This window comes from Rhinolophus hipposideros (assembly GCF_964194185.1).
Source record: "Rhinolophus hipposideros genome assembly, chromosome: 15".
In the NCBI taxonomy this organism is placed as follows: Eukaryota; Metazoa; Chordata; class Mammalia; order Chiroptera; family Rhinolophidae; genus Rhinolophus; species Rhinolophus hipposideros.
In genome coordinates this window covers 38,963,725-39,085,620 of record NC_138061.1, presented here as the reverse complement: position 1 = coordinate 39,085,620, position 121,896 = coordinate 38,963,725, and the positions used below count along the sequence as shown (strand labels likewise).

At 38.1% G+C, this 121,896-nt stretch overlaps 2 protein-coding genes across 3 annotated transcripts; one reads left to right on the top strand and one right to left on the bottom strand.

Moving 5' to 3' along the window:
• Positions 1-738: 738 nt before the first annotated feature.
• Positions 739-26,025, bottom strand: CISD1 (CDGSH iron sulfur domain 1). The gene is made up of 3 exons (XM_081073610.1): positions 24,846-26,025; positions 17,845-18,050; positions 739-1,161 (listed from the first exon to the last, which is right to left on the bottom strand). Exons 1-3 carry the CDS (start codon positions 24,868-24,870, stop codon positions 1,072-1,074), a joined length of 321 nt encoding a protein of 106 aa, XP_080929736.1. The 5' UTR covers positions 24,871-26,025; the 3' UTR covers positions 739-1,071.
• A 163-nt stretch (positions 26,026-26,188) lies between these two features.
• Positions 26,189-64,907, top strand: IPMK (inositol polyphosphate multikinase). 2 transcript variants are annotated; one of them, XM_081073601.1, is made up of 6 exons: positions 26,189-26,726; positions 40,071-40,156; positions 41,997-42,093; positions 52,727-52,899; positions 58,065-58,146; positions 59,622-64,907. In XM_081073601.1, the coding sequence occupies exons 1-6, from the start codon at positions 26,537-26,539 to the stop codon at positions 60,242-60,244; spliced, it is 1,251 nt and encodes a 416-aa protein (XP_080929727.1). In that variant the 5' UTR covers positions 26,189-26,536; the 3' UTR covers positions 60,245-64,907. The 2 variants fall into 2 exon arrangements, with proteins under 2 accessions (XP_080929727.1, XP_080929728.1); XM_081073602.1 differs by having other exon boundaries at positions 26,193-26,726; positions 52,727-52,845.
• Positions 64,908-121,896: the final 56,989 nt, after the last annotated feature.

Here is a 121,896-nt window from a genome sequence, read left to right as displayed (position 1 = left end):
TTTCTGAATCAGTAATGAATGGAATGTTTCTGATCTGAGTCTTTGAAGAATATGACATAAACAAACATGTGTCTTCAAATTTCTGCTTTTAAGAAAAAGATCATACAAATTTAAAAGAGGATGTAACTCTTATTTTTCTCTTCAAAAGAGTTTTACTAGAATCAGTCATGTTGCTAATTATCAAGAGTGGGAAATAAAAATGTTCTCATACCTTTGATCTCGTCTTATGACTACTATTTGTGTCATGGATGTGTGTGGCTTTGCGTTCGAGAAACTCAACACTGCGTTCCCATTCCTTCAATGTCCCCAGTTTGAGTGCTTGCCACTCCCTGGGCTAGAATTCTGGAACATTATATTTTAAGACATCCTTCATAACCCTTTAAATCTATTTATCACTGTGATTTAAATTTCCACTATTGGTTACTTTAACGGATCAATTAAATATCTACGAAGATACAATGCAAAGAAGTTACCGGCCCCTTTCTTATTGCCCTGGCCCACTTATAAATAGGCAGAATAACATTCAAAATTCGTGCTGATTGAAAACTGAGAAAACACAGAAGCCATATTTTCTCATTGTCATTACCACTGTCAAGAAGAAAATCAAGGTCATAAGATTTTCCTAGATTGTATTAAGAGATTAATGTAGCTTAATCACACCCAATTCTCTTTCTAGGTTAACTAAGCAATAAAAGTTGATAAGTTTTCTTGAAAGTTACAAGTACAATCTGCATATACGTGATTTTAAGAATAATTTAATACATTAACTTCAACATACAACTATATTCAAATGTAATTATATCGAATGTAAAGAAATGGATCCTTACAAGACCAAAATAACCCATAGGCCATGAAGTTGGTTTCACGTTTCCTTTTTTTTTCTCTTTTGTTTAAACAAATGTGCCCCACGATGGTTCAACTTTGGCAAATGCCATAAATACAAAAGCTGCAGTTTGCAATATATCACATCTAGAACCCAGAGAAGGTGAATTAGATAGAAGTGGTAGTCATTCTAATTAAACAACCAGGTAACATCATGACAAGTTGGTGTGCAGCATTAAAACTGTCCATTTAAGTTTCTTTTTTCTTAATGATCAGAGGTCCCACGTTGTCTCCAGTTTCTTCATTGTGTTTTGTGTGAGCTCCATCACAGAACGGGAACTAGGAAAAGAGAATGTGAAATGTCCAATGGCAAAATCAGTATTACGTTTAGCAGAGTGCAGGTGAAGTTCAATTCACATATATAATTCTTAATATAAAATTGCATTTCCATTTGTGACATTTGATTATGGATGTTGAAAACCTTTACCGTGTTTATGTACTAGTTACATTTCCTTTCTAGTGAAGTACTAAGTCCATTGTCTATTTATTTGTAAGCTCATGTTTAAAATCAATTTGTACATTATCCCTCTGTTGATCATCTTTGTAGCAATTTTTCCCCCAAACCTTTTTATTTTGCTTCTTTTTTCATACCCTTAATTTTTCCACTTTCATATAAGTAGGCCAACATTTCCCTTCTTAACATCTTTCATGGAGACTTATTCCAAGAAATGTAGTAGATTTCCATTCCTCTTCATGATTTCACATTTTAGATATAACTGACATTTTGGTGTCCAGTGTGGGTAAAGGGACAAAACTAAAATTTTAACAGTGATTCCCAGAGTGTTCTCCAAAGAAGTGCAGCAATATATTCTGATACGGTTTCATTCTGTGTTTAAAAAACATACATAGCTGTTTTGAGTCACAACATACATTATTATTTTAAAAAGGTCCTAGTATAAAAAACATTATTTTAACCCTAAACCTTCCAAGCTGACTTTGGACCTTTAACATTAATATCCATTATCATGGTGTTCTATAGAGCACACTTTGAAAAATGCTGTTCTAGATCTTGTTACTTCAATATTATCAAAGGCTGTTGCTTTTTAAATTGTTACACCTTTCTTCATAATTTTATCAAAATAAATTCTACATATAAAAATACCTCTTTGTAAGTTCTACAAGTATGTTATCATATTCATCAGCCTATGCCACTGAGATAATAACTGTTTAAAATATGCCTAAAATTGGGATAGTTTTCCTCCATATTATTCTTCTTTATTAAATCTTTACTATTTATTTTTTATGTAACTTTATTAAACTTTACCTATTTATGCTTTCAGATAAACATGAGAATTTTTTTGCCAAGTCCCATTTTATTTCTCTTATAGTTTTCAACCTCAGGTCTCAAAAACATTCTGACAAGATTATTTCTGTGTTGTATATTATACGGTTATTATAATTAGGTATACTTTCATACCCGACCCCGTCCCTCCATCTACATCATTGGTTTTTGCAAGTATATCCTTCCTACTGTTAAATGATAAAAATAAGAATTCAACAATGTTTTAGGTGTCTCCTCAGGATTTTACACTTAGAATTTCAAATTATCAGTATATTATTTTTGTTTCCTTCTATATTTACAGCTTTTATTTCTATTTCATGTCAAATGATGATAGCTAGCATCTTTGTTTTATTTTTGATATCTGGAATGTACCCACACTCTAGAATTTAGTTTCATGTTTAGTATAAGGTACACTGTTGCATTTGAGGAGCCTATTTAGAAGAGTAAAGGAACAAGAGTCTTGGCCTTAACAGTAAAATCACTATTACTTCACAGTGAAGTGTATAATTCAGATACTTGGAACTAGTCGATAATAGTATATAATCTTAAATTTGATATCAGAAGTGTCTATTCTAAGACTAAATAAAATAATATTAGGTTAATGTTTGAGAAATTCAATTTTAATTTTACTAACTGTATGTATTCTAAGAGGCAGTAAATTAGTTAAAAATTACAGAAAAACTGAAGGCATCAGCTTATCTTATATTTCTGAGTATAAATTCTATCTTGAGATAAATGGCAATACAAATGCAATGTATATAAAGCTTACATATTTCTTCTTTTTTAGGTCAGTAAGATGTGATGTTCAGTTTATTCATATTAAAAATAAATCCTTGCAGCAAAAATATGAACCAAAGCTTTCAGGGATTTTTTTTCTTTTTTTGGCATAAAATAATCAAACTAAAACGTATTCTACAGCAAAGTACAGCATTTCAAAGTGACATATGTTTAATAAACAAACAGATGATTTTACAGTGAGAATAAAAGTTTACATTGTAAAAGACTCCATTTTTATAAATAGCCCACACAAAACTGTAAAGTTTTATGCACACAGGTTATAAAAAATACTTCTGGAAAACGAAATCTCTGTAAATTACAAAGCCTCAACTATAACTCACTGATGTAGCATGTTTAACTTTTATTTCTTTTTAAATCTCATGTTAAAAATACTAGAAAGCTACCACTTTCTTCTTTTCCTCTATATACAGAATGAAGAACAGGAGAGAAATCTATACAAAAATAAACAAAGAAAATCTTATAAAAGATTAAGAAAGCCATACATCAAAAATGAGCATATACTTTTTATAATCCGGTTCTGCCTAAAAACTGAAATTTACATGTTTCATCATGTTCTTAAAAGTAAACAAGTAAAAAATAAATATTTCTTTAAAAAGTGGTGAGCAGTAGATCCTGGCTATTTGCTAACAGACTTTCATGCTTTCAAAGTATATAAACTTTTATGCCTTTAAAATGTAAACTAGATATTAAAAATCATTTGTTCAGAGACACAGAGATCTTTTAATAATACTTTCTATTATTACTTAACCATAGGAATTATTGACTTAAATCAGAATCATACCCCAAACTTCATGTGAAGATTAAGTATTCTCATTATATTTATGAATTAGGGATTTCTCACTTTAAGTTATGAAACGACTAAATATTTCAACCAAAATCCAAAATGAGTTATTTCAAGATAAGATTAAAAATTTCTTAGAGGGGACGGCCCGGTGGCTCAGGCGGTTAGAGCTCCGTGCTCCTAACTCCGAAGGCTGCCGGTTCGATTCCCACATGGGCCAGTGGGCTCTCAACCACAAGGTTGCGGTTCGACTCCATCCCAAGGGATGGTGGGCTCTGCCGGCTGCAACTAGCAATGGCAACTGGACCTGGAGCTGAGCTGTGCCCTCCACAACTAAGACTGAAAGGACAACAACTTGAAGCTGAACGGCACCCTCCACAACTAAGATTGAAAGGACAACAACTTGACTTCGAAAAAAAGTCCTGGAAGTACACACTGTTCCCCAATAAAGTCCTGTTCCCCTTCCCCAATAAAATCTTTAAAAAAAAAAAAAAAAATTTCTTAGAAATGCTTTGTACATGTCAATGGAATATATTTATTGAAATTACTTCACGATTCTTAACACAGTATAAATGAATGAATGGTAATTACTTGGCATTAAAATTCAAATAGTAAATTACATAACAATGTTTTCCAGAAAGTGTCTTATTTATTTTTAATCTTTATATGCAGGAGAAAGAAAATAAGTGAAAGATACATGCTTTCTAACATAATCTACAGAGGGTGCCAAAAAAATGTATACAGTTTAAGAAAGGAAAAAACTAAATTAAAATTACGCTGATGGTAACCCCTTTGAGCACCTCTTGTAATTGAAGAGGTCAAATGTAACTTGTAGTCATCTTTTGTTATCGGTACATATTATTACAACTTTAATATAGTTTTTTCCTTTCTTAAAATGTGTATACATTTTTTTGGTACCCTTTGTAGTTAGTATAGTTTTTGTGTTAAATAATGTAATGAAAACATAAAAATGTTATTAACCCTCTTTCATTTTAAAAAATTTAAATTTGTTAAATTTGTCAAGTCACAAGCTGAAATTAGAAAACAAGGGGCATGTTTAATTCAGGTCATGTAGTACTGATACTTAAACCTAAAACAAACACTGGGTCTGGCCCAGTGGCTCAGGCGGTTGGAGCTCAGTGCTCCTAACTCTGAAGGCTGCCGGTTCGATTCTCACATGGGCCAGTGGGCTCTCAATCACAAGGTTGCCGGTTTGACTCCTGGAGTCCCGCAAGGGATGGTGGGCTGCACCCCCTGCAACTAGCAACAGCAACTGGACCTGGAGCTGAGCTGTGCCCTCCACAACTAAGACTGAAAGGATAACAACTTGACTTGGAAAAAAGGCCTGGAAGTACACACTGTTCCCCAATAAAGTCCTGTTCCCCTTCCCCAATAAAATTTTTTTAAAAAAAGTAATTGTGTTTTTTTTTTTTTTAAAAAAAAAAACTAAAACAATGAAATAATTGATGAAAAAAAGTTTAGTTTAGAGTTGAGTATAAAATTTGTTCTAAGAGGCCAGTCTTTGTTTATCAACACATCCTGGAGAAAAGTATGTGAATTAAATTGGCTGAATTTCCTGTATGTGCAAAAACTATCCTATTACGTTTGTTAACCCAATTAAAAAACTATGAATCTCAAATATTTTTAAAACTAGGGAAGAAAGGATTATGGAGAAAAGATGGGAATAAATGTTTAGGAGGGAAAAAAATCACCAGGATCCTTGTTCCACTTGGAAAACTAGCAACATTGTCAGGGTCTTCATAAAAAACACAAGGTCTGTTTCTTTTTAATGGCCCCATATCTCAAGTTATGATGTTTTTGTATTCAAGGGAGAAATAAATACAAGCTCCTTATTGACTTAATATCTTCTATCTATAACAACTGAAAAACATTTTTTATCTTCCTTCTCCAAACTTTGTATTTTTAATGAGAGTTTGGATTGTATTTCCCAAGGAAGTTGCCTGGGGCCATTCTGGCTCATTACCATAAACAGCTCTGAGACACATTGGTTGAGAAAGAAAAAAGCAATGAGATCTCTGAGACTTCCTGAGGGGATATGGCATTTTATACCATTCTTACGTACTTAACTTTAGTAAATGTAAGAAGATAGCAGATACAATAGGAAAACATACAAGCAGAAATTAAGATTTTACAACTGTCCTTATGTGGATGGATTGATCAACATGCAGAGTATTGTTTCCCTGAAAAAATGGACTTGGTGCAACCCACTTCCAAACCATTAACAGGATGGAGACTTTCTATAACACACACACACACACACACACACACACACACACAAGCACACCATTAACAAAAAAAAGGACTCAATTTCTGAAGTTGTAAATGAAAGAAAATGATTCTATATAGTATGTCCAGTTGCATTTCATTTCAGTTTTAGCTGAGCTCCTGATGTTAACCGGCATGGCTTTCCTCTATTGTTTATTTCTTAGTCTGCATTCTTCTGGAATCCTTGTTCAAATTCTCTCCTGCCTCCCAGATGGCTACCACGCAACTCAGCAAATGATGTAACACGTCACGTGAGTGGGAGTCCGGTGGGGTGGGAATCTAGGAAGACTGGCATAGTCTTCCGTCTTACAGCAATGTTCCCTCATCTTTTTGTTTCCAAAGTACGACTCTCTTCCTTTTAAGGCTGTTTCACATCTGTGCTCTTAGCCTCATTTCCTTCCACCCTCTTTCAAGACACCACTGTCTCAAATAGTACTTTTCCCTGTAGTCGCTTTAATCATTTCCTCTCTATTGGCTCTTTTCCTTCTCACTTCACGTGTGGATACTTTGAAATACAGAGGGTGCCAAAAATGTATACATATTTTAAGAAAGAAAAACTGTATTAAACTTGCAATAATATATACCAAGAACAAAAGATGAATACAAGTCACATTTGATTTCTGCAACTACCAGAGGTACTCAAAGTGGTTACCATCAGCGTCCAGACACTTCTGATTATGGCAAACTACTGCCTGAGCAATGTTGACCAAAGTGTCCACTTGTGTACAATTTTTTGGCACCTTCGGTATTATGTAACAGGCAAGTTTCTGAAACAGCAGAGGACTTACCAATGCTGGGAGGAAGGCAGTAGGAATGAGATGTGTTAAAAATGTAATTTCTGCACCTCACTAAGAGATCTGATTCATTAGGTCTGATAAAACTGCTCGTTAAGTGCACACAACAAACTAGAGACTGTACTGAGATGAGAAAGTCATAGGCAGTCAGGAACAGGACCTCGGTGGAGGACATCAAGGTCAAAGAAACAGTTTCAAAGTAGCTGACAGGAAGATGTGGAGAAGGGAACTGGTTGGGAGGGGCTACCACATCAAACTGCAGAGTCAGCCAAGGCACCAGCCCAGGTGGGGGGGGGCGGGGAGGGGCAGGGGGGAGGCCATCAGCTTCTGGTAAACAACTTAAAGATTGCAGACTCAAGGACATATAGTCCCCGGTGCAGCTTAGCCTGGGGGGGGGGGCATTCAACTTTCGGATTCCGTCCCCCCCCCCCCCCCCCCCCCGGGCTTTTCTCTTGTGTTTTACAATAAAACTGCGCTGCTTAAATTTGCCTCAGATGCGCGTTTCCATTCTTGGGCGACTGCTACCTATATCACTTGGCTCCCCCGGGAGATAAGCAGAGGTAAGTATTATCCTTGCCTTTCTACTTGCCCACGCACGGGCCTTCACCATTTTTGTCCTTTTCTCCTATCACACGAAAATTGGGCCTCCGTCGGCGATTTAAAGGCGACTAGCGCGGCTGCCAACCTCTAAGACTCGGAGAACAGGTCTTCCACGATCCAAGGCAGCTGATCCCGGGTTTGCACGGGGAATGCTGGCCGCCTGCCGCTAGGCTTCTCTTTCTCTGCACGGAGGGGAATGTCCTCGGCGTGCGACCGGCGGAACGGACCTAGGATGACAACTGCAGGACCCTGGCCTTAGCGACACTACGGTGGATCCTAAAGGTCTCCGCGGTCCCACGCGGGTCCGACAGCCCGAATGGGTGCCTTGGACCGCCCCCTCCCGTACTGTCGCTCTCTTTTCAGCCTCTCCTATCATTGACGTTTTGTAAGACGTTGGTCTGGGCCCTTTCCCCGTTAGACCTCCTCACCCACCTGACACATTATCCCCCGTGAAATCTAAGTTAAGAAAATGGACCTTCGCCTCTGCCACACTTTCTTAGTCACCCGGGACCTTTTTTCTTCAAACACCTCGTGGAGGTGGAATTCCTCCTCGAGACCCACTGAGATCTCCTCCAGGCCCTCAGCCTGGTGTTGCCCTGAGGTTCCCACCCGGCATCTCTGTTGTTTCTGCTCCCTGGCCCACTCTTGCTGCTTTAGTAGCTCTTGCTTGGCGGCCCATATTCACTTGGGCCTCCATCCATGGGGGCCCGAATATCTCGCCATCTTTCTCTTACCTCTGTTTTTGCCACCCCTCCGGCAGAGTCACCAAAGTTACCTCCCATATACTTGATTCCCTCTATGTTAAGGAATCCTCTTCTTTGAGGCCTTTTGGGATTTTCGCAACCTTTTTCTTAGCCCCTATCAGGACTGGGACTCCTTAGAGCCCCTCTCCCTCAGAGATGTCCCCTCCCTCCAGGTCTGAGCCATTTATACCCTCATCTCTGTTCTCTTCAAATGGAGTTGCATCTACATCGCCTGGCCATCAATTTCTAGGATGCCCAGAGCCGGGGTCTCCATCCATCCACCCTAAGACGGCCCATCATCGGCCTTGCATTTTACAGGTCTCTTATCATAGGGGTAAGCAAGCATTCGCGTGGGGTCTGGGCCAGGCAGCCCAGGTGAGCATGACTAATCCTGTGACCTCCCACAGACTGTCCCCAGAGACTGGGGGCAACAAGGAGACCACCCTGACCATGCCCCCTCTGTGGAGGAGACCACTAGAAACTGGAATGTCCTCGGAGGCCTCAACCCTGGGGGCCAGCCGCATCCAGCCAGGCCCTACACTAGACTAAAGGGGTCCTGGGCTCTTAATAATGGCTCCCATATCCCAGTTCCCCATAGGGACCCCTGAGCCCCGGGTACTCCTAGAAATAGAGGGGAAGCCTGTTAACTTCCTCCCTGTACATACAGGACCCACTCTCTCCATCCTCCTCTCCAACCCAGGGACACTCTCAAATTGCCGTGTTACCATCTGTGGGGTAACAGGAAAGCCAGTCACCAAATATTTCTCACAACCCCTAGGGTGTTTGTGGGGTGTTTTCTCTTTCCTTCTTGGTCATGCCGGAAAGTCCTACTCCACTGCTGGGAAGAGATCTCATGACAAAAGTAGGGACCACAGTCCTCCAGACCCCTGGACAAATCTCCAGCTGTCTCCCAGGAATAGAAGCCGACATTGGCCCTGAGGTTTGGGATGCGCCTGGAATAGCTGGCCACGCCCTAACTGCTACCCCAATCTGTATCCATCTCAAGGGTCCCTATATATTCCCTTGTCGAAGGCAGGATCCTTTAAAACTCGAGACACAACAAGGATTAATCCCAATTATCAACAACCTTAAGAAAACAGGGCTACTCAGGACATGTAACGGTCATTACAACACCCCCATACTGAGGTTCCGAAAAGCCAGTGGAGACTGACGATTGATGCAGGACCTCCGGGCCATACACCCTATAGTTCCAAACCCTTACACACGTTTAGTATAAATACCTAAAGAAACCAAATGGTTTACTGCCTTAGACTTGAAAGATGCCTTCTTCTACATATCCTTAGATCCTGATTCACAATGCCTTTTTGCCTTTGAGGACCCCAAAAGCCAGACTTCGCAGCTCACTGGGACGGTCTTTCCCCAGGGGTTTAGGAACAACCCACATTTATCTGAACAGGCCCTCTCGAAGGACCTGTCCGAATTCTCCTCTGACCAGTGCACCCTGTTACAATATGTAGAACAGATAATCTCTTGTTGTGCGCTCCCTCTGAGAGCCTTATAAGTCAAGGAACAACTGCCCTCTTAAATTTCCTGGCTATAAGGGGTTACAAAATTTCTAAAGCCAAAGTCCAGATGTGCCAGACCACAGTCAAATATTTAGGCTTAACGCTTTTGGAGGGACAGAGAGCCCTAGAGCCAGAAAGGGTTTAACCCATTTTCACGTATTCCCCTCCCCATGACTCTCAGGCAACCTACGGGTTTTCTTGGCATTACAGGATATTGCCGTCTATGTATTCCTAGCTATGGAGAGATAGCCAGACCTCTGTACCAAATAATCAAAGACGCACAAGGAGCCAAGACCTGGTGCTTGGGAATCCCGAGGGAAAGCAGGCTTTCAACCTCCTGAAACAGGCTTTACTAACTGCCCCAGCTTTGAGCCTTCCAACCAGGTGGCCCTACAACTTACATATCACACAGAGGAAAGGAATGGCACTGGGGGTCTTGACCCAACAAAAAGGGCCTACCCAACAACTGATAGGGTATTTAAGCAAGGAGCTGGACTTAGTAGCTCGTGACTTAGTAGCTCGTGGGTGGCCGGCCTTCCTGCCTCCGGATGTTTGCAGCAACTGCCCTCCAATACCAGAGGCCCTCAAACTCACCCTGGAACAAGACCTCACAGTACACACCCCATACCACATTCATGGATTACTAAACACTGAAAACAGCCACTGGCTCACAGATGCTCATCTCCTAAAATACCAGGCTCTGCTGCTAGAAGGCCCAAGAACACAGATCAGGACGTGCTCTACCTTAAACCCTGCCACTTTCCTCCCTGAGGATGACACGGGACTGACACATGACTCTCAATAGGTGTTAGCACAGAGCTATGCGGCCAGGTGGGACTTGCAAGATGTGCCCCTAGGAAGCCCAGAGTGGATGCTCTTCACTGATGGGAGCTCTTTTATAGAAAATGGGGCCGCCGTAGTCACTTTGCATGTGACCATAGAAGGAAAGGCCCCTGCCCCCTGGGACTAGCGCTCAACTAGCTGAACTTACTGCCCTCATCCAAGCCTTGGAACTGAGCAAAGACAAAAGGGCTAACATATTTACTGACTCAAAATATGCCTTCTTAGTTTTACATCCCCATGGAACCATATGGAAAGAAAGAAATTTCTTAACAGCCACTGGGTCTCCCATCATATATCATCAGGAGATCAACCAGTTACTCCAATTAGTACACCTCCCTCCCCCCCAAAAAATAGGGGTCATACATTGCAAGAGACACCAAAAGGGAAACGAGGTTTCTGAAGGTAATGGTCTAGCAGATCAGGCAGCCAAAAACGCCGCTAAAGTAGCTCCCACAATAGCTCCCCTAGTCTGGGATGGGTTGGCAACACATAGCAGGCCCCCACACACGCAGGAAGAACAACAGTGGACAAAGGAGATGGGCTACACTTATACGCCTATAGGATGGCTACAAAGTGAAGATGGCCGACTGCACCTCCCTGCAGCGAATCAGTGGAAGGTCCTCAAGACCCTACACCAGGCTTCCATTTAGGGCGGGACAGAAACCCTACAGATGGCTCAACAGTTATTCACAGACAAAGACATTCGCAAAACTATAAAAACCTTCCTTACCTCTTGTGAGATCTGCCATAGAAACAACCCCTTAACGCATCCTCAAACACCCATGGGAGGGTGAATATCCAGGGGAGGACTGGCAATTAGATTTCACCCACATGCCCAAAGCAAAAGGATACAAATATCTCCTAATATGGTAGACACCTTCACACATTGGGTTGAGGCCTTACCCTGCAGGACTGAAAAAGCTATAGAGGTAGTTAAAGCTCTAATCACAGAAAGCGTACCCAGCTTTGATCTCCCCAGGTCTTTCCAAAGCGACAATAGACCCTCTTTCAAATCCTCAGTCACTGAAGGAGTCTCTAAAGCCTTGGGAATAAACTACCATTTCCACTGTGCGTGGAGACCCAGTTCTCTGACCAGGTAAGAAAGACCAATGATATTATTAAAAGACATCTTTGAAAGCTATCTCAAGAAGCCAAAGCTGGACCACCTTGCTCCCTACAGCTCTCTTTGGTATTCAAAACACCCCTAACAAACAGGGCCTAAGCCCTTTTAAGATGCTCTATGGCAGGCCCTTCCTAACAAATGACCCATTAGTAGATCGTGAAACCACAGAATTGACCCAGCACGTTACCTCTCTAGCCCAATTCCAACAGGCCATCCAACAGATATCGGGATCACAACCCATAGAAAAAGGGAGCCCTCTGCTTTCTCCAGGGAATGAAGTTCTTATTAAAACCCTTCCCTCTTTGTCTCCTAGTCTAGACCTGGTCTGGAAAGGGCCCTACGTGGTAATCCTCTCTACTCCCACAGTAATTAAGGTACCAGAATTCGATTCCTGGATCCACCGCTCTCGGGTCAAGCCCTGGACACCCGAAGATCCCAGCCCTGAATACTCCAGCTATTCCCAGGGAGATCTGAAATTAATCCTGTGCTGTTCAGATAAGTGCCTGGATGGTGGGACTTAACCCCCAGAGAGACAATAGTGGGGGGTCACATTCTCCTAATACTTGCCTTTTTCCTTTCTCACTGTCACCCTCATCCACGTGCCCTAGACCTAACACCCCTTCCCTGCCACGTTCTCTCATGAGCAGGCTTGAGTTTAGGACTAATTTATATTGTATTCTTAGGACTCACTCTATTGGCCCTACGAAACCTTCCTGAAGTCAGGGATGACCATGGGACTCGTTCTCCCTTGTTCTCCTTCGAGCTGCCACCTACGCCCTCCAGGCAGAGGGAATCTTAGAATGGGTCCAGCTGATGGCAACCACCTTTAATCTAACCGATTGCTGGATGTGTGGAAGGGAATCCCTGGGGACCGTCATTCGTGCCCCTATTTTCACATGGCTACGAGCTAAGTATATTATCATGCCCCTCCATTTTTTACACTAGCCCGTTCCCCAACAAGGCCATTGAGGGACTGTTTCTGACCACCTAGAAGGAAGGCATGGAGAGCAAGAGATGACAGAGTCCCTGGTCCAATGAAGCCCAGACTCTCGCCTGGCTAGATAGGCTAAGCCTTAATACTTCTACCACCTTTCCACTTTGCTTTGAAAATGCTACCCAAGCTGTATGCCCAGAATTATTCCTTGGGGAACTTCTCTCCTCCCCAATGTAAATTCACTTTTAAGGTCACCACCGGTTCTGGGAAAGAACATTGGAATTCCTCAAAATATAACACCCTGCAGGCATATAAAAATCCCACCAAATATCACATTCCTTAGGACCGCACTACCCCCCCATTCCCAAGAAGGGCATCCTTTACAGACACCACAAACCTATCCTGTTCATGTAGTCTGCAACACATCTCAGCTCACCTTGGCCTCAGGACTGCTCCTCTCCACTCACTGGTTCTCCCTAAAAACTTACCCCTCAAGTGCTTTAGCATCCACAGTCTCTGATAGACTCAACACAGATTTAACTTTAATTTGGCAAAAACTGAGTGGAACATCCTCCGGTCCAGCCAAACCCCAAACCCTTTATACATATGGGTTTAATCTTAATCTAATACCTGAGGAAGGTCTCTTTTTCTTCTGGGGCACCAGAGCCTACATCACACTACCCCCTGGTAGGATGGGTTGCTGTAGCCTTCCTTTCCTAGCTCCCATGGCAGACTATGCTCCTGGCACCAGCTATATGCCACATGTTTTGAAATAACTGTACCCCAGAGTACGGAGGGTCGCAGTAACACTGGTTCTAGTAATCCCGCTTCTAACCAGGATTTTAGGAGTATCCGTTACTTCCTTAGGAGGAACCTCCATCTATCTATCAGTCCAACTAGCAAAAGCTCTAAAAGAAATCACTACTGGAATACAGAAGCCTACCCAACAGGTAGATTCACTAGCAGGGGTGGCTCTTCAGAAAAGACGGGCCCTAGACTTATTAACTTTCTATGTGGGAGGAACACATGTTCCCTTAAAGAACACATAAATCATACTGGGTCCGTGGTCACCCACTCAGACACTGCAAATGAACTCATAACTTCCATTGAAAATTCTCAGACTGGTGAGCATCCCCGAGAGCTCAACTCTTACGATGGCTATGGCCCCTCCTGGCCCCTCTACTAGACCTCCTCTTTCTGCTGTCATTTGGACCCTGCATCCTCAATCTGCTCATTTGGTTTATCTCTTCTCACCTAGAAACCATAAAGCTACAAACGGTACTCAACGTGGAGCCGCACATAGACCACCAAAACCCACCCATCTACCGCAGACCGCCAGACTGCCCTCTGACCGACTAGCCCACTGCTGGCCCATACTTCGCCCCTTCTCAGCAGGAAGCAGCCAAAGTGGTCTTTGCCCCTCCCCCTAACAGCAGATAGGGTTATGTCATCAGAGGGCATTGAGATAAGAAAGTCATAGGCAGTCAGGGACGGGACCGCAGTGGAGGACATCAAGGCCAAAGAAAACAGTTTCAAAGTAACTCACAGAAAAATGTGGAGAAGGGAACTGGGCAGGAGGGGCTACCATATCAAACTGCAGAGTCAGCCAAGGCACTAGTCCAGGTAGGGGGGTGAGGGGGTGGGGGGGTGGGGGGGTGGTGGTGGCGGTGGCGGGTGGCAATCAGTTTCTGCTAAACAACTTAAAGATTGCAGACTCAAGGACATATAGTCCCCGGTGCAGCTTAGCCTACGGGGCATTCCATTTTCGGATTCCCTCCCCCCTCTCTCCGGAGAGCTTTTCTCTTGCGTTTTACAATAAAACTGTGTGCTGCTTAAATTTGCCTCAGATCCGCGTTTCCATTCCTCGGCGACTGGGAGATCACGATCCAGGAAATACACCAGGATACCTATATCAGTACCTTAAGAATGAATTAGGATGAAACTAAAGTTTACGTTGCATATAGCTTTTTTTTTTTTTTTTGAAATAGGTAAAAGAGGCATTTAAGTTTCATTGTAAACACAACTGGTTTGAGTAAGGAAAAAAATTACTGAATGTAAACTCAATACAGTTATCTAATCAAAGGTATTAATTACGAGTCTCCTGTGCACTGATACGTAAGTGTGTGACCTGGGCACCTATGTGGTAACCTTAGGGACCCCAGAATGTGGGGAGCTTCCAACATGCCTGAATAATAAGAACATCCATTAACTTGAATATTCATAGTAAACTCTTAACTTGATTCATGAGGGAATAAAAAGTACCCAAGATTCAGTGAAAATTCAGAACTGACAAATCCTACATGCAAAGAGGATCACTAATGGCAGCAAAGATAAACCAATAAAAAAAGACATTGAGAAAATTGAAAATGAAATGAATGGTTGGACCTTCCTGTCCTTATGGGAAATGGCAATCCCTAGTTCAACCATCTGGAGACTCTAAATTGTATGATGCAAGAATCCTGGAATGTTTTGTTGAACTATAAAATCTAATAAACATTTAAATTACCAGCTTCTGTCCATTTGTGATTCTTTCTGAAATACTTGAGATCTTAGACCATGAAAGTATGTATTTACTTTATTGACCTTTACCCTCTGGGAAAACTCAAACAAAGTAAACACCCTTTTCTTGACCTCAAAGCTATGCTTTAGAGTTCACTAAAGCTGTTACCTTCTTTCTTTTTCTTTCCATTCACTGTCACATTCACCAAAATTTTGCCATAAACTCAGAATCTCAGACTTCATTTATTAGTAATTCACACTTTAACCTATTTGGACACAGCTCCTATTCTAACTATTCTGTTGAAATAACACCAAAAGGTCAATTGACTAACTGTTTAATCCCTAAATCTTACTATAATAGTCTATTCACCTAAATGACTCTGCACAAACTGATGTTTACAACCAAATCTTTGAAACTTTCCCCCTTTCCACTGTGAAGCCATGATACTCTTAATTTTCTTCTAACTCTGACCCATTTCATCTCCTTTTTTGGCTCTTATTCCTCTTTCCAAAATGCAGAAAATTCTCTAAGAGTTCATACTTAGCCCTTGATTTTTATCTGTATCAAGGATCTGTTGTTTGCATTCCTGTGCTTGACTCATCGTTTTGCTGATCTCTATCTCTAACCCTGTCCTCTCAGCTTTACCACCACATTTCAGATTGTCTGCTGTACATTTCCATTTAAATGTCACCTTTAATTCACTTTGAAATTGAACTCCTCATCATCACTGTCCTAGGAAATTAACTTTTCAGCCTGAATTCCTTATTTCTGTTCATGGTAATCCTACAGGTTTAGATATTTCAGTGAGCTTTAGTTCCCCCGCCCAATCTTCCACACAAATGGATCCTTGCATTTGACTAATCCTTCCCTCAAAATGTTTCATGTATCCATTCATTCATTGTTCTCCATTCCCACAGCTAGCACCCTGGTGTAAATATCAAAACTTTATGCCTGAGATCCCTGACAAGGAGCTCCCCCATGTCTGGAGGAACAAATGCCTTACACTGGTATACTCAAGAATCGCCTCATTTTGGACTTATTCCTAGGGGCCGGGGGTGCAACAACCAGACTAGATTCTTCATTGAGCCCATCTCTGCTCATATGAATCCTTTCCAACAGATTTTAAGAAAGAGTCCCCAATATTTGCTGGTTCTTTCAAATGCCACCAATCTTTCCAGCAAAATTTAACTCCCATGTATATCACTATGTCTTCCCAGGAAATTCTAGCCCACAGTGTAAGCTTTCTTTTATTTAAAGCACTTGTATGGCATCTACTATAGACATCTATGATACCTGCTGTTTTACTATTTAACTTTTCTCATGCATGTATATATAGTAAACACTCAATGAACTATTTAAAATCACTGACTAAAGAACTATTACAACTCTGACTTAGAAATTCCCTCATTTCTAAAGCTATTACTTTCTATATTTTGGTGAGCACCAAGAGAAGGAAACCTATTATAGGCATAATTTTTATAAACAAACCAGGCTTAGTCGATAGAATATTAATGAGAATTATTTTCCAGCAACCCCTCTAGTACTTATGAACAATCCCACATTCCAAATGAACAGTATTCTTCTTAAGGTACAACTTGCAATGGCACTATTAATTTTTGGCTCATATTCCATATGTTCTTCAAGCATTTCTCAGATACAATGACATAATGTAAGCATGATATTGCTGGGTTATACATCATCAATGTACTGGGAGAAGGGGGTTAGTACAACATGCTTTCCAGTATCTACATTGTGACTTCTTCTTTATTTTCGATATATGATTTGTGAGGACTGTCTGCCACAGGAAGAGGTCCCTGACATAATGTGCGTTTAGAAACAGATACACCATTTTTATTGACTGTTTTCTTAGGTCTTATAGTGTCATCTTTAGTGAAATCCATTTTATTTAAATGCTAATAGGGGCAGTACATACAGTATTTTCACCATATTTCTTAAAATACACCAAAATTCTGAAGTCATTCAATGCGTGAAGCTTTTTGAGATGACCTTAGGAGGGCACTTCACCATCTTTAGATCGCTAGCTGTCATCACTAAAAAACAGCTGCAGGTATCACAGATGACATTTCCAAATGGAACCTGATGAAATGCAATTCTCATAAAAGAAAATTAAAAAGGAAAAAATCCCCCTTTTCCCAGAGTTTACCCTCTGGGAAAACTCAAACAAAGTAAACACCCTTTTCTTGTTAGATACTATGTTAGATACTTAACCATAGGAACAGCAGCTTAAAACATAGGAAATAGGGTCGATATGTTTGCCAGATAAGAACTTTTCAAGGCTAATTATCCAAAAAACTTTCTCTTGAAATTTCTAAAACTTGTCCCAAATCCAGGAGCTTGAAAGCTCAAGAAAAGAATTTACTTCTTCTGTTTCTCTATGTGTTTAGGCTGTATACTCCCTTTCCTGGGCTAGTGGAGGCTAAAATCCACTTGGGGAGGAAATCCTAAGAGCAAATACAGGGATTTTTCTCTCTTGTTTGGTGAAGAATATGGTTACAGTCAGTCACATGAACTTAATGAGAGTATGATTTCATTTTACTGCACAGTGGTTATACATTTTTGTAAATACCTTCCTGAAGAGCACAGGGAAAACGGAGAACAGGACACATTAAAAAAAAAAAAAAAGAAAGAAAAAGTGATATCTTAAAAAATATCTGGTGATAACAAGTTTGATAGGTTAAGCAGCAATGTTACTTTAAAGATGGTATTTCAATAGATGGCTTGTTTTCCTCACCTTTTTGGACCTCCAGCAACGGCAGTACACAGCTTTATCTCCCAAATCCTCCATGTCAAAAGCATGTACGACCTTGGGGTTGTCTTTCTGGATGTGAGGGTTCACCATAGATTTGTTGCGATGATCTTTCGCATAAAATCTTTTGTAAGCTAGATAACCAATTGCGGCTGTCCCAGCGGCAACGGTAACTGCTGCAATCCATTCAACTACAGCAGGGAAGGAAAACAGGAATAATGATCAAAACCAAAATATACGCTAATAATCTAACATGACTGGATGAGGAGATCCAGTGTTTAGAGTATTAAGCATCCCAACAGGCAAAGACATTTAATGTTAACAGAATGATTAGAATACACTAGTGCAATAGTCCTTTTGTTAAGATTTTCCCCAGCCCTTACTTAGGCAATTGTGTATTTTCTAGTGACTAATGATAGCTAAATTGAGATACAAGACTGGAAACTTAGGAATTATTTTATAGATGGAGAAGAAAAAAACGGTTCATAATTTTTTAAAGTGTTCATAAAAAGATTTATAATAAGGTGAGCCTGCAGGTATCTATTTCTTTAAAAAATGATACATTAAAAAATTCAGATTACAAACAAGACCCCACACTGCCCAAATCAGGAGGTGATTATGTTAACAAAATGACTCATCATAGTTCATTTAAATAGTAGGTCCTTCAGTGGTTTTAAAATGCATAAGCAGAAACAGAATTTGTGTCCAAAGAAAAAACAAAAAAGGACAAATAAAACAAAACCACCTGTAATATTAAACATTCAAAGGAATATATCCAGCAGGATTCTGGGCTTCAAAGTCACACAAAAGTTTTTTTTCGTTTTTGTTTTTGTTTTTAATTTCAAAGCGCTTTCTTATTAAAATGAAAATCAGAATGTACTAATTTCATATTTCACAGAAAATAAGATGAATATAATTACAGTGATATTCTCATGTAATAAATTCTACATTTCCATTATCCATCAGTGGATGATTATTTGAATTCCCTACAAACTTCATTTTAAATGTAATGACATTTTTCTACTCATTATTTGCTTGATTAACAAGCCATCTATTCTTTTCAAGGAGCCCTTAGAAACTCAAGCACTTAACAACTACCCCAGTTCCAGAGAATGTTGGAGAGAAGATAGTTCTGCATAGTCTGGTTAGCCTCAGCCTCAGAGGAGAGTTGTCTATTCCCAGCATGGAGTGGACTGCAGGAAGAAGGTGAACAGGGGTCAGGATAAACACACTGGACTGCTTCCCAGTACTTCCTGAGTCAGATCTTCACAGTGTTTGAAATAAGTTCCCAGACTATCAAATAAAGCCCTAGAGAGATAAGTACAAAAAACACATTCCAACGCCAAATAAAAACATATAATGAATAATTACCTGTCAGGCTTATTTGCACCAGTGAGTCAAATTTCTGATTGTACTAATATGATTAATCACCTACCTAATAGTACATAAAATTGGAGCTCATTCTTACAAAACTCTAAGGGAAAGGAACAACCATGCTCACACTTAGCTCCTTTTATCTTGTCCTAGCTTATTTAATAATTTAGTTTTTATCAAATGTTTCTAATTAGCTTGTTCCTTGGATTCTATTTTCAACCACAGGATGTTTCTCTACAAAGTAATTTAGTTTGTTTTCCTTCCCACAATATTTCCATTCCTTCTTACTAGAATCCCCTAAAATAAACATTAACATTACGCTCTTCCCAGGTGCTGCTCCACTGAGAAAAGGTAGCAAGTCATTTGACAGCTTCAAACGTTTGGCCTCTTGAAGGATGCTTTTGAACTGCACATTTTGTGTAGATTCATCTTGACTTTTAGTGCTGCTTCATGATTATTACCCTGTGGCAATTCCAAGCCGGGCTGAAACTTTGCTCTGATTTCTAGCTTGATTCCTGATCTTTCTTGATGCATTATTTACCATGGAACTCCCTTGAAAAAACATTCTCCGTTAGGAGCTACAGCAATCCATTTCTTCGCTAATGGAAAACCACTCTGAATAGTTAATGCACCTATCACAAAAACGGGCTAAAATATTGCTTTGTATAGTGTATGTTCAAATATGTTTGCTGAATGTTATCTTTAGAATAAACTATAAAGGGGGACTATCCCAAACGACTAAAAGAATACAATTCCCTAAATGTTGTTGATCTTAGTTACACCTTAATTTTTAGGTGAATTATGAATCCGTCTCTAACAGATTTGTTTTAATATGCCTACATATTACAAAAAAGCCTGCGATCCAAAGAAAAACTCCAATTGCCCAGTATTAATTTGCCTCAAGATATAATGAGAATCCAGTTGTAATTTCTACCTGAAACTCATAATAGGCCAAAAGAATCTCTCTTAGCCATTAAAACATTCTTCTATTCTCTGTTCTCATATGAATCCATATGGAGACTTTTTTTTGGTAAACATTTACCTCCCCTGGATTTTTTGACGATGCAAGAAATGATAGAATAACTGACACAGAAAAGAGGCAACAGCCAATGAAAGAAATGGGAACTGACTCTAGATATCACCCAAGAGTGGCTTCCCCACGGGGAATCAAAACGCGCACTCTGTAACTCTACTGCCTAACAAGGGTCACTTATGACCCTACATAAAGGTCACATACACACACGTGGGCTTAGAAAATGGCTTTGTATTTGCTCTAGTGAGTTTTTTAGAAACACAGACCTAGAGAAGATCTTAAGAATTTCCATTTCTTGCTTTAACATCTTCCTAATCTTGAATTCTCTAATCTCATTCTCTAATGTAAAAGTTTTACAAATGTAAAAGTTCCCAGACTAAGAAAAATGTTGCTGTTATCATTTCACTAACAGCAGCTTGGCAAAAAAGCTGTGGATAGTATCGACAGCTCTAGGGAAAAGAAAGAAAAGGAAACTATATGAAGATAGACAAGATGATGGATTCAAAAGTCAACAAATGGAAAAAACAAGAATTGAAAGCCTGAAATAGTAAACAAAAACAATAAAATCCAAGTAACATTTAGCCCTTGGTAGTGTATATGCCTATTAAGAATAGACAATATCCGAGGCAACAAGGGACTTTACCAAGACCCAGTTTTAAAAGCTATTTCAGTTGATACCTTTTAGACACTTTAAGCTGGGGTCCAGAAAATCCTGATCATTATTTCTGCCTCTTCTGGTTTACGCTCACTCCCCTTTTCTATAGCCTTCTCTCCAGTTACAGTATTCCTACAGCTAGATCAAACCCCACCTTATCCAACCTTGTTTAACAACGCTTTATATCTACACAAATATCAACAATAAGCCAATATAAAGAACAAAACAGAGAAAATACATTCCTAAATAATCCCTCCCTTTCTTACTCTTCCCATGGCCTACTACTGTATAACTTTGGTTTTTAAACCTTAGTATTATTCAGATACAGCGAAACGCGAACTTGTTCCCATATCTTGCACCCTTGTTTATATTCCATTCCTCTGCTTTTCTCTAGTGTGGGGATTAGTTTGCTTTAATTTACACAGAAATCTTACCCTGCTTCTTTTCCTTTAGCCCCTTTTCTGTCCCAAACTGTCCTTTCCTGCCCAGTGTCAACTGCCACAGAATCAGAATGTTCCTTTCATCTCAGGAGAGGTAGAGGGGAGCTGTGTTTAAATCCCTTAGGTCTCCCCCAGATTGGCAGGCTGTGCCTGCTAATGCTTTTTCTCACGGCCTGGCATACAGGTGATGTTCAATATAAAATTGAGTAAAAAGAAATAATGGATTACTAGCTTGAATTTGCAGATTCATCTGTCCATCCTACCATCATGTTGCTCTTATACCAAATGCCTTATCTTTGGCCTCAAAGTGTGGAATTTAAATAGTTTCTGAGATTAAAAATAAAACTTTATTACGAAACATTTCAGACATACACAGGAAATACTATAATGAACTCCCATTTACCCAGCAACAAGAAGTATCAACTCACCACCAATCTTGTTTCATCTATATCCCCCAATTCCCCTCCATTATTTATTTTTGTTTATAACACATTGGAGCTATCTCCTTTATTCTGTTCAATCTGCACATTCCTTCTCAAGAAAACCAAACCCTTAAACAGTTACTTTAAATGACTCAGTGCACTTACTGAACCCAAACAGTAGTTTCATATGTTGAGGTTAAAGGAATTGGAAAATTATAACTTAGTTTCAATAAAACAGACAAGGATACAAAAGTCAGAAAATAAGAACTCATGAAATTTCGTTTTGGTTATTGCAGTGTTCAGAGTTTGCAACGGACAATAAAGTGCAAGGTATAAATGAAAACCTATTTTGTAACCTAAGGGTAAAGCCAAATATGAAAAAAAAGTGATTTGAGGAGATAGCACGTTAAGAGGCTGTTTTAAATATGTGGTTAAGTTGGCTTTTGTTTTTTAAAGATGAGGGTGAATTATGAGTGACTTTGGATATCTAAAAAGAAAACCCTGGTGAGTTAGAGGACTGAGAGCAACAGGTGTCATTAATGAGGCAAGAAAGTAAGGAAGCAGGAGAAAATGACATCTGCAGGCCGTGGAGAATGGTCTCAATTAATCTCTTCTTTGCAAACAGAAGGAAAGGGATTAAGGATGAGAGCAGATTCAATGAGTTTTGGGGGTATCAAGGAGCAAAATGTTTAGTAAACTTCCTGAAGGTCTTCTATTGGGTATGAGGAGTCATTAGAGACTGTGAACTCCATAGTAGTAAAAGCCACTTAATGTTCGAAACTATAATGAATTATAATAAAATATTTGGTATCAAATAAATAAATTTGGTATATATATGTCAATTATATCTCAATAAGGAAGAAAGAGTTTGGTATCATAGACCAAACGGGTATCAAGAGCCATGTCACTGACTGGGATCTTTGGATTTCAATTCCAATCACTCGTCCTCACTGCTTCTCCAGATTGATGTCCTGACCTGATCCACATTAACTTTATTTACTATATTTTATATATATTTTATATCTATTTAATATATAAAATATATTTTTTATAACCCATCTATCATTTTTCTTCTGAATATAAGCAAGAATTCTGCATGCATACATACACTTTTTATTTTTTTAATCGAACACATACTTACATTGTGCTCACCATTGTCAAATACCATTCTAAGCCCTTTATAATTATTAACTATTTAACTGAGAGATAGCCATCTTCCCCCCAAATCAAATTGATTTTCAATCTCTAGAAACTAATAGGTTTGGTTCAAAAATTGACAGTAGAACAATTTGAGATCTAAACATTACAAATTACGTGAATTCCCAAGACATTCTCTGTCCCTACCTTGCCATACCACTATATTTGAGAAAGATGGTGCTGGTAGAAAAGATTTACAAAGGCTTTGGTCCTCACAACAAACTTTTAGATGAAATAAAAAGTTGCTACTTCTCATAACAAAGTTGAGTTCTTCAAGTTTAGGTTAATGATAATCTTCACCAAGCAATCTCTTACCCCTCAGAAAATGGCAAACTAATAGGAAAGTCACCTTTGGATTCCCCTATGGTTAGATTTAAAAAACAAAACAAAACAAATCTGTCTTGATTGCAAGAAAGATTAGCCTGCAGGAAGCATTAAAAAGTCCTAGGGTTCACCTATTTCACATTTCAATAGTATGCTACCTAGAGTTTATTGCCCATTTACACAAGACTCCACATTTTAAAGACACATTGTGGAAGTTTTCCACCCATATCACACAAGTGCAAACTGCCTTCCTATAAAATTACCAGTGGCTCAAGTCACATGAATATTTTATTTACCCAACAGTCTTATTCCTGAGAAAATATAGGTTTGGTTTTTCTGAAAACAAAAACACAAAGATCACTCCCTATTTTAAGTGCACCGAGGTGCCTTATTTAAAGGAGCCTCAAAGAGTATCCTATCCTTTGCAATAATTTTTGCAAATAATCACCTCCTATGTATCTCATTAGTAACTTTAAAATGTCATGCGTTATCACCCTCACTCTGTCAGGTAACTTTTGGCAACAGAAGTGGAATTCTCCAATTTATAGAATCTATTACAAAATTAGGGCTCACGTTAGTAGGGACCTTCTACAGAATATGGCACCCTAGATGTTTAGTATTTACTAAATGAATCAATGGGGGCTATTTTAAATTCATTTCTGGACAGTTTCTTTACCTTTACTTAACTACTGTTACAGGTAACCAAACATTAAGGTGTGGTGTTTTCTACTGGGCAAAGATCACATCTATTACATAGCCGGTGCACAGGATTTTATTAATAATTATATCACCACTAAGAATTGTTATTATGTGAAGCTCCACATTAACTGACTTCTAGAAAGTCTCTTCATTTTAATCGGATCTTCTGTGAAGTAACGTTTCCAAAAACGCTATGGTACTAGCACGGGAAGCAAGGCTGAAAACACCGAAGGCTCCAAGAGCTCGGTTTTTCAATCTTCTCTCCTGGACTACAGCCACCCAGCGCCAGATGCCAGACGCTTAATAAAAACCTGGAAAAACTGAAGCTCTCGGATTGGGTTTCTTCCCTTAAAAAAAAAAAAAAAAAAAAAGTGCAACACTAAGAGGTGATTAGTCATGCATCTCTTCAGGGTCGCAGGAAATCCACTTTCCTACGGCACGGTGATTTACACGGAAGAAGGTGGAACAGGTCTTTCTGTTATTTTTTCCTTTCCACTTTTCCAAGCCCTGTGACTTAAAAAACACAGAAGCGTCTCAAGGGAGAACAAGAAAAGCTAGCGGCGGGATCATTAGGTTTTAAGGTTTGGCTAGTCGGGGGAAACGTGACCCAGGCCTGGGTAGATGCCAGCAAGGCCCCCACGCCAGTTCTGTCCGGGGTACCACCAATCCACACCACGTTCCCTGTCCGGCCTAGACAGCCCGCAGGCCGGCCAAGAGCTTGCCCTTCTGCAGCTCAAGGTTACAAGACCCACGGGCGCGCAGAGCAGCGGTAACAGCCCAGCGAGGAGCTGACCAAGCTGCCGCGCAGGCCGAGTCTCACCCGCTCCCAGGCCCCACTTCACCTCGTACGTTGGAAGTCAGACTCATGGCGCCGTCGCTTGCAAGGCGTGTGCACAGGACACTGAACACGAACGGGCTAGCGCGGACAAGGTGCGAAAAACGACCTAAGTGCACCGACTCCAGGCTTTTACGGCGCAGGCGCCGCGGCAGTCCGCAAGCACGTGTGTATTATCCGCCCTGACGCGGAGCATGCGCAGAGCGGCGTCCCGGGACTTAGGGAAGTCTACAGTCCGGATTTTGACAGCTGCAGGAGGTGGGAGGAGGAAGAGACCGAGGGAGGTAGCAACTGAGTTTGCGCAACCTTGAGGGGCGGGGTCCTGGCGTTCTGGGGCAGGGCCTCGGGAACAGGGAATCCAGGCCTGATTTTACGTCTCTCCCAGGTGTGTGGTTCTCGTAAGGCGGTGGACAGGTGTTGTTCGTAGGACACTTGCCATCATCAGGTATCTAAAATCTTACTTAAAAAATATCTTGTTCAGTTCGGCACCTGCAAGGCTAGGTTCAGCTTTCATATAAAATGCCAGTGGCAGACACAATAATGAACTGTAGAGTCCCGTTCCAGAACCTCTCCTTGCTCCCGGGGTACCCCCCGTTTCTTCTGCCTTTGACCCAGTCAGTCATCTGTCGAGGATAGTAAAGCCTGCACTAAGGGTCGAGTGGGAGAAAAAAAACTGGCTCTTTTCTTCAAAAAAGGTGCTCACTTAAAAAAAAAAAAAAAGATTGTGTCCTACATTCTTAAATCAGGGTGAGTTCCAAAAAACATTTTTATAAGCCACTTAGGGGCACCAATTTGCGGCGCGGGGTTAGGATTAACTTGAAAGGTGTTTGGAAGGTGCGTCTTCTAAGAAGCTGCCTGTTTTTATTCCTACCTCTTCCGTGTGGGATGGGAGCTGGAGGGGGCTGACTGCAGTTAAAGGGTGGCCTCCCAATCCACCCTCGGCACTGCTGCGGCCTCCCGACTCTCCTAACACAGGACTGACCGCCCGTCACAACTGGGAGCCCCTGGCGCCTCCGAGCCGACGCCAGGAAGTGCTGAAACGCGCCCCGAATGAATGAACGAAGGTGCAGCCGCACAGGTGGTCTCGTGACGCTGGCCCGGGATGGGGGGTAAAGGCCTACGCGTGTGCTCGCCCCATCCAGGTCGCGGTCAGCTCTCCCCGGCCTCTCCTCGCCCCCACTTCGGGGGCGGGGCGGGGGAGGGGGTCCCGCCGGGCGGCCTCTGGGCATGCTCAGTAGCGGCCGCGGCCGCGGGTCGCGCAGTCGGAAGCTCGCGGCGGCGGCGGCCGTGCAGGCGGCGCTGACGCGCGCGCGGCGGCTGCGGGGACTGGAGGAGGGCGGGAGGGGGCGGGGGCGCGGGAGGTGGGGCCGCCGTCGCCGTCCAGGCCCCAGGGAGCGCGGGGCGCCGCCGCCGCCACTCCTCGGCTGCGTTTGGTCTCTAGCGCTGCGCCGGGGCCGGCAGCCGCGGCTGCAGAGCAGCAGAAGCCGGGAGCCGCGCTCCGCTCCGAGTTGGGCAGGGCAGCGCCCGCGCCTCTGCGGCGTCATGGGCCCCCTCCCCGGGCCTCAGCGGACAACAGCCGCGGGAACCCCCGGGCCTCCTCGCGGCCGAGCCTGAGCTACCCCCAGTTTCTCCGGCGCCCTCTGCCTTCGCCCTCTTTTTTTCCTGCCCTCGCCGCCGCTCCCGCTTCAGCTCTCCGTTATGGCAACGGAGCCACCATCCCCCCTCCGGCTCGAGGCGTCCGGCCCCCCAGAAAGGAGGAGCCCACCGGAGAGCGAGGCCGTCCCTGAGAGCACCCCGAAGCGGGCGAGCGGCAGGCTCCGCTTCCTCAACGGCTGCGTGCCCCTCTCGCATCAGGTGGCCGGGCACATGTACGGAAAGGACAAAGTGGGTGAGTGGGGGTGGCGCGGGGCTTGCTGCGCTCTGTACGTCCCGGGGAGCCCCCGGCCGGCCGAGGCAGCCCGGAGCCCCGAGGCTGGGCTGCACGCCCCTCGGAGCCCGCTCGCCGCGTCCCCGGCCTCTTCCGCTCTCCCCTACAGCCTCGCCACCCGGACAGCAGGGTCTCGAAAAGTGGGGCGATTTCTAGGGTGTGTGGGGCGTCCAGCTCGCAGCGGGAGGTGGCGGAGAGAGGAGTGTCTGGTCTCCTCCCCAGGGAGGGTAGGTGTTGATTGGAGACGGCGTTGTTAATGAAAATAAGGAACTTCATTTTTACTGGACGGGGAAGTAAATTCTCCCCTGAGCACAAGGCTTGTTTATTATAAGCGGGTAGCTATTGCAAAAGAAAAGGAATGAAATGCAGATGATGCTAATCTAGTGCTTTTCAGTGCATAGCTGGAGGGGAGGAAAAAACAGGTCCCCCCCCCTTTTTTTTTTTTTTTTGAGAGCTTGTCTAAGCTTATCCAGGATCTCTCCCCCCTTGAGAGGTTATTCTGATGTCTCGTGGATTTCTCCTGGAGACGTGGTTCCATTAGTGCAGAAACTGGGATTCTTGGTCGGCGGTAACACCCTGCTGTTACACTAGAATGGTACACAGATCGGGCATTTAGTTATTGATAATCTTTATAACACTGTATTATGGCCTGTGTAATACATTTTTTGAGCTCACAACGTTTAAAGTACAATACAGGGCCTATCTCAGTTTATTAACTTGGTGATGTAAAAGTTCACATTAGGAACTGTAATTCACCTAGCTTACTCACTGGTTCCCTGGGCCATGATTACTTGGGGAATTTGATGGATGAATATGTGCGTAATTCGACTCTTCCACCTGGAAGTCACTAGAGACGATTTGGGTTTATGCTGGTAAGATGATTTGGGTTTAGGCTGGTAAGATAATACTGACATTTTTAGACGAAGTAGCTGGGGCCAAGTCTGGTTAAGTGACAAGCCTAAAGTCACACAGTTAGAATCTGGAAACCAAGGGTCCTGCGTCAGAGCACTGTTTTTTCACCGTGTATTGTGCTTGCAGATAAACAAGGGTTTTTGAAAATGGATGAGTGCTCGTTTGAGTGTATGTAATTTCTTGAAGGGCAACATTTCCCACTACTTTTATCTTTACCTACGTTTCTCTTGAAAAATAGGCGTTAATGATGTTGTCATGTAGATTGTGTGCCTTTCTCCCCACTACACTGTGAGTTCCTTGAAGTTAAGAGGCCAAATCTTTTTATCCCCATAGCCTTGTACACTGGGCTTAGTTAAACTCCAGAAATAGTGAAGGAGTGAAAATTGGTTGTTCCTTTTAGTACACCAGGTAAAGAAACAAATATCATTCTCAAGGTGCTTAGCAGATATGTAAGGAAACAACCTTCTCAAGATGCTTAGCATAGACATATTCACTAGTGTGTCATCACTTCTGGTAACGAGAGTTTGAGAGTACTTATGGAATTACTGTTAATGGATTTATATACATACCTATTGATTTTTATTAATGAATTGTAATGATAATATTTCTAATATCAACTGAAAAAGTAATTGTTTCCTTAAGGGTCCCTAGAGATCGACTTACTTATGTACAAAGGAGAATAAACAAACAAAAAATCTCAACATAAACACAATCTCAATGATGATTGTCACGAGTGTAACCACTGCTTATTGAAGTATGTAATAGCCTATTCAGAGAGTTGTCTCAGAGTCATTACAAATGTACTCTGAATGTGACGTAAACTACATTGCTGTTCTAATAACTGTAACTATGTACAGTGTCAGATGGGTAATAGACTTATTGGGGTTATTACTTTGTGAGATATATTAATGTCTAATGACTATGTTGTTTTGTACACTTGAAATTGAAAACAAACTGCATTGCAAGCAGTGGCTGAAAGAATTTGTCACCCAAATTACCTAATTAAGGGAGAGTTTAGATTTTAGAAGAAGGAGTCCTTAATTTTGTTATTGCATTCAACTTCACGCAAACTTCTTTTTTTTTTCCAATTTTGACTAAGGAACTGACTGTCTTTGTATCACCAGTGCCCAATGGACTCAAACATACTGTGCTAGCAACCTAATAAGTATTTGATGAATTTAATTCTGTTATTTACCCAGTCTTGCTTATATTGTTAGTGAAAAGACACCTGAATGATGATAATATTCCCTGTTCATAAAATAGATAACAAGATAATCAGTAATTCAGAGTTCAAGAATTTATATGTCTTTCCACTAGCATAAATCATTTATTGTTGTAAAATACATCATGTAGATCAGACTTGGGTTTGGCTGTCAACTGAAATTCTCAGAAAAACCTTTCTTAAAGTCACTGTGGGTATTTGTTTATGTTTTGTTTTTTAAATTTTCTTTTTACTGTCATTAACCAGGGTTTTTCCATTTGGGATTGATATCTTACCTATTTCCAAAAAGGAGTTGTTAGTGTGGATGAGACAGGGTTTCTATGGAAAAGAACCTCACAGGGTGATCTGATTATAAATTCCTAACTGGGCAGATCATGGTAGGTCGTCATGCCCTAGGCATATAATTTCTTTAGTAAAAGGTTTATTTTTGTCTTAACTAAGCCCTGTCTATGTTTTTGTGCATCCAGGATTAACACACCTTTGAAATCATCACCTTCAAGAAAGCACGTAATCTTGTTAACTTTCTTGTAATCTAATCCACCCCTCTCCCGCTTCATGTCATCTTCCTTAATTTCCAAAGCATAAAAGAAACTGCAAACTGCCATTCTGCAGAGCATTTGAGATCTTGCTTCCTGGTGATTGTTGTCAGTTTTGGCTCAAGTTCTTATAAAAATTCTCTACAGGTTTGGACATTTCTTACATTGACATTGACTTTGTTAAGTAAAAAATTAAAAACATGGAACCAATAGTTTAAAGGTACTTGAACAGAAAAATAGATCTTGTTATAGTTAAGTGACAGGAATGTTATATTCTGATGTTAGTTATATTTTATGTTCTTCACTGAAATCATATTTCATCACACTATATTGAAATTTTTCTTTAATTGTAAAAGTAGTACATGATCCTTAATGTAAAAAATTGCAACAGTAAAACATTACAGTTATGCTCTTCCCCCTAGTCTCCATTTCCCAGGGGCAATAGCTGGTAACTATTTTCGTTGTATCCTTTCGGACCTTTGTTTCTGGGCACATACATAAACACAACACAATTCTAATTTTTCATATAAACAGGTATATCAGTAACTTGTTTCATTATATGTGTATTATGTAGTGTATCCATATTTTTGTACTTATGCTATACTTCATTTTTTTTTTTTTAAAGTTGTATTCTGTAGTATGGATGTATCAAAATTTATTCCTCTAGTGGTAGATTTTTAGATTTTCACCACTTTTTTGCTATTATCAGTTATGTATTAAACATGCGTGTACATTATACCTTGCACATTGTGTAACTTCTTCTATAGGAAAGTTTCACAAAAGTGTAATTGCCATTAATTTAAATTTCCAAAGCTTGCCAAAGTTAGCATAAAATCCTTTTTCTGTTTAGTACTGAACATGTACCATTAATTTCTTTCAAAAGACCTTGACGTTTTAAAGAAATAGTTGAAATTCAGTATTTGTATCCTGATCTGAATTAGGATACAGAATGAGGTAGTCTATAGGGAAAAGAGGGATTTAAACTGATGTTGTTTGGGGGGAAAGTTCGCAACTATTTTGGTTTTCTGGTCTATTTTATTAGATAGCTTCTGAAACTAATTGACTTAAAATAATTTCGAAATTATAGAAAAGTTGCAAGAACAATACAGAGAACTTAACATTTGCTGATTTTTTTTCTTTATGCATTTATTTTTTTCCCAGAACTATTTGAGAACAGGTTGCAAACATCATGCCTCTTTATACATTAATACTCAGTGTGTATTTCTGTAACCACAGCACATTTATCAAATATGGGAGATTTAACAGTGATACAATGCTTTATCTAATCTGTAGTTCATATTTTAATTGTGTCAGCTATTCTAATATCTTTTATCGTATTTGTTTTTCTCAGGACAGGATCTAGTCCTGGATCGTTTATTGCATTCAGTTTTCACATCGCTTAGAATCCTCTAATTTGTATCAGTTCCTCAGGCTTTCTTTGTCTTTTATGACAATGTCATTTTTGAAGAATACAGCCTAGTGATTTTATGAAATATTCTTTAATTTGGATTTCTGATGGATTCCTATGACGAGATTCAGGTGATGCATTTCTGACTGGGGCATTATACAAGTGTGTCCCTGAGGTATCACATCTGGAGGCTCACAATGTCCATCTGGCCATTATTCTGATCATCTGGCCCAAGTGTGGTCTTGCTTCTCCAGTATATAGTTAACATTTCCCCCCCTGCAACTGCAATAAGCATTAGTTAACTTATAGTTAACTTATTCCCCCCTGCAATAAGCATCTGTTAGGAGACATTTTAAGATCATGCAGATATCCTCATCTTACTTCATCACTAGATTTGGCATTTGTTGATGATTCTTGCCTGAAGCAGTCTTTACTCTGATAGTGGGAAAATTGTGTTCCCTCCCCCCCACCAATTCTACCACTACCTTCTATTTTAACAGCATTCTGTTATAAGATATAACCCTTTATTTACTCCTATGTATGTATGCCCTTATTTATGATCAGTTTGGACTCCTGGATTCTTTATAAAGTGTTTTAACCCATTATAAAATTTACGTATTTTACTGTTTAAATTATTCCAGATGTTGTCAGTGGCACTGCCTTCCTTTCTGTCACCAGTTATTTTAGACTCATCTCATACCTTCCCTTGCCAGCTCTAGATCCAGCCATTTCTCCAAGGATGCCTGGTTCATTTTTCGTGGGAAATGGTATTTAGAAATCAAGATCTGGATGCTAGGTGTGCTCATTGCTATTGGAGTGTCATTGCTTCTAGGTCTTTTCAATGGCCATAACTAAAAAGTATGTATAAATATACGTATACATTTATATTTATAAATGTATAAATTTTAGATATCGTAATTTCATCCTGATACTTTCAATTTCATTCCAACTCAACAGCATTCTTTCCTGATTCTAAATTTGTTTTCCATCTATCTCAATGAGAATCTTGGCTCCCAGATATATGTATATGCATACGTAAATGACTATAGTATATTTGCTCAATTCTTTTATGACAATGTCTAAATGTTCTAATTAATGTCTAATTAATGTTCTAATTTTTAGAATTACATTCTAAAAATGTAATTTTTTAGAATGTCCACACCCATACTACTGCAGAAAACAAACCTAGAATAAGGAATTCAAGATGAGAGTCCCTTATAGTGAGGGTATGTGGTTGGAAACTTAAAAAGTTATTTGGATTTGGTTTTTTTGGTAGGTTATTTTTACCCCCACTTCTCTGTGGTAATATTCTTTTGAAGTACAGTGGATTCATTTGTTTCTGTTTAAAATTAGCTCACTTCCTTCATTTTTGTTTATTTAGCTAGATATTTTTGAATGCCTATTAAATTAACATGCTTCCAAAAGTCAAAACTTTACAGAAAATTATGTCAGAAATGTCATACCATTCCCTATCACTGGTAGACCCCATTCCTCAGCATCCCTTGTAGGCAATCAAGTTTATTGCTTTTGATTTTTCATTTGTGTTTCTTGTTGCAAAACTAAGCAGATCTACGAATATATGTTTTCTCATTTTCCTTTCTGACACAAAAAGTAGTGTGCTATATATACTGTTTTTTAATTTGCTTTTTAAACTTAAGAATAGGCCCTAGAAATCAGTAGTGTCAGTTCATAGAGTACTTCCTCATCTTTTTGTTCAGTTTAATTGTACCCCATTGTGCATATACACCTTATTTTTCAGTCAGTTCTCTGGATTTGTTTTTGGGCTTTTATTTTCACTGATTTATTTGTTCTTCCTAGTGAGAATACCTCACTGACTTAATTCAAGTTACTTTATAATACGTCTCGACATTTGGAAGAGTAAGCAGCCCGCTTTGTTTTTCAAGGTTGTCTTGATTTTTTCTGGCCCTTTCCATTTCCATATAGATTTTCAATCAACATGTCATTTTCCCCAAGAAAAATGTTAAGATTTTATATCTACTTTGAATCTATAGATTGCTCTGGTGAGAATTGATTTCTTCATAATATTCAGTCTTTGAATTCTTGAGCATGGTATATCTCCGTTTATTTAGGTTTAATTTCTCTTAGTGACTCATAGTTTTCCGTGTAGAGGTCTAATACAGAATTCACTGGATTTTCCCTAAGTATTTGATGCTACTGAAAATTGTACTTCCTTTTTAAAGACTTTTTTTTTTTGGAACAATTTCAAACTTATAGAAAAGTTTCAAGAATAGTACAATGAACTGATGTATACCATTCATCTGGATTTACATATTTATACCATTCATCTGGATTTACATATTATTAATATTTTGCCATATTTGCTTTATCATTCTTTGTAGTATATGATGATTTTATAGAGCCATTTAAGACTAAATTGTAGGCATCATGATTCCTTTCCTCCAAATAATTAAGTGTGTATCTTCTAATAATGAGAATGTTTTCTTAATCACAGTAAAATTATCAAATTCAGAATATTTAACATTTGGCTTTAGCCATTATTCCTATAATGTCCTTTATAATGGTTTTTCCCCACCCAGGACTACACGTTGCGTTTAGTAGTTAGGACTCCTTAGTTGCCTATCATTTGGAGCAGTTTTTCATTTTTTTTTCTTTATCTTTCATAACCATGAAATATTTGAAGAGTATAGGTATATGACTTTTTAGAATATTCTTTAAGTTTGTCTCATTGTTCCTCATGATTGGATTCAGATTAATGCATTTTTGGTAAAACACTATGAGTTATGTTCTGGTCTTGGAGCATGATATAAAACACAGAATGTCAGTTGGATTACTGGTGATGTAACTTTGATTACCTGGTTAAGTAATGTCTACCAGATTATCCACTGTAAAGTTTTCAGTTTTGCAATTGCAAGTAACTAATTTAGAGGAATATTTTGAGTATTAAATATCCTGTTCTTCATCAAAGTTTTCACCCAATGTTAAAAGCATCCTTTTAACAATGTATGACCAACTCACTTATTGCTATGAATGTTGCAAAATGGTACTATTCTGGCTCTGTCATTCCTGTTACATTTGTTAGTTGGCATTCTACTTTAAGGAATAGTTTCCCTTCTCTTTCTCCTCTTATCTCTTCTTTCTCCCTCTCTCCCTCCTTCTCTCCCTCTTTCTTTCCTTCCCTCCCTCCCTCTTTCCTATCTTCCCTCTTTCCTATCCTCCTTTTCTCCCTCCCTAATGGATTTTTCAAACGTCAGTGGATGGACCTTAGCCATCATTGTTGCTGCTTATTTTGATCTTCATATTGTCCCAGATTTGTGCAATGAGAGCTGTTTCAACTTGACTCCTGTGTCTTTCAGACATTTCCCATTTTTTTTCTTTTAAAGCCTTTTTCATTTTCTGCCATAAAAAGATGTTTGACGTTCATATTGTGCTTTCCCTGTTCCATCCCTGAAATGATCCATTTTGTCTTCAAGAACCCGGTCCTTTTAGGGGTAAATGATGTTTACAAACCAAGATCAGGGCACTAGATATACTCATTGCTCCTTGGGTGTGGTTGCTATTTGTCCTTTCAGCATATTGGACTAAAAAATACATAATTTTATGTTCTTAAAAATTTGAATTTATACTTATACCTATAATTTAAATCTAATACCACAGTTCTTTGCTTTTCCTAGTCTATATTTGTATCTCCTTTCTCATTGAGAATCCTGTCTCCCAAAACATTAATATATTTACGCATTTTGAAATATTTAAATGAATCTTGCATTCCTAGAATAAAGTCGACATGGTTGTGATAAATTATCCACTATATATTATTGGATTAGGTTTACTAATGTTTCACTAAAGATTTTTGTGACTGTGTTCATTTGAGATAATTATCTGTAATTTTCTTTTAAAACTTTGTTGGGGTTTTTGAAGATCAAGAATATCCTGGCTTCATAAAATATGTGGGGAAATGTTTCCTACTTTTCTGGTCATATTTGGTAAGATTGGTATTATTTTTTTCTGCAAATTTTTGATAGAATTTACTAATGAAGCTATTTCAGCCTATGGTTGTCTCAGGATATTTAAAATTATGAATTCAATATTTTTCATAGACATAGGACAACCCAGATTTTGTTTTTTCTTGTGTCGGCTTTAATAATTAGTATATAAAGGAATTCATTTCATTAAAGATGTTCGATTGGTTGGTATGAAGTTCATAATTTTCTTATGCTTTTAATGTTTGTAGGATTTGTAGTGGTATCTCATCTTTCATTTATTCCTAATAATGGTAATTTTTCTTTTTTTCCTTTCTTCCTTCCTCCTTTCCTTCCTTCCTTCCTTCCTCCCTCCCTCCCTCCCTCCCTCCCTCCCTCCTTCCTTCCTTCCTTCCTTCCTTGGTTAGTCTCGATGTGTCCTGTTCTTTATGTCTTTAGTTAATAATAGGGTATCTGTTCAGCTAGTCTTCAGAAGATTCTTGAGGTTGATTGTTCTATAATTTATTTGTAGTTTTGGTGTGATCTTCAGATGCAGTAGGCATAGCATTTATCTAATGCGCCATCTTGGACCTTTTTTCTTGATCTGTCTAGCTAGAGGTTTATCAGAGAACTATTTCGTTTTACTCATATTTCTCCATTGTCCATTCTTATTTCATCGATTTTTTTTCTTAAGTTGCTGCTATCTTTCCACATATTTGGGGCTAGAATGTTCTTTTTCTAGAACCTTCCTTTTTTCTAATACAAGCATTTAAAACTACACGTTTTCCTTTAAGCACTAGTGTTCTTTAGCTACATTCCACAATTTTAACGTGTTGAGTTTTCATTATCATTTAGCTAAAAATATTTTCTAATTTCACTTGTGAATTTTGACCCATGGATTAATTAAAAGTGTGTTTACTTTCCATTTATTTGGTATTTTCCCAAATATCTTCTTATTATTTCCATTATGGTCAGAGAATATCCTCTGTGTGATTTTAATATTTTTAGATTTTAGACTTGTTTTTCGTAGTCCAGCACATGGTCAGTCTTGGTAAATGTTCCACTTGTACAGGAAAAAACATAATCTGTTAGATATAGCATTCTGTGTCAGTGTGGTAAAGTGTTTGATACTGTTGTTTAAGTTTTATATATCATTACTGATGTTCTATAGTTTTATCAGTTATTGAGAGAATAATTGTAGGCTTGCCTATCTTTTCAGTTCTTACAGTTTTTGTTTCATGTATTTTGAATCTCTGTTATTTAGGTACACACATTTAGGATTGCTTTGTCTTAATGAATTGACCTTATCATTATGAAATGTTCCTCTTTATGATAATCCTTACATCAATGTATGTTTATTATAGAATTTTCTGGGGAAAAGTTACAAAAAAGAAGTAAAAGTTACCTAGAATATTCCATCCACAGATAGGAATTTTAACATGCATTAATTTTTTTATAGTTGTAATCTTACTGAATACACAATTTTTTTTTATCGTGACAAAAAAACACAACATAAAATTTACCGTCTTAAGTATTTTTAAGTGTGCGGTACAGTAATGTTAACTATATGCACATTTTTGTGCAACATATCTCTAGAACTTTTTCATCTTATAAAACTGTAACTCTAATCATTGAACAACAAAACCCCCTTTCCCCATTCCCCCAGTTCCTGGAAACCAGCATTGTAATTGCTGTTTCTATGAATTTGACTAACTTAGATACTTCATGTAAATAGAATCATGCAGTATTTGTACTTCTGTGACTGGCTTATTTCATTTAGATGTGCCCTCAAGTTTCATCCATGTAACATATAAAATAATTTCCTTTCTTTAATGCTGGATCATATACCATTATATGTACATACCACATTTAAAAAAAATTTATTCATCTGTTGATGGACATTTAGATGCTTTTACCTCTTGGTGATTGTGAATAATGGCTGCAAAGAACATGAGTGTACCATTTTTTTTTTTTCTGGGATTCTAATGATAGTTATCTCAGACTGTTTAATATTCCATAGATCTTGGATGCTTTGTTTTGTTTTTTTCCACTCTTTTTTCTTTCTCTTTGTGTTTGGATTTGGGTAATTTCTGTTGACCTGTCATCAAATTCACTGCTTCCTTTCTCTGCTATTTTGTGTCTACTGATGAGCCCACAGAAAACATTTTTTTTTTGTCCCTGTTACATTTTTTATTTCTAACTTTCCATTTGACTTTCAATATTTCTTGCTGCTGAAATTTCCTATTTTTTCATGCATGTTGTTTACCTTTTCTGTTGTACCTTTTAACATATTAATTATGGTTATTTTAAGTTCCTTTGTTAATTATAACATCAGTGTGATTTTAAACTGTTCTGTCTGTTGCATTCTCTCTCTTTCTCTCTCTCTCTTTTTTAATTGGGGTATATTGGTGAACAGTGTGTTTTTCCAGGACCCATCAGCCCATGTCAAGTCATTGTTTTCAGTCTAGTTGTGGAGGGTGCAGCTCACTGGCCCATGTGGGAATCGAATTGGCGACCTTGGTGTTATGAACATTGTGTTCTAACCACTGAGTCAACTGGCCGCCCTTGCATTATCTCTTGACAGTGCTTTTCCCTTGCTTTTTCATATGTCTTGTAATTTTTTATTAAATTGTGGACATCACGTGTAGGACTGCAGCAACTTAGGCAAACAATATTTATGCCTTAAATTAATACATCTCTTCAGCTATACTATTTAATGTTGGTGTAGAAGCAAGTTTGGATTTTGTTGTTATGGTTACTTTCTGTTATGGACTGAATGTTGTGTCTCCCCAAATTCATATGTTGAGAAACCAACTCCCAGTAGTATGATTATACTTGGAGATAGGGCATTTATGGAGGTAATTAAGGTTAATGAGGCCACAGAGGTGGAGGCATGATCCAATAGGATTAGTGTTCTTATAAAAAGAGACATGAGAGTTCTCTCTCTCTTTCACTCTCTCTCTCCTCCTCTTTTCCCCCATCCTTTTCCTCTCTCCCCTACTCCCTTTCACTCCTCCCCACACACATAATGTGAACACAAAGTGAGAAAGCTACAATACAAACTAGGAAGACAACTCTCTGGCATCTTGATCTGGGACTTCTAGAACTGTTAGAAAATAAATGTTTGCTGTTTAAGCCACACAGTTGGTGCTATTTTGTTATGGAAGCCTGAGCTAATAACTGAAGATGAGTAACCTTCAGTATACCATGGCCTTGAAATTCCTCTGTTGTAATTTTATGTTTAGAGTGGGGTTGATTTACCAAGGAGTTTTTTTCCCAATATTCCTATTTAATCCTCTGCTTTAGGTCTTTTTTAGAATTTCTGTTTTTCTCCTAAAATACCTCAACTGTTCAACATTTAAATCCATTTTTTCCTACAATTTCTTTAACATATTTATAGTTGTTGTTTTAACATTTTTGTTTGCTAATTACAATTATTTGGGCATCTTTTTGCCAGCTTCCATAGACTATGTTCTCTCTTGATTATGCATCACATTTTGTTGATTTTTTTATATGTATTATAATTTTCTTATTGGATTTTGCACATATTATTTAAAAAACAGTGGGAAATGAAGTGTACTGTTTTCTGATTTGTTTTCCTCCACGTAGAGTATAAGCCCTTTCCTCTGTTAGAGTAAGAGTCTGATTAAGTCATATTCTTCATAGAATTTAGTTGAGCTGGTGCTAGCTAGCTACAGTTATAGATTCAGTGTATCTGTCATTGGCTCAGTCTTCTAACATGCTTCTTTTTTAAATCTTGATAGCTTTTCAGCGGGGAGGAATTTGGCTGCAGTTTAAGATACCATTGGTTTACTTTTGGATCCTGGAATTCATTCACAGGGAGAATGCTGGGGATTATTATCTTCTTTTTCATGGCTACTTTTTCTAAAAACCTAGAGGGGAGTGAGTAGTGGTTTGCGAGAGTTGCTGGACAAAGCAGTCTCTTTTTATGTTAAAACTATTGTCTCTAATCCCTCCAGCTACCCCACACTGTTGTCTACAATCAAACTGATTTTTGCTTGCATGCTAAAATGTGTTTGTCTAATGGCAGATTCACCTGTATCTAGACTAGGTGCCTGCCCCAAGGTAGAAAAGCTTCTATGGTTCTTTACTCATTGTGTTCCCCACCTTCTGGAATTCAGTTCATCAAGGCTTCGTTGTATCTACCACTCTTCATTAGCCCATAGAAAATTTCTCTAACCATGGGAGTGAAGGCCTTTCTCATTCTACGTCCCAACCTTCAGGAATACAATTTCTCTTCGCTAATTTTTAGTTATATTAGACAACTTCTTAAATTCCCAACATCTTTTGACTGCTTACCAACCAATCTTATCCATATGGATTAATATTTACCTATTTTATACCTACGTCTTTAATAACTTGATTACTGTACTTCTGAAATTGAGACTTTCTGCTTCTGTTGATTAAATTCTGCATTTTTATCATGATTAAAAATCCTAACACTTGCCAAAGGAAATACAAACTTAAGTGGCATATTTTATCAAGGTTGTAAATAGATTTATTTGAGCCCTATTGTATTCTAACTAGCATGATCTTGTGAAAACTCAATAAATGAAATTTTAAGATTTTTAACATAAATTTGGGAATGAGTCTTCATGGTACAGTGATAGGGCCAGTGCACGTACATACATAATACTTTAGAAAAAGGCTTCTTCGTTGAGTGGGCAGATTAAAAAGGTTCCCCTTCCTGCTCCAGGAAGGTTCCCCTTCCTGCTCCTTGCTGTGTCCACGTTTCCCACTGGCTAGGTGCCCTCATTCTATATCTACAGCTGTACACAATGCATCTGAATCAGGGAAAAAAATATTTAGTTGCTTTCTTAAAACAGGTGAAAGTAACTTTTAAAAAATTACAAAGAAATTAATACAGGACCACAGTTAACATGTTTTTCTCTCTTTATAAAAAAGGGATCAATTTTTGCTGCTTTTAACTTGCTTGTTTAAATGAACATCTCCTGGAAAGTCTGTTACTGAAGAATTTGTATAAAAATTGACACATGTGTTCTATTTATTAGACAGTCTAGGCTGTAATGGAAATAGAAATTGGAGACAGTAAAACCAAACTATTTAGAATTTGTATTCTGGTGCTTTGCATGTAACAAGCACCGAAACATGTTGGTTAAATGCTAAAATTTCTCAAATAAGTAAAAGAAATCCTTAAATTTATGAAATAGTTTATCCGTAACTTCAGGAACAAATCTAAATCTATCCTAGGATACAAGATACACTGTTATTAAAGCATTTAAAAAATACGGGATTTTTGTTCTATAGGTATATTGCAACATCCAGATGGCACAGTTTTGAAACAGTTACAGCCACCCCCTAGGGGTCCAAGAGAGCTAGAATTCTATAATATGGTAAGTGAGGTAAGATTTTTTTTCTCACATTTAAAGTGTTTTTCACTTTTCTAGTGGTAACTCAGAAATATATTTGATGTATAATGTATGTGTGTGACTGAAACAAAAGCTTCATGAAATACAGTGCTTATTTTTACTGATGTAGACTAGTATTTTATTTTCTGTTCTGATCCACTAAATTGATTTTAATTAATGGGCTGTGACCTACATTTTGAAAAACACCTAACTGAAAGACTATCTGTATTTTGCAGAAATGCTGAATTTAAATAAGTGTTTTTACCACAGGATTTCTTCGAGCCTAGTGCTGAGGTGCAGTGTGACAGGAAAGGGTCAGACTTAACGTCTAATTAACCATATGACTAGGAACATTTTTCATTACATTCACAGTGTTTTGTAACTACCACCTCTATCTAGTTACAATCATTTTTATCACCCCAAAAGAAAACCCTGTAACCCTATGGCATGATCCCTGGCAACCGCCAACCTGCTCATTTTAATGCTTTTGGTTTCCTTTTGATTTTAGGTCCCTGTGAATTGCTTTTTTTTCCCTTGAGAGCTCAGCTATGCACTTAAAAAAATATATTTGTTGTGTTTTATCCTGCATTTCTAGGTAGAAAGGTTTTTAAGTTATCTTTTCTGGCATGTTTAGTAAATGCCAGTTCTACTTTTAAAAAATATTTAAAAAGAAGAGAAAGTTTACCTCTCTGCTCTTCTAGTTCTTTTATCTTTTTCACTTAAAAATGTATCATGAACTATTTTAGGTCAGTACATAGAGATGTATACTTGGTTCCTCCATCTTGTTACATCATCGTGAACACTGCCCTCACTGTCACTGTGCCAGGGACACCCTGCTCTTAATTACCTTGGCCTGGAAGTGACTGCTGTCACTTCTGCTCGCATTTCAACAGGGAAGGCTGCGAAATACAATGTATCACATGTACATTTGGCCACACTTGAGTTTATTCTGTAGAATTGCAGTTGTACTTACATGGCTTCACATATATAATAAGAATTCTAACACTAAGATTTCATAAGCAGTTTATACCAGTGAACTTTAATGGTTTTGGATAACTAGGTAGACCATATTTGAAAAAGTTAATTAAATAAAATGTCTTACAAGTTGTTTTTAAAATATTTTCTTTCCCTCTTCTTTGAGGAAAATAAGTAAGAATCTAGTTCCAGGATATCTGAACATTTCTAGTATTTTCTAGAATTATTACTGGTTATAAATCAAGCAATTAAATGAGCAATAATTAGACTTCAAATGAGCTAACGAATAATTTTTTAAAAAAAGGTAAATCACAACTCCCTTACAGATTTAAAATAAGCATGTGTTAAAGATTTTGTTAAACTCATTTAATGAGGGAACCAGGCAGATGTTAAATCTGGTTCAGAAGAGTAGTGGAAGAAGCACAAACTTAAATGGAATAAAGTGAAACTGAAATGAATTTACACATGGACACTAAACTCCCCCCTTCCGTGGGGGTGGAGGGAAATCAGTTGAATCTTCTCTTGCCAGAACCTATTGGCATGTATATGGACAAGATTTCTTTTGCACTTGCTAAGAGTTATCTATAGCTCACTTGGTTGTAAAATAGTTCAAGGGCAGTGAAAGACTAGACTAGATAATTAAGAACATGCTGTAAACAGTACATGGTTTTTCACTGGAGGCACACAGTCCCTTTTTTTTTTTTTTTTACTTATTCCAAATTTACTTCCAGTTAAAACTCTTACCAGATAAATGATGATCCAACAGTATTGTTTTATTTGAGAAATATGTAGGGCAATTATAAAGCATTATAAGAAACTAACATGCAAGTGTTATATTTCTCTGTTTTAGGTTTATGCTGCTGGTTGTACTGATGGTGTTCTTATAGAGCTACGGAAGTATTTGCCAAAATATTATGGCATCTGGTCACCTCCCACTGCACCAAATGGTAATCTTTTCCATCTTTTATTCTTAGTTCAGCAGAGTGACTTTTTAAAAGGCTTTATATAAAAGTGAGCCTAGTATTATAAAAACAGCATATATGTGTATTTCTTTCCTAATCTTTCTCTACTTCATTAAAGGAAACTTATTAATACATTTGTTTTTCATTACCAGTTTCTTAAATGGCATATACAAATGAATGACCAGTCTATTACAATTGAATGAAAATATGTATGCTGGTACTTAATACTGTATTGAGGTACAGGTGTTCTCTTTTCATAATTTACTGGGCTATTTATTTATTTATTTATTTATTTATTTGAATTTTGCGTAGGAAAAAAACATCAGGAAGTATATTTTCTTTGCATAACTTTCTCCCTGTCTCCTATTCCACTCCTTCATCCCCCAACTTTGGGCTTTAAATTGAAGTGTTTTTAAAAACACCAGTAAATTTAGAGGACAAACTGATCTGTGTAAGGGTATAGCATTTCTGTTTCTTAATATTAGTTAATACTTAAAGCAGTATTTACCACTTCCAGGGACTTTGAGTAGACAGAATTTAATTGAACAAACAGCTTGTGTAACTATTGAAGAAGGTTCATGAATAGGGTAGGAGTTTGAAGCTTGACTGGGTTTAAGAATAACCCATAGGGTTGTTAAAATGCACATTAATAGGCTCAACTCCCAGACATTTTGATTATATAGATTTAAATTGGAGTTCAGTGATATGCTTCTTAAATAAAGCTACAAACTTTTGGTATAGATAGTGCTTGAATCACATTTTGAGAATAGGAAAGCAGGAGGCTTGATTTTCAGCTTGTTCTCTTCCTCAGTTCTTGATCTTCCTTTGACTCATTGACTGTGTGTCAAGTTTCATTAATAGGGGCTCATGTTATCTCCCTGTGAGTATCCTCAGGTAATACTAAATCAATGGTTCCCTTGGGTGTTTAGGTTTCTCCTGTACTTCAATTGCATGGAAAAAAAATAATGAGTGGAGACTGTTTTCTCTCCCTGTCCCTTTCCTTGTCTCCTGTCTCCTCTCCCTTTTCTTCCTCCCCTTCTTCTCTCCTCCTTCCTTCCTTTCTTGTTTTTTAGTCCCGTGTGTGTGTGTGTGTGTGTGTGTGTGTGTGTGTGTTTGATTCACATCAACATGTTGCTTAAATTATTTCACAAATCATTACAATCCCTTTTGATTTGTACATATTTCCATTGTGTAATGTAACATACCTAGGTTCCAATTAACTGCTACTGATTGCTGTTTAATATAGAGCAGATCAGTATGTCTCAATAAAGTAACATTGAAAGATTAACAAAGGTTGCTGAGGATGGTGTTAGATTAGATATCTAGATAATTAAATGCTCAGTTTTAAAAGACTTTAGAAAGGATAGACTAACTGAATAAACACCATCATTATTTTGAAAAGTAGAGTATATACAAAAATTTGGATAAGAGAAGAAATATTAAAAGTAACATTTTATAGTTTGGATTACTAGCACATGTTAGCAATCAAGAACCTTTTTGGTCTTCTATGCTAAATAACATTAAGGGACGTCTGTGCTAATATAGAGAGCAATAACTTTGAAATCAAGAGTTAGCTGCTACCTTTGTTATTTTCAAATTTTGTGAACTTGCCTAACTCATTAACCTTTTGAGCTCTACTTTTTCTTCTATAAATTGAAAATAATAGCCCACAGAGTTGTGAAGACGCAGGTTATGTTATGTGAGAATGCTTTGCAAATTCTAATACTCTTATTTGAATATAACTGGAAATGTTGGTGCTACTGAGATGAGAAGACAAGGTGAGGAAAAATAAGAGGAGAAAATGGAAATAGAAGTGGGAAAAAAAGGCTAGGAATAAAAAACATACACGTGTGTAGAGTGGTTCAGTAAAACCTAGAGTTGTCTCAGAGGATTTCCTCTTCTTTTCCTGTTTTGTTAGCTCTGGAAGAAGTTGGACAAAAGTGTTGCACCATGCAGATTGTTTAGCTTTGATTTTGCTAGAGAGTTCATGCAGTCATCTTTCTGTTTTTATCCTTTTAATTATAAATGAAACAAATATAGGATGGGAAACTTTCATTCATGTTTATTCCACAAGATCATAAAAACAAATACAGTTGACCCTGAACAACGTGGGGATTAAGGGTGCTGACCGTACCCCCTGCTCCCACACAGTCAAAATTCTGTGTATAACATTTGACTGTCCAAGAACTTTGCTAATAGTCTTCTATTAACCAGAACCTGACTGATAACGTGAACAGTAGATTAACACATATTTTGTATGTTATATGTATTATATACTGTATTCTTACAATAAAGTAAACTAGAGAAAAGAAAATGTTATTAAGAAAATCATAAGGAACAGAAAATATATTTATAGTGTTTATTGAAAAAAAGCCACATATAGGTGGACTGACCCACATAGTTCAAACCCCTGTTGTTCAAAGGTCAACTATACTCAAATTTTAGAATGCTGTGGTATGTATTAACTGTCTTTTACATAGTATTAAATTAATGACTATTTACTATTTTTTTTTCCTTTTTATTTGGGCATTTTATGTGCTCATGGTAGTTTCATAAAACTTGATAGAGTTCTTACAATCAAAAGTAGTAAAATGTAAAAGGTCTACCTACCAATTTGCTGAGCACATTATTGTAACTTGAGAGACATAAGAATGTACTGATCAACACTTTTTAAAAAAATTTTTATCACAGTTTTACTGAAATATAATTCATACACCATAAAGCTCACCCATTTTAATTGTATAATTCAGTAGTTTTTAGTATGTTTATAGTTGTATAATTATCGCTATTGCTAATTTTACAACATGACCAATGGAATATTTTTTTAAGACAGATCAATTGTTGGCAATTATCTTTGAAGATTTTGGCCTAGTTATATATATTAAATCTCATTTGTACCTGTGTATAAACTCAGATTCCTAGTATATGTACCATCAAAAGACTTTTGTTGATAGTTTTTTGGAGTAGAAAAGTATATGTTCAAGTAGGTTTGAGCAAATTGAGAGTTCTCAAATATAATCTCCAGCCTAATTGATCAATAGGGTTTTGGATCTAGTTACTAGTCAAGTTTCAGGAAGCATGAACTGAAATAAACTGGCATACATGTCTAATCCCTCCCTCCCTTTTTATCCCAAGTTTGGAGGCTAAAACCTCTCTACTTAAATTCTTTCTACTTTCAGCTTCTGTTGATCCCAGAAACGGCTGATGATTGATGTGGAAAGCAGCAGAGAGAAGCAAGGCCTTATGTTTTTCCATCTGGCTTCATAGCTCGGCAGGGGTTCCCCGCCTGGCCTTTTCTTCTTTTTGGGAGGTTCAGAAATGAAGATAATAGCTAATGACAAGTAGACTTTCTAGATATGGTAGTGTTTCCCCCAAAATAAGACCTAGGCGGACAATCAGCTCATGGTAAGAAGAGCTTGATGAATTTGGAACACGTGTTCTCATAATTTATACAAGCAATGATACTCATTGAGAAAATCTAAATAAGTCTTTCTCCTACTCCCTAAGTGCCCTCTCCCTTGTCTTTAAAGAAACTTAGTTATATTTACTGTTTACCATGTTTCCCCGGAAATAAGACCTAACTGGAAAATAAGCCCTAGCATGATTTTTCAGGATGACATGCCCTAAACATAAGCCCTAATGAGTCTTTTGGAGCAAACCTTAATATAAGACCCGGTCTTATTTTCAGGGAAATACGGCATTTATTTGTAGGTCTTTCTTTTTTCACAGTATTCAAATGTTTACATTTTTTTCTCCGAGACTGGGAAATTTTCTGCCTCTCAGAGTGTCAGGACTATATTCCAGCAGTAGAAAATTTGCTGTAGGAATTTTTTATGCTTAATATTATCATACAATATAAGTACTGTATTTAATTTATATTTAAGATAATTGCATTTATTTATACATATTTAAATAGGAAATATGTTTAAAATAGATAAGCTTCCTTCATTTTTTTTATTACGTTTATTGGGATGTCATTGGTTACTAGCACTATGTAAGTTCCCAGTTTACAACTCTATAACACATTTTCTACCTACTGTATTGTGTGCTTACCACTGAAAAGTCTAGTCTCCCTCTATCACCATAAATTTGACCCCCCCTTTACCCTCTTTATCCTCTCCTCACCTCCAGTAACCATCTTACTGTTGTCAATATTTATGAGTTTGTTTTGTTTGTTCGTTTGTTGCTTTCTGTTTCATATCCCACATATGACTTATTTTGCTTAGCATGATACTCTAAACATCTGTCCATGTTGTCACAAATGGCAGTATTTCATCTTTTCTTATGGCTGAGTAGTATTCCATTGTATATATGTCATCCATCGAATGACACTTAAGTTGTTTCTATGTCTTGGCTATTGTGAATAATGCTGCAATGAACATAGGAATAAATTTTTTCAAATATTTCGGGTAGATACCCATAAGAGGGATTGCGGAGTTGTATGGTAGTTCTTTTCTTAATTTTTTGAGAAATCTCCATACTGTTTTCCAAAGAGGCTGTACCAATTTACATTCCCACCAGCAGTGTATGAGAGGTTTCCTTTTTCTCTACAGCCACTCCAACAGTTATTTCTTGTCTTATTGGTAATAGCCATTTAAAGAGGTATGAGGTGGTATCTCATTGTGGTTTTGATGTGCATTTCCCTATTAGCTAGTGAAGTTGAACATTTTTTCATATATCTGTTTGCCATTTGTATATCTTCTTGGGAAAAGTGTCTGTTCAGATCCTTTGCCCATTTTTTAATAGTTGTTTGTTTTTTTGTTGTTGAATTATATGAGTTCTTTATATATTTTGAATATTAGCCCTTTATCAGAGGTATTGTTTGCAAATATCTTCTCCTATTCAGTTGGCTGCCATTTTGTTTTGTTAATGGTTTCTTTTTCTATACAGAAGCTTTTTAGTTTGATATAATTCCATTCATTTAATTTTGCTTTTACTTCCCTTGCCTTTGGGATCAAATTCTTAAAATCCTCTCTATGACCAAGGTCCGTAAGTTTAGTACCTATGTTTTCTTCTATGTATTTTATTATTTGACGCCTTATATTTAGGGTTTTTTTTTAATCCATATTGAGTTGAAGAGTTGAATTTTAGGTATGGCAAACAGCAGTCTAGTTTCATTCTTTTGCATGTGGCTTTCCAGTTTTCACAACAGAGGCTTTTGAAGAAACTTTCTTTTCTCCATTGTATGTTTTTGGCTCCTTTGTCAAAAATGAGTTGTTCATATACATGTGGGTTTCTTTCTGAGCTCTTAATTCTGTTCCCTTTGTCTGTTTTTCTGCCAATAGCATGCTGTTTTGATTATTGTAGCTTTGTAGTATAATTTGAAGTCAGGGAGTGTGATATCTCTGGCTTTGTTCTTTTTTCTTAGGATTGTTTTGGCTATTCAGGGTCTTTTGTGGTTCCATACAAATTTGATGATTTTTTTGTTCTATTTCTTTGAAAAATGCCGTTGGGATTTTGATGGGGATTGCATCAAATCTGTATATTGCTTTAGGTAATATGGCCATTTTAACTATGTTGATTCTTCTAATCCATCAACACTGAATATCTTTCCATTTCCTTGTGTCTTCTTCAATTTCTTTCAATTGTCTTGGAGATTTCAGTGTATAGATCCTTCATATCCTTTGTTTATTCCTAGGTATTTTATTTTTTTGGTTGCAATTGCAAATGGAATTCTTTTTTTATTTTTCTGATATTTCATTGTTAGTATATAGGAACACAGTGTATTTTTGTATATTGATTTTGTATCCTGGAACTTTACTGTATTTGTTTACTGTTTCTAATAGTTTTTTGGTAGTTTCTTTAGGATTTTCTATATAAAGAATCATGTTGTCTGACAATTTTACTTCTTCATTCCCAGTTTGGATGCCTTTTATTTCTTTCTCTTGCATGATTGCTCTGGCTAGGACTTCTAGTACTATTTTGAATAACAGTGAGAGGAGACATCCTTATCTTGTTCCTGATCTTAGAGGAAAAGCTTTCAGTTTTTTCACCATTGAGTATGTTAGCTGGTTGTTTGTTATATATGGCTTTTATTATGTTGAGGTACTTCTATACCTATTTTATTAAGGTTTTTAATCATAAGTGGATGTTGTAGCTTGTGAAATGTTTTTTTTTTTTACGTCTATTAATATGATCATGATTTTTATCCTTTACGTTGTTAGTGTGGTATATACTTTGTTATTGTGGTTATCACATGGATCAATTTGCATATGTTGAACCATGCTTGCACTCCTGGAATGAACCCTACTTGATTGTGATCTTTTTAATGTATTACCATATTTAATTTGCTAGTACTTTGTTAGGAGTTTTACATCTATATTTGTCGCAGATATTGTCTCTAATTTTTTTGTGTGTGCTTCCTTCATTCTTAGTAATGTGTAATCGTACACTTGTGTAATCTTATACTATCATCAACAGTATAAAGTATGTAAATACTTTGAGCATGGTAACCATGGCATTGGTAAAGCCACTGCAAAATCTTGCTTAATAATCTGCTAATAACAGCATGAAGTGGTTTATTTTGCAATAACTGGTCGTTATTTTTACCTTAAAAAAAATAGGAATTATGGAAGGAATTATGGAAATTCTATATACACTTTCCATAAATTAACAGATAAGTAATAGATTTATCTCATAGCCATACACTATTAAACTTAACTATATTTCTAGTCAGTGTAACCTTGTAATGAACTGCATTTATGAAAAGTAGATGTCCTTTTATTTATTATACAAATAACCAAGACTAAGCCTTGCAGAATATTATGGAATAACTCTCTTAGATCTGAGGTTCACAAATGCTAGTCCTTGGCTCGCTGACAGACTGGTTTCATCAGAATCTGTTGTCCTAGAGCTTTCCAGAATTTAGAAAAGTAAATCTAGTTATTATGCTAGCTATTTTTATGATTTATGTACATACAAATACACATGCGTATATATGTAAAAATCAGCTCTCTTCATTTTTTTTAATATTCAAAATTCTATCTTGTAAGTTGCATGGTAACAAATAATCATATCATAATTAATTTCCAAGATAGTTTCCATACATCATATTAATGTGGTTTAATTTATTTCTGTGACCTTGGTCAGAATGAACGTAAACTATTCCAGATAGAAGATCTATCTTAGTCTGTCAGGCTTTTTGGATGAGTTTTAGAACTTACTTCCTTTTTACCTACAAATTTAAAAATGCTTCTTCAACATATACCCAGAAAGGCCTAGCTGAAAAACCGTCCCTTGTTATCCAGTGTGTGGTATTGCTTTGTAAGTGCGGCTTCCCTGTAGTAAAATGCCTTTGATCATTTAAGTTGCTGAATCTCAAGATTGCCCTGCTTTAAGCTCTGTTCTTGTGAAATAATTTGTTAAAAGCATTTTTCTGAGAGTTAGTATTCAGATTTATTTCTAGTGATGTTGACCTGTAGAAAAATCAGTAAAGCTCTCGAGGCTCAGATCATGCCCCATTTTTCTATTTACCTGTTTTATTTAAAGTACTTGTGGCAAGCTGCTAGATATATAACATCATATTCTTTCTTAAAACCTTTGCAACTCTAAAGCAGGTTTTGGTGTTTATAACTTAGAATGATAGAAATGAAAATCTCAGATTTTTACTTTTCACTTTAAAAAAAAATTGAGGCCATAGATCTAAAAGAAAAAACTAAACCAACTCTCAGAAAGCCTTCACCTAAAAACTATTAACTTAAGGCTAATAATAATTTAGCAGTTATTTGGTAATTCCAATTATATGAAAAATGAAAATGAAAGTAAGGTAAAGAAAAACACGTTTGGCTAGTCAAAATAGTCAAATAAAACTCGTAATACTCAGGCTTATCTACTGAAGGAATGACAGTTTATCATGGTATGAGGAAAGCCAAGCCCAAAGTCCACTGGGCACTAGGAATGAGAAGGGCAGGTATCACTCATTCAGCAAACATTTATTATATACCTACTATTTATAGAGTTGGCATTTGCATTTTCCTCCTTCTCAAGAGGAAAAGGAAGAAACAGGGGTTTTATATTCAGATTTGCTCTTATCTACTGTAGCGCCTGTCATTTATATCTCATTATAGAAACATTTATTGTTTGTTTTTAATCACTACCAAATTGGCAAGTAGAAGACAATAACCCTACAGGGGGATATGGATGCTATGATAGTCAGCTAGGTTCACTCACTGTCTTTATCCTGCCACGCACAGCCTCACCTGGTAATATTTTTAGGGTCTCTTGATTTGTGGAAATTAATGATGATAAATTTGTGAATGCCAGTGATGTATTGTATTAGGATGTAATTCGTCTTTCCTGATATTTGAAATGGAAGCCGTGTTACTGAAATTTTTACACAGCTATAGAGAAAGGATGAATGGTTTTTCTTCCCTTTTGCTCGTTAGTTGGAGATGGGAGGAGAGAATCTGAAGGGGAATGTTCTGTGCTGCTGTTTTTCCCATCTTCTCATCCCATCTGTGATTATCTTTTCAAGTGCAGAAGCTGGATGGGGGTGGGAGGGGCTCCATTTTCTTGATCAGGATATTTCCATTTGTCCCGTTACCTTTCACTGTTAGCAGTTTCATGTCTGTATCCAGATTTTTGTTTTCTTTTATCCTGTTCAAGATGTCTGAGATCCTTTTTAAAAAAATGTGAAAGGGTCCTTCTTGTATGCCAGTGTTGTTCTGTTAGGCTGCAGTTCTTTTTTTGTCATACTTAGGCTTGACTTCACCAAGTTCTGTACAGTCATAACCCTCTCCCCACCATCTTCCTTTGACTATAGGATACAATCTATCTCTTTATTTCTTATCCTTAAATCTATTTCTTTTTTTTTTTTTATTAGTTTCAGGTGTACAAGACAAGGTAATACTTAGACATTCATCATTTATATCCCTCACACTGTGAACCCCCCTCCCCCATCCACTATCCCTCTGACCTCACACTGAGCCATCACATTATATATATAAAATTATAGTTGGCATTCATTAATGTTTAGCTTCTGGTGTACAATGCCATGATCAGGTATTCACAGTATCCCTGAGGTGGTCTCCCAAATAGGACGCATGTCCATCGGATACCCAACAAAATCTTTACAACATTATTGAATACCTTCCCCAAATTAATTTTCAAAAAACCCTGAGGCCATCTTGTGGTTACCAGCTGCTTCCAAATCCCTTCACCTTTCCCCTTATCCCCAACCCCCCCACACACCCATCTAACAACTCTCAGTTTTTTTCTTTGTGTCCCCAAAACTGTTTCTGATTAGTTCATTCACATATTCTTTTCTTTAGATTCCACATATAAGTGAGATCATATGGTACTTGTCTTTCTCTTTCTGACTTATTTCGCTTAACAAAATGTTCTCTAGATCCATCCATGTTGCTGCAAATGATAAGATTTCTTTCTTCTTTATGGCTGCGTAATACTCCATTGTATAAATGTACCACAGCTTCTTAATCCAGTCATCTACCGATGGGCATTTTGGTTGTTTCCATATCTTGGCTATTGTGTAAAGTGCTGCAATAAACATAGGAGTGCATACAGATTTTTGAATTGGAGTTTTGGCTTAAATCTATTTCTTAAATCTAAGGGGCTTAAAGCTTTCTCAAACCCTACCAGGGTTGTTCTCACTTTTGGTTTGGCACTGACTTCTTTCTTGTAATTTAATAACTATACTAGTCTTGGTGGGACAAGGAAAAAGAAAAGACATTAGAGGATAAGTCTTTTTTTCTCTGGTAGTTTTTTATTTAATTCATAGAAAACATACACCTTCTCTAACTTTATTACTTTGATATAAGCAGACGTAATCTCAACTGTGTTTGAAGAAAAACACTTCTTAGTATATTCATAACTTAAAATTATAGTATAGTCCAGCACTTTGGGAAGATTCTTTCACCCAGGAATGGGGAAGAATTTCTTGCCTTACTTCCTTCCCTCAGTGCAGTTGGACCCTTACTTTCAAGCAAAAACTGTAAATAGGTCAGCTAGTGTGATAACTGGGGCTTTTATAAGTTTTTACTTGAATCTCCATTTATAATAGTTTTCTTTAGGAGATGTATTCAGGTTGCCAGAGTGATTTATAAATGAACTTAAGAAGAATGCTTGTGTTCTAAAAGGCAAGGTATTTGTTTTTCCTTTGAGACTAGTAAGACTAGAATGTGTATTTGGCAGTGACCATCATTTGAATTGATTTGCCTTTCTTAGCCTATACTTCTGTTGTGTACTCTGGGGAGGATTTATTTATTACTAATTTTAAATGAAGAATAAGTTTTTTAAAAATTAAAATACTAAGAGATCTGCTGAGGCATAGATGACATAAACTGTATTAAAAGGGGAATGCCTTCTGGAACAGCTTCTGAGGTAATCTCATTGCCTTTTTAATGTATGTCTTTGAAAACCTTTATCTACTTCATACATTCTGCTTATGGTTGAATATTATTTAATCCACTTCCTGCAAGAGATTCTTTGTGATATGTATATTTGTTATAATTCTTTTTCAGGTAGATTTATTATAATTGTTGACTCTGGATTTATTTTAACTTTTTTCTCAGTTTTAAGTTTTCCTCATTTTGTTTCCCCTGGAAGTTACTTGAGTAGTTATGTTTACCAATTACTAATTAGAGTATTTCTTTAATAACAGATTTGTACCTGAAACTGGAAGATGTGACCCATAAATTTAATAAGCCCTGTATAATGGATGTAAAGATAGGGCGAAAAAGCTATGATCCTTTTGCTTCAGCTGAGAAGATTCAGCAACAGGTCAGCAAGTACCCATTAATGGAAGAGATTGGGTTCTTGGTGCTTGGCATGAGGGTAAGAGTGATTATTAATTAGAATAATATGTACATTTCTCGTTAGATGTTCTTCCCTTGAAAATTATAGATGTCATTATAATTCTAATATATCAGAAGGTAATATTTTTTGGAATTAGGTTGTCTATAACGTCCCAATGTGGGCAGAGATTTTTATCTCTTTTGTTCACTGATATATAGTCAGTGTTGAATGATTCTGACACATAGTATGTGATTAATAAGGGAATGAGTGGCTAAACCTCAAGGCTCTGACTATGGTAATTTTGTTTTAAAGAAGCTTTAAGTATAGGTGTAAAATAAATAATGTGATAAGAAAATATTTTATTATTTATGATTTTCCCATGAGGAAAGTGCTAAGTTTATATAGTCAGTAATTTTTCTATATTTTTAAAATAGAGAAGCTAAAATTAGGCCAATGTTGCAGACTGTAATTTAAAACAGTTTTTTCATTTGCTTATGATTCTGTGGGTTGGCAATTTGAGCTGGGCTTAGGTAGATAGTACTGAGGATCTCTCCTAGGGTCCCTTATGTGGCTGCACTCATCTGATGGCTCGACTGGGGCTAGATGGTCTAAAATTACCTCATTGTTATGTCTGGGAGTTTGTACTAACTTTTGGATGGGCCTTTTTCCATGTGGTCTTCCATCTTCCAGAAGGCTAGCTGGAGCTTCGTCATGTACCACATTCCAAGAAGGCAAGAATGGGAGCTACAAGGGCTCTTGAAGTCTAGGTTAGGAAGTTGTTGTTACTTCTCTGGAATTCTATAGGTCAGAGTATACACAGGGTCAGCGCATATTATGGATAGGGAGGAGAAATAGATTCCACTTCTCATGGTGGAAATTGGGAAATCACAATACAAAGGGCAGTGTGTACATGGATGGGAAGGATTGTTGAGGCCATCTTTGTAAACAATGGGTCACAGTTAAGTAATATGGAATAAAATTCTCTAAACAAATGGTATGTCTTCCAGACGTGAAGTAAAATTTATAGATGTGATAAATGATTGTGTACCTATATAAGCATAATGGATAGTTTTGAAATTCATCATATAAGATGATATATGGATCTTCCTTTTGAGTTTTAAACAAGGGAATTAGTAGTATTATAGTTGAATTGTTAATGTGATGGTTATTTCAGCACAGTTGAATTTGATACTCTGATTTTAATAAGACCAAAGAAATTATTGATGCAATTATTTCATTTAGAAAACTATAATTAAATGTGAGTATACAGTAAAACGAAAAAAGGGTAATGGAATAATGTTAAAACAAATAAGAAATAAACATCCCACAGGAATCTAACTGAGCAACTGTTTAAACCTTCCCTGTTCAAATTTCACCCTCCCCCTTTCCTTCTCACTGGTAGCAGGGACATTGCCTTCTTTCAGAAAAAATAAAGCCATCAGACAGGATTTCTTTTAATTTCCTGCTAACGGATGTACACACCTAACCTGCAGGTGCTTTCATTCTCTCTTTATTCCTCCCTGTGACATTGAAGAATTTTCCATCCTCTGTGTGTAAGGAAATGCCCTTTGGATCTCATTCCTTCCCACCTCTTCAGGAGCCTAATACTATTGATGCTCTCTTGTGTTATATCTTCAACTTACTTCTCTTCTCTTTTTTTTTTTTTTTTTTAAGATTTTTATTGGGATTGGGGAACAGTGTGTACTTCCAGGCCTTTTTTCCAAGTCAGGTTGTTGTCCTTTCAATCTTAGTTGTGGAGGGTGCTGCACGTTCAGCTTCAAGTTGTTGTCATTTCTGTCTTAGTTGTGGAGGGCCGCAGCTCAGCTCCAGGGCCAGTTGCCGTTTCTAGCTGCAGGGGGCACAGCCAGCCATCCCTTGCGGGAGTCAAGGAATCGAATGGCAACCTTGTGGTTGAGAGGACGCACTCCAACCAACTGAGCCCTCCGGGAGCTCAGCTGCAGCTCAGCTCAAGGTGCCGTGTTCAATTTTTAGTTGCAGGGGGCGTTGCCCACCATCCCTTGCGGGACTTGAGGAATCGAACTGGCAGCCTTGTAGTTGAGAGCCCACTGGCCCATGTGAGAATCGAACCGGCAGCCTTCGGAGTTAGGAGCATAGAGCTGTAACCGCCTGAGCCACCGGGCCGGCCCTATCTCTCTTCTGTTTACTGACTCTTTCCCTTTTGTTTTATATATGCTCAAATCACTCTCAATTTTAAAAAAAAACAAAACATCAAAACCCACCTTTACCTTGTTCTGCTCTCCAGTGGTGGATTTAACTTGCCTCCCCTTCGCAACCACACTAGTTATTCCCATTGTCGTCCCTCCCATTCAGTATTTTTCAACCTTCAGTTTGGCTTTTGCTCCATCATGCTACAAATTGGCTCCTCACTAAAGTCCCAAATGACATCTCCATGTCACTAAATCCAAATGGCATTTTTCATTACTCACCTCACTTCACTTTAAAAAGCAGCCTTCAAGGCTGACTGGGTCTTCTTTGAAACATTCATCTTTGTGTCCATGACACTACACCCTCTTCTGTTTTTCCCCAAAGTCCACTTTGAAGTGGTCTTTGCCAGCTCTTTTCTTTTTTCTGTTTATTCTTTAAATGTTGAGATATTCTGTTCTGTTCCATGTTACTGCCTCCCTCTCTTTCCTGTTTTTCTTTTTTCTATGCAGTGTCCTTTTTTCTTATTGGTTCACTTTCACTCACACTGATAACTCCCAAATGCATATCTTCAGCCTCTTCTTTTTCTTTGATCTCCTAGTCTGTGAAGCCAACAGCCTACTAGACATTTTACTTGGATAACTTAAAAACATCTAGAACTAATACATAAAAAAGTGATATACTCATCTCTTTCGCAGACAAACAACCACAACCATAACAATAAATCTGTTATTTCTTATCTTAATAAATGGCACCACCATGTATTCAGTTTTATAAACTAGAAACTGTATAGTCACCATTACCTCTCAGAGTTATCCATCAATCCTGTTGATCTTAATAACTAAACATCTCTTGAGTCCCATTATCACCATTATCCTACTCCAGCGTCTGTTTTTTTTAACTGATCTCCCAAGTTCAGTTTTGCTCTCTTCCAATCTATTCTCCAAACATTGCACAATGTATGTATTTAATCATGACATTCCTTTAAAACTCTTCAGTGGGTTTCCATTGCTTTAGGATGCATTCACAGGGTAAGTAAATAAGGCATTGCATTTAGCTCTCTTGGGATGTGTCATATCCCCAGATAGATAGAGGTTCCTCTGTTTGATGTATTTTTAAAATAACTTTATTGAAATATAATTTACATACCTTTCAATTTACTCATTTAAAGTATACAGTTTGTTGGTTTTAGTATATTCATAGAGTTGAGCAACCATTAGTACATTCAACTTTAGAACATTTTTATCCCTTCCCAAAGAAATGCCATACCTATTAGCATTTTTGAAACCCTGCCATTTGAGACAACATGGACAGACCTTCAGGGCATTATGCTAAGTGCAATAAACCAAAGAAAGAAAGACAAATACTGTATAGTATCACTTATATGTTGAATAAAAAAAAAAAAAGCTGATTTCATTGAAAGGAAATAGAATGGTGGTTTACAGGGTTTTGGGGAAGGAAAAACAGGGAGATGTAGGTCAGAGTACAAACTTCCAGTTGTAAGATGAATAAGTTCTGAGGATCTAATGTACAACAGCATGGTGACTATAGTTAATAATATGGTATTGCATACTTGAAAATGGCTGAGAGTAGATCTTAAGCTTTCTCACCACACACACAAAAACTAGTCAACTGTGTGAGGAGATGGATGTGTTAATCATCTTGATCTTGGTAAGCTTTCCACAGTGTATATGTATACCAAATAATCACATTGTACACTTTAAATACCGGGGGTGCCAAAAAAATCTACACACCTGACTTGTATTCATCTTTTGTTATTGGTATATATTATTAAAATTTTAATAGTTTTTTTTCTTAAAATGTGTATGCAATTTTATTTGCACCCTCTCTATATACAATTATATTTGTCATTTATTCCTCAGTTAATTTTGAAAAAATATAAATGAAATATGTTTCAGTATCTGGTAGGACGGCAAGGTTAGTACTCTCTCTTTAATTTTATTTCGATTTTCCTAGCTATGTTTGCTTTTCTATGTGAACTTTAGAATTAGCATATAAGGTTACAACAATTGTTGGTGTTTTATTATAATCTCATTTTAGTTGTGGTCAACTTAAATAGAGTTGGTATATTTTATGATGTTGAATTTTCCTCTCTGAGAACATGGGTATGTGTGTGTATGTCTTAGGAATGTGTTAAAGATGTCTTTATATAGATCTTAACCTTTATTTAGTTTATTTCGGTGTTTTATTTCCTTTTTGTTGCATTTGTAAATGGGGTCTTCCACTACTGGTTTCTAACCAGTTATTTGTATGTATCAAAGCTTATTTTCTGTTGACTAATTTGTATTCAGTCACTATTTCAAGTTTTTGTTTGTATTAGTTTTTCAGTTGATTTTCCAGTGTACAAAGAGTAATTATCTACAAAGAGTATTATTTTTATCTCCTCCTTTCCAAATTATTATACCTCCGATTTTTTTTTTCTTTTGTACATTTGCATTTGCTAGAAACTACAAAATATTAGATAGCGATGATAAAGGACATTGTGGTAAAATACTTTTTGTGGAAGTTTCTTGTATTTTATGACAGATGCTTTCTTATTTCCACTTTAAACTTGAGGCTAACTTTTAGTAGCTTCACATAATTTTTTCATATTGGAAATACTCATCTATCCTTTTAAGAGCTTTTGTCAATGGTAGATATAATTTTAATTTTATTAAATGCCTTTTAGCATCCATTGATAAGACAGTATGATTTTTTTCTTCTTAAATCCATTAGAATTAATCATATGAATAGACCTTCCCATATTTAACCAACTTTTCGTTGCCTGGATAAATCCTACATGGTCAAGGAATATTCATTTTTGGGATCAAATATATGGTGATGGAAGGAAAACTGATTCTGGGTGGTGAACACACGATGGGATTTATAGATGATGTAATACAGAATTGTACACCTGAAATCTATGTAATTTTACGAACAATTGTCACCCCAATAAATTTAAAAATAATAATAATAAATAAATAAAAAATAAAATAAAATAAGGAATATTCATTTTTAATATTTAGTGCTTTTCCTGACAGGTTTATCATGTTCATTCTGATAGCTATGAGACACAAAATCAGCACTATGGAAGAAGCTTAACAAAAGAAACTCTAAAGGATGGTAAGGATAATAAAACCTTTTATTACTGCACAGTTATCAAAGTAATTCTAAAGTGATTTCAATTTTAATTCACTTTTGGTATAATGATTCAATTCACAATAAATAAACTGAAAAAGAAAAACCTTAAAGTCACAGAATTGGATTAGTCATAATCCCCGGTTCATGATATGCCAAAACTATGGGTCCATGAACAATCTTATATTTTTTACTCATTTATTATTTATTAATATACTTTTAAAAAATGAACATTTCTGAACCAACCATCTAGTCCAAGTACTGGAACTACAGATTATCTTTAAGATTATAGTATATTAAAACTGCTTGTTATGTAAAAGACTTTAAAATGTGTCTTGTACCATGTAATTTATTTTTATTGAAATTGTCCATGTATAGTTGAGCTGTATATTATAAGTTTCTAGAACTATATTATGAATGAACAAATGGCATTAAAAATAGTTTAAATAAAATATGTTAACATACATGCTTCTAAAATATTTATGGACAAGATATTGCAAAAGCAATGATATCCTAGATTTCTGGAAATAATATTCTATTGGAAGCTGAGTCTTAGCCCTACTGAAGATGGGGAACAGCTTATGTGTAGTATAAAGAGTTTGAAGAAAAAATTTTATGTGTAGAAAACAAGCATCCACAGTGTGGTCTTAACAAATATTTGCCTTGGCCAACTGCAAGGTAATAGGCAGATTGCCTCTTTATTGAAATATTTCTCAGCCTAATATGAATATATTTAACAGTTTCTGTCCCAAAGTAGGGTAACAAACTGCTTAAAAGCAGAAATCAAATGGAATATGCCCATAAATTTCCAAATATGATAAAATAGACATAATTTTAAAGGTGCCTAATCTGATAGGTTACAACATTTGAATGTCTCAATTTTGGATAACATACTCAAACTGGACTAGTGTTAATCCCCAAAGTGAGCTTAACTTTTGTGAAAAGACTGATTTAATCAGTATTATTGAGAACAAAATATTTAGTATAGTTATGATTTGATATTTTGGTGATGGGCTGTTCATACCATTAAAAATGGTTATGATTTGACTGAAGGTTTTTTATTAGGTCTTGAATGTGATTCTAGTAAGTAATCTTACCATAAAATCTCAACAATAGCGAATGAAGCAAATTGTGGAATCACATTCATTAAGAGAATATATACAGAGAGAACTAAATTACCAGTCTCTTTGTAATAAATAGTTTTGTCTGAATAGGATATTTCATTTTACATAGGTGTCATTTAAATGTTTTCTAGTAAGAGCGTCTTCACCAGAAATCAGCTTGAGGTCCAAGTTTCTGTGTTTCACTAGAATTCTTACCTGTTCAGTTAATTGCAAGGGATGACAGGAAAAAATTGGAGAATTGTATCTAAGATGAGTTTACTTCCCAGGTAATAGCTGTTTCCTAATTTTAGTATAATCATAATAATATGTTACAATACTATATTTTCTTTTTTATAGGGATTTCCAGGTTTTTTCATAATGGGTTCTGCTTAAGAAAAGATGCTGTTGCTGCCAGTATTCATAAGATTGAGAATATTCTGCAGTGGTTTGAAACCCAGAAGCAGCTTAACTTTTATGCAAGTTCATTACTGTTTGTTTATGAAGGTTCATCTCAGCCAACTACTACAAAATCAAATGACAGAACTTTGGCAGAAAAATTTTTGTTCAAAGGACAGCTCTCAGACACAGATGTATTGGAGTACAATAATAACTTTCGAGTGTTAAGTTCCACAGCAAATGGAAAAATAGAGGCTTCAGTAGGCAAAAGCTTGTCCAAGATGTATGCTCGTCACAGAAAAATGTATTCAAAAAAGCATCACAGTCAGACTTCATTGAAAGTTGAAAATATAGAGCAAGACAATGGGTGGAAAAGCTTGTCACAGGAACATTTAAACGGAAATGTACTTTCCCAACTGGAAAAAGTTTTCTACCATTTTCCCACTGATTGCCAAGAGATTGCAGAAGTAGAAGTGCGAATGATAGATTTTGCTCATGTTTTCCCTAGCAACACAATAGATGAGGGATATGTTTATGGGCTGAAGCATTTAATTACTGTACTGCAGAGTATTTTAGACAATTGAAGCCTTTGCTGCAGCCTTTTTAAGGGTGGGGCAATCATAGTGAAGAGCAGCAATCAATATCTCTGTACTTGTAAGGCTATGTAAAAAATTTGTATTGTGAGTCTGCATTTTATTTGTCTTTATACTTTTGGTAGAAGGGTTAACTTTTTTATAATCTTACTCAGGAAAACTAATTATTTGTTCATTTGAAAACTATGAAGAATAAAGAAACTTCGGAATGTTAAGCAGGGAATGTGGTGGTACCTGGTTTAAACATTTATTTGGCTCAAGCAGCGTGCAAACATTCAGTTATTAAGTTTAGTTTTTTGTAGCCAGTTTATCTTGAAATCTCTGTCCACCCATAACCTTGACAATGAGCCATATCTTAACTCATTACATTATGAGAACACTTTCAAAAATCTAGAAAGCACAGGTTAATGTCCTTAGTAGTGCTATATGAAGTTATTAAAACTGGAGAAAATTCTACTTCAGAAATAAGTACTGTTTAGGTTTTATATTAAAAGTTCAGACCAGCATATCAAAAGGTGCTTCTTAGTGAAATTATTTCAAATTATTGCATTCCAAAATTAGATTTCCCTTTTAATTTTCATTTATATTCATATTTCAAAATACTGTATACTTCATGAAAAAGATAATTGAAATGGACAACAACAACAACAACAAAAATATTAAAATTAAGGGCATTAATAATTATTCTTACCAGGACAAGAAGAGAGAAGTTACTTGGAAGGAACAAAATTTTTTTTTTTAAATTTTATTTATGGGCAAATTGGAATATATATTTACTACATCATGAAAAGTGTTATAAATCATATAATACCTTCTCCTCCAACTTCAAAAAGGTGGATGTTTGAAGCTTTTTCTTATTTCTTTTTCAAATAACTTGAGTTGTTTTTTTTTAATCTTTGTATATGTCTCCATTCAGTTAAGCAGTAGTATAAATATGTTGCTAAAAATAGTGTTTCTCAGAATTCTAATAAGCAGTGAAGGACAACATCCAACATTGTGAGTGTTATCAAAAGTGCTATGTAAATTAGTAAATCATAGAGATTTTCATACATATCTAAATCCATGCTTCTATTTTACTCTTACTCAGAATAGTTTTATAATATATTCAAGAGAGAAATTATAATTTAATTTCGTGGGGGGGCAATGCTATTTTTCCTGGATAAATTAGATTCTGTACTATGTGTATTTCACATCTACCACCTTTTTAAAAATAACCAGTTGTTGTTGAAAATGTTTAAAACTTTGAAATTAAATTTGCAAATATGGTAGATGTTTATGCTTTCATTACTTGCATTTTGATTCACTAATAACCCATCTAAGTAATTAGCGGTTTTGCCATATTCCTGGAAAATGTTTTAAAGTTGTGCATTGCTAGATTCTGTTCCCCATGCACACACCTTTTCCCCCCTCTAGAATTACAAATTAAATCCAACCACCTTTTTTGGGTGTAGAGGAATGTACCACAATCTTACATAAATCTCACCTTTCCAACACTCTCTGAGGACACTTTGCAAATATATCAGCACAAACAGAAGTACCAAATTCTCTATGAATTCTGTGCTTAGTATATCTATTAAACATGAGTAACTTTAAAATTCATATGCATTTTGTTATAGCAAAATTCGATTGTTTTTAATTTTTTATTTAGAGTCATTGTAAGTATTTTCCATAGGGACTTCATATTTTTCTCTACTGCCTAAATGGGTATTGACTTTTGCTTTTTTTTGTGGGGATGAATTTCAAGTCATAATTAATAGTCAGAAATTTTTTAGTTTTATTTTTCCTACAATATAGACTTCTGTTGTTGTTGTTGTTATTTGGATATGGTTCAATAAATCTTAAGTTCAGATAATTAGACACTATTTTGAATCAGAACAAAATAAGGCTTTTTTTGTATGGGAAGGTATCAGCCTATGTACAATGAATTTAATACATTTAAGTATTATCAGGTTTTTTGCACATTTTAGCTCAATTAAGTGAATGAACTGTTCCAGATTTTCTTTATTCATATTTGGAGATACAGTTTTGTAAAATCAGTGTCTTAACCTTTTTGATAATAGATCATGTTTTGTTTTATTTTAATAAAACAATCTCTTTTGTTTTTCAGGGAAGGGATTAACATTTAATTCTGTTTGTTTACATTTTTTATCACTGTTATCCAATGTTCATTTTATGTTACTTTATAAGTGAGCTTACATATAACAGAATAAGTGTCTGTTTATGTAATCTACCTGTGACTATTTTACTATGTAGTCCAGTCACTTAGCATTATGCTGATATTTACCACTGTGGGAATGAGTGATCACTATTCACCAAGCATATTTAAACATGTAAATGTTTAAGAAGTAAACATGATAAAGATATAGTTTGGGTTAGCAGGATTATAAAAAAAATTTTTTCCACTAGGGAACACAAATAATGATTTTAGTGTATTTCTTAAGGAATGCACTCAAAAAGAACTTTAAGAAATTATGGAGAGTGAATAATACATTTCTCTAATAAAAATTTAAATTGTATAATAGTTTTATAATAAAGTATTTACATCAATTGATATTTTAATATGGATGGAAGTTGCATAGATGCAAATATTAATAAAAATTGATAAATGATAAATATTTTATCTAAATAGTTTTTCAAGAAACAGTTGTGAAAATGTATATTAAATGGCTCTAACATGGAGCTTGGTATTTTCAACTCAGTATTCATTATTCTAACATGGAGCGTGGTATTTTCAACTCAGTATTCATAATTCTTTATTTTATGTGTCTGGAAAGATTGTGCTTACTATGCCTCTTACACTACAATTTGCTGTTGTGGGGCTTTAGATTGTGTTCAACTGAATAAGAACTTGTTTTCTGATTTTGATGGAGTAAAATTTACTATGTTCTGATTTTCAAGATGTTCTTCATATCATCTATCAAATTTTTAACATAAGAGAAAGAAATTTTCGGAGATATTTCAGTTGCAATTTTCTTGTTCCATGCAACTGAAAATATTTGTTTCTAGGATTTGGAATATTGTAGAAGACAAAAGATGAAAGAAAATGGTAAAACAATGAAAGAATTTTATTTGTGAAATTACAGAAATTTTGTCCACTATTTTAAAGCATTGTCATCGTTTTAGTACTGTTTTCTCATAGAACTTTGGCATTTGATACTTTAAAACTTGATTTGCTTTAAAAAATTGTTTACAATGCTTTGTAATAATCTTTCTTATCCAGTGCCTTTAACCTTGATTTGATGTATGTGTAGCCTCAGTTATCCTTCCATTGCATCCTATAATGTTATCATAGTGTAGACATCAATTTCTTTTTAAACATTATTGTCAATTTGATTGTGTAAAGAGATAAATTGTCTATTAATGCTTTGGGAAAACAAGTAGAGTTGCCTGTGGAGACCAGGATTCTTAGTTCATTCAAAAATATTTACTGGATATCTACCATGTGCCAAGTATTGATAGCCCCTAAATAATAGTTGTGAACTAAATACACAGTTGTGAACCAATCAGACAAGCCCTATTTCCAGTGTTCTGTCCAGATGGGGTGGGGTTGGAGGCTGAATTAAAATAGAAATACATAGAAATATTCATTTAAAGATAATAAAATTAACTAGCATTTGGATTAGTGTAAAAATAATTTAATTATTGAGTTGAGATGAAGCAGCTAATAATGTTAGAGAGAGAGGTTAAAAATAATACTTTGCAGCATTGCACCCTCTATTTGACTTTGAGTTCAGGTAGTAATTATAGATACCATAAAAAGACCTTAATTTTTCATTTTTCTTGCTAGTAAGGGTACGTTTACTTAGACTGTCCATTTAGATTAGTGTTTTAACATAATATTACTGTGAAAAACATTCCATTCTATATTCACAAGCGAATTACTGCACATTTTTTACATTGTATTTTACAATTTAGCACAAATGTTTTAGGCCTCAATCTTACCTGCAAATCACTGATATTTTAAATTTGGCAATGAATATGAAATTAATTTTTGACCCACAGAGTGATTTTATTGTTACTTAAAATGCTCGTTAATATTTAGGAAGGTTAATGAGTTTCCATTTTGGGAGAGTTAGTGTTTAAATTCTTGTTACTTATTTTGATAGCGTCTAGTAAGAGGAAACAGTATTCATGCAACTAAACAAATTAAAATACACTTCCAAGAATTTTCTTTAATTGTTGAACTTTGTCATCATTGGGGTTACCTTTTGGCCTGGTAGTCACTCACAATATAAACAAGTTTAATAATGAAGTGAAATAGTCTTAAGGATGATGTATGATGCCCCTGCATATACGTGATAATGGTGTGCACAGAGACACTTTACTGTGGGAGCTGTACTGGAAGATTTATGGAAGCATGTGAACTTGCACCTAAAATTGTGTTATTAGTGACTATGCTAAATTTATTGTACTTGATGAATGAATGTATTTAGTCAGTTACTTTGGTTTAAATGTCTAAACCATGTCTCTTTTTTTTAATGTGTTCGTAATTTGTATTATTGATGGGGGGTATTCTTGGACTGCAGGGGTTATTGTCAATGTGTGATTTTATTTTATAGAATCATCTAATGTGATATACCGATTTTTATAAGTGATATTTAGATAATTCTAATAACTGTATATTTGACAACCTATTAAAATGTTTTGCATTGGAGCTTTTTTTTTCCATTAATTGTAACATGCCAACAAACTCATGGTGGGTTTAAAACTAACTTATTCATTCAACAAATATTCGAGTGCATATTATGTACCAGAAACTATAAGAATCATTAAGGATTCAAAGATGATTAAGACCAGGCTGTTAATAGAAGCCTATGCATTAGAAATGAAAAAGTATGGGTGGCCGGTTAGCCCAGTTGGTTGGAGCATGGCGCTGATAACACCAAGGTTGCCTGTTCGATGCCCTCATGAGTCACTGTGAGCTGTGCCCTCATAAAAAAAAAAAAGAAAAATGAAAAAGTATGTAAACTTTTGTATTAATATTGTTTCTTTTTCTATCATACGGGCTGAAATGTTTGAAATCAAGCTAATGGAAGTGGACTGTAGAAGCAAATTGACTTGGCTGTGAAAATATATACTACAATTTTAAAACTTCAGAAGTAGGTGAAATTTTTTTTTGCATGTATTTGAAATTTCATGAATTAATCAGTGGCCAAGTTAATTCTTTTCATTCATTAATTTAAAAGAGAGGGCGCTGTCGAAATCCTATCCTTTACTAGTCACTGTATTTGAAGATTTTAAAAAGTTGAATAAGAGATTCAGTACCAGTCCTGGAGATACGGACTGTTTGGTAGACAGAAACCAATCATGGGGCTGTGATTGACGGTTAACATACAGCAGGGCTGTGAAAGGGGGGTCAGTCTGATGGCATGCAGGAGGAAGTGGGTGTGTGATTCGCAGCCGCCTAGCAATTGTGAGTCTCTCCAGAGGGTGTGTGGCTTGCTGCTTCTGCCTGTTGCTGTGCGCTGTGGGGAGGAGCAATAGTGTGTGAAGGAGTTTATTTGCTTTTTACGACTGGCTGCGTAACTGCTGAAAAGAATAGGGAATCCCACTGCCGTTGTCCCCAAGTTACAGCAAAGTGTAAGAACTAGACAAAAACTAAAATGAAGTAATAAAAAGTGAAAATAGTCCCTTGGGAATTTTGTCAAAAATGAGGATTATGATTGAGCAGGCCTGGGTGGCATTTGTCACGCTCCTTGTCCACGGACCACACTTTGAGTAGCAAGATTTTTAAAAAGTTCTTTGGTTGTGGGTGGAGTGTGCAGTAGATCTTGGATCATTTTGATCCAAGTGACCATAGCTGTTTTGACAGCCGAGAGAGTGCTGAGAAGGAAATGGATTTAGAATGTGAGAAAATACAGGCAGCAACGGCTCAAGATAATACTAGCCACTCTCAGTGGGAAGACAAACTCATCGGCTATGTCATGCCATTAAGCCTTCTGCAGCGGTTCTTAAGAATCCTATAATAATAGACTTTATTTTTAATTATTTGTGCATTGGCCTTTTTTGTGTGGGAATGATGACTACTTTGCCAACTGAAGAAAACATTGCGCATGTGCTTGTTAATTATGTTGTACTTGCCACCTAACAACATTCTAAAGAGATGCTTTAGGCATAAATGGTATAATTGGTTTGGATGCTCTGAAATGTTTTAAGTCAAATCTATAGAAGCATCATTGGTAGTCTATGGAAGAATAAACTATCACCTCATACATTTTGAAGATTATAAACTTAAGGTAAATAGGATTGATTTGTAGCTTATAGGGCTTGGATTCAGTTCAAAGGATATCTTCGCTTTTGTAAATTTGTGAAAAAACCATACCATAACTTAGTTCTCATCAGTCTTCCATTTTCCACTCCTTTATGGTTCACCATAACTCATCTCAGTTATGCGAGAGGCAGAGGGGACAATAAGTAGCTAGCCTGACCACTCTGTCAGCAATTCTTGCTGCATAACACCCCAAAAATGTTAGTGGCTTAAACAGCCACCCTTCATGATTTGTATGGATCTGCAAATCAGTTGGGTAGTTCTACTGATCTTGGCTGGACTTATGTTTCTACAATCAGCTGGCAGAGCAACTGAGTGGGGGGTCAGAGGGGGGAGTTGTGAGCTAGTTGAGGATGCCTGGGATAATGTGTCTCATGTCCTCTCAGCAGGTTAGCGCGGGCATTTTCTGCTAGTCAAAGAGTAGGGTTCCAAGAGGAGAAGACTTGCACATGCCCACAGGTTTCAACCTTGTTTGAGTCAGGTTTGCTACTATTGCCAAATCTGCAGGCAGTCGGCATGATGCAAGGAGGCCACAGTTCCATCAACAGTATGTCCAGTCTCACCAACTCACACAGGGCGCCAGGAAACTGAGTCTTGGCTTGTCACGGTCATGGTTTAATCAGGCTGCAATGTCAGATCAAATGGGACAATGGATATTTACGCTGATCAGAACAAGCAGCAGGACAAGCAGCATATGCAAGTTAAAGAATCACTTACTCTTTTGTTAAAATTTCATCCATGTTTCTACCCCTTTCCCGAGAGGTAGAACTCACTGGGTAGGCTGACAGTGCTGCCATCTTCTATTTATATTACTACGTTGTTATAATCTGTGGGGTGGTTGGGTATCTTATGCAGTCTTATTCATGAGCTTCCTTGGTGAGACCTTGAATGCCAGTTGATTTTCTTTCCAGTGTGTACAAGCTGTTAGGTTTCTATGAAGAAAATTATGCAAAAAACATGTACTTTCTGTTACATTGTATAGATACCAATTCACCAGTTGATGTTAAATTTTTTTTTTCATTGAGCTAGTAGTTTTGGTTTAGTTTTTAGTGCGAGGGCTACTTAATTCTGAAATACTATTTGAACTTGAATGTGCTGTTTTATTGTCAGTTTAGCTAGATTTTATTTTCCTAAATCAGAATTTCACATTAACTCATTCATTGTCACTTTCTCCCTACTGTTTTTTTTTTCTATTGTAATATACTAGCAAGGGTGAAAATTTTTAGGAAGAATGTATGTTTACTTCATAATTCCCCTTTCCTATGCATTTCCCATCCATTTTCCCCAGAAGGGATTCTATTATGGTTTTCACCCCTTATATCTTGGGGAAAACAAAATGAATAAGTCTTCTTTTAAGAATAAAAACAGCTAACACACTGGACTTTACTTATCCAAAGCAATCACTGGGTTTATCCCTAATTTCTAGTTCCTAGGTCTATGGTAATTCTGTGCAACCCTCAAGTAGGATAATCAGACTTGTGCTCGGTAACTTCGCAGATATGTGCTATGTAGGCTTTTCTGGGTGTTTAATTTTTACTTTAGAGATGTGTGGAGACCTTGCTTTTACAAAAGGGCTCAAGTATTTGACTGTTTGAAATATCATACTTACATACTTTTGAGTTAAGCCATAAATAGCAGATAAAGTATTAGCAGCTTTCACATAATCTACAAATAACTTCAAGTATCAACATATTTTAAAACTGTTGGTAGTTATCCTTCCAAATGGCATTGCACAATTCCTTCTATTTTCAGAAGAGGTATTGAAGGTAAGTGATGCTTGTTTTTTCCCCATACCTAAATAATTTTAGGCCAGGAGGTGAGAGGCGTTCCCTATTTCCAGAATCAGTGTTACTCCTGCCCTCTTCCTTGAACAGAACAAAGCAAAAGCAAACAGCTAGGAAGTACCTGCCCTTTTTCCTTATTGCAATCATCTATCTATTCACGACCCCTCCAGGGATGTCAAACATGGCGCCCAGCGTACAGTCAGTCTTCACCTGATTTTCTGACGTTATTCTCGGTGATTTCCATGTGCACCTAGGTGATTTTCCCAACACCCTGTCTTAGTCTGTGACCACTTCATTTCTTACGATTTTGCTTTCCAACCCCACTTCAGCCACCACTCATTCTCAGGAGACATTAGTAATGTCTCTAGACATTACTAATCACTATATTCCACTCTGACTACCTCCTATACTTTGAGTTCTCTCTACTACTTTCAGGTCAACTTTTTTTTCTCTCCACTAGGACTGCCAGTGCATTGATCCTAACTTTGCATTGCCCATCATCTTCGTGTCCTCATTTTTATCCTTACACAACCTGGATTCCAGAGCCCTTCACTATAGCCACTCCCATACACAGCCACACGCCCCCTAGCCCAATTCCCTCCATCATACTCGTACTCAACCTGGCAAATTCCCAACACTGATTACCATCAGTTTTTCGACCAATTCAGTATCTGTACCTTAGAGCTAAAAATGGTTAGAGAAAAATACAGCCATTTAACTGGTACCATTTGAAATTTGTGACTTCCAATTCCAATACTGGTCTCAATACTGTCAGGGCAATCCTTGTACACTTCCCAAGTCAGTTCACTCCACCATTCTTCCAGACAGCTGATCACCATGTTTCCTCCCCCATCTCTCAGTTCATGATTTTACTGTTTCATTAAGAAAGTGGCAGCAATTAAAAGAATTTCACATCACTTTCTCCTCCAATCTACCCATCTACTTCCCTTTAGACCCATATGTTTTCTTCTTCTTTGCTGTCAGAATGGATGGATATTGCCAGTTTCTCCGTGAGGTCAACTCCTGCATTGCAGCCCTTAGATACACCCTAACATATTAAAAAAAAAAAATCACTGGTGCAACTGTGCCTCCTCCTGAAACTTGAATTTGTCCCTCTCTACTGTGTTATTTACATTAGTATACAAGGGAGCTCTTTCCTACATGCAATACCCCTACTTAAACATCTTTTACTAACTTCCGCCTTGCCCCTTCATCTGCTCATTCCCTTTGTCCCTTTTCAGCAAAAATTCCTCAACTTTTCTCCAATTCTTCACCTATTCTCTCAACTCATTTCAAGTAGGCTCTCTCTCCTTTCTCTCTTTCTCACACACATCTAGGCCTCACCCTACATGTCTCTTCTTTATAATAATACTGTAATCATACATTAGTGCTTTCCTGAGTTGTATGAGTCATTCTAGTTATTTATTGAACCTGAGGGGGTCATTGGAACCCCCAAATTTGTAGCTAGTTGGTCAGAAATGTAGATAGCCTGGAGCCCCCAAACTGATGGCTGGCGTATGAAGTAAGGGCCGTGTTGTTGGGGTCTGTGCCCTTTAACCTGTGCGGTCTGCTATTTACCCTGGGTGGTCAGTGTCAGAATGGTTATGCAGTACCTTAATGTGTGTATTCACTAAGACACCTTAGTTAATATATATTGTGGATTCATTAACATTGAAATCATAGCCAACAGCTCTGTAACTCCTACCTGAACAAAGCTTATCTAACACAGGTATTTTCTATGTCTGGGCGTTTTGTGCCTTCTTCACTTAGGTATACTAGACAACAGTTCGGCACTATGCTCGAGGGCCATTTTAAATAGTTACACACAATAAAAGCACAAAAATGCGAAAAACACATAGCACTAAATAAACTGCAAAAAGGACACATTTATTATATTATGAGAGCTAACACAAGCAGGCACATCATAGCCATGGTCAGCCTCAGCTGGGACCGGTTTCATTGGGTGACTAAAGTTTTTTGCTGCCCTGCAAATGACTGCAAAAATGCCCTGAGTATTGTTTGGGGCTTGTCGTGCATGGTGACAGGTGGGGTCTCAGCTCCCGCTCCCCACATAAGAACGCAGGACATGGTGAGGCCAAACAGGAACACCCATGGAGCCATAAGTAGGGGAGTCATATCACTATATTCTCACCGGCAGCATCCGCCTCTCTGCAATCCGCTCTTGCTAGCCCCCATTTCTTCTGCTAGTGTAGCCACAGCAGTTATCTTAGTGGGCAATGGCTTATGGGTTATAGCTGACGGCCAACTAGCCACAGCTGATGGCCATCTGATCACAGTTGATGGCCATTTACTACCCAAGCCAGCACCTTTCTATGTGAGGTCGAGAGCCTGGAAACTGCTTTCTGGGGCTCTGTCCCCACAGAGCTACAAGTAAATTTTAGCAAGTAGGTGTTGACTATATACATATAGTGTGTGTGTTTTCAGCCACTGTACTGATAATTCACATATTATTCCATCTCTAATTTAGGTTTGTTCTTTTTTAGCTTGGAGTCTAAACATAGTTGACCAGACCATCTATGTCATATACCATGAGAAGTTCAGTGTGTTTCCCAAGAATTCTGTGAAATCCTAGGGGCTTGTGTTCAATAAGAACTAGCCCCAAGTTGTTTTCCTCTGAAGGCTTTGATCTTTGTCTTTGCAGCAGCTTTTTCTGCTCCTTACAAAGTCGGGGTGGGGGTGGGGAAGGGATGGGTGGAATCAGCTGATCAGCTTCTTTGCCTTGATTTTCTCTCAAACTACTCACACAGGGCTTTTATTTGTATAGCACAGGGTGTCCAAAGTGCGGCCTGCGGGCCAACTGCAGCCCACAATCCATTTTTAATTGGCCCGCAGCAAATTCCAAAAATATATTTAGTTTACTTAAATAAACCAGGTGAAGCAATACGTACTTCACCTCAAGTGAGTGGCCCAGCTGTCTGTGTATTTTACCGCATATGCCCCTCAGTGAAAAATGTTGAAAAAAGTTTGGACACCCTGCAGGCTTTAGGGGAGGCTTGGGAATGAAAAACTTAGTTACCTTGCAATAACACAAACAAATTAGAATAGAATATTAAACATCCTTGTCTTAAACTCTAGTGCTTTAGTCCTTCCACCCCAGCTCCTGGAATTTTTAATAGTTACTGTATCTGAGTCTTTATTAAAAATAACAGGTTATTTGCCTACGTCAGATTGTAACTTTAACATCACTGGCCAAGGCTTTCAGACTTAGTTTCCTCTGTCGCAGCCGTATTTGTAAATAGAGAGCAGAGATTTAGTTTTATTGAGATGAATTACGATAGCTGCTCTTTGAGAAGCACAATTGGCTATGATAGTTTCAGTAACATTTTTTCCTTTCTGTGTTACTGATGTCAAATCCATTCTATCCTCACAAATCTCTATGAGAAATTTTATTCCAAATTTACAAATTAGGGAAAGGCCCCGAGAGGTTAAGTAATTTGTCCAAGTTCACAGAGCTTATTACAAGTTCATCCTAGATCTAAGAGGCCAGCATGCTTACCCACTACCCTAGATTGACTTACTTTCCAATTTTCTACCTCCCCAAACCAGGGATGTCTGATTAGTGAAAATATGATGTACCATGTACATCATTGTTGAAAAAATATCTATCATCATATTAAATTCTGGAAAGAGCCAAATTGAAAATGTGGGTTTACTCTTACTCTTTACAGAGATACTTTGCATGTTAAAGAAGATGTTGAAAAGCCAGGATGAAAAATTGGATTGTTTCTGTTTGTAAGTAACCCAGTGTGGGGACAGAGCCAGGAGTGCACTTTCCAGGCTCTCAGCCTCACGTGGAAAGGTGCTGGCTCAGGTAGTAAATGGCCATCAGCTGTGGCTAGTTGGCTGTCAGCTGTAACCAGTGAGCCATTGGTCACTAATATAACTGCTGTGGCTACGCTAGCAGAAAAAAATGGGGGCTAGCTAGAAGATGGTGGCTGAGCTAGCAAGAGCGGATTGCAGCCAGCACGTGAGGTTGGTTGGCAGAGAGAAGTGGACGGCAGGTTGCGGATAGTGTGGCTCCTGCTTCCTGTGTGTCCAACCCAACTGCCAGCGAGAATATAGTGGTATGACTCCCCTATCTATGGCTCCGTGGGTGTTCCTTTTTGGCCACACCATGTCCTGTGTTCTTATGTGGGGAGAGGGACAGGAGAACCCCGCGTGACACCCCGCATGACACCCAGGAAAAGATATTTTAAATATGTACTTAATTATACTAATTAGTTACTTGCCGTATTATGATGTTTTTCTGATCTTGTAAGGCAATTTTGAAAGGATGCAGATTAAAGGAACAAATACAGTGGTCAAAGCATGGTCAGCTCATGTAAATGAATTTAAAATTTTAACTTGTAGCTAAGGAGACAACTTTCTTATGAATGTATAGACAGTATAAGAATGCTCTCAAGGTATACCACATGGAAATTTTTATTTTAGTTTTTTTTTCTTTTTATAGTATATTGAAGTATAGTTGACTTTTTAGTAAATTTGTGATTTAAATTTGTGAGCCCTCACCACAAACCAGTTTTAGAACGTTCCACTCCCCCCCTCCCCAATTTCCCTCAAGCCTATTTGCATTTTGTTCAGTTCTTAACAGGCCTGAGGGAGTAAAACACACACACAGTCACACATACACAATTATTTTACTACTTGAAGAGAAAAGAAAAATCACCTAGTACCACCTAGTGTTGTTTTAGTAGATAGCAAGTTGATATTAAGAATTCCCGAAATCCTCAGATTTGAGATGCCTTCTCCATGCTCCCTAAATCAGCTACAAATATTTATGGTTTATAATTGAAGCTCAACTTGAAATTATCCATAAGCTTATCTAAAATCCTCACTACATAAAAATTTAAAACTTTAACTTAAAAAAACTATATTTTCTTCAAATGAGCATTTACTTGGAGCCCCAATACTCATCTGATCAAAGTTTAACAACTTTGTTTGAAGCAGTGATGGGGTGGGTCAATATCATGGCCCACTTTCTCCCGCACTTTCTACAATTAACTTTATAAGGAAAAGACGGGGAGAAAATAAACAAAAGTAGAAAGAGTGGTTATCTTCAGATATTGGAAAATGAGCAAATTTTTCCTTTTGGCTTTATTTTTCTCTTGAGTATGTATTTATAATGGAAAAAAACTGTAATGAACTTTATTTCTAAAAGTGAATGTCAAATTTCAAAATATTGCAAAAATGCCTAACCAACTCCCTGAAAGATATGAAATTTTTCATGACTATTATTCATCTCCTGGATTCCTCCCTATTGGTGGCAGTAACTCACAGGGTAAGACGGAAGGCAATGGTTAACTGGGGGCTTTGGGATCAGCCTCACAGAATGACTCCTGGCTGGGGACTCCACCCATTATCTGACTTCATGGGAGTTCAATATTCCAAGATTAATCAACAGTATTCATATGGTTAAGTGCACATAATTCTGATAGTGTTGTTAGAAAACAGCGCTTTAGTACAGAAAAATTATTCAGAGAAACAATGATTTTGACACACAGTTTTGTAATTAGAGATGTCAAATTGAATAAAAATAATAAATGCCTAATTGAGATTCCAGTTCTGGCTCTGGTTCTTACTATCCATGTGATCTTGGGCAAGCCGTTTGACCTCCTTCTGAATTTGTTTCTCAACTATAAGCTGGGGATCATAAAAATACCTACCTTCCAGGGTTGTTATGGGAATTAAATGAAACGATACATGTATATCATATATTAAGTATGCAATAAATGTTAGATATTGCTTCTATTATTTTACTGTTAGTTTTATTTGCTTAGAGTGGTGTGTGAGAAATCTGGCTTAACGTGTGACTGTGGGGGGAAATCTGATCACACCACTCGTGTAGGTATAGATAGAAAACTAAATATGGGAGAGAGGGGCACTGGTGCTGTCCTTGGTTCTGAAATCACCATCATTCAGGAGGGCAAGACTGTTTTAAAACCTCAGGATACTGGTGGTTCCTGGTCCAACCTCTTCCAAGAATTTTGAAACGCATGAGGGCAGAAGTGAAAGGAAATGCAGACACACACATGTGTACACACACACACACACACACACACACACACACGGAAGGGGGGAGAGAGTGTGGAGGGAAAAGGAGAGCTATTTGTTGCCTCTTCTTATAAGAACTCTAATCCCATTATGGGGGCTCCACCCTCATGACATCTTCTAAGCCTAATTACTTCCCAAAGGCCCTGTCTCCAAATACCATCACAGTGGGTATCAGGTCTTCAATGTATGAATTTTGGGGGGACTAAATGTTCAGTCCATAACAGCCTGTAAAGTGGAAAGCAAGTCCTTCAAGAAATGGTAGTTACATATAAAGGGAAAGCTGTAACCTGGGCCTCATACTTTCAGTTTCAGTCTCACTATATAATTTTACTTCTTTTCCATGATGCAGACCATGTAAGATGAATCTGGTATCAGCACACCCAGCTTTGTCACTGCCTTTGTTTCCTTAGCCATATGTTCCTGCTCAGCATAGAATAGTGTGCACTGTGTTGGGGTTGGCAGGGATCCAAAGGTGTGAAACACATCAGGATGGAGGCTGATGGTGTGAAACAAAGGTGTGAAACAAAGGTGTGAAACACATCAGGATGGAGGCTGCACCGGAAAAGGCCCGAACCTAACTACACTAAAGGATGATTGTAAGTTGGAGCCCACATGGACTGTATCTTAAATGTAGTTAAAGATGCAGTAATTGCTAAGTCCAACAATAGCACTTATTATGTTCCAGCTCTTCTAAGCATGTTACATACATTGACTCAATTATTACAAAAGCCCTAAGAGGTAAAACTATTATTACAATTTTACAGATGAGGAAACTGAGGCAAGAATATGTAAAGAATCTTGACTAAGGTCATACAGTGCGCATCACAGGGGAGGTTTGAACCCAGAGCAGTCTTGCGTTAGTACTTGTGCTCTTAACCCCCATGATATAGGATCTTTCCTGAAATTTAAGTCTCATACTACAATTATACCTTTTCCTCTTGGGTTTAGTCACCTAGCATAGACTATATCTTCTTCTTCTAGTTAATATCCAAACACTATGAGGAGAGGTGAGAGGGAAAGATTAGAATGGGCGTTGAGAAGTGACTTCCTCTGGCAAAGGGATTCACTTATGTAAGGGCGTTACAGTGTCTTTAAGAAGGTTGGGGGAACAGCCTTATCAGGAAGGGGCAGAGAGGCCGATTCATTTGTCTGAGGAGGTTCATGGGGGTGGGGTGGGATGTCGGAGGCTTGGGGTAGTCCAAATCTAAATCCTGCCACATATTTTCAAATTCTTGGTATCCCACTCTTTTGGGACCAATACTGAAATTGCCATGTAAGGAGGCATGAGACAGTCACCTCAACAACGTCAGTTCTCTCAGCCTTGATGCTAAATAATAATAGTCTTTATCATTCTAGTCCAGAGAATTTGAATTTTTCTCTGTTTAAACTTTCTGGTTTTGCTAGAAGGATCCATCTCACAATTTTGAATTGCTTGTGATATTCATACAATTCTATGGCCAGAGAGCAGCTCCATTCCCCTAAATCTCCTTCAATGGTCAATTTATTGCAGAGGATCCCAGGAATTAGTTTAATTAGGTGATTCACCACAGCATTAATATGATATATTTTCATACATTAATATGGTTTTCACTACCATTAGGCCAAATAACCAATGCCAGATTTTTCCCATTTCCCTGAGGGTCTACTACCTGCGACTAACTCCCAATAATGTAATATAAAAATCTGACCTAAAAATATAATTTTCATCTGCATTAATTTCCTATGGATGCTGTAAAAAATTATCATGAACTGGGTGGCTTGAAACAATTCCCACAAAGTTTTTATTGTGTGATTTACTATCACACAGTTCTGAAGGTTAGAAGTCTGAAATCAAGGTGTTGACATGGCCATGCTTTCCCTAAAGGCTCATGGAATCCTGTTGTGCCTTTTCCCACTTCTGGTAGCTGCCTGCCATCCTTGGTGTTCATTGGCTTGTAGCTGTGTGACTCTAATCTCTGCCTTGTCTTCACATGGCCTTTTCACCCCTATTAATATCTGTGTGTCCGTGTCTCCAAATCTCCCTCTCTTTAAAAATTTGGATTTAGGGCCAACTCTGATCCAATATGACTTCACCTTAACTTGATTACCTCTGTAAAGATCCTATTTCCAAATAAGATCACATTCACAGGTAGTGGTGCGGAGAGAGTGGGCTTGGGTTGGGGGCTATATCTTTGACACACATTTTGGGGGATACTATTCAAGCCATTACACAGCACAAAATAATTACCATAGGCAGCCATGCTTGCTAGAGCTCCTTTTAATCATTTTCCATTTGTGTACAACTTATACCTGCACATTCTTGCCAAATCTCTCCCCAGACTTCTGAGCTAAGAGAGGGGACAACCGAGACAAAATGCATGCACATAAACACACATTTCAGAGCTTAGGACACAGGAAAGTGAATTTGTCATCTAAAAGACGCTAATTTCCCCTGTCTATATTTAGATCCATCTCTAGGGCCTAATAAATTCCTAACCTGTTACTGGCTCATGGCACCCGAGTAAAGACATAATGTTGCCACTTCCTATATTCTCCCTTTTATGCATTTTTTCCCTAACAAATGTAAATTGTAGATTGATTTTACTCATATATCTACATTTCTTTGAGTGGTTGGGGAAGTGCAGAGAAGAGGAATAATAGAAAGTGGTTATTTCATCCCTGTTCAGTCAGTGGCGTGAGGATCCTGGGCTAACTGAACTTGGAAGTGATTACAATGATCTTGAACTCTAACACTGGCACCCAAAGAGTAAAGCTCTTTGTCTTTTATCACCACCTTTCCTCTCCTTTTACTTTTCTCCCCATTCATTCTCATTTTCCTGCTTGCTTCTATTCATCATGAATCGTAGGTGTTGACAGGTCTCTTGATTCTTTCAGTGTTTGACAGAATCTTAAGATTTAGTCTTGATGGTTGGAGACTAAAATATTTCTGAATAAAGGAATTAGGCTTTTATGAATGTGTAACTTTGGGTCACCCTCTTTCTTGGAAAAAAACAAAGTATTCTGTGAAAAGAAATTATGGCATTTCAAATCAGTTGGTTGGCGTTAACTCTCCCAAAGAAAATATGGTACCCTGAATTCAATTAAACAATTAACTGTTTTGTCAAATGCCCATATAATTTCCAGAGATTGTGCACTTGATACAAAAGGGGTTATAAAAATCCTTGTCACTGCATTCAAGGAGGTTTATAGTCAACCTCCTTTATACTGTTTACAGTTCTTTTAGTATGTAAAGAACGGAAAAGATAAAACTGTTAGTAGATCATGGATTATCATAAAGAGAAATGCAAAGAGTCTGACTGTTAATTATAAATGCTTGGCTGCCTGCCATCAATCCCCAGGATTTGAACTATCAGTTCCACTTTATAAGGCCGTAGATAGCATTACTTCAAAAGCTCCATAAAATGTGCATGCTTAAAAAGCTACAAGTAATTAAATACTGGACTAAATAAAGTCAATAGGCGTTTCCTAAAGGAAGGTTTGTGTGTATACCTTTCTTCCTTTCCAAAGCTACTTTTGGCCTATTTTTGAAATTTCAAATCTTGAGCAGCAAAGGCTTTTCCACAATCAAATGAACTATCTGAGAACATACTAGGGGGCTGGATCGTCATAGAAACCTGAGAGTCAAAAAATTTTTACTTAAACATATCATATGTGGCATAGAATGCTGGCTATCCATTCAGGATCCATTTTCTGTTCCTTGTAGAGTAATAGAAACCAAGTGCTCGTCTTGGTATATGGAAGCCTTGCAATAAAGTACACATTTCCCAGACCCTCTGAAAGCTCTCAGGTGAAGTCATGTGACCAGTTTCTGGGATGTGAACTGTGGTTAGGTGTGTATATTTTAGGTCACGCCTTTTCTAATTAATTTTTTTTTGTTGTTAAGGAGGGCGCAGCTCCCAGTGGCCCATGAGGGCATCAAACAGGCAACCTTGATACTACCAGCACTGTGCTCTAACCAACTGAGCTAACCGGCCACCACAGGTCATTCCCTTTTTAAAGGAAGGGATTTCCCTTTCTTAATATACTTTTTTTTCTGATGGCTAGAATGGAAATACTATTAAAACATACATGGACTATGCAGATGCATGTAACAAACCAGCTTTGTATCTCATTGTTTTCATTTGCTTATCTCTGAATATTAATGAAGCTGAGCATCTTTTTCCATGTACTTATTAGTCATTCAAGCACAGCATTTGACCCAATGAGTTCAAAAAAGTAACAAAGCACATCCAAAGAGATAAGAAGGAAAGAAATAATAAACATGTCTATTTTGAACCTTTCTTAATTCCTAATGAGTCCATGTAAACCAATAAATTTTTCTCTAAGCAGTGCCTTAGCTACGTCAAACAAAAATCAACTGTGTTTCATTTGTATTCAGTTCTAAGTAGATCTTAATTTCCTTTAGGATTTGTTTTTAACCCCATGGGTTTCTTGGTCATATGTCATTTGGTTCCCCAAAAATTGAAATGTCTTAATAGCTAAATTTGTGGCACTAGTTTCTAATTTTATTGCACTATGGTTGGAACAAAGAGTCTGAATTATATATTGATCTTTGGAACTTACTGAAATTATTTCAAAGTCCCAAAATGGTCATTTTTATAAATGTTGTATGTGTATCCAAAAAGTGTATATTATTCATTGGCTCTGTGTGTGTGTGTGTGTGCGTGCGCGCACGCCCCAATATATACTTGATACATTTAATATGTTTACTAAATCCAATTCAATATTGATTGTTCATATTTTTGATAGAATATGTCATTTAAGAATAAGTGAAGACTTAGTCTTGTCTGCTTATGTCAATTTCTGAGATTATGTCATAAATCTATAACATTATTTTAATTGTAGTTGTTGTTTTTTAGAATAGTGCTTTTTGCATTTATTGTGATGAGCAGCTTAAACTCATTTTGATCTTTCAAACAATTATAGAAATTGATTGCATTTATCTTTTGGCTTATTAGATTTTTTTTCAATTAGTTTGGCATTTGGAGTACATTCTTATTTTGAGAGCAGAGCTTTATTTTAGTTATTATTTCTCTCTCTCCTGCTGTGCTCATCTGTTGCTTCTGTAATGCTTTTGCAACTGTAAAAAGAAGGGTGGAGTTTCAACAAGAAGGAGTGTGTTCGTGGAGCTTTACTCCAGAATGCCTAGCATCACGAAAAGATTCAGCTGAAAAGGTGGGACAGTGCAGAACCAATGTGTAGTTATGCCATAGCACTGGTGGTGTTAGGAATCTCCGGGAGGGGAGTCTGGGAATGTAAACTGGATCCATGATGGTGAGAATCTTTGAAACAAGGCTCTTCATGTTATTCTATAGACTATGTAGAATTCTTAAATATTTTGTTGTCTTGGCATTGATTCTGATTCCTTAATACTAGAATAGGGAAAACAGGTACTTAATATTATTCTCGAAGTGGCCATGTAAACTACTCATTATTTGTAACATGATATGAAGATCTGAAATCATACAATCCCAATGGCTAAAAAATTATCTCATTGTTTTTCTCAAAACCATGTCTTTGGTGAATGACTAAAGCTATATAAGTGGTATGCTTGAGGTCTCTGGCTGCCTCAATTTTACTTTTATCATTATTTAGTATTCTTCTGGGTCAATCATTCCCTAATTTGACAGAGTTATCAATTTGAATTTTATCTTGTTGCACCGCGAAAACATACGCCACAGGAAGAATCCTGCCTTGCCTACCGCTTTACATATATGTAGAGAATGCTGTGGTCTGAATGTTTGTGTCCTTCCAAAAATCCGTATGTTAAAAACCTAATGTCCAACATGATAGTACAGTAAGTGAGTACTCATTTAATGTAGTCAGTAGTTTCCTGGAAACTGCAACTTTAAGCGAAATGATGTCTAATGAAACCAATTTTATCACAAGCTAATTAATATAAACCAGAGTTAAGATCCTATGGCATATTTCTGGTCACAAAAGCATCAGCAAGCTTCTAAATAAAGACCAAAATCCTTCTAATATAGTAAACATTGAAATAAATGTGAACTATACATCCATTCAAGAAATACCAATAAAAACAAGGTCATTATTCTCCAACCCTCTTATTCCAGTTCAGGTTCACTGGTGGCCCAAGCCTCTTCTGGAAGCTCAGGGTGCTGCAAAGTGGGACCCACCCTGGACAGGACAGTTTTCCAGCACAGGGCCACCCACCCATACTCAGATGGGACAATGTAGACACCAAGTTCGCCTCATCTGCACATCTTTGGGATATGGGAGGAAACCAGAGTGCCCAGAGAAAACCCACACAGACATGGGGAAAATGTGCAAACTCCACACAGATGCTGACTCCGGCTAGGAAGCTATTTTTTTTCTCATCAACATTATAAGGAAATGACATTGAACTCAACGATGTGGTTTGAAGACTATATTTAGGAGTGCTATATTTAGGAGGTTGGGGCTTTGGGATGTGATTAGGTCACGAGGGCAGAGGCTCACGAATGGGATTAGTGTGAAAGAGACCCCAGAGACCTAGCTCACCCCTTCTTCTATGTGAGGACACAGAGAGAAGAGGCAGCTTGCAACCTCAAGCGGTCCCTCACCAGAATGCGACCATGCTGGCACCCAATCTTGGACTTCCAGCCTCCAGCCACCTGTTGTTGTTAAGCTCCCCAACGTGCGCTATTTTGTTATAGAAGTCTGCACTGACTAAGTCTGTTCTTCCGGGCCCAAGAAGTGGCCTTGCTGGAAAAAGGGAGTGTCCAGAGCCCAGAGGTCAATAGTGCCGGGAGTTCACCTACAAGCGCCAGCATGAGCCAGTCACTTTGTTACTCTTCAGCAGAGCCCAGCTCAGTCCTGCTGGGCTAGCTCCTTGGGAAAATACCCAAAAGGCGGACAGTGTGAGGAGGACACACTGGGGGAGGTGGAGCCGCAGGGCCATCCAGCAGGCAGATGGTTTGTTTCTTTTCAGCAAGTGTGTACTTTCCTGACATGACTATTCATTTGAATGGTTATGTTTGTATTTTTTTTCTTTGTCTCATTCATTTTCATCTTCTCTTCTCTCAGATTACCTTCCTCCACACTGCATATTTCTAGGGTGTGCGTCTAAGTGGGAACAGATTCCATTCTCTTCTGAACGTGAGCTACTGGAGAGTGCCTTGGGCAGGGACTATCCAGGACTCTCAATTTTCTGTCTATTTGAAAGAAAGTCTCCCAGGAGCTTCAACAGAGAAAAGGAGTGAGTGTCTCACTGTTATCTTGGGCATCAATGGTGATAATCAGTAGCCAGAACATCCCGTTGTAACAAAAAGACACAGGGTTCTCTGATAGCAGCGTCACATTTTCTCTATTTACTTCTCTGACTAATCCAGAGACTGCAATAGAGGCCATGAGTCAGGTGTCCTGAGGGATGCTGACGCCGTTCTCTGCAAATGGAGGTTGATGTTGTTGTTTAAAAGGACAGCTAACACTTTTGGCAGGAGCCTTTCATTTTACCTGCGTCTCCTCTACCACTCAATGAAATCGTCTCCCAGTGGTGCACTCCCAGCGGTTGCACTCTGTCTATAGAGTGCTCCACTGTCACATCTGTAACTCTGTGTGTCTGCTGGGTCAGGAAGTGGCTAGACATTTTAAGTGATTGCAGCATCATTATCTTGTAAAAGACAGTTCTGCTGTGGGGCTGTAGAGACGGGCCAAGCTGCTTCTGGATTTTAGTGCGGGGCCCGCAAGACAATACCAGGGGCACAGTGAGGGGAGGGGTCTAGGAGCAGATATTTGGGAAAGGGAGGGGAGGAGGGATGCACTAACAGGCCCACCTGCTTTGGGTTCCATCATTTCTTGGCTGTATGATCCTGTACAAATTACCGAACCTTTCTACGGAACCTACTGCAAACTGAGATGCGGCAATGTTTAGAAGAGCTCAGCCTGCAGACCATGCGTGGAGCAGGAAGAGATTATTTCAGGGAAAGCTTCAGGGCCAGGCAAGTCAAGAAGCATCACATGCCAGGCAGACACTTCTGCAGACAGGCCCGACCCTTCACCGATGAGAGAGTGAGTTCTTTAGACTCCACAGCCCCTGTTCAGAGTCACCAGGGAAGCATTCAGTAGCCTGCCCTGCAAGGGCTGGAGGAGTCATGGGGTCAGTCACCATTGCGAACTGACACAACAGGGGGGGTTTTATAAAGGCAGTGACACTAGAACGACATGGGAGCATCTGCACAAGCAGGGAGGATCGGCAGGTGTACTCTAGACGGGGGCATATAGTCGGTAAAGGAGCAGGGAAATGTAATCAACAGCATTATTCTCATAAGTCGACATACGTAATTGTCGCCTACTAGACTGTGGTAAGATGGAGGAAAACCTCAAAGGCCACATGCAGCAGTTTAGATTTTATCCTACACCACAGGAAAAATACGAAAGCTTGAATGTGTTTTGATGGAGATATGTAGAGAGATTAGTTTAGAGCAGAATGGATAGGCAGAAAACCCTAATGGACTGAGCAATAAATAGCAGTTAGAAGACTATTATTAAAATCCTGGCATGAGGTGAAAGGATGTTGGGTGACTTTTTGTTCATATGGGTTTATGTCATGAAAGTGTTGGTACCAGACTATATCAACATGCTTGCATAAGTAACGTTTGAGGCATATTGGTTTGGAGTTCTCAGAAATGTTTCTCCCCTAGTGCCCAGAGCCCAAGGACAAATAGAACGACAGAATGCTGGAATTCTCTGGGTATTGGGAGAACCTCTATATCTTTCCAGTCCGACTGGTGCAAGGTATTGGGAAGAGAATGGGCTTTGGTGTCAGACAGTAAATGCTCTCTCACTGGTGAGATGGGAGTGGTAATGGCGGTAAAGCATGGTGCCTGTTACATACGTAGTAAGTGCTTGATTGATGCCAGTTATTTGGCTCCCTTTGTGGCCAAGAGCGGTAATGAGAGGGAGAGTCAGCTTTAGACTAGTTTCACAATGGTGGCTGGGTCCATTTGCTTAATTGCCCTCAAGTCCTTTATTTGTTTTTGGTGGGTCATAGCGTTTTTACTTTTAACCTGAGAAAGTGCAAAGAGAATAGACTGCACTGTAGAAGTGGAACCACTAGTAATAAAAGGCTGGTCATCCTCTTAGACTTCTCTCTCTGAATCTATTACCTGGTGATCGATCCCTAGTCGTATTAGCTGTAGCATTAGCTGTGGCTGGGGAAAGGGCAGTACAACGCATAAGGTGTGTCTTTGCTTTTACAAGTCCCTTGCATATATAATCACTATTCCTCAACACCTTGTGAATCAGGTCAGGCTTATTTTCCAGCTGAGGTGTGAGAGATTAAATGTCTTTATCATCACCTGGGGAGATTGGACAGGTTAATCCACTGATCTGTGAGCCCAGGCATTTTGTAGGGACAGAACATTTTGATGTGAATTGCATTTTGTGAAATGTAAATTTCAGCGCCAAATATGGCAGTCCTCACTGTTACCTTCTTGTTGAAATTTAAATTACTGTAATTGGATAGATTACCTTCAGCCACTGAGAAGCAACATTTCTCAAGGTTATAGACATGCATACAGAAACCTCATATCTCTGACAACAGCAAGGGTCTGGCTCTGCAAACATGTAGGTTGCCAATGTTGTGACATTTAATGAGAATGAGAGTCAGGCAGATGGATCATGGTGTTTTTTAATTAATTTTTATAGTCTTCAGTGACTGAATGTGACAATAATGAGTGCAAGTGTTTGTGTTTTTATAGGTTTTACCCAGAAAGTATACCTCTTCCTATTCCCCCCCACCCCAAACATCCCAGGATTGACCTTAGTTAAAGAAAGTAAGACTGAAGTAGGCCCAAGAGAAAGGAGCTGCTCCTGTCTGAATGCTGACAGATTTTAATGCTAGATTTGAACGCTGGGTGGCAGACGTGCTCTTGTTCAGATTTGACTGAATTTGGAGAGCGACTTTGTCCTGACAGGGATGATGTGCTCTCTTAATTAAATTGTCACCCCCTCACACACAAAGGCCACATAGGATGTTCCCGTGGAAATAGACATCTATTTTGCAATCCACAGGGAACATGTTTTTACATTATTGATGGCTTGGTCGGGGATGATTTTTTAAGGCCTTTCAATTTATTTCAGTAACGGAGTGAAGTCAGTTGGACCTCCATCTCTCTTTCATTGACAGTAAGTATTAGGAGAAAAATGAAATCTGATTTAAAACCTGCACGTCATGTTTTATACCAAAATATTTTGCCTAAGAATCGTAAGTCCCAGAATAGGCTAACAGAACAAACTATGGGATGTAATTTTCTCCTACGATTACGGAGAGAGAACTGTGTCATTGCACATTACAGAACTTCAGAGTCAGGTTGGTCCACCATTATCATTTAATAACTAGAATTGCTTCGAGAGGGCGTCAATCCTTGGCTGTGGTTAAAAGTCACCTGGGTGTTTTCAGACAGTACAGGTAATTGGACACTAAAAATGCTGCAGGTGGGAAACAGGTATGGGTGCTTTCCATTTAAAAACCTGCAAAAGTGATTCTGGGATGAAAGCTCCACCCTTGGAGTAACGTTTGTTATTTCTTAAGCATAAAATAAGCACATTCTCAGAATCAGCCTTACAAGGGTAACAGCCCACAATGATGGTTTCAGGAGCACAGAAAGCACCCTGGGGCTCCAAATCCATTCTCCCCTTTAGCCTCGTAGGAAGACAGAGTTTTCTCACTGGTTCCTCCTTTGTGTCTCCTAGGCAGAAGTACAACAGTAACCTGCCTTTAGCTGGTTCGTTAACAGCCTTTAGCTTTGTAGTTCTGACTTGTTACTATACAATCAACAAAGCATTGGACACAAAGCACTAGGTAGATCAGAATTGAGGAAGGTTTAGGATTTTGGCATCCTCTCGGGAAAGGCAGGCCTGGTTATAGGGAGGCACAAAAATTCACTGGTCACCAGAATATAACAGGAAGGAGAAAGATTCCAATCAGCAAATTTTGAGGTTCCCCAAAGCAGACTTTGCTTGTTTTCCATTTTTGTGGTGTGCTGTCCCGGCTCACAGCTTAGTATAGAGGAGTCATGTGCAATGGTTTGATTCTTCCTTGGGAAGGATCAGAGAAGCTGAATCCCATGGTGTCGAAGGCAAGTTCTAATCTCTGAGCAGTGATGGAAATGAGGTCAGGTTTCCTGGTCATGAACACAGGGCTATGTTTCTAAGACACTGCAGTGGTAGCTTAAAAAGTACAAATTTTGTCCACCAGCCAAATGCACGAGAACACAACCTATGTGATCACTATTTTTTCTTTAGGTTGATCAGTCATTTCAGTGTTATATAAACACATCGTGAATAACTAGTTGATTTGAGTCAGTTGTGTCTAAAACTAGTCAGTTATTTGAAAAACAAAATTAGTTGAACCTTTCATTTGGCATGCACATAGCAGAAATGTAAAGTACTAAACATTTTTGATTAATTATAGCTTTCCATTTATCATTGAAAATGGCATGGTAGCCAATCTAGGCTTTAAAATACCTAGAAAGATAACCCTGTACTGTTCACTTTAAAATGGTTAATTTTATGTTATGTGAATTTCACCTCAATAAAAAACACACACACCACACAAAATAATTAGAAAGAGCAAAATTTCCCACTTGGGGGAAAATGTTCTATCTATCAAATCTAAATTAGCCACCGACCCCATTAGTTTTTATTATAAATCACTAGAGTCTTTCTCTGTTACGGTCTTCATTACATCCCAGGAAAACAAACATAGACCAGGATATAGAATGAACTTTGTGCTAGTGACATTTAGTATTCTCTGGCTGCCCATGTGGTTAATCAATCTCAGAAATAGATGCTTTGGAAATTGATTAGCTTAGCCTTCCAATATGTACAGCAGTCTTGTTCCACTTCCTGATCCATGGGCTGGTTTTAGCCACAATAAAAAGAAGCAGACCTGCTAGGAAAGCCCTCATCCCAGGCAGCTGAACAAGCTTTCAGAGCGGCCCAGGCATCTAGTTTTGCATGTGGCACCCAGGCGGCGGTCAGGGTTGGAGAGGTGAGCTCTAGGATCTCTTGTTCCACAGATTTCAAAGTTCTGTGAAACCAGAAACATTTCCCAAACTCGATTTTATTTTACAACAGACATTTTTGGAGATTGGAATTCTTTCTCAGGGGGAAAAAAAAATCTCAGAAATGTTCCTTTAGAATTGAGTCAATATTTATAATTTTAGCTCAGAGATGGAATTGTTGGCAACTGTAAATAGTTCTGACATTATGACTTAATGCTTCTCTTCTTGACAGTTGTAGGCAGCTGGGCCCAGCGCTCACCGTTCTCTGGGGACAGAGCAGGACATAAGGCTCATCGGATAGTACAGGACTATAGTGGGATGGTTTGCAAAGCTGGCTTCTGACTCTATCAGGCTGAACTTTAAACTAAAGCTAAAACTTTAAAATCAGCAGAAGGTCAATAGTCATAGAAAAGATGAACCAGAGGCCTGAAAGTTCCTCATCCTCAAAAAAAAAAAAGTGATTTACTTTATTCATGGAGAAAACAAATTTCTCTCCTGTTTTTGATTTTCAGTGACTAATCAGTTATAAATAGATTAGATAATGTGGGCATTTTCTGTTTTCTCATGATTGACTGGATAAAAAGAGTTTTGCTTGGCTTTCGGCCTTCAAAGCCAGGCTCCTTTGCTTAATGAAAGGTGCTTTCAATGATTAACTGACTGAAATACCACATGTGACAGAAAAGGTTGAGGTATTTGCATAGTGCCTCTGTGTCTTTGCCTGATAAATGTGAACTGCTTTTTCTGGTTTTCCAATAAATAATTTGCCCACATTGTAATGAAAATGATAATGGAGTGTCCTGAATGCTATGCAAATGCCCTGCTCATCATGAATTATCCAGGTAATTGCAACAGTTCTTTGTACTTTATGAGCTGCAGTGATCAAGCCAACAAGTGCTTTGCAAAATGGAAATTTGCTAATATCAGTTGACTAGGAAGTAGGGAAAGCTGGTGATAAATAGTGAAAAATATCTCTTCCTCAAATACCCATAAATCATAAAGCACATTACGGCCTGAGAATTAATTTGAGCTTAGTTTTGAGGTGAGCCAGAAAGAAATTTTCCTATTTTTGCATTCTTTTATCTAGTTGCAAGTTGATGTTATATATGCCAAAATTGTCCCATAGATGTGTTCTGTTTAGCATCCATGTTATTGTCCCACAAAGTTTCCATTTATTATCATCTTTCTTTTCTTATAGCAGAATAAAAGGGAAAATGCAATTATGTCTTGTGAATATTTTTTTTAATCAAAAGTGGAAGAATAAAATCCAAACCCAGGAGGTCACAGCTCTTCTAGAAAAATCAAAGAACATTGTGTGTGTGTGTGTGTGTGTGTGTGTGGACCTGAAGAGTAGACTATATCCAAAATGTATCTTTGTCAAAAGGATCAACTTAAACCACCATCATGTGACAAACCTTGGTTGCTTCTTAAGATTGTCTACCTGGCCCCGATAAATCACTTTGGTTTGATAATACTATTTTAAACAGGAATGGGGTTTTTTCTTGATATTTGTCCTCTTACTGCTTTCTTCGACTTTTTTTCAGTAAAAATTATTCAGAAACAATGTCTCCGTTTATTATCATTTTTCTTCCTGTGCACCTATGCTGTATACAGCTGTCCAAGGTCCTGAAGCACTGCTTAGAGTATTGGGTCTCAATCTTGGCTGAATATTGGTGGCATTTGGAAAGCCTGAAGAAAAAAACAACAGCAAAACGCCTCATGTATGGGCCACATCTCTTATCTTTAATTCTGGTTTAACTAATCTTTGAAAACTGCACCAGGAGATTGTCATGTGTGAACAAACTTGAGAGCCACAGGCTATGGCCGTGGTTGTTTCATTCTGATAATGCTGTTTAACTTCTTTCTCTGCAATAATTTATTGTTACTTAAACATGTTCCTCCTTGGCGAAGTTAATTTCTGTTTTTTTTTTTCATAGTTACAGGACAAAGAGAACCATTGATTTTGTTTCATGATACACATAAATAGAAGTTTTGGCTGTCCTATTATGTTCCTGTCAGATGCAAACATTTCCTCCTCTTGGAAGTGTTTCTTTGATACTTTAAAAAGTCATTTCCAGTTTCATGGAACCATATCATAATTAGAACCGCATTTCCAGCTCAAGTGTTGCTGGAGACTTGAGGGAATTTGGAAGGGGAAAGAGCACTGTTCTAATTAGAAAGAAATGTGGCCTCTGTAATTCGCAAAAAACATTATGGGGTAAGAGGGTGAGACTTCAGTTTGACCCAAATTATGGGATAAGAGGGTGAGACTTTGGTTTGACCCAAACCCTGGAATACTATTTCAGTTTAATCATTCATAGTCCCCAAAGGGAATACATATTAACAGAATAAAATGATGGCGCCAAGGAGGATTCTTTCTTATGCTCTGGCCCTAAAACCTATTGTAGAACTTGAATGGTCTGTATTGAGCCATAGGGAAGGCTTAATTTTTTTTCCATCGTAAGGGCAGTTCTGAGGTCTAGAACCAAAACAGTTTCTGTGGGCTACTTTATTGGTTGCCCATTGGAAGGATCTGGGATTTAAAAATAATAATAATAAAAAAAAGAATACTTTTGCTTGGGTTCTCTCCCCTACCATCAGAGATACTGACTAAATTGGTACAATACGTGGCTTGGCCAACAGAATTTTAAAAGCCTAACAAGGTGGATTCTAATGTGTAGTCAAGGATAACAACAGCCAGTGTATTCTGTTTCTTTCCCATTAAGTACACCCCTGAGTCTCAGCTCTTTGTGCATCAATGGTAAGGGCCAGAGCACCAGCAATGAATAAAAGACCGAGAAGTTCTAGAAGCCCACAGGAAGGAATCATCTCCAGACTCACTTTTCCTCACCAGTTGGTATGAGGTAGGTCTATATAAAGGAGAAGGGGGCCAAGAAGAAACAGAAATGGACAGATTTTTTTGCCCCGCAGGACAGAGCAGGCCCTATTCCCATCTTCCTTTTGTAGCTTCAAGGAATCCAGGGAATACAAAGAAAGCACATACATTTATGCACGTGATCTTTAACTCTCTAGAAAATGCACATTCAAGGACAGAGGTCAATCCAGAGACAAACTTTTCATCCTTAAGAGTAAAATCAGATGGGAAGGTCAGGAAAATATCAGTCAATCCCACTTTCCCAATCTCTGTGAAATGGGTAGCTTCCTGTCTCAAGGCTTTTATGCTGCTGACGTCATACTGGAAGCCTTCTTGAGGTTAGCTCCAGCACCACTCTGTACCTAACCTGAAAAGTCATCTGCTTTTTAATTTTGACTTGAATTTTGTTGAAATAGGTCTTATTTGATCCTTGTCAAGATTATAAACTATGGCATCATATTGTCTGGGCTTGGTCGTAGGGTCACCAATTACTACCTACGTTGACCTTAGAAAAATGCTTCATTGTTCTGAACCTCAGTTTCATCATCTTTAAATTAATGGTGCCTACCCCATAAGGTTGTGGTGAATAATAAATACAAATATAAACACATAATAATTGAATAATAAATACATTTTTACAATGAAACAATCAGTGTCCTAGCGCTTAGCACAGTGTCTAGCATATGTCTGGAGCTCTGTCTGTGCGAGATGTTTCTCCTCATCCTCCATCTCTACCCTTCCAACCCAGCTCACCACATGGGCTTTTACTATTTGCTCCAGAGCGAAATGCAGAGAAAGATAATAATAATAGTAATAATAGTATCTAACAATTATTGTGCAATTCTGATGTGCTAGGCACTTTTCAGGCATTATTTAACTAAATTCTCACATTACCATTCTGCAACAGTTAGTATCATTGTATATCTCATTGTATAGGTAAGAAACCTGTGGCTCAGAGAGGTCAAGTAATCTGCCCAAACGCTATGCTAATAAATGATGAATATAGGATTTTAACTCAGGCTCATCTACTTCCTAATGCTATAACATAATAAATCTAAAGTTGAGCAATAAGAATTTCCTTAATAAGTCAATTCTTTGTTGCATCAGAGAAATTAGATCTCCTTTCTTCTTGTTGCCATAGAAAGATTACAGTCCCTAAATTTTCCCCATTTTTTTCTTGGGTGACTCATTCTCTGTCAGTGGTGGCTTATTTGGAATCTGCCTTTCTTCTGCAGCAGCTGCTTTCCTCTGGAACAGCTCCTTCAGTACTACCAAACGCTGGAAGATTGGGAGTGATTTAATTCCAGCTTCCACATGTGTCTTATGATTCCAAAGTTCCAGGAACACAGAAGACATAAAACTGCAGCAACAACTGTTCCTGCTTTCGGAACTCTCAATTGGAGCAGCAGTTTCCTTATATACTAACGTGTCTTTTGACAAAGTATTAGTTGGAACTTAACATATATTGTATTCTAGATCTACATTGTTGATAAGGACCATAGCCGACTACAGAGTTATCTGGGAGAAGTTGATTGACAGAGTGAACACAAGAGGGCAAAAGAGAAAGATTTCTTGGTTTCAGCTTTGCCAGGTGGTAATCAATCTATGCCAGTTTTCCAGAGTGAAGGACCTGGGAACTTACAACTCAGTTGGGAGGAATCTCCCATCAGGAAGTTAATTGTGACACGATAACTCTTGTACTCTGGAGGGAAATTACAAATTGTCTTTACTCCACAGGTGGCACCAAAAGCTCCTGTCTTTTTGCTCCTGCTTATAGCTCCTGCTGTGATGGTGTTACCCATCTTCAGGTTTTTCCTTTTTCCTTTTGGTATTAATTTTGTCTGTTTAAAACTCCTAAATTTTCTTTCCATCTCTCTTTTGAGCTCTACTTCCATGGGTTCCATTGCTGAATAGTGAGTGTATTAAGTCAGCTCAGGCCACCATAGTAAGGTACCAACAGACTGGGTGTTCTTAACAAGAGAAATCAATTTTCCCACGGTTCTGGAGGCTAGAAGTCCCAGATCAAAGTGTTGGCAGATTTGGTTTCTGGTGAGCGCTCTCTTCATGGCTTGCAGAGAGCTGCCTTCTTGCTGTGTCCTCACATGCCCTTTCCTCTGTGTGCACGTGGAGAGAGAGCAAGCTCCCTGGTATTTCTTCTTTTTATCAGGACGCCAGTTATATTAGATCAGGGCCCACCCTATGATCTCACCTAACCGTAATTACCTCCTTAAAGGCCCACATTAGGGGTTAGGGCTTCAACAGATGAATGGGGTAGTGGTAGGGGGTGGGGAGTGGGCACAATTCAGTCCCTAACAGTGTGGGTTCTCTCTAGGGATACAATGCTCATTTTCTCTTGTAGCAGGTAGTCTACATTTATAACAGGCACTCCCCTAAGAATAGTTCATGATCTCTGGTTTTTCATTTTTTTCTGTTTGGTATGTATCTCCAGCTTTCTGGGCCTTGCACTGTTATTATGCCACAGTACCTCTTCATCTGGAATTGCTTAGGTCTGTGAGAATTACACCCTGAAGGAGGAAATGCCTTAACATATTGCTAATTCACTTTCTTCTATTGTCTCCAGTTTAAGGACTGTTTTTATTTCTTAGGTTTCCTTTTATGTATAACCCTTTTCATTGTTCAAAACCAGATGCCTGAGGTCACCCTTGCTTTCCTTTTAGTTCCTAATAAAGTGGAAGATTTAGTCAGACCTTTTTGAGCCCACCCTGGCACTTCTCTCTTTAGCCTCTAGGAATAAGGTACATATAAAGAGACACCACAATTATGTGCACTTGAGCTTCAATCCCTTTGGAAGCGCTGCTTCTAGGAACTGTAATCCTGAAACTTGGCCAATCCATAACAATATTCCTTAGTCTTTGAGATGAAGCAAGAGGTAGTAAAGGGAATATAAAGGAACCACAAACTTTGTCCAGTTAAGCCTCAGACTGCAACATAGATCTTGAGCCCATCCATCACTGGACATTTAGGGATTCATGGGAAAGCTCAGTCAGGCTCCTGCACTTGGGACCCTTTCAGACCTCACCCTATGTATCTCTTTATTTGGTGGCTTATCTGTGGCATTTATCATATCCTTTACTATACAATAAACTGGTGAATGTCAATGTTTCACTGAGTTTTTTGAGCCATTCTAGCAAATAAATCCAAGGGGGAGGTGGTAATGGAAACCCGAGTTGTAGCCAAACTGGACAGAAGTTGTGAATAACCTGAGGACCTACTACTAGTTGTGATCAGCATCTGAAGTAGGTGGTGGTCTTGTGGGACTGAGCCTTAACCTATGGGATCTGATGCTGTCTCTGGGGAAAATAGGGTCAGACGTGCGTTAAATCCTAGGACACCCAGCTGGCATTACAGAGACTACCTGGTGTGGGAATCCCGTCTCCCAATCTCGAGTCAGAAGTACAGCGTCGAGTGAGTAAAGGAGAAGCACAGGAGGGAGGGCTGAGTTTTTCATTACACAACTCCTCTCCTGGATCAGCCCTCTTTATTCCAACAACCCATGCTCCAGAGATTAAAACCATATTATCTCGTCAGGGTCTTGCTTAGAGGTTCACATGCTTCATGCCTCTTCCAACATTCCCTGTACAGAATATGACCTTTACACAGCTCCTCTTATACCCACTCTAGAGATTCGTACTCTGCTGATTCCCTCTATATCCTTCCCTTCCTGGTGTAATAGGTCCCCTTCTCTTAGGCCTCTGTTCTTTAAAGGGACACACGAATTAATCCCGAAGGCTTAATGCAGTGGTTCCTAACCCTGGCTGCAACATTAGAAACACCTGAGTAACTTTTTCCAAAATTGTCCACACTGAGCTCCATCCCAACCAATTAAACCAAAATCTGTGAGTGTGGACCCTGGACACCAAAAATTCTAGAAGCCTCTCAGGTGATTCTCATATGCAGTCAGGACTGAGAACCACTGTGGTAACGGCTCAGGTGGGCACACGTAACACACCTGAATCTGAACTGAGGCTCTCAGCGTCTCACTCCAGAGGAGGGCTTTGGGCGGGACTTTCATTCTTCAGGAGAAGCACTTATAGGCTGAGGGAATGGGGTCGGGGGGCAGAGCATGGAGGCTTCCTCAGTCCACACCAATCAGGGCTGATTGGGGAAGAGTGTTGGTGTGGAAGTTGGTGCTGGCTGTTGGCTCCTCTTTCTCCATAATGAGATGAAGAGAGCACAGGGAGACAGCAACTGGCCAAGTAAGGAGTAAAAGTTACTGTGTTATGGACACATTTTCTAGAACCATGTCTTATAGCATACATAGCAGGGTTGTGTTGCATATATTGCACTTCTTGTCTTCTCTGGATGTGTCTACATACATGTGTTCCTATATAAATAGATTCTGTTTTGTTCTGACCCATTGCCATAGCTAGGGAGGCTTTCAGAGAAGTTCAACTTCCTAAGTAACTAGCATCATCAATTTAATACTTGGTGGCGGGGGGGGTGGGTGGGGGGGGCGGAAGCAAGGCCTGGCTGATTATTGTGAAAAACCACCATCAATCAAGGGAAGACACATACATAGTATATAGTATATACATATACATAGTAATTAGTGACAAGAGAGTTTCCTGGGGGGTATTGTTTGTGTTTCTGCTAACTATGCTGTAATTGTTTCATGTGCTTCTGCCCAACTTAGTTTGTGGGCCTGAATTTTAAAAAGTATCTATTTATTTATCATCTCTTCCACCAATATGCACGCTTCATGAAGGTAGGATCATGTTTGTCTTGTTCCCCGTTGTATCCCCAGCACCGAGCATAGTGCCAGCATACAGCAGGCACTCACGTAGTCCACGAATGAATGATGAAGGCATTGGCTCTAGAGCTGGTTTTCTTGAACTTTCTACAAATCAAGAAAATCAGTTGCAGAAGTAAAATTGTCCACTCATCCATATTCTCTTATACATATTTAGATAGGATACTTACAGCTGAGACAGTTTCATTTACTCCTCCACAAAGCTGCTTCGTCTCTAAGAAGAATTTTCTATCATGTCTTATTTTAATTGTAGATCTAAGAAACTTCATTAACGTCCCTTTGTGTCATTCAGAGTTTTGTGCTCATTTCATGCTTAGTTCATGCTGATGTTTTGTAGGCTGCTCTTAGCCAAGAGCTGAAACCTGAAGTACTGGAATAAGACATCCCTTAAAAAATATTATGACAGACCAGTAGTGACCATGATATTCATATAGCCGTGAAAGTAATTTTGTACCTTATTCCCTATGCAGGTTTTCCAGTGTTATATTCATATTGAATGAGATGTAAACATAGAATTATTTCTTCCTCCTTCCTTTCCTCTCCAATCTTATGATTGTTTTTCCAATCAGAAATGAATTTCATTTTAACAGAGAGCCATGCATCAGAGTACTTACTGGTCTGCCCATCTCTGACTGGATCGCTCATGTTTTGTAAGAGTTGTGATGCCATAAACCAAATCTCATGTGGAACATTCCATGCAATGTTCAGGATGTCTGCTTTCTTATCCTCTTGATTTCCTTGCATAAATGCTTAGTTAAAAAAAATACAGGTATCACATTTTATTTCAGTGTCTTGCCAGTAGAACTAGAAGGGCAAAGTGTATCATTGAGGTTCTCTTCAATTTACCAAATGTTTTAATCAAGTTACACATTTGCTAATTGCTTTAGTCCCAGTACATTTTCAAAGAAGAGTGCCAACTCTTTGCTAATTATTCTCCTAAGAATTTTTTGTATCCCTTCTAATTAATAATAATAACAAGGAAAGTGGCTCAGATGGGTTGCAAACATATCAAGGAGTAAACCCGTGCTTATAAACTGAGATGCTATTTATGAGTGAGTTGGTCATTATAAGCAGCTTTATAATTTTATGAGCCTTGGGATGCAATCAGCAATTTCATTTACTATATGATGCTGTTTGATGGGGTGTTGAATAGAAAAGATCAATACCTAATAGGATTCTACCTCAGGGTGGGACCCTGACAGTTTATTTGGATGAGGATTTAATGTAACTATACACCTTGTAAATGACATTTATTAAATGGCAGTTAAAGCTACCTAAACTGTGATCTAGGTCAGAGTGTTTAAAATTGGCATGAAATTAGAAACTTTTAATGAGTTTGCAAATATCTCATTTGAAATTTGCATTCAACCTGTTTTCAGGATAGAGTTTGTTTTGAAGAGCTAAAGTCACTCTCTTGGGTTTCCTTGTAAAATTGCTTATTTCGAAGTTTGGAAATGATTAGAGATAATTGTTGCCCAACATTGTGAATGTACTTAATGCCACAGAATTGTGTACTTAAAAATAGTTAAAGTGGACGATTTTACCAGAATAATAAAAAAAGGACTATAGCCACAGAAGATAATAGAGACTAACAAAACCAAAACTGGTAGACCTGTGGCAAGATCAATCAAGAAAAAGGAGAAAAGATACAAAAAAAAAAAAAAAGGAAGGGAAAATAACTCTAGAAACTATAGAGAATTTAAAAATAAAAATAATAACAACCTTGTTTGGATTCTGGCTTGAACAAACCACTTGCTAAAAGGTTTGAAACAAGTGGAGGTAACTGACTAAAGACCAACAAGTATTGAAAACTATAAATGAATCATTTTTAATTGTATTGAATGTGTCATTGATGTAGTGGTTATATATATTGTTTTAAAAGGCCTCATTTTTGGTGATAAAGGGTAACTTTTAAGGAGAAATTTTTATGATGTCCAGAATTCATTTGAGAATAATCCAGAAAAATAAAGTGATGGGAGGTGTATGGAATGATAGTATCAGAGTGTTGATAACTGTGAAAGCTGGTGATTGGTACATGGAATTATATCATTCTGTTTGCTTTTGTATTTATTTGAAATGTTCTAGAGTAAAATATAAACATAATAAAAGACATCAGGAACAACTAAAACAAATTGCATATTCTTGTGCTTTTGGAGTACCTATCCCCAACTTCCTGAAGACAAAGATCAAGGGAGACAGAGTTTTTTCATATTTAGAATTTTAACATTCAATTTCATGCGTAAAATAATTGTTTTTTGGGCAAAACTCCTTGGGCAAAGCTTTCACAGCGCATTTGAGAGAAAATATATTTAGTGTTTACCAAACACTTTCATTTCTATGATAATTCTGTGGCTCTGTGCATCTATAGGAGATGGAAAAGCTACATGCTTCACGTGAAAGGGACTGTTGAAAATTAGTTGGTGAATTTCAACAAATGATTTTTTTTGTGGAAAACGGAATGAGTAGAACAATACTCTTGACTCTCTAAAATGTTTTGAAATGCCTTAGCTGGTGGCATTATCTTAACTGTGATTGGGAAAATAAATCAACTTTATTCTAACTTTTCCTGCACAAATCCTAAGTAGGGATGTGCTTAGTGCTTGGCTTTGTAGGAGGTAAGTTTCCTTTGGCCCCTGTGGTAGGCTGAAAAATGGCCCCCAAATATATCCAGGTTCTAAATCCTGGAACATGTGAATGTTACTTTATATAGCAAAAGAGATTTTATAGATGTGTTAAAGGATTTTTGAGATGGGAGTTTATCCTGACTTATCCAGGTGGACTCTAAAATTCCACAAGTCTTTAGAAGAGTAAGGCAGCAGATTTTATGATAGAGGAGAAAGTGATGTGAAAATGGAGCAGAGGGGGATTTGACACAGAGGCAGAAGATGATGGGATGATGGGAGCAGAGAGAGATTTGAAGATACTATTCTGCTGCCTTTGAAGATGGAGGAAGGAGTCATGAACCAAGGAATGCAGCTCTAGAAGCTGGGAAAGGAAACAGATTGTCCCACAGAGCCTCTGGAGGGAGTGAGGCCCTGTCAACACCTTGAAACTGATTTTGGACTTATGGCCTCCAGAACTGTAAGAAGTTGTGTTGTTTTAAGCCACCAAATTTGTGGTGATTTGTTATGGCAGTCATGGGAACCTAATACATCACCCTAACTCTTCCTCTTGTGAGAATGACTAGGGAAGTGGATCGGAGGGCCTGACACTTGGGGTGTGTCTCAGAAGCACATGAACAAGAATATCATGGTTTGGTTGATTTTTTTGCAGGCACAAATAGTACAAATGAATGAGAGGTCAGTTATGGTGGTTTCCACCTTAACCACAGAGGCTGTTTATAGGTTCCATTTTGTTATTCTGCCCGATTATCTGTCTTCCTGGTCCTGAAGGCAGGATTTAGAGAGTAGAGGTATGAATGAGGACTCCATTGTAAGGTCCTAGAAGCAACACTAGAACAGGATCTAACACTCTGGACTCTACCTACCTACTAAGTAGTAGCTTTGGAGAAGATTTTTAACTTTTCCTAACTTATAAAATGGGTTAAAATTAGAGACCCTACCTACATCATAGTGTCTTTGAAAGCTCAAATGAAATGAAAGGGTATTTTCAAATGTAAAAGAAAAGCCTTTTCCCTAAAGTCTTAAGATGGTGCCTAGGAAGGTAGGCATCTGTTGGCGAGCCATGTTGGCCTGGAGCAGCGTGTTGGAGACAAAGTGAGATGAGCAGGCTGTCCATCTGGGTGGACAGTGGTAATGGGTCACCATGGGTAGTAGATGAGTAGGTGAGTGTGACAGCACTGATGTGGGAGTGGTGAAAGTAGTATTGAGAAATTGGCTACAGTTCAAGGAATTGATATGTATGTGGTAGGACAATTAAGTTCACAAACTCATGCTAAAAAAAGTGCTACATACCTTATTGCTGAATATCACTACGGTCACCTTCGAAGTATTCCCCTTGGGAAGCTATGCACTGACGCCAGCACCTACTCCACTCTTCAAAGCAATTTTGGAACTCTTTTTCTGGAATGGTCATCAGAACTATTGTTGTATTACCCTTGATGTCCTGAATGTCATCAAAATGTCTTCCTTTTAATACTTCCTTTATCTTCGGGTAAAGAAAGAAGTCCCTGAGGGCCAGATCAGGTGAGCAGGGAGGTATTCCATTATATGTTTACTGGCTAAAAACTCCCTCCAGACAGTGCTGTATGAGCTGGTGCGTTGTGATGCAAGAGCCATGAATTGTTGGCGGAAAGTTCAGGTCTTCTAACTTTTTCACGCAGCTTTTTCAGCACTTCCAAAATAGTAAACTTGGTTAACTGTTTGTCCAGTTGGTAAAAATTCATAATGAATAATCCCTCTGATATCAAAAAAAGGTTAGTAACATCATTGCAACAGGTCGCAAACTTAATTGTGTGACCTCATCTTCAGTCTGATCATGGTATGGGCCATGGGGTGCTCTGACTGGGCCTGCCTTACTTGATCAGTCAGATTCGATGTTATGAACACTATTGTCCTTTTGACATGGGTGAATTGTCCTGGAATCCTGCCATCTTTGGCCAAAGATCAAGTTAAGGGTGTTTGTAATAATTTTCTAGGCCCTTTATGAGGATATCTTTCAACCTATCTGAACAGAGGCAAATAACTGAGCTGTGTATAAAATAAGAACTACAAAAACTCGCAAAATAGGTAGTTTTTCTTCCCCCAACAAATTTTTATTTTCTGTCTAGAATAATATTAAGGAATAATACTAAGGAATAATTGAATCTGACTTCCTCTGGCTTTTGAGCCATTAACTGGTCAAGTCCCTTTCCTTGAATAATTTACCCAGCAGAGCAATGGGGACCATATCCTTGGCTCACTCATGGTTAGCTCCATGGGCATGACCTCAAGATTATTCCCTTAGTGGCCAATTGACTGTGTTCACTCTCATCCCCCTTTTTTAAAAATCAAAATAATGTAAAATGATGACATTACGTGAAAACATTTACTTTCTTATTTGGGCAGAGAGACAGGCTTTATTTTTTCCATGAATAGAATAACGATAGGGTGGCAAACATGTAAAAATTCACGTGTTATTAGACAGAGTAAGATGTAAGGCTAAAGAATTGCTCATGTTTTTGTTTCCTCCTTTTCCTGCAACTTGTGGGAATAGACTAGCCTAAACTATGTGGCATCACGCTCTCCAACTGAATTTTTTTTATGTCTATGTGTTCCCAGATGAAGGAAGCTTCATGATACAGCAATGGCCATCGTCTCAGGAGGCTGAAACAGACTGTTCAAAGGTTCCCTGAAATACCACTGTTTCATGCTCTCTTTGTAATTTAATTTAGTTTAACAACCATTTCTTATCCACTGTTTGAGTCTAATACTTGGCTAGTGTAGGATGAGCAATAATAACATGACATCATTTAATATTCAAGAGTCAAGTTTCATGGTGTTACAATAGGACGTATCATGTTGTTCCAGGGAATTTTAGTTGGACTCCAACTAGGTTGTGACTGCCCACTAAGGTACTGGCATGCCAAAGAATAGAGAGAGTGGTGCTGAGTTTAAACAATGGCAGCTTCAGACAGACAGACACATGCCATTCCTATACTGACAAATAAAATAGACAGGTCACTTGTACAGGGAATAAAGGGAAGGAAAACTATTTGCAGGGACTCGAAATAGGTCTTCGTAGGTTCAAAGACTAAGAATTATACACAGAGAATTATAGGGAATCTGAAACAAGAAAGTGGCCTCCTCACACCAAACGTCATTGGAAAAGACTTGGGGAACACAGAGGGTGATGATCATGAGGACATCAACTTGAAATTGTCGTCGTCACATATTGTCATCATCTGTATCACCGCATTGACTTATTTAGTACTTACTGTGACTCAGGCTCTGTTCTAAATGACTTGTGTGTGGTAGTTTACCTCATTTTCCAAAGAACTCTATGACATTGGTCCTCCTATGCTGGTTTTACAGGTGAGAAAACTGGAGAGGTTAACTACTTTGCCCAAGATAACACAGTAGGTAGTGGAGCCATTACTCAACCTGATTGTTCTGCCTTAAGATCTGAATCATCACTCTACATGGGCTTATCATTAAATACTATATACAGTATTTACAGTTTCCATTCCACCATTTGGGCCCATCCTTCTCAACAAATCTGTTTTCCATCTTCTGTTTCATAGTTAAATATGTCACCCAGGTCTATTTATGTATAGATATCCACAATGATAGATATTTTCTACCCACTGCACTCAAAAGTCTGGTAACTATAGTTGATGCCAGCAGCCTCTTGCATTTATAGAACGGTTTGTTTATAAGACTTAATTCTTTCTGGACATGCTATTATAGTCTTTACTATAATAATTTGAAGCCCTTTTCCATTTATAAAGGAAACTACTAAGGGAAGTATGTAAAATCACCCACAAAAGCATCTCTTCTGTTGAAGCACTAGAAGTGTCTTTTAAGGTGAGAATACTTTGAACGTCTTCCACATTTTCTCTTTACTGTTTCTTTTTTAGCTGGTTTGAATCATCATTAAGGTGTCTGGGTTCTCTGGAGAGAACTGCCTTGTATGAAACCACCTTGATCGCAGGCTCTTGCTGCTTCAGCAATGACAGCCTGCCAGACCTTTCTGTTCTGTGTACAATGCTGTTCTAGCTTTTTCATCATCATTTTCTTCTAGAGATTTTTTCCTTCTCTACTTGAGTAAAAAATGGGAATCTTGTTTCGTTGGCATGATTGTATTTTGAGTATAGTTTTGAATATGTTATTAAATATGACTTTATTAGACCGATTATATTTGGGTTTTCATGTCAGTACTAGTGATGGCTGTCTGATAATCTAGGTCTTCTGGTTATACTCCCCCTTCTCTCCCTTTTTTTGTATCCTGCATGTTATGGCCAAAAAGCATCAAAAAATGTTCTTTTCACAGCATATTTTCCCTTTTGCATTTTTGCCTTCCACTGAAGGTTCAGGGACAAAATGATCCATTTTTTTCTCTGTATTTTGTAAAAGACAAAATTGATTTTTGTTTTTTTTTACACTTTGCCTGTTCAACATTTCACATCTATAATTCATCTTATGGAAACAGATAGGTATCACTGCTTTCCCTGTAGGTACATTCAGAATATTCTTCATTATTTTGAAGGATAAGGAAGAGAAATAAAACGGATATGTATACCAGTGGAATTTGCGATCATTTTGAACAATTGTTATCTGTGGGTGAAATTAACTGTAGGCTTTTCAAAGGCAAGAGTTAAGTTTGTTCCATTTAATACCAATGAATCAATATTTTTTACTGTTTTATATGCAGATGTGTGTATGTACATGTATTTCATTTTAGAGTATAATTTTGATAATTTGTTCTTTGTCCACTTGTTTCCTAGTATTGTCTTTCTCTAGAAGACAGTTTTGCCCATCCAGGGTCCATCTGATTACAGTAGTAATATATTTGGGTAGTAACTAATCATCATGCTACTCTAGTCAAAGTCCTTTGACTTTGAGAATTTGACAAAACTCAAGAGACATTTGACAAAAGGACTCATTGAAACAAAGTACCTACAGATATTTTGTACAAATTGTGACTGAAGACTGCTATGCCATCAGTAACCAAAGCAGCTAGTCTTCCCTCTCACTCTTACACTACAGGCTGTCAAATGTCTGCCTCTTTCTGTTCCTCCAGTCTCTCTTTCTGCATGTTAGTATCGTCTGTTTACACGTTTGTCTCCACCAAAATGGTGAGCTCAGTCAGAGTCACAGGTCCCTTTAGTTCAATTACATTCTACCCACTGAGTACAGTGAGATATCTTGTAAATTCTTGAAAAAGCATTTTGATTGGGTGCTGGCTAGATAATGGATTGCCCGGTGTTGGCTCTAGTGTCTACCGTTGATTTAATTGATCATAGCAATCCTACAGTGGACAATTTCGTACTTTAGACTGCTTCAGCCTTGAGGGTAGGGCAGGTGCATTGACAGACTAGAAGAGGTAATAGGAACTGTGGCTAAGGAGGTAAATGATGTTGAAAACCCCCCTCCCCTTTTTTTTCAAATGGGCCAAATCCCCTTCTTGTTTAATTTGTAAATAAAGACCGCTGTGTTATAGAAGAAAAATACATCATATCTTTAATCTACCTTCAATGACATTTTAGGCCCTTTCAATTTCATTTAAAGCAATTGTCTAGGATCCTCCTCGCTTTTTCTCAATTTTGTTACTGGCTTTCTTTCTGCCTGGCTCCTGGCCCTCACCTCTTCTCTCATATAGATACCACTGCAACCCCTTGGGCTAGAAGGCAGATCTGTTGGTTTTTCTGAACCCTTGCTATTTCCCAGCACTGCCCCCTTACTCTTTCCTCTTGTAGTGCCTCAGGGGGGTTATCCCACTTTAAGATTTTTAAATCTAAACTTTAGTACTAGATTATAGGTGAGTATTTGGACTCCCTTGGGGGTGTTGTTTGAATGTTTAGCTTACTCATGTGATTCTCTAATTTCTTTCTAAGAAGAGTGGATGGCAACTTTTTATTGGCAGAGCAGTTAGTTTCTTATAACTTTGTTGGTTATGTCTCAAAAATGGGAGATACATTATTTTCTGAAACATGAAAACTCAATTAGCATTTAGGCAGGAAGCAAGTAGGACTTCACGGTGAGAAATCTAGGTCAGCAAAGTCATCTTGTTGGAAGGGCATACTAAGTGGGAGGACATCTTTTCAGGCTAAACATATTAGTTAGTTGTAATTATAAATTCCTCATGTTCAGATTTTTTTTTGACATTTTATCTTGGCTATCTGTGAGGCCTATATTAAGAATTTTATTTGAGGTGCAGAGAAATCACTCCCTTCACCATTACATTTCAGGCTTCTTGGTAAATTCACCACTGGTCTTTCCATCCAAGGAGAGCCTAAAAATAAATCTGCATCTTTTAATGGCAATATCAAAGCGCTGATGCTCTTCCTCACCTGCCCAAGATGTATGCCCTGACCCAGGATATTGTGTCACATCCTAGACCCAGCACACTGAGCAATTATTCAGTTTGTACAGCAGGCTGAATGAAGCACATTATCAGCTTTCAGAGTTAGAGTTATGAGCAGAATTGCTTATGGAAGTTTCAGCATTCAGCCATCCTGCGCAAAATGATTTAAACTGGTGTCAGAGGGCAAAATCTGGGGACCGGTGTGAGCAATAATGAGGTGTCCTCTTCATTTCTGAGGTTTTTTTCTACTTGTGCTCAAGGAACTTCTAGAACACAGTGGTCCAGGTATGAGGAGGAACACATAATGAAGTTGCTACATTGCCCTTGGCGAGCCATTTGGCATGTTTGGAGCTCCATTGCCTCAGTAAAATTAAAATGTTGGGTGGGACTAGCAGTTTTTAGCTCAGGCAGTGGGTTCCCTGGGTGTGTTATGATTGATTGCAAAGTGTGTAATAGGTAATTTGTTACAGATTACATTTAAAATGGTGAGGTTTGGGAAATAATTTTGTTTTTAAAGAGAGAATTGAAAGCTGTTCCTATAATATTGTTACTCTCATTTACTTGCCTTAAGGTAGACTTTCCTGAGTAAAAGACTAGAGAGTTATAGTCATTTCCTCCGGCTGCCATGACAAAGTATCACAAACTGGGTGGCTTAAAACAACAGATATGTATTCTCTCTCAGTTCTGGAGGCCAGCAGTCCAAAATCAAGGTGTTGGTTGGGTCATGCTCTCTGCAAAGCCTCTAGACTACAGTCTGGTGAATTGTGAATCAGTGACATCAACAGCCAGTGGGGACTGTCTAGGTACTTGAGAACAATTAGCCAGTCCCAGCATTTGCTTTCACCGAGACACAGCTGTCTCTTGAAAAATCGGTAAAACAGGCTAGGTGGTTGAGGATGTTGACTCCTCTGACTTCTGGATTGCTTTTGGGGAATCCTTTACTTAGCTTTGGGGGGCCCAGCTGTCATAACTGTTTAGACAGGAAATGATCCCAAGCAACTGGGATTTATTCCACTTTAAAATTTTCCAGAGAGAGTATTTTCTTTAAGATCTGTTTCAAAGCTAAACACTCCCAGTCTCAATAGTTCTCATTCAGAATTTAATACCAAATATGGTAGACTAAGTGGGTTTTCTTCTGTTTGTGCTCAGAAGAGTGAACTGCATTTCAAACTCCCTAAGTAATTTGGAGGAATTATCTGATTTTACTTAAAATGCGCAACAAAATTCAACACAGACTTCTTGAGGAGGGCCCTGTGTGGTTACAGGCAGGTGAGCAGGGTTTGGGGTGGTGCGGGCCCCAGGAGCAGAGGCCAGGGGTTGCTCCGAAGACCAGGCACTGGCGATTCGTGTCTGCACGGAAACTACGGCTCCGAAGACCCTTTACAGACACTTCGTGATGCTCCTGGTCCTTGAACAAGCCCACGTGCTGACACCAACGCTGACACCGTCGTTGAGAGTTTTCTGTGGGCTCAGCCTAGCAGAAAGATGCCGCATTCGCTCCTCGTTGGCTGCTGAAGCCAAGGGCTCTCTGGGTCGTTTTTTGGCAGCCTTCGGCCAATGGCCTCTTACAGACCACCAACAACCTGTATATCAGTAATGGCGTGGTTGCCAACAACAAGCTCATGATGTCCGACCACCAGATTACCTCTGCCATCAACGTCTCGGCAGAGGTGGAGAGCACCTTATACGAAGACATCCAGTACGGGCAGGTGCCTGTGGCTGACACATGCATTTTGCTCCTCTACGACTTCCTAGGCCCCACGGCAGGGTCGCCCCCCCTGCAGCTCTGCGTGGCTGTCTCTGCTCTGCAGCCTCAAGAAGCACCAGCCACCGCCCTGACTGGGCGCCTCCAGCGGGCGCAACGGCCATCCATCGTCCGCTCCGCAACGGCTGGGGCTGGAGAGCTGCTCCTTCACGAAGAGTTCAAGCTGTTTGGCAAGAACACTGTGCACATGCTTAACTCCCGGATGGGCGTGATCCCTGACGTCTGTGAGGCGGAGGTCCATTGGACAGCCGCCCAACAGCCATCCTGGCCAACCGTTACTCCTGGCGTCAGAGGTGCGACTTTGCCGTTGATCCTACACCAAGATCTGAGCTTGAACATTCTACTTGGTTCAATACGGAAAATCAGATGATGGCTTTTATAACACCTTTTTTCTGGTGTTAGCCAGAAAAAAGGGAGGGTGACTGCAGTTTTTAATCTTATAATCTATGTCTTTGAAGACTAACACTCATTAAATGCCAAGTTGGTAAAAATAAGTTTCCTACCATGTGAGTGCCACACCTAGCCTAACAGCTGGGGCCCTGCCAGAGAGGAGGTGAGGTAGGCGGTGACCACTCAGTGCTCAATACATGTGGCAGGTATGGAGTCCTACAGCCCTCCCCCAGGTTGACTACCCAGGAGCAAGTCAGCCAGAATCCCCCCTCATTCTTTGGAACCCAAAACCAGAGCCTTAGGCATCAGGGCACCTGTTGTACCTCTCACAGTAAATGCCAACCTCCTGGATAAGGAACCTTCAAGTGGTGCTCTTGGGAGCCCTGTCATCTTCAGGCCACCCGTGGCCCCACCTTCAACCATAGTGGCCCAACTCTGAGTTATAGATTGGACTTAAGCATAAGAGAGATTTGAAGAAAGTATTTCATTATATAAAATTTAAAAATGTTTGATGGCTGTTACAGATGGCAAAGTCTCCAAGTGACCTCCCACCAATCTTTGATGATAGGTGACATTAGTCCCTTTCTCTGGGGTCATGTACTGAGAGAGCAGGCCTGATTTCAGACCTCAAACTTTCCTCTTACAGGCCTTGGCTTGGAAGTTTGGAGCTGCGGGCTTGGGCTCAGTTCTGTCACCTCTGTCACTTCCTCTTCATATAACCTGGGACATGTTGGTGGTTCATGTTCCTCACCAGTCAAAGCAGTGACAGCCCTTCTCTACAGGGTTCTTGTGAGGATTAAATAATCACTACCAGTGTGCCTGGCACATGGCACATGCTGCTTAAAAGGCAGCTCTTGTTATTAATGATACTTTTAGTTCCTGCCGGTCCATGGTCAGCATACTTGTCTTCATAACAGCATTTCGCCTATCTGTGCAAAATTTTATATTTACAAAGTACTCTTCCAAAAAATCATCCTGTGTGTGTGGTGGGGGAGGTAGGGTCCTTTTACAGCCTACTTCAGGAGAGGTCTAGACTTAGCAGCCTTTTCCGAGTTCCCATTGTGTTTAATCCACATGTTTCCAAGGATTGGGAAACACGGAGTATTATTCCAGCTCCCCCTCAAACATCTTGTTTAGAATTACAGACCATGAAAACCACTGCATCAATTTGGCTAACCACTGAGATCCATGGGGTACTTGCTCAAGGGGCAAACGAGTTGGCCCCTCAACTAAACTCTGGAATCGGGGTTGTTCAAACTCCCCAGGTGCCTAAGGATATGGCTTGGGATCAGATATTCTAATCAAGAGGTCTGCAGAAAAACAATATATGAGACAAACAAAAGCACAACTGCTCCAGAGCTGAGGGCCCAGAGTCCCCTGGAGCTGAATGTTCTTTCTCTCCAAATTTTCCTCCACCCCCCTTCCACAAAGGGAGTGCCTAGGTACGCAGCTGGAGAGAAAAATGAGTGGAAGATGACTGCTCTGGATTGATCTCATTCCACAGAAGGAAAAACAGGCCCACAGAAAAGCAAGGCACGTGTGGCAGCGCTCCTCACCCGCACCCCAAGCAATGTTTATGGTAGAAACCCAGATGGATAATTTCTTTTGAAGCACTTTTAAAGAGAAATGTATTCCTAAATTAACATACCATAAAATTAACTTTTTTTTCAGATGTATGGTCCTAAGCATTTAGATACATGCATGGTTCTATATAACCATCACAATCAGAATAGAGCAGTTCCAGCACTCTGAAATATTCTGTCATGCTTCTCCCTTTGTAGTAAAGCCTATTCCCCACCCCAGCCTCTGGACAACAGTGGTCTGTTCACCGTTCCTGTGGATTTGCCTTTTCCAAGGTGTCATACAAGTGTAATCATGCATCATGTGACCTCTGGAAGCTGGCTTCTTTCACTGGGCATAATATCTTTGAGATTCATCCGTGTTGTTGCTTTTTGGTATCATTCCATTTTATGGCTATGCCTGTTCATTTTACATTCACCTCATGAAAGACACTTGGGTTGTTTCCATTTTTTTGATGAGTGTGAATAAAGCTTCTATAAACATTTATGTAAAAAATGATTAAATGCATATCAGTGTTTATTTGCAACAAATACATGGCAGGTCGTTTCTAAATGGAAATAAAAACTCTGAAAATTTTTTTGAGAATAGTCTACTACGTGCAAGAATCAAAATTTCTAATCTGTAGTAAGTAGCTATGCTAGACATTCCATTAATAAGGCTGGGTTCCTGGGTATGTGACCTATGCAGTTGAACAAGGTCCTTTGCTTAGAAGGGCCCCTGCTTGGTTTAATGCTCTTCTGTAACTGTCTTGAAGTTTTACACTGGGCCCCACAAATTATGTGGTTAGACTAATAATCATAATCATTAGAAAAATTTTAAATCTGCTATTCTTTCTCCAGACTTTTGGATGTTCATGTACCATAATTTTTTTGTTTTCTTTTTATTCTTTTCTTTCCTAGTTAACAGAACTAGAATATTCTGTTCAACAGGAGCAGATCCTCTGGAGATAAAATGTAGGCTATAGCTGAGAAATGTAAGATCTGAGATAACTTTTTCAGATAAGATGGATACCAGCAATAAACTGTCCTTCCCCTTAAATTTCACCTGCCTTCTTCAAATGATTGTACCTGGTTACAGTATTGCATACTTTTCCAAGTTATTATTTTATAGCTTTTAACATCTTGAAAGCTTCTTTTCGAGTCCAATTTGACCTGGTCTAATTGTCATGAGGTAGTGTGTTCATTTCTTAAGGCTGTCATAATGTGTCCCTACCACAAACGTGGTGGTTTAACATGACAGAAATATATTCTCTCATAGCTCTGGAGGCCAGATGTCTAAAATCAAGATGTCAGCAGGGTTGGTTCCTTTTAGAGGCTCGGAGGGAGAACTGTTCTATGCCTCTTTACTGGCTTCTGGTGGCTGCTGGCAATGCTTGGCATTTCTTGACTTGAAGATGGGTGACTCCAATCTCAGCCTCAGTCTTTAAATGGCCTCCTTCCCTGTGTATCTGTGTATTCTCTTCTTCTGTCTCCTAAGGACACTGGATGTTGGATTTAGGGCCCACTTATATAATCCAGGATGATATCATCTTGAAATCCTCAACTTAATCCCTTCAGCAAAGACCCTTTTTTCAAAAGACCACATTCATTGGTTCCAGTTAGACATATCTCTTGGGGGTGGGGGGTGCAGTGGGCACCATTCAACCCACCACAGATAAGATACGCCTTTTGGTTAGTAAAATCCCTTATACTTCTGTGAGGCAAATAATTTCTGTCTTAAATAATGTTACCAAGTCCTCTAGGGATTGTGACTATAGTGGGGGATGGATCTTAGACTCACTGTTGTCCACTGGTACCAGCTCGTGCCAGCGTACAAAAACTGACTGCTAAATTTCCAGGAATTTTGCATGCCAGTTGTTTCACACAGCCATTCTTAAACATTAAATTATAAAAACAAGTTATATTAAAACCCAAATGACATACATACATTGCTTCCCAATTATTTTCCCAACATGCGTTCTTGCAGTTATTTATACCTATTGTATCTGTGTGGTGTGTCCGTGAGCATGTCTTCCTCAACTCCAAGGATAGTCATGCTGATAGCTTAAAATTAGCCATGGTGGCAGTACTTACACCATGCAAATTGGCAAGTGCTACACATCAGGGCCTTCCCTTTTCCACCCAGCTGGTTGTTAAACATTTCTTATCACACTACTGATTCTGGTAACCATGCCAGCGTGTACCAGAAACTTCTGAGCAAGAAACCAGTCAAAGCACCTTGTGACTATGACTACGTACGTACCCTGGATGTTTCACGTTAGCTATGGCTTCCATGAGCAGTTCATTAAATGTATACAATTAAATGTGATTTACAGTTTTTGAAAACTGACATATGACTCTACCTATTATTAAATTCACAAGTCAAAAAAATCCTCTGCCAGTCTACATATCCTCACTTTTGTTTTTGCAAATGTCTTTGAACTTCAGATGATAACAAATGCTTTCAAGCATGCAAAGTTGATAGTTTGTAAATACTTGCAAACCTTTCATTTGAGCCAGTTCAAGGATAAGATGACAAAAATGCTCCCTGAATCTTGGATTTGGCCAGGCTTTTAACTTGCTGTGATCTAATGAAGTGTTTTAGTTTGATGACTTTTTCTTTTTCCTTTGTTATGCACTGACACCCCAGGCATTAGCTAGAAGTGAATTAAATGGCCCCAGAGGCTGTGATTCTGCAGCCAGCATGATATTAGAATAGAATTGATTATCTGGAGGTGTTTACATATGGAAGCAGCCCTCCTACCTATTCATTTCCATTTTAACCTAAGAAGAGTGTGGGAAGCTTGTTAATACCCTTAGAGTGTTTGAACTCTCTCCCCATGTGGCTTCTGAATCAGGGATGAATACTTAAAATCCATAAAAGGTAAATCATAGCTAAAAGCAAATATGACAGAGGAGAAATATACTTTTAAAAATATTAGAAACTATAAACTTAAGCAGCGTCAAGTAAAAAAACAAATCCAGACTTAGATAAGGAGAGACTATATTTGAAAAGACTTGCAATTGGGGGAGGGGGATTATTACAATAGGAGGAAAGGAACTATTGCAATAGAACACTCTGACCATAATATCTACAAGTGTCTCAATGACCAAGGAGAAAGGGTCTTTCTTTTATAGGGAGGAGTAAACAAGGCTACAAAGAACTGGGTATGGGGAGTGGGGAGAGCAGCTGGTGTGATTGAACAGTTGAGCGGAAAAAAAATCTTTTTTTTGTGGTTAGCTGATTCTCAGGAAAAGCTGTTAAGGGCTTTTATTCCTGCTTTCCAGTGCTTCCTTAAACTCAAGGGTCAGCCAAAGTTCAGGGATCTAGGGGAGGAGAGGAGCCTGAGGAAAGTTTGGCAAGTCAAGTTAATGGGCATTTTTCAGATTATTCAGTGGGGACAAACAGTTCAACTAATCATTTATAAGACAAAGAATGGGAATTTGGAGGGCCTGTGTCTGGCTTTGTCATAAATAAACAAGGTAATTATCCATGGGTCTTTCATAAGTCATATGTGGAAGGATGGTTCTTTGCAGTGTTAAAAAATAAACTGAGGCATATTAATAATGTTAAGAGTTTTTTGAGCAAAAATCTATTTGAATTGGGCAGTGTCAAACCAGAGGTAGTTAGGAGTGCTCTACCAACAGGAGCTGGGGAGAGTTTTTTATAGAGAAAAGGCACACAACAAAGTAAGGAAGTTATTGATTGGCTAGCACTTAAAGCCTAGTTGGTTGTCTGTGACTGGTTGTCCTTGGGTTTCAATTTCATAACCCTTAGACATTTTTGGGCTCTGATTTGGGTTTGCTTGGATAGGCCACCTCAGACTAATGGCCTTCTTATTTAACTCATTTAATAGCATTAAACTGTTTTCTGAAGTGCATAAGAGTAATAATGTTGGTGGCCATTGTATTTCTTGATCATCCCTGTTTTCCAAGAGTACAGGGTTCTGGTCAAGCTCAGTATTTTCAGCAGTTAATGCAGTTTACTCTACATTAGATTTCGATGTAGGTGATGTTGGATCTGCCAGAAGTTTGTGGGTGTGGGCTGGGATGGTGTCTCGTGAAGGCAAAGAATGGAAACACGAACCAGGGAGAGGAAAAAAGTTTTAAAAACAGGATAGTTTATTAGAGGCTGGAGAAGAGGTTGCAGCTCCCGAGCGGGAGGGGGTCCCGAATAGGGGATGCCCCATGACTGAGGCAAAAGCTTTTACTTTTATACCTTTCCTTGCCTACTTGGGGAAGGGGAGCTGTTTGAAGAAGGGAACTTGTTTGAAGAAGAGAACTGGTACCTTCTAATGAAATTCGTCTACCAGGTTTGTTCTGCTTGTCCATCCTAAAGGAATTAGCAAAGTAACCCACTCTTTATCTATCAGATGTGCTCCATTTGTCAGGCTAAAATGAATTTTATGATTAACCTCAAAGTCTTGTTACATTATGTCCTGGAGCAAAGGAGTGATTTAAAAACCTGAAGTTTTAGCATATGGCTGTCTTTGTTTATTCCACCAGGGACCTCCCTGTCTACCTAGGGACATGCTAGCTAACCTGTATCAATTTCAGCTTTGATGCTGTGCTTATTTGAGAAAATGTATCTCTCACACACACACACACACACACACACACACACACACACACACACATTTATTTATTTATTTATTTATTTATTTATTTATTTATTTATTTATATTACCCTTTTATTTTAAAAAATGATTCTGGAATTGCTTGATGGGTGGAAATAAACGTTTTGCATGGGGCAGGACTTATAACTTCTATTGCTGTCACAAAGAATTTGTGTTGTCCTCCAACGCAGAGTCCCTAACGTTACCTACAAGATGTGAGGTCTCACCAAGATATTTTTGTAATTAGAAACTGTTGTAAGTCAGACTCTGCAATAACCTCACAGTGTCCTGAAACCTGGGTAAGTTTTCTTCCTGAAGTCAACATAAAATCATCCTTTCTTTCTTTCCTCTTCTTAGTTTTTCCCTTTCTCCTGTTTTCTTTCCTACTAATATTATCATTTTAGTGTTATAGACGAAACATTATAGACAGAATCATCTCCATAAAGAGTTGCTGTACCTGAACTACCCATTTTCAATAAACACAACAAAATAGAGCATAACTTAGTAGTGCTTGATTCAGAAAGCACTTTTAAGAACTTTTTGTCATTAGAACTATCATCATGAGCCTCTCCTTCTTTCAACGTGTGCTGGTTAGTACAGATTTACTTTTCTTCAGACATTTAAAATACACGTATACACATACACATTTTGCATACATTTGAAATGACATTAAATGAATAAATATTTAGGAGACTGGTTGGTCCTGTTGAAAGAGCACGGATGTAAAACAAAAACCTTAACTTCCAGGGCTGAAAGCCTTTTTAAAAGAAAGGGTTTATTGGGCCATTGCTAGCAAGAAAAAGACCAAATCCTGGGGCATGAAGACTAAACCATCTGCATAGGTAGGTGGAATAGACAAGCATGTCTGCGGTCCTGGAATTAATGGGCTTCTTTATACATCGAGGACAGAGAAGAAAGATGAAAGTTGTTTTGAAAGAATTTACATTGGCTACAGATAAGCTGGGAGGAATAAGGGGAAGTGGAGGCAGTTCTAGGATCGATGCACAGTCTGGAGGGAAGAAGCGTTTGCTCCTTTTGATTGGTTTTGGAAAATTCATGTGTAAGCAAGAAGTGGAGTCTCCTGCGGTGTGGTGGCGCCTGGCTATTCTCTTTTAGATACTCGAGGAAATAGCCGAGTTCTAACATAACCCTCAGAAATGTAAGTAGTCTTTCATTGTTTTTCCCCTGCAGTTGTTAACTGATTAACCCCCTCTTCTTTTCTTCCTTCTACCCTCTGGTCTTCTGTTATTTAATTGAGGACATCTCAGATTTTTCTCCTTATTTTAGAGTGAGGCACACAGACCTGTATTTAAATGTCACTTCTCCCACTCACTGCCTCTAAGTCCTTAATCATGTCACTAAAACTATTGAGCACCTTTCTACTTTTACAAAATGCAGACTATAAGATGTGCCAATGAGTTCCTTGTGAGGATTACACTGAATGAATTTGCGTATGCAAAAGAACACAGACTAGGTACTGAGCAAACGTTAGTTTCCTCCTTTAATTTAGTGAATGCTGGTACATGTAGCAAAATAGATTAGATGCCCTAGGGATCCTATTGTCTAGGAACTTACAATTTAATTGGGGAAAATATAGACATATATATAAGATATGTATATGCATATCAACTTACATTTTCAAAAAACTCACCTAGGACTTTGCAAAATTTTGTTACTATTTGAAAGTCATCTTGTAACTTCATCTTGGTGCTTACTTATAATTTAATCTTCGTGGTTCCTTTTATCACCACCATTCCTCTGCCTTGGGCACTGAGCACCCTTGGCATCAAAGTTTTACTAATGGAAAAACTGTGTTCCTCCCTGCTAGCACAGTGTGAGTAGTCATTACTGCAGTTGCATTGTACGCAAGGAATAGATCTAGGCAGGAATCTTTGTCTTCCAGGCTGTCGTTCTCTCCCTGCACCTGCTGGTTTGCATGTCTCAGTCGTCTAGCATAGGCCAGTTTCATTCCTTAGTGGCTGCCAAACACCAAGTCAGTCAAAGGAAATCCCCAGCCTCCCTTCCAATGTGAGTAGGAAATCAGGGGGGGGAAAAAGAGAAGCATCTAGGGGGACCCTGGGTGGGTCCACCCCTATGGGGGGTGGGGCCACGTAAACTCACAAGGGGAGCAGCCTCAGCAGTGTCACCACAGAAATGCAGGTGCAAGTGGACCCGGGGCTCTACTTAGGCGGCGGTGCAATGACAGTGAGATTGTAAAGGTGGCCTGATTCCTTCTCTGCCATGCTCCAATGTCTTTTTTGTCCTGGGGGTGGGTGGGGACGCTTGGAGCTGTAGGGCTGAATGAGGCATTGACACAGCAGCAGAGACTCTGCAGGTGATTTTGTTTTGTACTTGGTAAAAGTCACCCTGTCGATCATGGCCGCAAGGGGTGCCTGTGAATTTCTTTCTAAGCTCTAAATGGCTCTGAAAGAATTTCACTTTGTAGGCATGGAAAATGGGGTTAGAGCCTCCAAGAGGCAACACAAAGATTTTGTAGACATATTTTAAGTAGTGAGAGAGAGGGATTCAATCACTATGTTACAACTGCAAAATGACCCCAATAAGGGCCATTCTTAGCCCAGCAAAGGAAGACCTTTTCATTTTTACAGAGTCCAGAATAACAATTAGTAAAGGGTTAATATTAGGTGAGTTTAGGCATGGGATAAGCCTGCAGAACAGAGATTTAATGGTTAGTAGCTTCTTTTGGTGTCCACAAATAAGGCTGACCATGATTAGTCTTTTAAAAGTTTTAGGGAAACTTTCAGAGGCCCATGGATTCTTAAAATGGAGCACAAAATTGCAAATAGAAAGTCTGTATAATATATTTGAGGTACAGTGAACAAATCACAGATACTGGTTAAACACAGATAACTTATTGGGTTAGTGTCGATGTAAGAAATGTCCAGACCTGTAGAAACTTTTAATGAGTTTATTGGAGGCAAACTGATAATTGCCAGGAAGCAAAATCTCAACAGATAAAGAAAATGCTCCAGAGAATGGTAGTTTTGCAGCTTATTTTATACATTAGAATCAAAGGAGGAGACATAAACAGGGTTATATGAAATCCACTGTTTATAGATTAAAGGGGTGGGAAAAAGAAAAGTGGGGAAATCTCTGGGATTGGATAAAAAGTAAAATGGAGAGACACATTCTTCTTTTACTTTGGTGGGTACAAGATAGTTAATATTTAACACATACAGCACATAGAAATGGTTTTTGGGGAACAAGATAACAATAAGGGGTTCTGTGGTTTCGTGCTCTGGTGAGGTGGGCTGTGCCCTGAGGGGTCTGGAAAAAAAGGGATTACTCTGAAATTCCAAGAGTATGTTATCTTAGATGCAAAAAGACAATAAAATAGATAGGCTTACTTAAAGATTGACCTATGTCAAGAAAGTTACAGGTCTAGGGTGTAACACTAATACCCTCTCCTAATTCCTAACTCCTGCTAACAACCAATCTATTCTCCAATTGTATAATTTTGTTATTTTAAGAATTACCTATATGTGGACTCATATAGTGTCTTTAGAGATTAAAAAAACCAAAAATACCTCAGCATAATGCCTTTGAGATTCACCCATGTTGTTGCATGCATCACTAGCTTTTCCCTTTTATTACTGACTGCATTCTGTGGTATGGATGTACAAGTTTGCTTAGCATATTTGGATTGTTTTCAGTTTTTGTTGAAGCATATTTGGGTTGTTTTCAGTTTTTGGCTATCAAAAAAAGCTGCTGTTAATTTTTTATGTTAATTGGTTAGACTATAGTACCCAGTTATTTGATCAAACACCAGTCTTGATGTTGCTGTGAAGGTACTTTTTAGATGTGATTAACATTTCCATCAGTAGACTTTGAGTAAAGCAGGTTACTCTTCATAATATGGGTGGGCTTCATCCAATCAGCTGAAGGTGTTAAGAGAAAACATTGAGATCCCCAAGGGGGAAGGATTTTCTCTAGACTGCATTTGGACTCAAGATTGCAAAAGCAACCTCCCCTCATTCTCTAGGCAGCACAGCCTGCCCTGCAGGTTTTGGATTTGCCAGCCCCCCACAATTTCATAAGCCAATTTCTTCAAATCAATTCTCTGTCTGTCTGTCTGTCTGTCTGTCTGTCTGTCTGTCTATCTATCTATCTCTATCATCTATATTTGGTGCCAAAAAATGTATACACATTTTAAGAAAGGAAAACTGTATTAAAATTATAATACTCAATATGTACTGATGACAAAAGATGACTACAAGTCATATTTGACTTCTGCAATTACAAGAGGTGATCAAAGTGGTTACCATCAGCATACAGACACTTCTGATTATGGTGAACTACTGTTTGAGCAACGTTGACCAAAGTGTCCACTTGTATACATTTTCTGGCATGCCCGGTGTACACACACACACACACACACACACACACACACACACACACACACACACACACGAGTTCTGACAATTAAGTTCGTGAACTTGTTATAACGATGTTGCTAACCTTTTTTCATATCAGAGGGATTACGCATTATGCATTTGTACTAAATGGATAAACAGTTAACTAAGTTTACTATTTGGAAATGCTGAAAGGCTGCATGAGAAAGTCAAGTGACCTGAACTTTCTGCCAACAATTCATGGCTCTTGCATCACAACAATGCACCAGTACACACTGCACTGTCTGTGAGGGAGTTTTTAGCCAGTAAACAAATAACTGTATTGGAACACCCTCTCTACTCATCTGCTCTGGCCCCAATGACTTCTTTCTTTACCTGAAGAAAAAGGAAATATTGAAAGGAAGACATTTTGATGACATTCAGGACATCAAGGGTAAGACGACAACAACTCTGATGGCCATTCCAGAAAAAAAGTTCCAACATTTGAAGGGTGGACTGGGTGTTGGCGTCAGTGCATAGCTTCCCAAAGGGAGTACTTAGAAAGTAATCATAGTGATATTTAACAACGAGGTATGTAGCATTTTTTTCTGGGATGAGTTCGCGAACTTAATTGTCTGACCTCGTATGTATATATACGTGAGTGTATATATATATATGTATTAGGGGAATGAATATATATACACACACACACACACACACACACACACATATATATATATATATATATATATATATACGTGTGTATATGTATGTATTAGGAGAATATATATATATATATATATATATATATATATATATATATATACATGTATATATAAATCTCCTATTATTTCTGTTTCTCTGGAGAACCCTGACTAATAAAGCTTCTATGAACATTCATGTGCATATATTTTTTTATGTGTATGTGAGTAAAGGCTTTTATTTTTCTGGGTTAAATGCCTAGTAGTATGATTATAGGGTTATAAAGTGAGTGAATGTTCAGTTTTTTAAAAAAACCAAACTGCTTAACTAGGCTTCAAAGTACCTATATTATTTTACATTCCCACCAGCAATGTATATGACTGATCTAGTTTCTCTTCATTTTACCAGTATTTGGTATTTCACTATTTTTTTTTTAGCCATCCTGACAGATATATACTGATATCTCATTATGGTTTTAATTTGCATTTCCCTGATGACTAATGATATTGAATATTTTCTGTGTGCTTATTTTCCATCTGTATGCATACTTGGTGAAATGTCTATTTATGCCTTTTGCCCATTTTCTAATTAGATTGGCTTTTCTTATTTTACTGTCATAGGAGAGTTCTTTATATATTATAGATATAAGTCCTTTGTCAGATATGTGGATTACAAATATTTTCTCCTAGTCTATAACTTGTCTTTTCATATTTTTAAGAGTCCTTTTCAGAGCAAAAGTTTTAAATTTTGATGAGGTCCAATTAATTATTATTTTTCTTTTATGCATTGTGCTTCAGGTTTCACTCTAAAATCTCTTCACTAAACCGTAAGTGCTGAAGATTTTCTCCTAAAAGTTTTATAGTTTTATGTTTTATATTAGTTTTTGTGATGTATTTTAATTTTGTATAAGGTGTGAAGTTTAGATCAAGTTTTTTTTTGTCTTTCCTAAGAATATTTAATTTCTCCACTACCATTTGTTGAAAAGGCTATGATTCCTCCATTGAATTGCTTTTGCACCTTTGTTAAGAATCAGTTTGACATATTTGTGTGGGTGTATTTCTGGGTTCTCTATTCCATTGATCTATGACCTCTGCCAATACCATTTTTTTTTGGCAATTGTAGCTATGTAGTAAGTAAGTCTTTATATCAAATAGAGTGATTCTTCCAACTTTAATTCTTATTTTCCAAAATTATTTGACCAATTTTAAGTCCTTTGCCTGTCTATATAAATTTTAGAATAAGCTTGTCTCTATCTACCAAAAAAAAATCATGCATTATTAGAGAAGGTTTATTTCATTCTATGAAAGCCATATATGTTCATCATTGAAAATTTAGCAAATACAGATAAATATTAAAAAGAAAGCTGTACTACATCTCCATAGAAAGGTCATTAAAGTGATCAAAAGGCCCGTGGAAGTGCCCTATGCTCCAAATTAAACTAATATTTCCTGATAGCATCTCATGTGCTAGGTGCTATGCTAAGAAATTAACCCAACATTGTAGCATTAAATTCTCATTAGAACACTAGAAGACAATATTATTTGTAATTTGACTCTTGAGGAAGCGAAGTCTCACAAAGGTTAAGTAATTTGTCCAAAGTCACCTGTTTAACAAGTATTAGACCATAGTTTTAACGCTAATCATACAAGGCCCCTTGTAACTGAGCTGCTGCCTCATCTCCCATCACCCTCTCACACTTGATGTGCTCCCAATACTGACTTACCTCTTTCTTGTCTCTGTGATTTTAGATAGGAGGTTTCTTCTGCCAAAATGTCCCTTTCCCTCTTGATTGCCTAGGAATTTATTTTTCAAAATGTAGCTCATGTATCACCTCTTCTAAGGAGCCTTTATAAACAACTTCCACTCCCACCCCTGCCTCAGCTTTATTAAGTCTCCTCTAGCTATGGAAGCTACCTTGTATTTAGCTCTAATTGCACTCACTAGTGTTCTAATTTATTTATATGTCTGTCTCTAAGAGAATTTGGGCTCTAACAAAGGCAGGGACTGTGTTTTATTTGTGTTGCTCCAGCAAATAGCAGTGTCTGGCCATTAGTGATGTTTTAGACTTTTGAATTAAAGAAAACAAAACAGCTTAATCATTGCCATAGACAAAAGTAATAACTCAAAGCCATATAGCGATAAGGCAGGTAATAAATATGTGAATTGGGTGAAAATAAGACTGTTGAGAATGGTGGGGCCTATTGTGAATGTGGGAGCTGTACAGCTTCACTTAGAGACATTGAAATTAAATGTGAAAACCTGTCACGACAGGTAAGCTGGGAATACCTGCAGGCAGAATAGGCGTGTGGGTTGCAGATTTCACACACTGCCTTGAGAGTTTATAATCGCATTAGGGGAAAAAATTCTGAGAGAAACAAGAAGTGACTGCATAAAACAAACAAACAAAACAACAACAACAACAAAATGTTGGTCTATAGAGCTCCAGCATTTAGTAGCACTTGGAGCAGAGCAGGTTATCTGGCAAGCCACAGGTCACATCTTTTAAGTGGCTTTCCTGATCACAAGCATTTGTGCCTACTTTATTTAGTTAAATATTATATTATATTATATTATATTATTATATTATATTTAATTATTATTATTTTTAACTTTCATTTTAAGTGTGTTTTCCAGGACCCATCAGCTCTAAGTTAAGTAGTTGTTTCCATCTAGTTGTGGAGGGTGGAGCTCACCGTGGCCCATGTAGGGACTGAACCGGCAACCTTATTGTTAAGAGCACAGTGCTCTAACCAACTGAGCTAACTGGCCACCCTATATTTATTTTTATTAAAATATATATGTCATTTGTATATAGTGTATATAATTTATGATTATGTTTATGAGAATGTAAATATTTATTTATATTCTTCATTCAGGTTGTGTTATCTTATTGTTTCATAGATTTCTACATATACCAGATACTAATCTTTTCCAGTTATATGGGTTGCAAATATCTTCTCCATACTGTGGTTTGTTTACAGTGTCTTTTGTTGCAGAAAAGTTTTAAGATTTTAGTGTACTCAAATTTGTCAGTCTTTTTTCTTATGGTTTGAGTTTAGTTGTATTTTATTTAAGAAATCCTCTAAGGTCATAAGGGTATCCTTGCATATTTTCTTCTAAATATTTTTCAAGTTTTTCTTTTCATGTTTAAGTCTAAATTAAAATCCACTGGTGGCCTGAGGTAGGGATCTAGTTTTCTTTATTTCCTATAGGATAATTGCATTATCAGGGTAAGCTAGTTATGCTGCAGTAACACATTAAGCTGTACATCTCCATGGCTTACCACAACAGAGATTTGTTTCTTGCTTATAAATGTCCAACATTGGTGACCATATTCAGGGGTGGGGTGAGCACAGTTGGTTCTCTGATCCACAAAAGTCTCTCAAAGACCCAGGCAGAAGCGATTCTGCCATTTTCTTCCAGGATACACAGCTTCCTCTGTTAGCACTGCAGGAGAAGAGACTGCAGAGAGATCTCGCTCCTGCTGTTCATATCACTTCTGTGCAAAGGTCATTGCCATAACCTGTCACATGGCCTGACTAGCTGCAAGGCGGTGTGGACTTTGTCTGAAAGTAGAGGAAAATTGAACATTGTTGAGCACCAGATTATTATTGATATCTACCAGATTAACTGTTCCAGCATCATTTATTGAACAGCCTATCTACCCCCTTGATCTGTGATGTCATCTCTGTTATATTACATAATCTTGTGTCCAGTTAGGTAAGAATTTGTTTCTGGGCTCTGTATTTTGTTCCATTGCTCTACTGGTCTATTCTTGGCAAATACTATAATTTTAAAATTACCATCCCTATATAATGTCTTTATATATAATACGATGAGTCACTTACATTGTTCTTTTTCCTCAAAATTGTCTTTTTGCTTATAATTGGCTACTTGCATCAATATAAATTTTAAAAGTGGCTTGTCAAGTTACATGAAAAAGCCTGTTAGATTTTGACTGGAATTACGTTTAATTTATAGATTAATTTGGTAATACGTGACATCTTTAAGATATTGAGTTTTGCTGTCCTTTAAATACTTAACTTTTAAGTCCTTCCATAGAGTTTTCTGTTTTTCTCAATAAAATTATGGCATATCTTTTGGTAGACTTATTTCTAAATGTAGATTAAATATTTTAAACAGTATCTTTAAAAAAATTACATTTTACATATAGGAATGTAATTTACATATAGGAATGTAATTAACTATTTTTGATATTAATTTTCTGTTCAGGAAACATCTGAACTTTTTTTTTGTTTCTACTTTTTGGTCTACAGAGTCTCCTGAATTTTCTGTGTACATAATTACACTATTTGCAAAAAACAATGCTGTTCTTTCACCTCAATCCTACACTCTTTCCTTCCTTCTCTCTTTCTTCCTTCCCTTGCCCACCCTTTCGCTCTTTTCCTTTCCTCTCTCCTCCCAGTCTTCTTTCCCTTTCCCCCTTCCTTTCTTCTTTCTGCAGTACCTAGGACCTTCCATTTGACTTTGTTCAAGCATGAGAGCAGGTCTCTTACCTTCTTACTGACGTCAAAAATGATGCCTGTACTATATTACTCAGTTTTCTGGAGGCATTTAGTAAATACTTTTGCCACGTAAAGGAATTCACTTGGACATCATACTTTGCTAAGGGCTTTTGTTTTCAAAAACTGGGCACCAGGATTTCATTTGAAAAAAAAAAAGAATCTGTAACTTTTATTTTTCTTCCCAAGCTTTTGCTATCTATCGTTAGCTTTTGTACCTGGTCTTTCCATTATCCTGGAATTGATTTACGGAGAATGTTTCCAGCTGCATATGGTAGTTTTCATAACCAAGCAGATGTCTTAATGGTTTGATTACCACGGACCATTTTTTTTCTATAACTGATTCTTTTTTAAAAAATCTGTGTATATTTGTGGATAAAATCCATGCATCCCCATAAAGTTTTTGGCTAATGAGAATGCTAAAGACCAACTCAAAGGACAATAAGTTTAGGCTGATCCTATTTATTTCATACTTATGACAATTCAATAATTGATATTTTCATAATGTTATCAAAAAGTTTTAACTCATCCCCATGAGATGAAGCCTCTCAATATTCAGAATGCCATTTTTGCTTGGATAGTAAAATTATACAGAGTGAGCCAGCAGGGAATAAGGGGGCAGCCAATTATTTTCTGTTTCTTTTGCAATAGTTGAAAATACCTGTCAGCTCCTCACCCTTGAGGCTCACAGATTCATTGTAACTACTCAAAGGCAAGGGCACCCTTTCTAGAATTTCATTTGTCAGCAAAGATGATAGTGATTCAACTCTGTCAATTCCTCCATGGCTACTCTCACATTGGTTGTTCCATAACTGTCAGTAAGATTTCTTAGTTAGCCAGATAGCTATTGAAGTTCTTTAGAGGAGAAAGATGGATTTTCTTTTACAAAAAGAATTAAGGTTAAATCAAACCAGAGCTCTAAATCTAAGGTGCTGTGTCCTCAGAGTTTACGTCCAGACATTTTGGTCCGAAGGGCAGACTCTAGTTCCTGGCTAGT

Bases quoted from the DNA above. Each gene is read 5' to 3' on its own strand.
- CISD1 (XM_081073610.1), bottom strand. From the start codon at position 24,870: ATGAGTCTGACTTCCAACGTACGAG. The intron at 18,051-24,845 runs GTGAAGTGGGGC...TCCCTGCTGTAG, and splicing joins TCTGACTTCCAACGTACGAG to TTGAATGGATTGCAGCAGTT. The intron at 1,162-17,844 runs GTGAGGAAAACA...CTCTTTTCCTAG, and splicing joins GTTGCTGGAGGTCCAAAAAG to TTCCCGTTCTGTGATGGAGC.
- IPMK (XM_081073601.1), top strand. From the start codon at position 26,537: ATGGCAACGGAGCCACCATCCCCCCTCCGGCTCGAGGCGTCCGGCCCC. The intron at 40,157-41,996 runs GTAAGTGAGGTA...TCTCTGTTTTAG, and splicing joins AGCTAGAATTCTATAATATG to GTTTATGCTGCTGGTTGTAC. The intron at 52,900-58,064 runs GTAAGAGTGATT...TTTTCCTGACAG, and splicing joins TCTTGGTGCTTGGCATGAGG to GTTTATCATGTTCATTCTGA.